At 31.9% G+C, this 144179-nt stretch overlaps 13 protein-coding genes across 41 annotated transcripts in view; 4 read left to right on the forward strand and 9 right to left on the reverse strand.

The window, feature by feature from the left end:
* LOC137811818 (dynamin-like protein ARC5) overlaps positions 1–6662 on the reverse strand; it is a 7533-nt gene extending 871 nt beyond the window's left edge. Inside the window, exons 1-13 of one of the 3 annotated variants that reach the window (XM_068613652.1) lie at positions 6538–6662; positions 5409–6343; positions 4558–4691; positions 4378–4470; positions 4162–4225; positions 3832–3880; positions 3605–3687; positions 2891–3048; positions 2754–2814; positions 2259–2321; positions 1757–1857; positions 1315–1372; positions 778–1110 (exon numbers count right to left, since the gene is read on the reverse strand). In XM_068613652.1, coding sequence (XP_068469753.1) covers positions 778–1110; positions 1315–1372; positions 1757–1857; positions 2259–2321; positions 2754–2814; positions 2891–3048; positions 3605–3687; positions 3832–3880; positions 4162–4225; positions 4378–4470; positions 4558–4691; positions 5409–6251 — 2040 coding nt within the window. In that variant the 5' untranslated portion in view covers positions 6252–6343; positions 6538–6662. The other 2 variants (XM_068613653.1, XM_068613651.1) reach the window with 2 other exon arrangements.
* Positions 6663–8185: 1523 nt separating this feature from the next.
* Positions 8186–11413, reverse strand: LOC137811820 (15-cis-phytoene desaturase, chloroplastic/chromoplastic). Its single transcript, XM_068613654.1, has one exon. It carries the CDS (start codon positions 9685–9687, stop codon positions 8254–8256), a length of 1434 nt encoding a protein of 477 aa, XP_068469755.1. The 5' UTR covers positions 9688–11413; the 3' UTR covers positions 8186–8253.
* A 7077-nt stretch (positions 11414–18490) lies between these two features.
* LOC137811824 (uncharacterized) lies at positions 18491–21812 on the reverse strand. 2 transcript variants are annotated; one of them, XM_068613676.1, is made up of 4 exons: positions 21675–21812; positions 20765–21382; positions 19143–19199; positions 18491–19057 (listed from the first exon to the last, which is right to left on the reverse strand). In XM_068613676.1, the coding sequence occupies exons 1-4, from the start codon at positions 21678–21680 to the stop codon at positions 18737–18739; spliced, it is 1002 nt and encodes a 333-aa protein (XP_068469777.1). In that variant the 5' UTR covers positions 21681–21812; the 3' UTR covers positions 18491–18736. The 2 variants fall into 2 exon arrangements, with proteins under 2 accessions (XP_068469777.1, XP_068469778.1); XM_068613677.1 differs by having other exon boundaries at positions 20765–21494; positions 21677–21797.
* Positions 21813–21837: 25 nt separating this feature from the next.
* On the reverse strand, positions 21838–27517 carry LOC137811821 (uncharacterized). 21 transcript variants are annotated; one of them, XM_068613674.1, is made up of 5 exons: positions 26883–27517; positions 25766–25923; positions 24337–24423; positions 24175–24246; positions 21838–24075 (listed from the first exon to the last, which is right to left on the reverse strand). In XM_068613674.1, exon 5 carries the CDS (start codon positions 23942–23944, stop codon positions 22181–22183), a length of 1764 nt encoding a protein of 587 aa, XP_068469775.1. In that variant the 5' UTR covers positions 23945–24075; positions 24175–24246; positions 24337–24423; positions 25766–25923; positions 26883–27517; the 3' UTR covers positions 21838–22180. The 21 variants fall into 21 exon arrangements, with proteins under 21 accessions (XP_068469775.1, XP_068469776.1, XP_068469769.1 ...); XM_068613675.1 differs by having other exon boundaries at positions 24175–24259; XM_068613668.1 differs by having other exon boundaries at positions 26568–27501.
* A 23392-nt stretch (positions 27518–50909) lies between these two features.
* On the reverse strand, positions 50910–56070 carry LOC137811825 (beta-xylosidase/alpha-L-arabinofuranosidase 2). Its single transcript, XM_068613678.1, has 7 exons — positions 55342–56070; positions 54239–54526; positions 53947–54116; positions 53470–53567; positions 52833–53183; positions 51931–52341; positions 50910–51650 (listed from the first exon to the last, which is right to left on the reverse strand). The coding sequence occupies exons 1-7, from the start codon at positions 55771–55773 to the stop codon at positions 51079–51081; spliced, it is 2322 nt and encodes a 773-aa protein (XP_068469779.1). The 5' UTR covers positions 55774–56070; the 3' UTR covers positions 50910–51078.
* Positions 56071–65705: 9635 nt separating this feature from the next.
* LOC137811829 (BRASSINOSTEROID INSENSITIVE 1-associated receptor kinase 1-like) lies at positions 65706–71395 on the forward strand. The gene is made up of 11 exons (XM_068613685.1): positions 65706–66051; positions 66600–66732; positions 66806–66877; positions 66972–67115; positions 67469–67540; positions 67640–67711; positions 67914–67987; positions 68959–69093; positions 69183–69524; positions 69970–70364; positions 70726–71395. The coding sequence occupies exons 1-11, from the start codon at positions 65946–65948 to the stop codon at positions 71035–71037; spliced, it is 1857 nt and encodes a 618-aa protein (XP_068469786.1). The 5' UTR covers positions 65706–65945; the 3' UTR covers positions 71038–71395.
* Positions 71396–76646: 5251 nt separating this feature from the next.
* On the forward strand, positions 76647–82669 carry LOC137811830 (BRASSINOSTEROID INSENSITIVE 1-associated receptor kinase 1-like). Of its 2 annotated transcripts, XM_068613686.1 has the most exons (11): positions 76647–77440; positions 77875–78007; positions 78127–78198; positions 78817–78960; positions 79262–79333; positions 79421–79492; positions 79727–79803; positions 80334–80468; positions 80563–80904; positions 81317–81711; positions 82136–82669. In XM_068613686.1, the coding sequence occupies exons 1-11, from the start codon at positions 77347–77349 to the stop codon at positions 82454–82456; spliced, it is 1857 nt and encodes a 618-aa protein (XP_068469787.1). In that variant the 5' UTR covers positions 76647–77346; the 3' UTR covers positions 82457–82669. The 2 variants fall into 2 exon arrangements, with proteins under 2 accessions (XP_068469787.1, XP_068469788.1); XM_068613687.1 differs by lacking the exon at positions 79421–79492 and having other exon boundaries at positions 76831–77440.
* A 3518-nt stretch (positions 82670–86187) lies between these two features.
* On the reverse strand, positions 86188–92185 carry LOC137811826 (F-box/kelch-repeat protein At1g22040-like). 5 transcript variants are annotated; one of them, XM_068613683.1, is made up of 4 exons: positions 91901–92137; positions 91645–91677; positions 91370–91463; positions 86188–87932 (listed from the first exon to the last, which is right to left on the reverse strand). In XM_068613683.1, exon 4 carries the CDS (start codon positions 87871–87873, stop codon positions 86428–86430), a length of 1446 nt encoding a protein of 481 aa, XP_068469784.1. In that variant the 5' UTR covers positions 87874–87932; positions 91370–91463; positions 91645–91677; positions 91901–92137; the 3' UTR covers positions 86188–86427. The 5 variants fall into 5 exon arrangements, with proteins under 5 accessions (XP_068469784.1, XP_068469782.1, XP_068469783.1 ...); XM_068613681.1 differs by lacking the exon at positions 91370–91463 and adding an exon at positions 88337–88418 and having other exon boundaries at positions 91901–92100; XM_068613682.1 differs by lacking the exons at positions 91370–91463; positions 91645–91677 and adding an exon at positions 88337–88418 and having other exon boundaries at positions 91901–92185.
* Positions 92186–100160: 7975 nt separating this feature from the next.
* On the forward strand, positions 100161–103013 carry LOC137811828 (protein SODIUM POTASSIUM ROOT DEFECTIVE 2-like). The gene is made up of 3 exons (XM_068613684.1): positions 100161–100890; positions 102217–102292; positions 102557–103013. Exons 1-3 carry the CDS (start codon positions 100588–100590, stop codon positions 102679–102681), a joined length of 504 nt encoding a protein of 167 aa, XP_068469785.1. The 5' UTR covers positions 100161–100587; the 3' UTR covers positions 102682–103013.
* Positions 103014–104771: 1758 nt separating this feature from the next.
* Positions 104772–105518, reverse strand: LOC137811831 (chaperone protein dnaJ 20, chloroplastic-like). Its single transcript, XM_068613688.1, has one exon. The coding sequence runs from the start codon at positions 105449–105451 to the stop codon at positions 104897–104899; it is 555 nt and encodes a 184-aa protein (XP_068469789.1). The 5' UTR covers positions 105452–105518; the 3' UTR covers positions 104772–104896.
* A 6229-nt stretch (positions 105519–111747) lies between these two features.
* LOC137811832 (non-specific lipid transfer protein GPI-anchored 31) lies at positions 111748–113462 on the reverse strand. The gene is made up of 3 exons (XM_068613689.1): positions 113019–113462; positions 112544–112570; positions 111748–112118 (listed from the first exon to the last, which is right to left on the reverse strand). Exons 1-3 carry the CDS (start codon positions 113359–113361, stop codon positions 111925–111927), a joined length of 564 nt encoding a protein of 187 aa, XP_068469790.1. The 5' UTR covers positions 113362–113462; the 3' UTR covers positions 111748–111924.
* Positions 113463–139291: 25829 nt separating this feature from the next.
* LOC137811842 (chlorophyll a-b binding protein CP24 10A, chloroplastic-like) lies at positions 139292–140856 on the forward strand. The gene is made up of 2 exons (XM_068613697.1): positions 139292–139771; positions 140140–140856. The coding sequence occupies exons 1-2, from the start codon at positions 139545–139547 to the stop codon at positions 140687–140689; spliced, it is 777 nt and encodes a 258-aa protein (XP_068469798.1). The 5' UTR covers positions 139292–139544; the 3' UTR covers positions 140690–140856.
* Positions 140857–140868: 12 nt separating this feature from the next.
* On the reverse strand, positions 140869–143146 carry LOC137811843 (uncharacterized). The gene is made up of 4 exons (XM_068613698.1): positions 142793–143146; positions 142640–142700; positions 142380–142524; positions 140869–141310 (listed from the first exon to the last, which is right to left on the reverse strand). Exons 1-4 carry the CDS (start codon positions 143004–143006, stop codon positions 141059–141061), a joined length of 672 nt encoding a protein of 223 aa, XP_068469799.1. The 5' UTR covers positions 143007–143146; the 3' UTR covers positions 140869–141058.
* Positions 143147–144179: the final 1033 nt, after the last annotated feature.

Consider the following 144179-nt stretch of genomic DNA (forward strand, 5'->3'; position numbering starts at 1 on the left):
TGCAGTCTGTTTTGCATGTGTAAATGAATTTTTTCATATATTGATATCCTTTGTGAAATTACAATATGCAAGTGTTTAATGAGAAATAAAAAATGTTTTTCTACAATACCTGATGTTGATGCAACTTATAATTTTTTTCTCAGCATTGTAAGAAGAATCAAACAGAAATATTGGAAAATCATCAAATACTTTTTCAATTTCATATAGTTTGCTTGCTTAGATACCTTTAACTCCCAGTTGCAGGAAAATAAATCCATTTGAACAGTGCTGCTATTTGTTTTGAGTAATTTTTAAAATTTTAAAAAACCTAGCAATGAATATAATTTATTTTGACAAAAGTAAAAACTTTAACTTTTCTGCTAACAGGAATTGATTTTGGGTATAGAATCCACATAACATACCCATATTTATACTTCACTTTGTTTTACTTTACACTTCAAACAAAACTGATTACTGGATTATTCTATACTCAGTCCTAAACAAGACACAAATAAACTTTTGTAACCTAATTCTTTCATACTCAACTGTAATTTTGAAGAGCTACACTTTTCTCGTATATTGTATAGGCAGAGGGGATTTCTTAGCCAAAAAATATTTGAGAACAATCAGAAATTTTCAGCGAATATTGTAGGTTGTGTACGTATGTTATTAAACCCAAACAATCAACCCTTCATTTCTATGCTTACCAGGGAAGCTTTCACTTCCAGCAAGAAAGGAGAAAATTGGCATACCTAACACAAAGAAGCATAAATTAACAAAAAAAGAAACATCACAAACCTTTAATTCTGTGGAAACCAGGAAATATTCTCTAATGCCATGAAATATCTGTTGTACTAAGCCATAAACAATTCTTTCAGATGAAGGTGCAAGCCTCCTATTCCAGAGTGTACTATCCAAAAGGTCGGCAAGCTTTGTTTCTGTTGTCTGAATGGATGAACTAGAATCAATGCCAGAGGCCACATGACTGAGTTTTACATCTGGTTGTGACTTTGTGTCTTCTCTGTCAATGGCACTTGTTTGTGACATAACAGTTGCTGTAGGATTATTAGAAGCATTGGACTGTTCTGTTCCACCAAATGAATCCAAGAACTGACGTAACCCAGCCCGACTCTACAAAGTTGACAGACACTAGAATGAGATAGAAAATGAGAGATGAAAACTTAGCTTAGCAAACAATATTTTACTCATTTTCTCTAAGGAGGATATAATCATACAATCCCAGCTAGCCTAAATTCAAAGTAGGCAGCAAGATCATTTAAAGTTGCATCATACCAAAGCATCTGTCTCTGTAAATGCCCCTTAAATCAAGAATACCTTATTGTGGAGAGACCATGAAACATATCGGGTGGTGCTTACTAAGTCCTCCATACATCTGGAGCAAAGGATAACAAAATGGGATTTAGAAAATAGCAAATAAACAATGCAGAGAACTAATATTTAATGTAAGAAAAAAAAAAGGATAAATTATGGATGAGTATGCGAAGCTAGAAATTTTTAAGATCAAGGGGAAAAATGTACCCTAACATCTAAAAATAACAAGCATGAAAAATATGGAAGAAACCACAAAATCGTGATGTAATGCAAGAATGCCATAATACACTTGATGTTCTCTTTTAAATGGTGAACTATGCATCTTATTCCTCGTACTAAAAGTAAGCTCTTGATTATCCATTTTCCCTTTTTTATTAAAAAAAATCAATTTTTCACTTGACATATGGAACAAACTTGTGGCATATGGGGACAAGTGGTGGTTAACTTTTCATGGCATGATTTTTCAGTAGATTCTGCGAAGTTGTTGAAGGAAGAGGCAACACGCCTGAGGAACACCTCATGGCCACTTAGATATTCACTATCTTTCTGTCAAACAAAGTGCACATAAATAAAATAAGTTAGGAAAATTAGCAAACTAATAATTGTACAAAACTTGCAAAAGCATAAACAATTGATTCATAAAAATATCAAGAACTTGCTATCTCAAAAGCATAAGCTGTTAGGTGAAGACCTAAATAGTTTTATACCATATTCAGGCTGTGCAAGAGCCCTTCAGGAATTGAAGCACTGATAATGCACAGATCCACCCCTACCTTGTGCTAAAATTCACTTTTATTTAGAATAATAGAGCTGGCAAGGATCAAACTTTAGGCCACTCGTTTATGGAGGCTCTTGACACCATGTCAAAAACTAGGTGTCCTAAAAGCTGAAGCTGTTAGGTAAGATTCAAATACTTTATATCTTACAGAAAAATTGAAAGAGAATACCTGAAGAAGATAAACAGAGATAGGAAGCAGTCTCTTAAGTATATACAACAGTCTGGAGCCCAACTGTGGCAAGAATGGAGAATTAATCAATTAGTTAGACTTCGATTATGAAAAATAGTTAATATTATTTTCTCATAATTTGAAGAGTACAACAAGGATCATTTTGTATACAGCTTTGATCATAAAGTTATGATAGAATCCTGGAAATCAAATCAAACCTAATTATTACAAATGGAAGCTGTCAATGATAAACTTAGCTACTCAAACTTGCTAAGAAATGAGTTTGGATCAAAAAAAACAAAATAGTCAGATCAAGAAATTTGAGGATTCTATGAAAATTGCAGATTTTTTAAAATCCAGGGAATAAGATCACAAAAATAAATAGGAGGGCTAAAATACCAAATCAGAAATTAAAAGAGAACTAAAATTGCAATTCGGCTAAATAATTAGAGAAAGAAATCAAAAGGAATATATTCATTTTTATAACATAATCACCTGATGAAGAAAGGGTTCAAATGTGTCACGAGCCTTTGCAACAGCAATTACACAAGCAGTCCTGGTTACTAAAAAAATATCATTTTAATATTTAACAATGGTAGTATTACAATAATGAATAGGTAAAACACACAGACCTAGAGTAATTTGTTCCATCATGAATGTCTTCAACTCCACAAGCATTTACAATTTCTTCACGAGTAATTGGGGGACACTTGATTCCTCCAACAACAAAACGAAATTCAGCCATGGCCCGATGATATTGTGCTCCACCATAAAGCCGCATACTTGCATTCTGTGTACAAGGATAGGTTAGCTGTCCTTGTATAGAGACAAAGCAAACACAATATACAAGACTATGAAATGTGTGTATTATTTATTAATGTATGCAGGCATGACCAATGAAATCAGAATCCTGGGCAATTCAAGAGGCCAAATTTCTCATGGGTCCCAATTCCAAATTCCAGCCTCCCCTCCACCTCCCTTTAACTGTTTATACCCCTTCTCTCTCATAGGTGTGTTGCACATTTTAACTCTCCCAACAATATACCTTAGTAATGGTGGGCTTTGTAATTAGCAGACAAGATGTTTGTTTCATCAGGTGTTTGTTTAACAAGATTCAGAGAAAATCTTCACCCACCACACAAACATAAAACTCATACGAAAGTAGTAATTAGCAGACATAACTGCCAAAGTTAAATAAAATCATCATCCAAAAGACAAAGAAAATGGCAATTATGCATGTTTTAACAAGGGAAAATAGTAAAATAAAGAGTAGTTAGATTGTCATCCACTGCAACGAAAAGCTAATGCAGCTCAAAAGAATGGTAAAAAAATAGGCCGAAACTTACAGGTATTAGCTTGTGAGGGAACTGAACACCATCAGAACCAATAAATGCACCTCCATTTATTCGCTCATCTTGCAGTGTTTCACCTGAAACAACAAAAGAAAGGTCAAGCAATTTGTCAAGGGAAAGGGGATATCCAAAGATAGTAAGCTTGCTTTTCAAGTATTGTGTATTATCTACTGTTCAATAGGCTAGCCCGTGAAAAGAGCTAAGGTGAATAGGAGATTTACCAAACTTATCAGGAGGTGCAACAACTGTCCCTTTAAGCAACAATGACAACTGAAATAATATAAAATATGCAAGTGAGGGAGGGAAAATAGGAGTACATTTTAAGGTTCAAGCACTATCTATGAATTCAAACAACTGAAAAAAAAATTAATAACAAGCATGCATATGCAGATCCATACAGACTAAGAGACAGATAAAGAGTTTACTCTGCAAGCTCAACATCCCAAATTAAATACCCCTCCCCTTGGTAGGAGGGCAATTAACCAGCAACATAATAATTTACCAACAAAGAAGGGTCAGATACTGAGAAGAAGAATTTATGAAAAAGAAACCTTGGTCAAGAACATATCATGGAATGCTCTTCCTTTCTCCTTCAGTTTGGCCTCATCAAGTGTGCTGTATATAATGTAAAGGAGAATAAAATAAGTAATGAATGGAAAACAGCTAGATAACAGTTCTATATATAAAAAATTGAAACCAAAATTATCACCCTCGTTCCTTCCTTTGCAGATCAAGTACAACAGAGGTATTTTTAACTTATAACATACCTCAACTCTTGATTTATGTCACTCAATTTCCTTGTCACACTCCGATACTCCTTCTCAAGAAGTGGAATGATCAATGGTACATTATTTATATACCTAGCACGATCAGTATTAAGGACTCAGCCACAGAATTATAAACAAAAAAAAAGACAAACTTAAAATCAAACTATAATGTACAAGAACCTCTTCTGTAGCAATTCTTCCAGAAACAGCCTAAGTTTGCTCACGCCTATCCTACTCCTTTCCTGCTTTGACAATGCCCTCCCTAACTTCTCCTCCAAAGATGCAACATCTTCTATCTCTCTGAAGCACACTGCCTGCATCCGTAAGTACAACTAAATAGATCAAGGAGATGAAACTCTCAAGTATGACTGCACAAAAATTTTAACCTAAATTATGAACTGCTTAAGGGAATTACAAACTCAAATCGCAGTGGCATTGCCCTGTTTATTTATTATTTGGCTTTTAGTTTCTTAAAGTATCACGACAGTGCAATTATGGTTCTTCAGGTTTCAATTGCACCAATCGAATCCCTCAAGTTTTTTCTCACTTCCAATCATGACCCTCCATCCCAATTTCATCCAATATTTAAGTCATTAATTGCTCAAGAGGAAGAACATTCCCTTTCTTCAAAACAATAACTAACCCACACACACGTCGACAATTAAGTCACTATACTCATTGTACCTTTTCAGGTCATTGTAATTCAAATATCTGTGCTTTCGTTTTACTCGTGGTCATGTCATGCTAGTTTACCATGCCATTTAGTTTTGTTTAAATATTGATGTGATAAAAGTTGAGAGACTCAATTGGTGCAACTGTAACCACCTGGACCAAAATCACAAAATCTGTTATTTTTTTAGCCACTGGATAGGCATTTAAAACAGTGGCAGAAGAACAGAAAAGAAAATGCGCAACTTACTTGGCATGCCGAACATTGAAATGAAACAAAATAATAAGTAGTAAATGAAGAGCATACGAAAAATGGCAGGGAAACCGGTTATATACGAAGGAGGCAAAGGAGCATAAACAACCTGTTTGAACTCATCATTGGAGGAGTAGAGATAACCAGTTCCACAGCCCACTCTTCCCGAAGGCACGGAGGTGAAGAAGGGGGAATCGCCGAGAATGCAGCCGTCAAGAGTGGAGGGAGGCGGCGAGAGGAAAACCTCAACATCGGAGGGGCGCGCGAACTGAGGAATCCTGGTGTCGAGCTTGGTGGAGACGATGACAGTCCTGGCGAGCTCGGGATCGACCTGCATGACGACGCGCCTGGTGGTAGCGTTGCTCCAGTCGCTGCAATCCTCGAGGCAGAGTATGATGAACTCTTTGTGCTGCATCTTGGCCCGCACGAGCGCCTCAACGGCACGGGCCTGCGCCTGCAAATGGCGGTTCCTGCGGCCGGGAGCGGGAGCGATGAGGCCGGGAGTGTCGATGATGGTGAGGTTGGGGCAGTACTTGTACTCCACTCTGATGATGATTTCTTTGGCGGAGAATTGGCTGGAGTCCTGCTCCAACCTGGCATTTTCAGCTTCGATATAAGCCTGAATTTGGGGAAGGGATTTGTGGTGAGAGAGAGAGGGGTCGGTGTCGGAGACGAGGTGGCAGGAAGGGGACTCGCATTGGGGGTCGTATTTCATGTGGAGGGTTATGGGCCTGCGGGTCTTGGTGCCGCCGCCAACGTGGTTGAACTGAAAGCCCATGAGGGCCTCCACCAGGGCGCTCTTGCCGTCCGTTTGGTGGCCCACCACCAGAACCGCGGGGGCGTCGAAGGGAGTCTGCAAGTCCTGGGCCAGCGCGTGCAGCTCATTGTAGGCTTCGTACAGGCGCCACTCCCGCTGCTCCTCTTCTTCCTCTTGCGCCAACTCCCTCTCCATTTCCAGATAACTCTTCCTTCCTCTGCTTCTCTACACACACCCAATGCACTTCGCTCTTTTCACACTATTCTATTCTTCCACCGCTTCCAACCCTAAAGAAATTGAACAAGAAGAAGAAGAAAAGAGAAAAATAGTTAGTGTTTAAATTCCCAAGTGCCAGGAAAAGGGACGCATGACGTGATTGGATGCGTCACCAACTGACACTTGTCTTTTCATCTAAAGCAAAACCCAAACTCATAAGTGTACGACCGATGGTATACCTTAAATAACATAATATAATAAATACCTTAAAACAGAGACAATTCCACAAACACTTATATTCAGGAAGCCACTACATATCACATAAGAACCACCGGTCATAACCGGTTATCTAACTCATAGAACCAAAATCCAACTCAATTTATAAAAGGAACTTCTGAAAAGAAAAAAATACATTTTTATAATATCTGGAGAGATTAAACAAAATACTAGCACTGATTTAAACATCAAAATACAATCATAAGTACCCAACCGATCGACCGAACACGCATGTCAAGAAAAAAAAATTCAAAAAATTAAGTAATTACTAACACGACAACAAATATGTATCGACGTATATCAACATTTCTTCTCTTTCGCATTCAGACACGTAGAATAAGTATTTACAAATTCTCTACAAAATCATCACCAATGGAGAATATAATTTCCAAGTAATGTATATGTATAATTTATACAAATCAAGATGTTTATACAAATATACAAGAGAACACAAATAAAAAAATTATATACCTGTCACAACTATAAATTTTTTCAAAAAAACACAAAATAAAACATTCGAAAAAATTCTAAAACAAGGAATTTTTTCAACGATGTGGCTAATGCAGCACAAGATAGGTGGCAAATGCAGCACACGACATGACACTAACACCTTTGCCGTTCACTACTCACACGACACATTACACTGACACCTTTACCGTTCACTACTCAAAACTTCTGCTTCTGAGAAAAATTCTAATCCACGTTTCCTTAATTTCTTTCCTACTCAGAAATCTTATACCAGCCTCTACCTTTCCATTTAGTAATTTCTCAAATCCATGCTACAAACTCTGTACATGACTTTTTTCCATTTGGTAAGGTCAAAGGCTATATTCACGGTTGGATAAAAAAGATCACACCAAATTCAATAAAATCATCTTATATCAGCCTCTACCATTTAGTAGTTTGCGAAATACATGCTACAAACTGTACATGGCTTTTCTCCATTTTAGTAAAGTGAAAGTCTATGTTTACATTAAGATCTTTGAAAATGCACACCAAATCAATAAAATCTTTTGACTGATGAATGATTTTTGCCGCAATCAGAGGTTATAAATGTTTAAAGTACCATTTTGGTACGACTTTCTTCTCTCTCTTTTTCAGATTTTTGCTTTAAGGACTGAAATTAATTTTTTTTTGGGGGTAGGTTGCTTAGATGTTTGATTAGAGTTTATATTTTTTAAGCAGAGGATTATTTCTATCTTTACTGCAACTCTAGTTCACCATTTAATGATTAAAAAATATATTAAAATAAGAAATAATCACATTTCCTTTTAGATTTTGCTGCAGCAATTCTGAGTGAGATTATATTATTATTGAAAAACAAGGTCTTTCCAAAATAAATTACAAGTGAATGGTTGGCACCATGAGCAATGTGGCTTCTGTTATCTTTTTGTTTGGTTTGATTCCGACCCACTTACTGTCCCTACTTATCCTTAATGACAAGCTTGGATTGGCATTGCTGGAATCCCTGTAAAGAGTAAAGCTTCTCCTTATCGTACACTACTTATCTCAAAGAGATATTCAATTTTATAATTTTGATAATTACATGAATCATATATATTTGAAAAATATCTCAGTGATTGCAGTAAGAAAATGGGATCCTAATAGGTGCAGACTGAATTTGTAGCAAAGAAAGATAAAGAAATGAAGTTATAGTTATGTATAACAAGGAAAAAAATAGTTTGACATTAAAAGTGGAAGAATTTTAGGAGGGGGTGAAGGCTCTGTCCTTCAATAGGGATTCTGATGCCCTTCTCCCAGAGACCAAAGCACCATCAAACGTGGCAGATGTCAAATAATCACCACAAACATACAAACCCGACTCAACTCTCGGGTTTTTCTTCAGATCCGTGGGTGGGCACTGATTGGGCTGGGCAAACCCGATTCGATAGGTCCTCAAATGCTTCCACTCCCCAACAATTTTTCCCCCAAACCAACCCGAAAGCTCCTCAATAACCTTACCCACAAGTTCATCATCGGAGACACCCTCAAACACCCCAATGAGTGACACTGATACCAGGGCCTTGTCAGATGGCCCGTACGATGGAGCCACATTCGTCGCAAAGAACATGTTGTTTACAATGCCCTTACCCGACCCGTTCAGAAATAGAACCGGGTCTTGAACCGGTATCTGATCCCGGTTCGCGGTGAAATACAAACATACCGTGCTTCGAACCGGTTTCTTGGGAACCGTACTAGTCCTTCGCGCTAATAGTTCAACTGCTGCGGGTTCTTCGACCGCGACGATGACTCCCAGCTCGCTCTTCAAAACGTCGCCGTTTTGCAGTCTGACGAGCGGCGTTTCGGAGCCGTCGAGGTCGACGGAAACGACTCTGGAGTTGAGCAGGATGGAACCGGACGGCAACCTCGCCGCCAGCTGTTCCGGAATGGCCGATATGCCTCTCGCCGGCAGGGTGTTTTCTCCGAGAGCGAGGCACTTGAAGACGAAATCGAACAGACGGGATGTCGTTTCCAGGTCTGGATCAAAGAAGATTCCGCCGAAGAAGGGGCGGAAGAAGCTTCCGATGATGGAATCGGAAAACCCTAGCTTCTTGAGTAAAGCGATTGTCGGGACTTCCTCTGCGGCGAGGATTTCTTCGTCGGATTTGGAGAGGACACGAATTCTGGTAGATCCGATTAGTAGCTTGTCGAGGGGGGATCCAATTGGGTTGGTGAGGGATTTTACGGAGTCCCAGAAGTGGCGGAGAGGGTCCGCGACGGTGTGAAATTGGCCATCGTAGAAAATTCGAGCTCCAGAGTAGAACTTCTGGAGATTCAGGGATTGATAATTGAGGAGCTTTTGGGCTTCGGGATAGGCGGTGATGAAGATTTGGAAGCCGCGGTCCAGGAGGAAGCCGTCGACAATGTCGGTGCGGACGCGGCCTCCGACGGCGTCTGAAGCTTCGAGAAGGAGGAAGGGGATGTTGTTGGAGTTGAGGTGGGTGGCGGCGGCAAGGCCGGCGAGGCCAGCGCCGATGACAATGACTCCGGTTTTGGGTAGTGAGGGGTTTTGGAGAGGTGAGGAAGAGGTGGGGGAAAGTTGCGCGGAGGATTGGGGATTGAATCTGAATCGTTTTGGAGGAGAAGAGAAAAAGGAGAGGTTTGTGCAAGGGACGGAGAATAGTGTGATAGTAGTCATTGGAGTATGGATAAGGTTTTGGGTTAATGATCAAAACCTTTTTTTTCCCCTAGAGGGGTTTTATTCGGGTGGATTTGGCTCTTGAATTGGTTTTGGTGGAGACGCTTACGCTGATGTTGATGCCATGTCTTTACGTGGTATGAGATAGTGATATTATCATGTGTCTGTGTCGAGTAAAATTATGGTTTTTAAACTAGTGTTTCCAGAATATCAGAAGCAGAACATGTCAGAATATTCTCCCCTGGAGCTCCCTTCTCCTTCACACGACATGGGAAGAAAATTGATTTGTGCACTGCTAGTAATATGAATAAGACCAATCCGCTCTACGATATAACTAATGGTTCAGTTGTGAACTTGTGACATTCCTCAAATTTTGACTAAATCTGAGGCAGGAAGGTTATTGCAGCATCAAAGTTCGTATGATCATACCTCCTTCAACAAGAATGAATTTCCGTTTATATAGCAAAAGATAATAAAAACAGAGACGTTGCAGAAATCCGTTCTCGATCCCGTGTGATGTTACAGTTTTTGTGTGCCTTTTCCGGCCACCTCTTATTTTATTTTTCACGGAGCTTTCCTCAGACACCGTCACACTTCCTTGCTTTCTGGTTGGATCCTCTGCACGTGAGTCTTATTTTCTCCGCAATCTCCTTTGTTTTTCTTGGAGAGTTGAGATGCTGGAACGGGAAGTACGCTAAGATTGTTTTGGAGCTGCAACAGTTTGTTGGTTCTTCTCCGTGTATAAACAGGGGTTTCGTCCTCATTCTTCACATATCTCTCACGGCCTCTTCCTCTTCCCACTTCTTATTTTCTTTCTCTCTTTCTCTATTAACATAGTTCTGGGTTCTTAATCTAAAAGAGTTCTTTGCTAGTTTTGATCATTGGTTTTTACCTGAGAAGTTTGGGGGACTTGTGCAATACTTTGCAGATAAATCCTTACGGACAGTGATCACCCATGTTTCAGGAAACCAATCTTTTCGTGTTTCCAGCTTTAATTACTACAATCGTAAAGACTTATGGCTGATAATACGGACAACAACTCTACACCGGAGACATCAAATGTAGTTTCCACAACTCAAACCATTTTTACGAAACCGTTTCCAAATGTCTTGAAAATTGAAGTCTTCATCGATCAGAATTTTTTACGCTGGCAAGAACGCATATCTACCCTATTGGACATGTACAAAGTCACTTTTGCATTTACGACTTCTAAACCTGACTCAAGTATGTTTGCGAAACAATTTGATGTTTGGACCCATGCAAATAAGGTATGTCGTCACACCTTACTCAGTGTGTTATGTAATGATTTGTTCGATGTTTATTGCTCTTACAAGGATGCAAAAGATATTTGGGATTCCCTTATTCTCAAATACATCGCTAAAGACGTCGTTAAACAAAGGTTCATGATCGAAAATTACTATCACTAGGAGATGATTGAAGACAATACCATAAAAATTAAGATAAATGAATACCACAAGCTACTTGAAGATATTAAAGCAGAGAGCATAACCTTGCCTGGTGAATTCGTGTTCGAACTGTTGATAGAAAAACTTTTTGGACCGACTACAAACAACAACTGAAACACAGGCACAAACAAATGTCTCTGTCAAATTTGATCACCCGCATCATCATTGAAGACACAAATAGAAAGGAGTGTGCTAGTACAAGGGCCAAAGCGTTGTCTGCCAAAACAAACATGATAGAAGACAAACCAACTCCAAAAAGATACGAGAAAAAACCTGATCATAAAAAAAAATATAATAATAAGTTCTCTCGTCCCAATGCAACTAACTCCACTTTCAAGAAAAAAGAAAATTGTTTTGTCTGTGGAAAGTCAGGTCATCATGCATTTCAGGTAAAATACACACATAGGAGTGTTTATTTATAGATAAAAATAATAACATAATAATATAAATTATGGGCTAAGTCGTTACATTTAACACTTCCCCTCAAGCTTATGCATATAAATCATATATACCCCACTTGTTACAAATATAATCAATTATAGATCCCCGTAAAGATTTAGTGAAAATATATGTTAATTGATCATTCGAATTAACAAATTCAGTCTTGATGTCTCCAAACACAATATTTTCTCAAATAAAATGACAAACAATCTCAATATGTTTGGTCCTTTCATGAAAGATGGGATTTAAGCTAATATTAAGAGCAAACTGATTATCATAGATGAGTGTCATTTGATTGGCTTCTCCAAATTGCAATTATTTAAGTAACTGTTTAAGCCAAATAAGCTACAAGTAGCTGAAGCCATAGCTTTACATTTCGCTTCAACACTAGATCTTGCTACAACATTTTGTTTCTTGCTCTTCCAGTAAGTTAAATTATCACCAATAGAAACACAATATCCGAAAGTAGATCTTCTATCAGACGGAGACCCTGCCCGATCAGTATCTGAATAACATATAACTCTAATATGATTATTGTGACCATATAACAAGTCTTTTTCAAGAGAACCTTTAATGTATTTCAATATACAAATGAATACATTCCAATGATCAACACATGGTAAATTAAGGAGTTGACTCATCATACTAACAAAATATTTGGACAAGTGATCGTAAGATAGTTCAATTTTCAAACTAATCTTCTGTACTTCTCAGGATTTGAGAAAGGCTCCCCTGACTAGGTAGGAGTTTGACATTGGGATCCATAGATGTCTCAACAAATTTTGAATTCGTTAATCCAGATTCCTCCAAAATATCCAATGCATACTTCCTCTGAGAAATAACAATACCATTGTTTGATTGTGCTACGTCAATTCCCAAGAAATATCTGAGTTTGCCAAAATCATTGGTCTAAAAGTGTTGACAAATGTGTGCCTTGGTGATCACTGCCTATAAGAACAATGTCCTAAGTTCCATTATTCTAAAGCACACTCATTTGATCAAGCATGGCCTGACGCCAACCAGAATAAGTTAAGACATCACGTACAGACTTTTGAATGGACACAAAATAAATAGACGGAAGACATGAATAAAAGGTTGAGACAGTCAATGGTAGCTTAAAGCATTATAATGTGGAGAGGGATTACGGGTAGAGGATATACCTTTATGGATGGCAATGAGAATATCAGGTTCAACTATCGGAGCTGAAAGGGATGGAGGTTATGGCACTAGAAGAGATTCATCATGTGGACGATGGGAAGACTGACGATGAATGTAAACTTGAAGAGGTGGTGGAGGAGGAGAATCTTCAAGCACACTAGACTTAACAGGAGGATCAAAGGCAATTGGAATATGTACTTATTCAAATGGAGACACAGGTGGAGAAGATAAAGACTTAAAATAAAAAAAAGACTCAGTGAAGGTGACATCTTCAAAAATGAAATAATAGTTAAGAAAGAGTGAAAAAAGATTTATATCTTTTATTAGATTTAGTAAACCCTAAAAAACACATTTGTGTGCTGTAACAGATAATTTATCTAAACCATGACAAAAATCATGAACATAGCATGTAGACCCAAAAACTTTAGGTGGTAAGGGATGAAGAGGTTCATGAGGAAATAAAATAAAATGAAGATTTTTATTCTCTAAAATCGAAGATGGAATACGATTAATTAGATAACACGCACTAAGAACAACATCACCTCAAAAATGTTAAGGAACATCACCATGAAGTAACATAGTACGAATAGTTTCAACAAGGTGTCTATTATTGCGCTTAGTCACCCCATTTTGTTGAGGGGTATAAACACATGAGGTTTGATGAAGAATGTCATGAGATTTCATAACAGTGGTAAAAGAATGAGAAAGATACTCACGAGCATTATCACCGCGTGAAGTTCGAATTGAAACTCCAAATTGATTTTTAATTTCGTTATAAAAAAGATTGAAATATAGAAAACAACTCATAACACGATTTCATTAAAAATAACCAAGTACATCTTGAATTATCGTCAATAAAAGTAACAAAATACATAAACCTTAAATTCGACTTAACACGACTTGGTCCCCAAATGTCAAAGTGAACTAAGGCAAAAAGGGATGAAGCAAGAGATACTACTAGGAAAAGAATTGTGACTTTGTTTACCTAAATGACACGACTCACAAGACAAATTAGACACTTTGGACAGACTTGGAACAAGGTGTTGCATCTTGGCAAGACCTGGATGACCTAGCTAAGCATGAATGAGAGATGGAGAATCTATAATCGTGCCAACATGTGCAGATGTTTGTATGTGGTAAAGACCATGAAACTCACATACGATGTCAATCATCCGTCTCGAACTCTGGTCCTATAAACAAATAGAATCTTTGGTAAAAGAAATAACACAATCAAGAAAAACAAGTTAGACGACTAATGAATAATAAGTTAAAAAGAGTCCCAAGAACATAAAGAACATTATCAATTGATCAAAAAAGAAGATGATAAATAGTACTAACACCATGGGATGAGACCTTAGAGCCATTGGCCATGGTAATGAATGGTAAATAATTGAAGGTAGACAAAGAAGAGAAAAAAGATTTATTACCAGTAATATGATCGGTGGCATCTGAGTGAGGAACCCAAGGACTAAAGAATTGGAGTGAGTAAGGCCAACATAAGATGTACCTGAATGTGAAACAGAAGTAGTGGAACCAGAGTTTTGACGATCCTCATACCATTTAAGAAATTCATTGAAAATTGAAGGTTGGCCTGAGATATCAGATGAAGTAAGATCCATAGTAGAAGGTTGTAGAGGAACATTTTGGGCAACCACAACAGATCTAGGAGGACGACCATGTAAGGCATAACACCGATCAATTTTGTGGCCAAGTTTGCCACAATGGCCACACTTGTGATGCCCTTTGCCCGAGTTGGAAGGGCGAGTGCGATCATAACATTGAAAGATTAAAGTATAAGAGTCATCAACTGGAAGAGGTATATCAATGATGTGTTTACCTAGCACATGCAAAAGGGTAGAACAAGTGGAAGTAAAATTGGGAACAACGGGAGATCCCAAAATCTGATCACGGAATCAGAATAATCATTAGGAAGGTCATGTAAGCCCAATAACATGAAAAACTTGGACCGTTGCTCTAGTTCTTGAGAAGGAGTGGAGGCAGGAGGCAATAATTCATTAAAATCATGAAGAAGAGCATGTAGTTTACCCAAATATTCAGTCATTGTACCATCAAGATATTTGGGAGAAACAACGTTAAGGAGATTTTGACACACACCATAAAGACATTCAGTATCATTAGTGTATAATAATTTCGCATGTTCCCAAACTTCCGAACACGTCTCAAAAACACGAAAAATTTGTTTTAAAGATTAGTGAATAGTATATTTAATAACAATGCATAATTGAGCATCAATTTTTAACCAACGCGAAACCTCATCTGCAGCAACATTGCAAAAACATTGGGTAAGATGATCAACATAATCTTGACTCTTAAGTCATAATTTAATATTTGAGACCCAAGAGTCATAATTAGTTTCATCTAATTTTTCAATAGAAAGATGAATATTGACATAATTAGTATAGATAGATGGATTGGGCATAGTGGCAGCCGAAGAAGCCATAGATCCAGTTGTCGGCAGCATAGTGGTAGGAGACGGATCAGGCCCAGTGGTAGGAGATGGATCCATAGATCTACTTGTCATCCAATTGGTGACAACAACGACTCCGACAATATTTTGGTGGAGGTTCCGGTGAGATTCTAGAATGGCGATTGTGGTGGCGAGATTCCAACGATAGCGGCAACAGTGGGTGGCGGTGGGGCGACGCCTGACGGTGAAAAATGGGTTCACCCAAAAAAACTTTGAATCCTAATCCTAGACTATGAATACCATATTAAGAATGGAGAAAATAAATATAGGATTTATATCCCTTGTATAAAATACACACATAGAGGTATTTATTTATAGATGAAAATAATAACAAAATAATATAAAATTATTGGCTAAGCCCGTTACATTCAACAGTATGTTATGAAATTGCAACGACTAGGATTAATCAACATGCATGACAAACAAAGTAATAAACGTGATATATGAGTAGAATATAAAATAACGAATAAAACATGTTATTTGAATGTCAATCTGAACTTCTTGATTTAATTCATACTGATCTAGCTAATTTAAAACAAACATTATCTAGAGGTGGTAAAAATTATTTTGTAAAATTTATAGAAGATTTTTCTAGATACATCAAAGTGTATTTAATTAAGCATAAGGATGAAGCTTTTGATATGTTCTTAATTTATAAGACAAAAGTAAAAAATCAATTGAATAGGAAAATTAAAAGAATTGGGTTAGATAGAGGTGTTGAATATGTTTTGTTTAATGATTTTTGTGTTAAAGAAGGCATTATTCATGAAGACCATATTCACATGAATCTATTGGAGTAGCTGAAAGGAAAAATATGACTCTTAAAGAAATTATTAATTTCATTCTTATTAGTTCTAATGCTCATGATAATCTTTTGGGTGAATCTCTGCTTACTGTGTGTTTTTTACAAAATAGGATACCACATTAGAAAACTGGTAAAACACCTTATGAATTGTGGAAAGGTTATCAACATAATCTTGAATACCTAAGAGTGTGGGGGTGCTTAGCTAAAGTGATGTTATCTTATCCAAAAAAAAGGAAAAAAGGTTCTAAAACATTTGATTGTATGTTCTTAGGTTATGCGGAACATATTTGTTGTCTATAGATTCCTTGTTCTTAATAGTGATATAATTGAATGTAACACTGTAGTAGAGACAAAAAAATGTTAAGTTTTTTTAACTTATATTTCCTTTAAAGAGCAGTGGTACATCTAAACAATCTATAGAGAATGCTAGTGATGTCATAAGTGAGGATGTTAGGAGAAGTAAAAGACAGATAAAGGAAACCTCGTGTGAAGATGTTTCTTATGCTTATCTAGTTGAAAATGATCCAATAAGGTTTTAGAAGCTTCTAGTGCTCATAATGCTAAACATTGGGATATAGCCATTGGAACAAAGATTGATTCAATTAAGAAAATTATATTTGGACCTTAATAGATCTTCCTAAAGGAGAAAAACTCATTGGTTGTAGGTGGATCTTTAAGAAAAAGTATCATCCATGGATCCATAAATAAATATAAGGCAAGATTAGTAATGAAAGGTTTTACTCAAAAACCTAACATAGATTATTTTGATACTTGTGCCCTAGTTATTAGAATTCCTCTATCTGAGTGTTGTTAGCCCTGACATCTATCCACAAGTTATTCATTCACCAGATGGATGTTAAAATAGCTTTTCTGAATGATGAACTAAAGGAGGAAACTTAAACCTGAAGGATATGTAGTTCAATGTCAAGAAGAAAAAAGTGTGCAAAGTTTTAAAATCTTTGTATGGTTTGAAACAAATACCAAAACAATGGCATGAAAAACTTGATAATGTTTTACTTTGTGAAGATTTTTTTACCAATGATGTTGATAAATGTGTGTATTCTAGATCTGAAAATGGTAAATGTGTCATTATATGTTTATATATGGATGACATGCTAATTATTGGTACATGCAATAATATTGTTTTTAAAACAAATTTTTTTTTTCTTGAATCTAAGTTTGAGATGAAAGACATGGGTGAAGCAAGTGTGATTCTAGGAGTTAAAATTATAAGGGAGATAGTATATTACTATCCCAAGAACAATACATTGAAGAACTTCTTAAGAAGTTTGGTTATTATGACTTCAAGTCAGTGAGCACCCCTTACTAACAAAGTTTTAATAATTTTCATATCTCTTATGGGTGATGTATGATCTGCAACATACACTTGATAAAATCATCTATATGAGTGTTAAGTGGAACCGCTTGCATGAGATCTTGACAAGATTTCTAGAGTGAATATCAGACATGCGCATGGCCTAATAAGCGCAACACAACGATAACAACAAGGATTGTGGGAGTGTATTGTGATTGAAAAAATCGCTAACACATACTAAGTGTCTTGGTTAATATAGTTTGTTATACCAACTACACTCTGTGTTAAGTTCATCAATCTAAGACTGGTTCATATAGCTTGTTATACCAACTCTAATGCATTACATCTTATATGAACCCAGGATTTTTTTCTTTCTTTTTATCTTCTTTCTTTTTATCTTCTGTCTTTTGCAATATGTGAGGGATTGTTGTAAAACAGAATTCTTGTATATCGCAAAAGTTATTAAAAACGGAGACGTTGCAAAAATTCGTTCTCAATCTCGTGTGACATTGCAGTTTTCGTGCGCGTTTTCCGGCCACCTCTGATTCCGTTTTTCACATAGCTTTCCTGTCCACGCTCCCTACTTTCTGGTTGGATCCTCTACACACGAGTCTTGTTCTCTCCACAATTTTCTTCGTTCTTCTCGAGGAGTTGAGATGTTGGAACGAGAAGCACGTTGAGATCGTTTTGAAGCGATAATAATTTTTTGTTCTTCTCCCTATATAAAGAGAGTTTTCGTCTGCATCCTTCACTTATCTTTCACGACCTCTTCCTCTGCTCACTTATTTTCTTTCTCTATTTACATATTCCTAAGTTCTTACTCTATCTTTCCAGTTCTTATCTCAATTTTTACTCGAGAAATTATTGTTGTATATTGAGAGACTTGTGCAATACACAGCAAATAAGTTCTTATAGAGAGTATCACTCACACCTCAAGAAACCAATCTTTACGTGTTTTCAGCTTTAATTACTACACTTGTGACATTCCTCAAATTTTGACTAAATCCGAAGGCAGGAAGGTTATTGCAGCATCAAAGTTCGTATGATCATACCTCCTTCAACAAGAATCAATCCCCTGTGCATAACTCCGTATAAATATGGTAGAAAACATTCAATCAAAAACAAAAAAATATCGATAATTTTTTTTTTCTTAATATCATGTCATTATTCTGAAACGTATGCAGAACTACACAGGTATTCTAGCCATCAAGTGGTGACCACGGTTATACTTTCCAGTACGCCCCCACAACCATGATTTGATTTATTTATTTAAAAACTGGGAGAATTATTCAAATGGAAAAAAAAAAAAGCCATGGTTTTGACTTAGAAGAGTAACTTCCATCAGTGAAGAGGTGTTGTTTTATGAATCATGAGGATCAAGCCCCCTGGCTAAATGCTTCAAGTACCGGTAGTCTCCTTTTAGAAGTCAGGGCATGGTGAAGACTTGAAATATAAGCATGAATTTCTTTCCTTGATGGAGCTTTATCTAAACCTGGGAGTACAACCTCAATACCATCATCCAGGGGTGACCAGTCATTGAAAAAGGTTAGGATATGATGCGGTTCGGGTGAAGTTGGTTGGGAAGTCAAGACTTGGTGATCAGATTCCGCTGCTGCATGCTGCTGTTGAACAATGCGGCTGCTTGAGCCTTGCGTGCTTGATCCTGCTCGCACAGATGATGATGTGCTTGTCTCCGCCTACATAACGCCAGAAGATATACTCAATTCCTGAATACTTCCTTTTTTACATTAAAGGACATTGCTATCATTTTTTATTGCTTACCCTGGATTTGCTTTTCGGGGAGGGTCGACCAGAATTGGGCTCTTCTTTTAAGTGTAACTACAACAAGTTCACACCGTTAAGCTATCAAATACCATTAAGACAGGCAATTTATTTCCTATTGACACTGGATAGAAAACCATGCCGCTTGCTTGTGTCCGTCAAGAATAGTACAAATTACCAAAATAATACATTACATCGTACATTTTTATTTTCATAAAATGCAATTCGATAGGTATATTTGCTACCTTTTTTCCTTAAATTTTTCAGGAGGCCAGACCAATATCATAATTTAGCAGATTCCTCAGTCCGAAACTCAAAATTCCATGTCAAGTAGCATTATCCAGGTCCAGATCATGATCGTATGTTGAAGTATGGGTAGTTATGTTTTAGTCTAAAATGTCATTCTCACCCTAATTTAGAATGGGTAACATGACCTGTTTTTCATGTTGTCTATGCAATTTATATATAATTCTACACGTGGAAAAAATAGGAGAGAAAGAAAGTGACGGGAACGACAGAACATAATAGGAGTCAAAGATGTTAGCATAGTATATAAAAAATCATTAATTAAACCCTCTAGACACATTTACAATCCCCAATATAATATATGCAATATGACTTAACAAATACGTAACCAGAAGTGACAACAAAGATTTTGACACTGCCCGTAGTGGAATGTAACTGATTTCGCCACATGCCGACATTGCTCGTCCTAGAAAGAAAGGGAACCAAAATGGAAAGAAACCACGGGTTGCATTTTGAGGTTATGGTAAAGAAAAATAAGAAAATAAGGCATAATACTCTCTATTCTTTTTTTTATTGAAAGAAGCTAATATAGTAGAAGATTTACAATTTCATTAAACTCCAGTGCCCAACTTTGCAAGAAATTGGCACGGACAAAACCACATTCTTTAAAAAACAAATTGGTTCGGAGAGTTTCTTTGAATGTAAGGCTACCGAAAATCAGAATTACTTCCAATGAACAAAGTTTTATCTTAAACAAAATTAGAGAATTTAAATACCCGGGATCAATAAAGAATCGTCTATATAAATCCACCATACATACCTATAGATAATTTTCTAGAGGAAGAAGAGAACCGAAAAAAAACTGCTACTAACCACACAGTTTACCTTACCCTGACTCCTTCCGTCTGGAGTAGTCTTTTCATCCCCATCAAACAACCCACGAAAAGATTTCTAAAAGGTTGCAAATTAAAATTATTCCTCCTCTTAATCCTCTGAGACCAGCTAAATTAGTGAATGCCAAAGCACTCGTGTTCAATAATTACCTGGCGAATGAATTTCTAACTTCTTCCTATATATATATATATATATATATATATATATATATATATCATGCAAAGAAAATATGAAATATAAATCAAAACAAATTATTCAATAATCAACTAATCAAATAAATAATCTCTAACAATTTTTACACAAAGCCTTAATCAGACTTGTTTAAATTACACTGACTGATTTTAAATTTTTGGGGAAAAGTGAGAAACTTCATTCAAATTTGAGGAAAAAAAAAGGTCTTACATACATATTTTATAATCATATTATATGATGGAGCGAATATACTTATCTTCCAATTCATAACAGTAATGGTGCGTACCAACCTGGCATTTGGAGTTGAAGCGGCAGTTTGCAGACTCTTCCCACGCTCTGCTGATATCTGTCTTGAACACGCTCTTGGACGCCGACGATGAAGAGGACGAACCGCGGCCGGAGGAGGATGAAGACCTTCCACTCTTTCCTCCGGACATTGGCCTCACTAGAATGTCATCCATCACGAGAACGTCGTCATCCCCAGTCGCCGTCGTTCGGTACATCGGCGGCGACATCAGCGACGCGATCTCCATGTTCTCAATTGACGAAAGCGGCGACGACGACAACCTATTGCGAGAGCCGAAGCTGCTGCTCCGCCCCGAACTATTGCCGCAGTACTGAAGACCTTTCGTGGACCAGGCGCTGAACGGCGGAGGACTAAATGCCTCGCCGGCGGCAGCGACCTTCCCGGAGATCGGAGATCCGGCGAAGAGGTAGCGCGCTAACGGCGAGCCAGCGTCGATGTTTTCGGCGTACGGTTGAAACCGTGGACTCATTGCTGATGGTTGGAGATAGCGTCCTCTTCTCTCATCCAAGTCGATCTGCATAGGTGGAATGTTCTCGTTCGAAGTCCTTGGCTTCAGGATCTTCATCTTGCCGTTGCTCCACGAGTTTTCCATTGCCAACTCCTGTATTTCGATGACGAAAAACAGGAAGCTGTTACGTCGAAATTTTCTTGTTCGAGTCACGACGCTGACAAATATTCAAACGCGATGGTGCGTTCTTTGAACGCTAGTTTCGCTTCTTGCAACATTAAACAATTCATTCGATGTTTAGTAAACATCATAACTATCTGAAGAGTAAAATGCTTGAATCATTCGAAGAAATTGCAGAAAAGAAAATTTTGCACCAAAATTATTGTTGAAAGATAATTAGAAAGGTTGAAAACTTATGGAGGAAAAATAACCGGAGAGATATTACACGCATAAATGGCGATTCAGCGCGGTTTCGGCGTCGGTTGCATAGAGAAAAACGTAAAAGTGAGAGAAGAGAAGCCGACGACGACGACGCTGCTAGTGGAGTATGGATATTCTCAGATAAACCTCTTATTTATACCGCGCGAAACACGATAGCAACGCAAATGTTTATTAGCGAAATTGGCCTTTAGTTTCACCCTTTATTTTGAAACAAACTAAAACTACAGGTTTAAGAATACAATGATTCAATTGGAACAAATCCACGCGAGAGAATGACGCTGTTTGTGGCAGTGGACTTGGTTTTGACGTTGCCACCTTACATTGAATAATAAAAGCCATCGCACTGACGAAACACTACAAACAATAAGAGACTAATGGCTAATAACACCCAACTATACACAAGTTATTGAACAAGCACCAACATGGCTTTATGCACAATTCCATCATGGCAATGGTCCCTAATCACTAAACTGAATCTACAACTTCCAAAGACACCAGCTCCCTCCCGTTTCAGATACCGTTAAGTGCATTTTTAAGATTTCCTCCAAAATACAACATGAGATCACCGCCGTGGACCCTGCCCTCTGGCAGATTAAAGTCGAGGCCTTTCTGAGCAGTGCTGCAGCCTTCGACGGGGCTATGGCAGTTTCTGTCTTGGTCTGGCTTCTTAGCAGTCAAGAAGTTCGAATAAGACGGTGACTTCATTGAGACCGGAACTAAGACCTCCTTCGGTATGAGGTTCCTTTGTGGTGGAGTTTCCATAGAATCATAGGAGTCAGACACAACACTGACGCCTGAGGAAGAATTGTTCTCAAAACTGCTACAGGCAGTGGAAGCAGCAGGTACAAGTCCACGGAAAAGTCCAGGAGCAATCAAGCCCTTGTTCATTTCCCGCTCTTGCACCAAGCTGCTGTGAGCAGCACAGAGGCCACTCTTTCCCCTTGCAAATTTCTCACACTTTCCATCTCCCCAGCTACATCGCTTTCCTCCACCATGGGCCTTGCAGAAATCTGTGCTCCCTTGAGCACTCTTCCCACATCCTTCAAACTTGCATCGCTTACCTCCACCATGCCTAACGCAGCAGTCGGTACGGCCACGTGCACTCTTGGTGCAACCTGCAACAGCACACCTCTTTCCACCACCGTGAGCAACACAGAAGTTTGTGCCTCCATGTACACTTTTGGGGCAAATGCCACCTCCATTAAAAAGGCAGCGTTTTCCCCCACCATGTGCCTTGCACAGTGGGGTGCTTCCTTCAGCACCTTTGGTACACCCTGCAAATGAGCATCGCTTCCCACCTCCATGTGCCTTGCAATACATAGTGCTCCCTTGTGCACCCTTTGTACATCCTTCCAACTGACAACGACGTCCACCCCCATGAGAGATGCACAACCCAGCCTGCCCTTCAGCACTCCGAGTGCAGCCATCTATTGTACACCTCTTACCCCCTCCATGTCTAATGCAAAGTCCCGACTTACCTCGCGCAGCTTTTGTGCACCCATCTGAATACCCACATCGCCTACCACCACCATGGGCAATGCAATAATCTGTCTTTCCCTCAGCACTTTTAGTACATCCTAAGTGTTGGCACCTCTTCCCTCCACCATGGGCCTTACAATAAGCAGTTCTGCTCTCAGCACCTTTGTTGCATCCTGGTTTCTGACATCTCTGTCCACCACCATGTCCAATGCAAAGTCCAGAAGCACCTCGAGCTCCCTTTGTACAGCCAAAAAATCTGCATCTCTTAGGATTACTTGTTCGGTTCTCTGAAGTTATCCCTGTAGCCTGGGGCCCAGATGCATGATCAAGCGAGTAATTTACAACACTGGATGGTTCTGGGCACAATTGAGGTTTAGTTCCATTAGTTAATTGTTGTACCTGCACCGAACTTTTAGCAATATCCATTCTAGGAGCCAAAAGAAGTGACGGCATGTAGCCACCTGATTTCTTTGCTGAAGTAGAGCCCTCATCAACAACAGGAATCCTAGAAAAATAATTATCAGAAGACGTTTGGCTTGAGAAACATGACATATTCACATCAGTCTCAGTTGAACCTGAGCAGTCAAGTACACTTGATGCCTCATTTGTTACACCAGAAAGGCCAAGTTGAAGAACTGATTCACATTCAGATGGCACGTGCTGAGGAAAACGTTTGGCTGTCTTCTTTTTTGTATTAAACCCCAAATTGCTGTAGCCATCATCATATGCCATTGGGGTTGGGCCCAATCCCAGAACCAACCTGCATCCATCATCAGAAGCATTGGAAAACTTCATCCCAGTATTGCTCTCACTACATCTATAAGTAGCCTTATTTGTTTCCCCAAAACCAATGCCATTCAAGCATAATGTAGTATCACCGAAGTTGTCACCTCCCCCGAGTTCAGCATCATGAGGAGACAGTAAAGCTTTCATGTTCAAATCCATTATCAGATGTTGTATACAACAGCTACAGAAGGTTGAAGCAGCAGAACAGTTCACCACATACTACTATAATACTCACTTACCAGAACTTTAAGGCTAGAACAACAAATTCCAATATACAGCTTCCACCACTTACAAAGCCAGATGTATCTGATCTGTCCATTTTCACTATATCTCAGACAGTTTAATTTTTCAATAAAAGTAATTTAACCATAGATATCTTATAACATCTCTTGGAAAGAAACCTTTGATAAGACTGCTTAATACTGAAGTGAGGAGTTCTCTGGAGCTTCTCGTGCTCCCAGCAAATAAATCATTATGCTTCATTAACCCTGACAGAGACAAAGAAATAAGTTAGTAATGAATTAATTAATACTTAAAGAACAGCTAATTTTTAATCCACAGTGCACCCATATAAAACACACTTCATCGCCATGATTGAGAGGGTTCATGTGATTAAAAAAGGGAAATGTCAAGTTTTCATGTCTCGCCTTAACATGAGCTGGACATTTATCCACAAAATACTGTAACAAAACTACGGGATGACTACAGTAAATATAGGCTTACTTTATCAAGCTGACCAAAATATGTGAACCAGATATACATTACAAAACAAGTTTCAAAGATTATTTATGCAATCTTTCAAGCATTCAACCTTAATAAAACAGGAAGGCTGTCTAAGCAACACACCTGTCGTTGATCGTAAGAGGTTTTAATTAACTAACACACCAAATATCTAAAACCAAGAAGAAAATTGAAAAAATCAGAAAACTTGTATCCTTCAAAATGTATTGCTCCTTGTTAATTAGCAAGTGACATGTAATACACATACGGACTTCGAGCTGTTAGACTTTCAGATGCATTGCTCTTGGAGTATGCAAGAACCTAGAAGGTCTCCAAGTCTCCACCAAAAGCAGACAGACATAAATCTTAATGAGAAATAAATAAATATATATTTATACATATACACATGTGCAAGGTTATCAAACTCCAGTGAACTCTTGGGAGCTCCATAAACTTGTAAGAGTTAACTTCATATAAAAAAAAACTAATTTATACAAATAACATACTATTCAATATTTCAATAGCACAATTAAGCAAAATAAGTCCACAATACTGAAAAATAAGTTCATATAAATATTTACAAAACATAAATTGTCGAGATGAGATGCACTTGAATTGCTCTGAATTGAATTTGATCCATTCCTAGACATGACTTTAATTGCTCCCTAATTTCAATTTTCAATTACAAAATTAAAAAAAAAAAATATATATATATATATATATATATAATTATTAATTTTTCTATAATTAAAAAACAAAATTGAAAAATACCATAAGAGCGGAGAAGAGCAATTAAGAGATATGAAGTTGTAATAAGCATTCTCAGTCAAAAAGGATTGATTTTTTTTAGAGGCAAGAATAAATGCAAAAAAAAAATCAGCAGTATGTACAACAAAATAACAGAAATATTAGAAGAGGAAAATGAAAGGGAAGAAGATCAGGATATAGAAGACCAAGTTCATTTATTACATGTAGAAAGAACCTCAAATCTATTTTGAAGAGAATATTAAATATAGCTTTGACATGAAACAGAAAAAAAAAAAAATAACAACAATAATGGAACAATGAAAAAGTAAAGGAAACAGGCAAAATCATAAGGAGTTCCCTGACCTTCGCCAACTTCATAAGGGTAGGATCCAATCTCATTTTGTTTGTATGTAACTCCATAGTCATGCAGTCCTTCAGTAAATGAATTTATTCACAAAAATTCCAGCAGAGACCAACTTTCCAAACATACAAGAGAAGGCTAATGATGACCAGTGCTGCACCTGCATAAAATTTGAACAGAAGCAATTCAAGCCTCAAGATTAGAAAGTAAAAGAACACTACGAATTCTGGTCTAGAACAGAACTACCAACAGCAGACAATGCTACATCAATTCTAGGCTTCAACCGTTCAACCAGGATAACTTCATAATAAGATAGATATACAACCAGTCCATATCTTTGTAATATATCGCGCTCATAAAAATATTAGCATTCAATAAGCACACACATGATGACTACAAGAGTTGAGAGAATCGGCTACAAGGGCATATGCAGAGAAGTAGATCTAAGTTAAAACAAAAACACCAAACTCATACATTGTGTTGAATCTTAGGTTAAACATATTAAAAAGAAGAAAAATCTTAAAAAATGACAAGGCGATATGCAGAGAAAATCAACCAACTAGAAGAATAACTAGTTGCCAGCGTCATACTCACATCTTAAAACAAGACAAAAACACAAATAGATCGAAGACTATTATATTTTCCCACCATTAGAAATTACAAGCAAAACAGAAAAAACACAGAGTGCGACCCCTACAACCAAATCTGGCAAATTATCCAACCAAAAACAAAAAAAAATGAATACAAAAAATCAGAAAAAAACTGAGCAATTTTGGATTACAGAAACGAAAGCTGAATACATACGGCGAGGATAGAAAATTGTAGACGGAACGTAAGGAGGGTTTCCAGATCTGAGAACCACTGAAAACCCTGGAGACTTGAAAGCTATCGAAGAAGAGAAGACGAAGAAAAGACAAGGAAGTACCGAAACATTGACGAAAGAAGAGGAACACAACACAAGCCAAGCCAGACAGAGAAATAGAAACTCGTTACGTAATAAAGCCCCGCGCTAATAAATAAAGTAGAGGCGGCTCTTTTTATTTTTATTTTTAATAATATTTTTCATTTACTAATTATTTATTTATTTATATATGGAAATTTTTCTTGGGAAAGTAGTACCAATGCAAAGCTAAAAAATATCGAGTGTTATAATGACAAAACTGTCCTTCTTGGCAAGTGGGGGAGAACAAGCGTCACATGCTGGCGGGGCATGCATACTTTTGGTAGAAAGGGATGCTGCGTGAAATTCCCTTACTACCCTAGAGTCAGCGTTTTAAGCGGTCCAAAGAAAGGGTGCTTTCGTCTTTTCAGTTCCACTGTAGGCCTTGTGTTTTGTCTTGGGTTAGTGGAAGCAGAAGCTGTCGTGGCGCGCTCGTGTCTACCAAAGTCGAACAAATTTTGGAGAAATAATCCGCTGCGCTCCCGCGGCTTCTGCACCTTATCCGTGACCGTTGATGCATCTGAAGTAAAAACAAGTCAACACTTGAAAAAAGATCAACGATTTTGGTGTGTCGCGAGGCTAGGTTAGGCTTAGACATGAGAGGACGCAGCCATAACTCCAGCTTCAGCTTAAGCAGCTAACTAAGCTCGCTGAGGTAACATATTAAATGTATTTATTTTTATTGAATAATTTTTTCGAAAAATAGTAACACTACTTACAATTTAAAATAGATGAGAAAAAAATAAATAAAAAATTAGGGTTGATGTTTTTTTTTTTGTATTTGAAAAAGCGATTACCAGAGTAATAGTAGAATGTGATAGTGAGTGTTGGGTGAAGCTTTATAGAAAAATGAGTTAGTGACATGAACAAATGAAATGAGTGTTACTAATTGGTTCCCCACACGATTCAAATCCAAAATACCCAATTGGTTGAAGTCTGATTCTTATCTTATCCCTCATCATCTTTAATAGTCATCTCTTCAACTTTAAATTCATTCTAAATGTTATTTTATTTTAATTAATTATTCTCTTGTGTACTAAATTTATTTTCAAGTAATAATAAATACTTTTCATTTTTCATGATCTACTAATTTACAGTACACCCTTCTGCCCTTTTTTATAAAAAAATATTTTTCTCTGGACAGAAATTCGTTTTAATTATACTTTATTTTAATACATATATATATATATACCTCTTTTATTTAAAGAAGTTAAATTCTTTTATCAACTCTTGTGTTGGGTATTTATCTTACTCTTTGATGTACATTGATAACAGAAGTTTGACCCGTTCTTTCAATGTTGAATTAAATTTATATTTCTAAAACTACTATATATGTAATAAATCCCACGTTTTATAATAATTAATTAAACATCAATTTTATTGAATGACAAATAGTGATGTGTAGCGTATTTCTATACTCTTATTTATTCATGATATTCAATGTGAGATTATGTCTTTCAGAGCAAGGACTTTTTAACGTAAACTCGTGACTAAATTGTTAATTTAGTTTTTTTATTTTTTTTAATTAGGTTCAGCTTATTTTTTTATATTTTTAAAGTTTGATTCATTTTTATTTGTGTTTTGAAAATGTTTAAATTCTTTTTCTATCATCTTATATTTAACTCTATTAGCATTTTAAAGGTATTGATTATTCATAATTATTACAAAACAACATTTTGTTTAAAAAATAATTGTATGCATTGTTTGGTTAGATAACTTTTATTTAGAAGGATTATTTGAGTTAATTTGTGAGATTGTATGTGTTTATTATAGGTTATTTGAAATTATTTGAACGTAGAGAAAATTTTGAGTGAAAAAATTGTGTATGAAACGATGGTAAAGAGGAATTTGTGAAGATTATTGGATAAATTATTAATTTATTTTCATCTTCAATATTTGGTTTTTAAAATAATCTATTTATTTATTTATTTTTGTACCTTTTTATAATTATTATTGTAACACCCCAAAAATATATTTAACTCTTACTGTACATGTTCTACATATTTTTATACAAGTTTAGAGTTTTTCAAAATATTTCTATTACAATATTATAGAAATACAAATATTAACAATATAAGATTCAAAACTAACCATTTATAAACATTTCTTTAAATGTTGTCACATAAAATTTTAATACCAATTACATCATTCATATAGACCACACATGGATATATTTTCAATCATAATCATTAGATTTCATTTCAATCTCACTAACTATACATGAATTCATCGTCTTTCGGAAGACTCATTAAGTATGTTCCTACTATAGACTAACACCTGTTCCAAAGATTACCAGCGAATCCAAGAGAAAGAATCCGGGTAAGTTCAAACATCCAATACTGAGTGTCTACAGCGAGACCCGGTTTGTATGAACTCCCTCTCAGCTTCTCACCACCTGATATCTTAGCCTATATGACTTAAATCATCAATGAAGTTAGATGATCTCTGTTAAACATAAGCTTTTCATACTTAATGTCATCAAACAACAACTCATATATTATCCCAAATGTATGACATCAATTTCATATTATTTTCATCATTCATATATAATACATATCATTCAATCACATAACATTTAAAAATTCATATCATTCAAGAACTTTTCCAACATCAAAAACAATATTTAACTTTCAAACTATCAAAATATAATATTTATACATGTTCACACTGTTGGGTCTATTAGTGTCTAAGTTCAAGAGGGGAGGGGTGAATTTAGCTTATAAAATTTTCGCAAGAACACACAATTTTCAGTATACCAGAGACAAAAAGAACAGATTGATTTTACATGAAACAGATTGATTCTTCAGAGCAGTCTAACACAATTTGACTTTGTTCAAATTAAAATTGTAATCAGCAGAGAGCTATAACAGAATCAGATTACTTTGATTTTATGAGTATGAAGAATACAGCTATGCCAAGAAATCAATCAACTTCATTCAACACAAGGTTTTAATGAGAATGAATCTTTCTCAGGTTTTAATGAATAGACAATTTGTTTTACAAATCAATTAAAACAGCATATACAACTGCCTTGTTTGAGATTAGAAAGCTTTAACAAATCTGGAAGAACAGTTCTTATTTAAACCCAGAATTAACAGATTCAATTTCAAAAGAACAGATTTAGTTCTTGACAGAATTAAACAAAACCAGAAATGAGTGCAGGGATGAGAAGAAAAAGCACACAAGTTTTTATACTGGTTCACTCATACAGAGCTACGTCCAGTCTCACCTTACCCCAAGGTGGAATTCACTAAAAACAGTATCAATTACTTACAAACACAACAGTTCTTGAACACTACAAGAACAACACACACAATGTTGAAAAAACCCTATTTCAGCACACCTTGCACTCCAAGAAACCCTATCCAAGAGTGACTAACACTTACACCTTTACAAAACAGAATAAAGGAAAGATTACACCTGAAAAGAAGATGCAAGAACTCAAAACCAGTAGTTCAATTTGCTGCAGAACTGCACCAGCACCTTCACCAAGATCAAAGGTTTCCTAGACCAAGCACACTTGAAAATCTCTTTGGAAAACCTTTAAAAAATCTTTCAATCCTTCTTCTCACATGGAAAATGTTTGATCTCTGTCAAAAATGTAATTGCTCAGTACACTTTCATGTGAGAGACACTTTTCTTTATATAGAAAAACAGTTATGAAAACAACAGATTCATTTTTGAACTTAACAGATTTATTTTTGTGAAAACCGCCAACTCAGCTAACTGAAATAACTGTCTGAATTGTACCTTTGGTGCCCTAACTAACTTGTGAAAAACCTTTTAACTGACCAAAAGGGCAAACCGATTCTTTCACAGTGAAACAGATTAAATGAGAGCAAATAGGCCAGCTCAGCTTTAACTGAAATAACGACCTAAGCTTTGCATGTGCTGCCCTAACAGACTTTTAGAAAAGCCTTTTAACAGAGAAGAAATAAACAGATTCTTTATCCATAAAACAGATTTATTTGTGTACTGATTTAAAACTTTTAAAATCATTTTAAAAAGCTTTTCAAAAACCATTTAACCACATCATGTGCTTGATCTAGACTTGGTTAGGCATCTAGGATAGGTTATACAGCAAAAGGCAATCATACACAACTACAAGCCTAATTACAAATGAATCTAAAAACCTATTACAATCTTCAAAGCACTCAAGCCATTTTCTTCATCAAACACATATCAAGCCTTGGTCGGGAAGAAGCTTCCTCCAGCTTCAACACACACAACATAAAATCAAACAATTTTATCAAATAACATCCCTGCAAGAGAAAATGAGTAATGGGACAACGTCCCCTCCACATCCAGATCTTTTAGCCTAGGATTTTATTAAAAATTAAAGTTAGCTTCCCTTACCTGAAATTACATTGATGGAAATTCTACCTCAAACAAAGAACCACTCAAAAATTTAGGAACCTATAGCAAGTTATCTAAATATTACCAAAAACAATTTAGTATGAGCTTAATCAAGTTGAGAGAAACACTTTTCTCAACTGCTCCCACTAAGATTGATGACTAAATCATAAAGAAAAACAAAGAATAAGGGATCTTTAGGGTAAAAATGAACTTATTTTGTTTGAAAATTTGATCGAGTAGAAATGTAGCCTGACTTCTCAACTACTGCAGGGTGTGATCAGATTTTGAAATAGATGAGTTATGGGGGAGAATTTGAAGAGAGAAGAGAAGTTGGGAGAAAGAGAAAGTAAGGTACGTGAAGGAATGGGGGGTTTCTTTTTTTGCTCTGTTTCTTTTCTTCTGCTTGTTTACGTTGTTACATTATCCCCACCTTCAAAAAAAATTGTCTTCGAAAATTAGCTTACCAAGAAAAATTAGGATATAATTATCTTATATTCTCTTTTATTTTTCAAGTGGAATCACATCATATGAGATTTCCCAATACTTTTACTATGTCGATATTTCTACCATGAAGTTACCTTACTTGAGAATCCAAATTTTTTAACTAAGTTCACTTTAAAAGAGAGACCTTTTATTTAACTAAATTAGACATTAGAATATGATTATGACCAATTATATATATTTCCTTAGTTATGATACACGAAAGACATAATGAATGTTAACGAAAGAGATAAACAATTTTATGAGCAGTATAACCTATTCCCTTGAGAATCTAGTAAGAACCTATGATCTTTGGAGTCATCTTCTTAGATATGATTGTTCTCCTAAAACCAAGGAATGACGTAACTCTAAAAAAATCATGATCATCCATAAAGAAACTTAAAAGTCTTCTTCATTTATCTACATTAGATTTTTGCTTGATCGAAGATGTTTTAATCATCATAGTTCTCAAAATTTGACTCATAACAAATAACAAGTTAGAGAACATAGCCTAGTATAAAAGTTATAAAAATGATTTAATGTGCATCACGCATAACTAAGATAATATTTGAAGAAGTTTTTTTTATGGTTCAACATAAAGAGGAAGTGGCTCCAGAGATCCTTTTTTGTCTGACCTATAAAAGGCTGAAGTGGAGTATCAAAGACTTGGGATAATGTTACAAACATTGGACGTGACTAAGTAAAATAAAGTTGTTTCTGTTATATGTGTGGTTCCTTTTCCACAAATAATGAGAGTACATCATGGAATTTGAATTGTGGTAGACCGAATAATGAACGATGCATAATTCATTTTGGAGAAGATGGATAGAGTTTTGAAAGATTATTAATTTTAGTGGAAGAACTATCCTGGGAAAGAAAATGTTGATGCAGATGGTTAAAGTCACAAGGATACATAATTATATATATGGTTGGAGTTCAATGAAAGTTTCAACAATTTAAATTTGGAAGTTGTAGTACATTTGTTATAACTAATGAGTTTCTATAAAAAAAAGTGAGAGTAACGAAATTGGTGAAATTCAATTTGAAGAATATTCTAAAATTATTAAATTATGATGAAAGTAAAGATTTCTCTATGAGGTGAATGGTATCTTGAAATTTAAAAACAAAATATGCGTGTCAGAGGTGTTGGGTATGAAGTCAGGACCAATTGGGTTGGGCTGAGTAGACACCATGTTTTAGTGAGTGGACTTAATCATTGTGTCCCTTTATTATCTCTATTTAAAGACGTCATTGTGCTTGTAATTTGGTACGCAACACGAAAGAAATAAAATCTAATAGTTGCTCGTGTGGATGTAGGTTGCAGTTGGCGACCGAACCACGTTAAATCTTGTGTGGTTTATTTTCTGCAGTTGATTCGTGATTGTGTGTGTTGTTTTCGCGTGCGTTTTTACTATCAACTGGTATCAAGAGCTTTGGTTCGTTCACACACTAGAGATCCGATCAGCAGAAATTAATCGACGAGACGTGAAAATTGCGACTGCAGTAGTGTTCCAAAGCTAGGGTTTCGCAGAGGCGGCAGCAGCATCCCAAAGCTAGGGTTTTGCAGGGGTTGCAGCAGCGTCCCAAGGCTTAGGGTTTCACAGCGGTGCAAGGAGGAGGCTCCCAGATCTGCCTCACAACAGCGGCTATGGCAGTGGGGACTGCGACCAGGTCTGTTGGTGAGTGATTTTGGGTGGTGCAATTTTTGTGTTCTTGATTTAAAAAAAAAAGATTGCCAAGATCTTAAATCAGTTGTACCGAGTATCTCGTATAGTCATTTGAGATGACAGAAGAAGGGAGGTTCCGAATTGAAAAATTCGATGGTATAGATTTCAGTTGGTGGAAAATGCAAATTGAGAATTTGCTAGTTCAAAAAGATTTGGACGTGGCTTTGGATGACAAGCTAGAAAAGATGTCTAATGCAGAGTGGGCAGGTTTGGATCGGAAAGCTATGTCCGTTATCCGACTCTCTTTGAGTAAGAATGTTGTGTTCAACATTTTGAAGGAGAAGACAGCGAAAGGTATCATGGAAGCATTGTCTAACATGTACGAGAAGCCATCTGCTGCAAACAAGGTGTTTCTGATTAGAGAATTGGTAAACACAAGGATGAAGGAAGACAATTCAGTTACTAAGCACATCAATAAAACGAATTCGATCTTAGCCAGACTTATGTCAGTGGGCATTAAGTTCGATGATGAAGTTCAAGCTTTACTACTGCTATCGTCTTTGCCTGACAGTTGGTCCGGAACGGTTACAGCAGTTACCAGTTCAGCGGGATCCGATGGATTCACTTTTGAGAAGATTCGTGATCTCATTCTTGGCGAGGATGTCCGAAGAAGGAGTTCTAGGGAATTATCTAGTGAATCGCTATATGTCATGAGAGGTAAGAGAAATATCAGAGATAGTGGGAGCAAGAACAAAGGAAGGAGTCAGTCAAAGACTTGGGATTGCTCAAGTGTAACATGTTGGAACTGCAAGGAGGTGGGGCATTTCAGGAATCAATGCCCAAATGATAAACAAGTCAGCATTGCAGAAGATTCCGCGGACGAGGACCTCTTAGTCTGTTGCGCGGAGAGTGGTGTGGATTCCTGGGTCATGGATTCTGGTGCTTCATTTCATGCTACCCACAACAGTGAAGCATTGCAGAATCTAGTTATTGGGGACTTTAGAAAGGTAAGACTAGCGGACAATAGAACTCTTAAGGTAACGGGCATGGGTGACATAGTGTTGAAGACACCAGTTGGCTTTTGGACTTTGAAGAATGTCAGAGTTGTTCCAAGCTTAACGAAAAGTGTGATTTCTGTTAGGCAGTTGGATGAACAGGGACATGAAGTGAAGTTCGGAAATCAACAATGGAAGGTTGTCAAGGGAAATCTTGTCATGGCCTGCGGAAGAAAGAAAGGTTCGTTGTATATGGTCGGATTACCGTCTGAGGGAGTGACCATCCCAGGTCAGAAGATAAACAAAGTTCGGTTCACAGAATCTCGTGGGCAGAAGAGGGTTGTCTTTACAAGAGAGAAACTCAGAGCCACAGGTCAAATTCAGGATGAACGAGCATGGAAAGGTTTAGGTAGACCAGTCAGAGGTACTTGTGGCAGTGGGAGCACGGGTCGTGCTTCAGCTAAAGTTCTTAGACGACAGTGGGTTAGGAGAACCAGTATTCCAGCGGTTGAAACTTCTCCAGAAAATTTCTTGTTGAATATGGAAAGTGTTTGTTCTCAGGTTGTTCCAGGATCTGGCAGTTCCTGTAAGTGGGAGTCAGTAGGAATAGAGAACGGGAATATGAAGAGTGTTTTTTCTCAGGTTGTTCCAGGATCTGGCAGTTCCTGTAAGTGGGAGTCAGTAGGAACAGAGAACGGGTATATGGAGAGTGTTTGTTCTCAGGTTGTTTCAGGATCCGACAATTCCTGTAAGTGGGAGTCGGTAGAAACAGAGAACGGGTCAGTGACTGACGTGTTAAAACTCAGGGGAGTTTTAACGAAGTCTTCAAAATGATTAAGAAGGCTGGTGGCAACTAGTGGTGGAACATTGAGTTTCGTCGACAGATTACAGAAGTACATGTACACAGTTGAAGCGCAGGTGAACATTGTTCCGTGACTTCAAGTGGAAGATTGTTGGGTATGAAGTCAAGACCAATTGGGTTGGGCTGACAAGACACCATGTACACAGTTAAAGCGCATGTGAACATTGTTCCGTGACTTCAAGTGGGAGATTGTTGGGTATGAAGCCAGGACCAATTGGGTTGGGCTGAGTAAACACCATGTTTTAGTGAGTGGACTTAATCATTGTGTCCCTTTATTATCTCTATTTAAAGACATCATTGTGCTTGTAATTTGGTACGCAACACGAAAGAAATAAAATCTAATAGTTGCTCGTGTAGATGTAGGTTGCAGTTGGCGACCGAACCACGTTAAATCTTGTGTGGTTTATTTTCTGCAGTTGATTCGTGATTGTGTGTGTTGTTTTCGCATGCGTTTTTACTATCAAGAGGATGATAAATTGAAGCAAACAAGTCATCTAAGAGTTAAAAAAGCAAGTTCAATGACATCTAAGTATGATCCAAGGATATCAAGATTTCATAAAGTTTATTTGGTGACATGGTACGAAGGAAGATAATGTAAAGTATGTAGTTACTTGTTTATTATTCAAAAAAAAAAATCAAAGATCGAACAAATAATGACTATGAAGTATGTTAACATAGTTTGATATTCCCGGATGGGAGTGAAATAATATTTTCATGAGTTTTGTCACCTACTTGTCACATACAGTGAAGAAAAATGACTCAATATGAGTAATATGAGATGAATTAATAAAGACCACACACGTTCTATCTATGGAAGGGAATGATAGGCTTGAGATTATGCAAATAATTGAGTAAGATAAGATGTATCATTTTGACAAAAGTGGTGAAGAGGTAAAATTAGGTACTGTAAAAAATAATTTACATTCAAATTTTCAGCTAATTTTTGTCAATCAAAATATTTATATTTAAAAGAATATATCTAAAATTAATTTTAACATTATACTGAAAAATAACATAAATTCAAAACAAATGAATTACATAAAATCCGCAAACCAAATCATCTCAATATGCATTTATTTTTTGTCTAACTCACTCCAAAATAATCATTCATTTTTCACAACCTTAATTAAACAAAGAAATAATTGCCAACTTTTAACCATTATTATAATTAAAAAAATTCCCTCTTTTTTCTCCTTGTTTTTTATTAGTTTTTTCTGTCATTTTTGTCACAACTGCTAAAAAAATATGTTAAATTTGATTCTTCCATCCAGGAAATCTACAATAAATCAGATCAATTTTAATTCAAGTAATTTATTCCAAAGTTTAAATAACCTTGTATATCAAATCGATCCATGAATTTATATATTATATATTTTTTTCAAAATAATAATTATAATTATAATTTAAAATAAAATAAAATTATTTTTTATAATTAAATATTATTTTAATTAAGTAAAATATGTTTACATTGTAAAGTTCTTGAAAAATTATATGTGTTTTGAAATTTTTATAATTAAAACCACTTTTATTATAAAAATCACCTCTTGAAATCTTTTTATTTTTATTTTTCTTATATCACGTTAACAATGACCCTAAAAAAAATCTTTAAATTTTAGAAAGACAAAAATAATACAAAACTTTTCTTGGGAGACATTTAATATGTTTCAATTTACATGGGAGCAAAAACATATAGCCTTTTTTCAATGTCTCATCTAACCTAGGTATAGTAGTTGGATATAAATAACTATACACATACATTCATTTGTTATCATTGTGTGTGCATACTATCACTTTATCATTAATATTATCACTTTATAACTAATATATAAGTCACTCAACTTTCAATTTCCAAAGCTAGTTATATAAATACATGTACATATCATCAAACTATTGTAAAAAATTAAAATATCTATTTATGGGTAGTATTTCACTGCTGTCTACATTATCCTTTGTTATTGTATAAATAATAAAAATTTACACATATACAATTATACAAAATTGAATTGATTATTTTAAAATCATCATAAAACATTATATAAATACATATAAATAGTATTATTTATATTAGATTCTTTAAGACATGTTCACATACAAAATAGCAATGTAATTATTTTTAAAAAAACCTTTCTAATCATTAATTAAACATTGTAATTTGTGATGATTAATGCATATTTTATTAAGTATAGCCTACCATACTAATATTTGACACATCATAATTATATTGGAAAAATTATCCTCAACTTTCTATGTGAGTATAATTTGTACACTTACTTTGTAACAACTTGATATACAAACTAGTTTCAGTATTTCATCTCTTAATATTTTTATTTATGTGATCAAATCATTAATGAAACATATAATATATAAGTTCTTTAATGAATTTTGTACTTAATACTACTAGCATTGATGATCCAAAATACTTTCACCACACATCCATAAAGATCAACATACCCAAAAAGAGAAACACACCCATAAAAGATCACACATACACCTACAAGGGATAAGACACACAACAATAAAAAGGTGATATACCATACATATATCACATAAAATATACACAATGTATATTATAACATGCATGCATCTCATCATCATCATCATCATCGTTAATAATCATATTGCACATGCATTTCAACACATTAATCACACACACATATATACAACATCACATACTCATCATCAACATCCTCTTTCGCTTAAGAGAATTCATCTCACTCAAGTCTTGTTTTCCTAAATTGAGATAGACTTTATCGCTTAAGTGACCTCACATCACTTAAGTGGTACAACTCTATATAAGAATTAGTTTTATTTTTTTCTTGTTCACATGTCCATCCAACATTTGAGTGACCATTACTTGAGTGTCATTGCAAGTTTGAGTGACATTACTTACTATATCACCCAAAAAGTTTAATGACTACTAATCAAATTGTTTTATTACTTGATTATGGCTTTAACATTAGTTGCATAGTTTCACATTTTCTATAATACCATGCACCACTATCACTTCAACATTTAAGGGACCTTGCCTTTAAAAGAGAAAGAATTGTCTTTGTCTCTCTCTCACTTAAACACATGTATCGCTCCAACTTTCATAATAACGTTTGCACGATCTTAAGTGATGCATACAATGATGATTCATCGCTTGTGTAACAATCTACCGATGTAGCAATATCAATCCTAAGAATAAATATTAACAACAAATATTTATAAAGTCAAATACAACCAATACAAAACACTCGGTTCATACTTTCTATTTTTATTTTTTATTTTATTTTTTTAATTCTTATTTTATATAAAAAAAAGAGAACAAAGTAATAAAGGATTATTTGATGGTCTAAATACAATAGAAATGCTAGATAAAAAATTTAAAAATTTGCACGTACCCTTAAGGTTATGTTAAATGACATTTGCATGCCCTGTAGTTTTAATTAGATATTCACCTCCGTTATATTTTTCTAATCAAAATGATATTCATATATTTCCAATAATTTTTAAATAAATATGGACATCTCTTATGTTTTGAATAAATAATACTCATTCCACTTATTTTTTTAATGAAAAGACACTTATTTTCTTTATTTTCTCTAAATATATTATATTGAATAAAATTAAAATTTCAAATTATATATTTTTTTTAAAACTAAAGAAAGTAAAAAATAAATGTCACTTTACTAAAAAAAATACGGAAGGAGTTACCAAATTGAATTCACTTATACTTTTAGTAATAATTATGTTTAATTAAACTCATTATATATGTTCAATTAAGCCCATACAAGACTAAGGCTAAAACAATGCATTATACAATTAATCCTAACTAAAACAATCCTTGGTCATATACACAATTTCTTAGCATTATTTAAACATTAAAAATATGTTTATAATATAAAATTAAATTGAAAATAATTGATAATTTGAAAATGCTGTAACAATTAAGAATAGTTTTATTAACAATTATTGGATGACATTATCCTAACAATTATTTTGCATAAGCGAAGCTAAGCCAAAGGAGGAGCTAGCCACGCCACCAACGAACGACAATAATACTAACTAAGTTTCATCGCCAGTTCGCTGCATCCAACAAAACAGCGCCCCTACAATCCGATCCGTCCAACTAAAATTTGTTTGCACAGCCTTGCCACGTGGCGCTTCCATGTCAACTTTGATCTGAATCGACGGCCACACCGCCTCCTAACTGAACCTTCAAACGTTTCAACGCATTGCGGTGCACGCTGCGTCTCGAGCGTGAGGGATGCGTGTGCGTGTGCGGCTTCTAAACGCACGGAGGGTCCACACTCTCTGCTACGCGCCAAACAGCGCTACCATCCATCGCTGCGGGTGGGCCCACTTCGGGTGTCAAAATCTAAGGCTTTCGACACGTGGAGTCCGGGGATTGGCTGATGCAGGTATCAATAATTCAATGCGACAGACATGGGGCAGTCTCTAAGGAGATCCGCTGGTGACGCCACACCCTCACCCGCGGGCCCCACTATCAACTATTATTATTATTGTTTTCAATTTTTATAATAATAAGTTATTGTGATTTGCACGCGTTGATCCGTCGGAGCAACCTCATGAAAATACAATATGACGTCATGATGATGAGATATATAGTAGTTTAGTGTTTGTTTGTACTTTGTACTTTGCGGACACTCCCATGTGTAGCTCTGATGCCCTCGCAACACTTAATCTATCTATGTTCTTACAACAACATTCTTTAATTATATATCATATTTTAATTTACTTTAATTATTTTATAATCTTTTTATATATAATTCAAATATATTTTATTTTTATCTCCATGCTTTCTATGAAAGATTTGACTCATGAACTAAAAATATATTAAAAAAACATAAGATAATCTACAAGTTAAAAACAGGAATACGAAAATAGCAATTATAAACAAAATTCAATGAAATAATTTTAATTTACTACAATATTGATTTATTTTTTTCATATAATTATATAAAATAATATATTTTTGAACCTAGCGGGGGGCTATAGAGTTATCGAGATAAGTAATATTTTACATTAATGTATCATATTTTAATATTTTACTTATTTCTTGGTTTGGATTTATTCCAAGACTTATTATCGAACACCTTATATCTTATACTGTAAGCCTCTTCTAATTTTAAATAGAATCAGGACATCACACCTTTTCTTAATCTTTTGTTTGAATTAACTTTTTAATAAACTATTTAAATATTTTTATATGATCAACTTAATAATTATGTATAAAAATGTTAGATAAATAATAGTTATGTAACTTTATTGACAGATATATTTATAAATATTTTAATAAAGCATCACATTGTTTTAACTTTTCTAATGTAAACTTAATTTATTCAATGGAAAATTTTGTTTTTACAATTAAATTAATAAAAACCTTTCATAAAATGTTTGAAAAATGTAATTTCACCAAGAATTGACTCAACCCTCCTTCCAAATTAATATTAAATTAAAGTTCGATATTTTACTTTCTTTATTTATAATTTTCTTTAAATTGCAGTATTAAGATATAATTAAATTAGTTATATTTTCACATATAATTAAAATTAGTTCAATGCCTGCATCATTAGTATTAGTGGAAGGACTATAAAAAAAAATCATGAATAGAAACCAATTTTAGAGATAAAAAATAATTAGTTGTTGTAGTAACTAAATTAGAGATTATTTTAGAAATTAAAAAAAAAATTAGTTTTTAAATTAGTTTTTATTATATCTAATCAGCTATCAAAATTTTAACTACCAATTATTTAGATTTTAAATTTGATTAAAACTAACCTAATGAATTATTATCATTGCATGCAAGTCGTTAAAAGTTACAAGAACACTTTGTTTTTGTTCCATGTTCATAATGAATTATACCCAATGCCCATTGCATTCAATCTCTCTAATAGCCTTTTCGTAGGTTGAGGCATTATGTCACTCCTGTATTTCATGCACTTTTGTTTATGAGTCACAAACCTATGTTGTAAAACTTTTTTCACTTAAACATTGTTATAAATGGTTTACCTATGAAAGGCCTAACTCAAGTTATCTATGAGAATATCACATTTAGGTTTATATGGGAAGACATACTTATCCTAACTACACATTTCCATAACCATTAATCAATTGAATATTGTCTCATTAATTTTCTTTAATGTTAACATCTTCTGTTGAACATCCTCGTAATAGGTGGCCTTGATAATTTTTATCGTAATAGGTGGCCTTGATAATTTTTATCATAATATCGTTGAGTTGAGTGTCTTTACCATTTTTTTTTTGAAATTTTTTTGGTATAAGTATCATAAACAAAACCTATATTTTTCGTTTGTAATAAACTCTTTTATAATTTGAACTAATCATTGACATAAAACATGTATGCATGAATGAGATGTAAGAATTAGTGACATTAACAAGAGGAGGGGGTGAATTGTTTAAGTAAAGTTTTCGCAAATACTGGCTAAGAATGAAGATTGATGTTGATTTACAGGTCAAAGAATCAAATCAATCAAGAAAACAAATATGTTAAAACTGTTATCAGAAAAACAATCGGTTGAAAATACGATTTAACCGATTGTTTATGGCAGCAGAGATGAAATCTCAAGTCAAACAGATTTTAAATGAGTGAGAGAGAGAGAAAAGATCACACAAACAATTATACTAGTTCACTCCTTACCAGAGCTACATCCAGTCCCCAGAAAACCATTGGGTATTCACTAAGTAACCAACAACAAATTACAACGCACCACAACCTCAAAGAAGTGATCTTGATCACTCAAGAACACACACTCTCTTTGACTTCACACACACAGTCAGAACAACCCTCTGACCTTACAGTTACACAATTTACAAGAATTCAAACTAAAGAACAATTACAAGAGAATATGGAACAGATTACACCTGATTACAGGAAATCACAGTTGCTCCTAATCTACTCTTTAACCAAAGCACAACCCAAGACAATCTTGCTTTCTTGAATCCAAACTTTCACAAAATCTTTTCTTAATCACTTGTTGTGTTTTTTTCAAATAAGAAGGGTAATCACAGTTTTATAGTTCATCAAACTAGTCGTTTTAACCAGTTAATCATGAGCCAAATTGAACAACTTTTGGCCTTCCATATAACAAATACTTATTATGACCTCATACTTATATTTGACCTATCCATTATCTAGATCACCTTAACCTCATTGTTAGCTTTTATATGATCAATTGCAATTTTGATCACCCATTTAAACCATGCATTTTTGTTTTAAAACACTCAGCCACATGAGTGTTTGGTTTGCATGCCTTAATCCTATAAATGAAACTCCTATCCACTCTATTACAATACAAAATCTTTACAACCACCTTGTTTGCACTTAACATTAACTTCTTTTGTCATTAAGTTTCAACTTTATATCTTCACCATTTAGAAGTTTATGTTCTACTATGGCCTTTGTGAATACAAAATTTATCCCAAGCTTTAATTGAAATTATTTGTTGAATTCTTCTCTCTTAAACCTTAAATATATGTTTTCAATGTTTTCATACGTTGATTCCACACTCTATAATTTTTCACTAACATAACCATCACTAATGTCACATGTATATTCAACCAATATATATTCCCTTTTTTTCCAACTTAACATTAATAAACTCATCATCTTTTTCCTCTTTAATATCTTTAAATAAAACTCCTTTTTATGTCTTTATTGAAAAAGATTCCACATTGTTCAACTTCTTCATGATTCACATTAGCAATTAATAATAAACACTTTTACCTAACATTTGTGCTAGTAAAACTAGATAACTCACTAAACTTATAACTCTAACTTACATTTTTTAGCCAACCACTACATCATAGATTCACTTTTACATTCTATGTTTTCTTTCATTAGACATACTAACTTGAAGTAAAACCACCTGTCTCGGACTATATTGTTCGTTGTGATAATCTCTCAATATATTTGACAAACTCTATACATTAGTGTCTCCTCCGCATGGTAAAGTTCTAGGATCAAACTCATTTCTTTGAACTCTAAAAAAACAAAAAAACATAAGGTTAAAAGAAGACTATTTTAATCTCTTTATGATGAAACACATAATACTCACCATAAAAAGACAAACAATAAAGACAATACCAAGAAAGACCACACCTAAAGTGAAAGCTTCAATACATTTATCTTATGGAGTCATTATCTTCACACATTGAGGTTGTTTGTGAGTATAAGCCCAACATATCACAATTGCATCAAATTCGTCACCTTCAACACAAAACCTTTACAACACATGAGTATTAACTCTTGTAGTTGAACATCCTCCGCTATCTTTAAGTGAACGTCCTCCCATAACCATTTTCATTCACATCCATGTACCTAAAAAACCTTATTGTTTTGAGTTGTAAAAATAAAAACATGTTGTGATTGTATCCTGACCACCTAAAAACAACATTGCTTTACGTTAAAAAAAACATTATTATTCTTAACATGTGACAACATGTTAATGACTAAATACAAAATAAACATATTAAGGAAATACTGATTATCAAGTTATACGCAATTATATGCAATTATACGTAATTATATGTAATTATACGTAATTAATTTAATAATGATAAAATCTCATGATTAGTGGATCATCACATAATTAACTTGTAATTTAGAGATAAAGTTTCCATACACTTGTATATATTTCATATACATGGAATGGTGTAAACACACAAGAACATAAGAAATATACATTTTTCTTACCTTCTTCTTATATACAACTTTCTTATAAAATATCATATTATTAATGACTAAATCAAACTAGCCTTAAAAAAATGTAGAATTTTCAATAGATACTTAGATAAAAATATCTAAAATGGTAAACTATTTAAAATTAATTAAACCTAGAAAATAAATTAAATAATATGTTTAATTCATAATATAGCCATGTTAAATAAAGTAATAGAGCATTGCAGAGAATAATTTTAGGTTAACCGTCAGCAAATGATGTCAATACGTTAGGTTGCCCTTTGGCGTCAACTAAAAGCAAACCTTGTTCTTATATTATTTACCAAACTTTTTGGATTCTAATAAAACTAAACAACAGAAAATTATAAAAGTCTAATTGTCTCTTCGAATATCACACGAGTCCTTATTTTTCTCAACATTCTCGAACCAACACTCACAAGTTTGAAGTGAAATTTTTATCACATTATTAGATCACAAGATTTCATTAGAAGCAAGCAAACCCTTTTCTTATATACATTTATCAAATTATATACATTTTCTTTGTTATCATTCTATTACAAATTTAAATCACACAAGTCAATCGTACCTTTTTACATTTTTAATTTAATTCACTATAAAAAATAATTAAATATAAATTAATTGTAGAAAAAAAATTAATTATTATATTAACTAAATTAAATACTATTTTAAAAATTAAAAAATTATTAATATCTAAATTAAATTTTTATTATTAATAAACAGTTTATAAACTAATATCTATTTTGCTATCAAAATTTTAGCTATCAACTCTAAAATCTAAATAATTAGTAGTTAAAACTTTGATAACTAATTAAGTATTAATTTATAAATTATATGTATTAATAATATAAACTATTTTATATATTAATAATTTTTTTAATTTTTAAAATAATATCTAATTTAATTTATATATTAACTAATTATGTTTTTATTAAAATTAATTTTTATTCAATTTTATTTCAATTAATATATACTTTATTTTATAAAATGAAGTCAAGAATCTCATATAGCTATCCATTCTTATTTCTTGCCATCTCACTAAAAGTAAGTGTGAAATAGTTGGATTATAATACAAATAATTTTTTAATAGTTTAATCAGAGTTTATTTAGTTCAAAACATTTTCATTTTCCTAAACACACTTATTTTTCAGATTCCTGTTGTTTTCTTGCTATTATTTTAAACAACAAACATTTGAAAGTCAAAGTAATTTTGTGTGCCAACAAATAATAGCAAAGTAGTAGTAATTTAATGAATAGTTGCACTGAATGGGATCATTGGCACCAAAATTTGATCGAAAAAATCGTTTTTAATAAACACTAGAGAAAACAAGTTGGTGATTGATTTTAATTAAAGAAGGTGAAGTAGCTAGGTTTAAGGTTATTATTTTATTTGCATTACTATAGGAAGCTCCACCTTGTGGTGGAGGTTTCTGCAATTCTAGGTCTTCCAACATTCATTAATCGTATACCACTACTATCAGCATAAAGTATATACTTATTATAGTGTAAACCAAATTTTATATAACTACACGTATTTGTCACTATCTTTGAAAAAGGAAGTTCTAGGTTCATTTTAATTCTATTTTTTCTTCATTGAGAAGCATTTTTACTCCTATATTTTTAAAAGTTGAAGTGTTTCATTACATCATCAAAGTGTGCTGAAATTTATTAATTAACAAGACTTTTTAAGGATTTCATTAAGATTTGTTGAGGTTTTCTTCATAGGAATGATGTAATTTTGTACTAAATTTACGAAATAGACATATTTGAAATAATTGACAATAAAAAAATAATAAAAAATTTATTGAGGATAAAAATAATTTTGATATAAGAAAATAATAAAGAATTTATTAGGATAAAAATAACTTTGATTGTAAAAAAAAATTAAAGAAGTTATATTTATTGAGCGCGATTTTGATTTGACTTAATTAATGATTTAAATTATATTTTTTAAAAATTATACTAATAAAAGAGATATGATAATTTTACTGTAAAAATAATTTAAATGAGTTGTGTATGGATATGACGACGTTTGTGTATTAGTTTTATTATAATGTATTGACAGTGAAAAACATAATGATGAGAATTAAAAAATAGTGGAGTTGTTTACTAATGTTCAAAAGATGGGACTTACTAATGCTTGGCTTGAATGTGATTTTGTATTGGTTTGTGTTGTGTTTACTATTAGGACTAATGTTCCGTGGATGCTTTGTAATCGATGGAATACTTGTCTTAATTTTTGTAGGACAATCATGTTTAGGGTTACTCATATTTTTCGTGAGGGAAATGCATGTGCTGATAAGTTGGCTAATTTAGGGTTCATTCATAGAGAATCATTTCATTGGTATAATAGTCTGTTCTTAGAATTCTTTATGAATAGGTATAGTCTACCTATGTATCGTTTTTGTTAACATGTGGGTTTTGGTCTAGTCCCCCATATTTTTGTATTTTCTTTCTTTTTCTTTTTTTTAATAATACTTTTTTTCATGTGATGGCAGATGATTGTTGTTATTTGAGGTGTCAGCCTAGCTGAGATATCAAGTTGCATAGTGATGCCTAACATGAAAACTTTTATAAAAAAAAAATAATGGAGTTGTTTAAAAGTAATAATCTGTATAATTTACTAGTAATGAGCTTATTCATTTAACAAATAATTTAATAACGTGTTTCACTAATTTAATTTGTTTATAATAAAATAGTAACTAATATGAGTTAATAATTAAAAAGTAAATGTAGTAATAGAATTTAGTTGAAGATTTATAATATGAATTAAAATTATGTAGTCAGTTGTTGAATAACAAGCTTGGTTGTTTTATGAAAATTTGTAATGTGTTTGAATTTTTTTTAAAAGATAATAAAATAGTAATTATTTTGTATGAACTTTTGTTATTTAAATATGTATTTTGCATCCTAATATTAGAATGTGTAAAGGAGGGTTCATAACATAAAAGTCCAAAAGTCACAATTCAACCCCTTTTATTGTTTCTTCAATTTTTGAGTGTAATGTTGGTTGTATTGAGATATAATAGTTTACTATTTTTTTATTATGAAGTTAAAATATTAAATTATTTATTTATTAGTATTTTAATTAAAAAATTATATTAAGTAAACTCTGCTTTTATGGAATTTTATAAGTTTACTTAATTTTAATGGTGTTTTCGAGTGATCACTACTAGATAAATGAATTTAGTAATAAGACTTAATAGCTTGACACTGCACACAGTAAATACATACTATTAAAAGATTAGGTATAACGCTTAAAAAATACACACTCCTAGTAATATTAAAAAATATAACTTATACATAAAAAATAATATACAATTTTATAACTATTTATTAAAGATCAAGTATACATTCATTACTAATGATTTTTAATAATTTTTTTACATATTAATAATAGAAGTGTTTAGTGACGTTCTTTTAAAAGAAACATAAATTTAAAAAATGTTTCTAAATATTTTTAGTTACATTTTTCAATAGAAAAGTAACGTTTTTTTTCTTCAATAAAAGACAATTCTAAAAATTGTTACGAATTTTTTTAATAGGATTTTTTTTAATAATTACAATATTATAAAAATATTACACTAATATAAATATTTTACAACATTCAATACATATTACTAAATTGTTTATTTTAAAATAAAAAATGTAATTTTTTTTAATATATTACATAAATACTTTTTTTAATAGACCGAAATTGTGTCCATTAATAATAATTTCCATCCAAACCTAAACTAAAATTATATAAAAAAAAAACTTATCAAGGAATAACCGAAGAGTTAATAGTGTATTTTGCTAACATGCATCCATAAATTTTGATCAAAACGTTGTTTAATATTTATAAGGAAACTACTAAATACAAGTAAAAAACTATATTATAAATTAATGGTAATTTCATAATGAATACAATATATATATATATATATATATATATATATATATATATATATATATATATATATAATTATGATACTTCGCTTCAGAATATAAATGGGCTCCTTATTTTTTTGAAAAGCAAATATTAAGACCTCAATGGAAGTTATATTGGCAAATTCAAAAAGACTAAATGGTGACAGAAAGGAAAAACTATCACAAAAGTAATTGTGTATATAGTATAAAATGACTGAAAATCATACTTAATGTATAATATGTTACATTAATTTTTAAAAATTAAAAAATTAAGAAAACTTTGAAAGTACAATTTATTAATTATTTTATTTTAAAATTAAAAAAGTTAGATAACTTAATAATTATAATAATAATAATATTTTTTATGATTAAGTTTTGTAATTAAGTTTAGAGATTTATTTGATATTATAGGAATATACTTTTAATTTTATTAGTTTAAAAAATTAGTATGATTACTCTTTACTCTTTAAGAGTCAAATGTTTATCTAACTATGTAACCAACGCAAATGATTTTGAAAGATATATATATAGGTATTAATAATTCTACAAATTTCCTTTTAGAATTTATATTTATTATCAGTCAAATAAAATTAATATCTAAATCTATATTTTTAGGTTTAATTATCTTTTTAATGTCATTATTTATTTATTTAGTTGTATTATTAATAAAAATTCAATTATTTTCCAAACTTTTAAAACTGTGACCATATGACTTTTTCATCCAAACTTCATGTTATTAACCGGATCAAATCTAATAAAATAAATAAATAAATAATAAAGCAAGAATAAATAATCACTATTCAAATACAATTTACACACATTATTAAAAAAGTAACTCAATAACATGCCAGTAATCTTTATTATATTACATTTTTTACAATTTTTTTCCATCACATTAATCCAATCCACTATAAACTTCCATATCACTTTTCACTTAAATTCACTCACTTTCTCTACATTTAAATAACCTCACATTCTCCTTATTTCCTCCCCTTTCCAACTCCACCCTCCTCTAAACAAATCATTAAAGTCCTTCACCTCCTTTCATATAAGTTGTGACTTATCACTAGTTGGCCTAAGTGAAATCACCCAAAATATTTTATGTTATAAATCACATGTATACAATCACAATCCAACGAACTTAGGCAAAAATATGAAATTATAAAAATATTAATAAAAACTATACACTAATTTTATATAAATAATTTTTCATGTCACTACATATGTTTTTCAGAATTATCATATAATCAATAAACTTGGTTTATGACTACTCAAGACTTCTTGTGGTATTTAGTTTTCCAATTTGTAAGCGGACATCGATTTTTCACATACACAACACATTAATAAGAACTATACATTAATTTTATATAAATAATTCTCTTATTTTTCTTGTACATATGTTTTTCAAAATTATTATGTAATCAATAAACTTGGTTTATGACTACTCCAGACTTCTTGTGGTGTTTAACTTTCCAATTTTGTATGCAGACATCAACTTTTCACATACACAACACATTGCATCGCCCAAAATTCCTTCAACATGCTTTTTCTCTTCAACATTTATTGAACTATATCAAGTATCATTTGATTTTTTTCTTTTTGAGACACCATTTTGCTAAGGTGAATATGGTGTTGTCAAGGATATTTTGATACCTTGTTCCTCATAATAGTTTGTGAAAGTGATTGACATGCATTCTTTACCTCTGTCATACCGTAAAGTCTTGATGTATAAATTGGTTGTCTTCTCGACCATCACCTTGAATTTTTTGAACACCTCAAATACTTCTGAAATTTCCTTCAAAAAATCTTGTATAATCATCAATGAAAATAATGAAATTCTTCTTCTCACTAAAAGTCTTGGGAGTGATTGAGTCACATATGTTGGAATGAACCAACTTGAGAGATCTCCTTGCATGTCTTCTTTTGAAAATTTGTCATTGCTTGCTTACCATGTACACAATGTTCACAAAATTTCTTGACGTAGTCCATGTTCGGTAACCCATGGACAATTTTCTTCTTTCCTAACTCCTTTAGTTTGTCGTAATGTAGGTGCCCAAACAGTAAATTCCATAACCATGCTTTCGTCCTCCATGTTGACTTGTAACACCTCTCTTGCATATTCTTTAAGTCTAATTTAAACATAATGTCATCTCTATGTGTTTGAGCACTCAACCATTTGTCCTTCAAATGCAACATTTGGTCTTCATGAAAATTGAACATCCTTTCTCAATTATTGTCTCATACTAAGAATATTACTTTTCAAGTTAGCTACAAAATAAATGTCCTCCATAGCACATTTTTTTTCTGTCATTTTGAGAAAAACATATTTCCCCAGCCTTTGGCTAAAACTTTCGGTGAGTCTCCAAAAAACACATGTCAATCTTCTATCTCTTATATATATATATATATATATATATATATAAATGTGTTTATGCTCTACTAACACAAATGTCTAGATATTATACCATGTCACTAGCCAGAGTGATGCCTTCATTGACCATCATGCAAATCCCTTCATCTTTTGTCTCATCTTTCTTGATTAAATTGACGTTTTCTTCTGTTCTTTTTTTCTCTCAACATAACATAATAATCCTCTGAGTAATGTCCATATTTTCTAGAGTTGTAACATTTAACATTTGAACGATTTGAACAACCACATTTTCCACGATTGCAGCCTCGTACATGCTAGTTTTGCTGGTTCATTTGTCTTGTCTTTTCATTGTTATTTCCACAACCACAACCTTCTTTATAATGGAAACTACGACCTCCACGTTCATCTCCTCTTCCTCAATTACCAATTTGTCAACAAAGAATATGTTTATTTTACTGCATTTTCAAATGGATAGTACAATATCACTACATAGAAATTCATTTGTTTCCTGATAATATGCTATAAACATCATTCAAAACCAGAATTAAAAGTAATGATTTTTTGCCATTCAATTTTTTCTGAAAACAAAACTAATTTAAAGCTTAGCAATATGTTGAATCATGATTGTTAGGAGTCAAGCCTTTGGAAGAAGGTAAATCTCCTTCTAGATCTAGAACAGGGGAATCAAGGTGGTCCATGAGGCTGACAAAATAAAGAGGAGAAACTCATATTATGTGATTTATAAAACATCAAGAAATGGAATCCATGCTTGAGCCTAGTGATTGAAGATCTTATGAAAGATGGTTTAACTTAAATAGTGTAAAGATATTGTAATACTAATAAATATTATAGTGCCTTCAAAACATTTCAGTTTTTTTTTTTTTTATATTTGAACAAGAAGAAATAAGAGAATTTGTTACAATTACCTCAAACTTATTTTTGGTCCCCTTTAATTTATTTTTCAAAAGGAAACCAGGGAGGAAAAAAAAGACTGAGTGATTTGAAGGTTTGTTTCAAATCATCACACTCAAAGGATGCTTCAAATTCCCCACATGAAGCAGATGCTGTCCTAAGGCAACTTTTCTGTTGCCAAGTTCATCAACTATACTCAAATCTTTACAAACATCTACTTTGAACCTAACCAGTGCTTCTGATTTTCCTATCAAGTGAACTTTCTCAAAACCCAGCAAGTGCTTCTGAGGTGCATTGTGCACTGCAGGGGGAGTAGAGAACAAAAACACCGTATGACCACTGCTCAGATTCCCCTTGTTCTTGACCTTAAGGTTAATATCAATGACCAAGTTTTGACAAAGTTCACCATCAATAACAAGTGACTTGCATTCCGAGGAACGGCACACATGATCCTCAGCTAGGGGAACAGACACCATTTGAGGAGCTTTAATTAACTTATGCACAATACTAGAGTAGCTTAATCCATCTCCAAATGAGAAAACGGTTTCCCCTTTATAGAATCTGTATGTTCTACCAGGATAACCTGTGGCAGGATCTGGCCTCATGTTCATGTTGGTCATTGGAACTTTGTCTACATATGATTGTGGATACCATGTCATAGGTAGTCTACCACCTGAAACAGACAAGCATCCATGACTGTCAAACTTGTGTCATCATTGGAATGAAAATTGAGTGCTATAAGAAGAGACTGTATGAATGAAACACTAGGACTCTTTTGAATAAACTTGTCTAACCAACTTAAAGGAAAAAAAAGAAAAGAAATTGAAGTGTATTAAGCATCTCTAATAGCTAAAGAGTATAAGTTAATTTATCTTATGAAGAAAGTCAATGTATTTAAATTTCTTTCTTCTTCTCCTCTAAGTCCTTAAGGATAAAGCCTATGAGTGACTTACTTGGATTATGAAACCCAAAGATCACATCAGCTATGGCAGCTCCACCAGCTTCTCCGGGGTAGCCAACCCATAAGATGCTTGTGATTTTATTGTTGGTTTTAGCAAAGGACACATCCATGCCTCCTCCAGACATTATGACAAGAATCACAGGTCCCTTGGATGCCTTTGCTACTTCAGTAACTAGAAGTTGCTGCTGTCCTGGAAGAAGAATGTTGACTCTGTCTAGACTTTCTGCCTCTATTGCTAAACTTGCACCCACTACAATCACTGTGGCATCTGCAGAGGCTGCAATCTTTTTGGCATCATCTAGTACTGGATTCGGGCACCGTACATCAAGACAGCCAGCAGCATAGCTTGTAGGAACTAAGGCTGTTAGGCCTTGCAAGGGTGATATATACTTACATGGGATGCCTGCAAAATTTTAGGTACTTGTTAACTGTGATCTTAAGCTGAAAGGGGAGATAGCAAGTGTTGAACTTATGACATCAAACAATGTAATCCATTTGCCTACAGCTATTAAGCGAGTAAAGTTTAGTCTCAAAAAGTATTATGGAACAATAATCATATAATAACATCAATTTGGTTTCAATAAACATTAACTTAGATCATTTTCACCTAAAAAAATGTTATTCAAGAACCGAAGTGATGTAATGTAATAACAATCTCTCCAAAACCAAAGTGGATTCCAACTAACTTAGGTCAGTAAGGTGAACTCATTTTAGAGAACAACACGCTTTCAGTTTTCCTCCACTTGTAACAAGTACGGCAAATTGAGAATTTACTTGTGTATAAGTATGATTCAACAGAGAAATACTAGATAAGTGACTAAATTTAGCCTGTTTCCCAAGTTTATATGTTTATGGCTGAGTGGTAGAAATGATAAGAGGTAGAAATTTTGATACCTTCATAGTTTCCAATCATGACCCTAGTAGCATTAGCATTGGGTCCAATAACTGCCAATGATTTAATGGCTTTGGCATTGAGAGGCAATGATCCTGGACTGTTTTTAAGCAACACAATCCCTTGCCTTGCAGCTTCACGGGAAAGTTCCCGGTTTGCTGGAGTGCAGACATCTTTTGGACCTAGATTTCCATAAGGTTGCTTGCTTGGATTACCATCAAAGAATCCTAGACGCATCAACGTGGCAAAGTTGTTCGAGACAGCATTATTAATGGATGCTTCACCTATAAGCCCTTGCTTCACAGCACCTTCCGTATATTGGCCAAGAAACCTTCCACAGTTCAAATCCAACCCTGCCAAATCAAAATTTGTGTTTAACAAAGATAAGTAAAAGAATTTCTTATGTAAATTGCAAGAAGACACTCAAGAATTTCACACTACCACCGAGTCATAGGTCTAGTAAAAACACAATAACATGAAAAACTTACATGATTCAAGAATGTAACACGTAGTTAATAATAGTATTTGTAAATACAATTTAAATGAATCCCAAATCCAAGTCATTTTCCAGTAATGATATCACAATTAATTGGTAATTTCAACATGTTACAATGATGCGTGATTATGTAGTCTTTTTACCAGCCAGAATGGATTTGGCTGCTGCTTCTTCAGGTGTCTTGGTGTAATGCTGATCTTTGTAAAGCACTTCTACCGAGTCACAGTCAGAAACTATATATCTGCACCAGCCAAATATTCATATTATTCTAAAGACAACAAATAACGATGGTAAATAAATATCATTATACACTTCCTCTGGCTCATTTCATTTGTGGTTTAAGGTGAAGTACTCCTCACAAGAAAACAAAATGATTATATACCATTTCCATGATAACATAAAATTATCAAACTAAAATATCATATGAATTAGACTCTACAGTTACAATGATACATCATCTACTGGTACATGTATCTCTTCTGGGTACTATTGGAAAATTTAATCAATAATTTGTTAATATTCAAAGTGATAAATAATTTAAGACTACAAATATTTCAGAAGTGAAAATAAATTTGGAGCAAGAGGGTAAGACACTAAGATTTTGAAAGACTGAAAAGTACCCATTTAGTTTCCATTCGCTCCGGATAACACCCTTAAGGAGGTCAGGGTCTGCACAAGTTGGCTTTCCATTAACCTTGTTGTAGGAACACATCACACTGGCCACATTGCCATCAATCACGCAGCTCTTGAATGGTGGTTGGAATGTGTCCTCCATATCTTGCTTTGTCACCTAAAAAAATCAACAAGCAAAACATAAAAAAAACATGAAAATGAATGATTCTGTGCATTCCCATCCAATCCATCCTTAAGAACTTGTGCACGAGTTTTAGATCAATGGTAGATTATTGTTACCACAGCATTGAAGGTGTAACGCTGAATTCCTTTCCAGTTATCAACATCATAGGCTGTATAATGTTTGCAACAAGCAGCAACCTTGAGCCTGTTTGGGTCCCCACCATCAGTTTGTTGAAGACCTTTGACATACCCTGCTGCATATTTGCTAGCGAGCACAGGGTCTTCCCCTGGTGTTTCCAGGCCTCTTCCCCATCTTGGATCTCTGAATATGTTTATGTTTGGTGACCAATATGTCAAACCGGCCAACCCTACATTGTGCATTGCTCTGGCTTCCGTTGAAACCGCCTGCAACAAATAGCCATATACTTCATAGTTGAGACCCTTTTCTGTACTACAGTGCTTGCTATTTTCAAATATCATAAACTCTACATTTTAGTTCAATTTAAATGCAACATCTGAAAATTGCATGTATGTTTCAGTTTAAAATTTTGCAACCGGTAATCATTTACTTTAAAGTACTATCTTTTATATAATTTCGTTTCAGAACATCAGAATTCTGCAAATTCCTGCTAAGAACTCACCTGCATTTTCTTTTGATTTTGTTGTTATTCAGTCACAAAAACTTGTATCCTAATTATTTCCAGCCAGAAGCATTAAACAACTACGTCCTTAACTATCCCACCTTCTGATCTTAACCAATAATCAATAGTTTCAACCTCATTGTGTAAGAGAAAAAAATGGCCACCAGACTAATTTGTTTTTTATTAGACAAAGATGTAATTCTTTAAAGTGCTTTTTGACAAATCCAATTCAATAGGAGAATAACACAATTTAATGAAAAGCATATAACTTTTGTCCTTATTTGTTTTCTAAAGTGATTTTGGACATTGAAAATGTTATTTGACACCTAGTGAAAAAGATAAAAGAGAAAAAAAAAAGTAAACATGATAAGTGATATGAGGTAATCAGAAAATAGGGATTGTGTTATTTAGGTGTTTGAAAACATTGGATGTTACTTTTCTATTCTGGCTTCATTGAATCAATATCAACCAAACACTCAGAGAAAGAAAGAACTTCTAACTCAAACCTCAAATCAACAGCATTCGCCAAGCAGTGAAGAAGGGAAAGCTACAAGAGAAAAGTAGCAAGAGAAGCCTCACCCTTCCAATGGTTTCAAACAAGGAAGTGTTGAAAGAAGCTGCGGTGAGAATAGGCATGGGAAAACTGGTTGCACCAGGAACCACATTGGAGAAGCGTGTCCCTGGACCAACGTTGGACACTCCATGAAGTGCTTCTGACCACCATTCATACTTGGGAATCCCAAGCCTACTCACATCCACTGCAGCATTCACCAAGTTCCCTATTTTCTCTTGCAATGTCAACCTCCCCACAAGGTCTGCCACCCTCTCTTCCACCCCCAAAGACTTGTCACAGAACGCATACCCCCCCAAAGCAGGGTTCTTCTCAACATCACAGGCAAAGATAGCAGATGTCTGCCCCCAAACACCACCACAATTCAACAACAACGTTGTCACAAAGAAACACAGAAAAACATAGACTTTGTTTCCAGCACAGGCCATTGTTATGGCCATGGAGAAAGAGGGTGTTTTACTTTAACAATCTATGCTGCTATGAATGAATGTGGTTAGATATATTATTGTGCCTAGTATATCATATCATATACATGAATCATGCATGCATGTTATTCTAAAAATGTTGTTGTATTTTAGTGGCCCGTGATGTGGAAGGAGTGGCCTATTAAATGGGGTTGCTTTTTGGCAGAGAGACAAAAGCAATGAAGGAAGGAATCTGCTCAGCAAGACATGGAGCTTAAACCAGTCCGTGATAAACCTTTTTCTATGTTTCAGAGGTAGGGGTGTTCTTTGTTTGGAAGCTCAACTTGCACTCTACATAATAACATGGGAAATCCCACCGAATCTCCACCCTGTATTCCTCACTTTAATCTTAATAAAACCAAGCACATTAGAGCAAATAACTTTTTGTTAAGGATGGAAAAAGTGATCATAGTTTTTTTTGGCATGAAGCTGCAGCACATGTGTGTCATTTGTGGATGTCAATCTTCTTTGGATTATACAAAATTATTATAAACAAAAAAAAATTCCTTTTCAATATTTAATGTAACTCGGTACTCAGAGTTTAAACAAAAATGATTGGTTTAATTTAATTAAATGAATGAGGTGGAGTGATCTTATATTATACTAGTTGATGATCACAGTGTAGACATTGGTAAGAGTTGATCCCTTAAAAGTGTAGGTCACATTGCCAAAAGTGAGAACAGAAAAAAGTTTCTCTTGGAAACAGCTTCTCTCTGGGTCACCCAATTGTGATCAGAGAAAATGAATCTTGTGATTTTCTGCAGTTCATGAGAGAACACATATCCCAATTCCAACCTGTGAGACTTTTACATTTTCATTCAAATTAAAGGGTTTAGGTTTTTTTTTTCCACTAAAGTAAGTGAATTTTTTAAGAAATTACAGTTTTAGGTAAAATTTTGTTTTTTACGAAAATGATAAGTCGTATTCATAGATAAAATTTCAGAATGGAAATCAACTATTTCAGAGTAAAATTCATATTTTTTTACCTAAATAGTAATTTACAAAAAAACACTAGTTTATTGCAAAAACAGGATTTGGGATTGTCATTCTTGACACAGCCAAATTGTCCAAAATAAAAAGCAAACAATAAAGCCAACAATAATAAATATTTGGGAAAGATACAAAATTATGGTTCCCTTGTGAGACTTTATTTGATGTAAAAAAAAAGTATCTGTTCTAATAAAAACATTAATAAATATTTGATGTGGATGGATATAAAATGTAAGGAAATATATAGGATATATAATATATTAATTATTCCTTTCTTTTAGCATTTTCCAAAGCAACAAGTTTTGATTCTGTTATATGCACTCTACATGTACCATAAATACAAAAGAATTAATAATTTTTTAATGCAAAATCGTTAATTGTTTTCAAATTTATGTATAGACAGAATAATAATGTGACAAGAACAACATCAACCTAGATTAATGATACTTAAGAATATGCAGCTTCTTTTATGCCTTTTTTTTCCGAAAAGAGGCAAATAATAATAAGAGAATTGCATAAGTATAGAACGCAATGGAATTTAAGTAAATATATTTTTGCAAAAAAATTAAATAAATAATATTAATCAATCCAATATATATGTTGTTGATGATATAAATTATTTTATATGTTGAAATTTAAATTGGAAATTCGTTTTTACTTTATTATTTTATCTATAAATATATTATAGTTATATTTTGACACGAGTGCAAATAGTTTTTAGATACTGTAGAACCTATATTATGCACATAGTCTTTATTAAATAAATAAATTTAAGTTTTTTGTATTTTTTTTAAAATAAAATAAAATAGAAATTAAATAAAATATTATAAAAAAAGAAATATATTTCAAAATATGCTCTTTAAAATTATAAGTTTTATTTTTCTCTCTTGCAAATGTTTTTAGAAAAGTTTGTTGAAACAAGATCATAAATAACATTATCTGAAGGGACAATGGAGAAACCTCAAAAGCATATAGTATAAAGTTATAGTATTATATAACCTATAGTGTATGTGCATAATCAAACTTCACACGTGACACTCTTTTGTTTTATCCTCTTATTTCTTTGGTAACAGGCTGTCTTGAAATTTTAGTTCAACAATGTTCTACTTCTCAAAGTGTAGACCATCTTCAAATTGAACAAGAATTATTCAATTAAGTGTGATTAGAGTGTTTTCTTTTAATACTTTACAATATTATAATTAAAAGTAGGACTATGATTGAAAATAAGACAACCCATTTGATAAGGCTACAAAATTGTTCACATATGAGTGGATTAATTTTCATTTGAGTCTAAACATCAAGGAGAGACATAGATTTTTCTCCTAATTTTAGTTACATTCATTTAGTTACATTCATGTGGTTTCTAAACTTTGATTTATGTCATTTTAGACTATTTTTAAAATTTTAATAACTCATATTTATAGTCTTTCTAATTTTTAATTGTTCAAAATTAAGTGTTTCCCTACAAAATTGCAATTAATAACTATTATAAATATACAGGGGTGTGATGTGTTGAACTATATAAAACAAAAACCAATGAAATATATAAAATATTCAAATAAAAATTATTCTTTTATATATTTTTGCTTAGATTTATGAGAAGAAATTATATATGGCTTTTTTTATTAATTGTTGAATTAAATTTGATGAGTTTAAGGCAAAATATAAATAATTAAATAAGAACTTAAATTGTCCATAAATTAGAGTAAGTGGAGAAGACACTCAATTAAACATTGGTCTTATTAGTGGTGTGAGACTATTGAATTGCTGTGCTTATGTCTCAAATTAGTCTATTTTTCAGAAAACTTAAGGCTAATCACTTTGATACTTTTATTTAAAAAGTGAAGGAGTGAAATAAGAAAGAAGGGAAGAAGAGTGAAAATATAATTGTTTAGATTATGGGGAAAAATGATGGAAACTAATTATGATTGATTTGTGGAAATAAAAAATTGTATGCAATTTTTCAATACAATGACAAAAATACCTTTTATAATATCTTATGTTAATTCTTTTTTAGTGTTTTTATCTTTCTTTTTGTGTAATAAATATATCTATTCCATAATTAATTATGCTTGTCATAAGACAACAAATGAAAGAATACGTAAGTAGGATAGAGAATTTCAAGAAATTGTGTTGTACAGATAACTTTCTCACCATTTTTCTATGTAAGTGAAAAAGAATAATTTCAAGAAATTATCTTGTCTAATTGGCTTTTTCACCATTTTTCTGTTTTTCTTAATAGAACACAAACTCAGACCCCCATATGTTTACTCACTTTTATCAACAAAAAACAAAAACAATCATTTTGCTCTTCTAATCCCCTCTATCTCTCTCATGTGTTTGTGTTTGGATGAGAGAGTAATAATATAAGAGAGTACATAAAAAGTAAATTTATTTAAACTAAGAAAAAGTGAGTAAAAAAAAAAGTTAAAAATGAAGAGAAAATTTATAGTTTGGATTAGAGAGTAATGAATTTAAGAGAGTAAATAAAAAGAAAATAAAAAGTAATTTTTTTTAAACTAAGTAAAAGTGAGTAAAAAGTTAAAAATGAAAAGAAATTATAAATAATTTTAAATAATTTAATTAATATAATAAATTTTAAATTTTAAGATTTAAGGTTTAGATATGTGTAACCTAAAACTTATTAAGTTGGGTTGAAAATTCTGTATATTATAGATATGGATAAAGTTTAGGGAGTAATTGATCACTCACATTCTGTAAGATTGAATTAAATATAGAATTGGTTTCTAACATAACATGATTCATAGTGCATTATGTGTGTATGTTATAGGAAATAGTGCATCACGGGTGCTTCTGAATGTTCTGTCTGTCACATACTTGTCATTCAATTTCAATTTCAAGCTACTTTCTCCGTAACACCCTCTATATATATAACTATTATAATAAAAGTTCTAATGGTTTCTATATAAATTTGGAATTTTTCAAAACATTCTTAATTCATATTAAGATAAATAGAAATACAAATATTTACATATCCGCAGTTTAAAATAAAACTCTGAAACCTCTAAGGCTCTCTTGCACCTGTATGGTCATCTGCTCGTGTACATAGTACATTCATCGCAGTTCAAACACAGCAAGAAAAGCAAGGTAAACTAGTGAAAATAGAATTTTATAATATACACACTTAAATCCAAATAGAAAACCAAATTACATAATCAATTTCTCAAATTATTCAACTTTCTTCAAATCTCAACAATAAACAATTACATAGATCACATGGATCTACACATCCAGAATATTCAACAAACAACGTCTTCCGGAAGACCCGTATTAAGTAAGTCTTACCAGAGACTAACACCTGATCCAAAGATTACCAGCGAATCTAACAGAAAGGATCAAGGTAAGTTAATACAACCCAAATCGTGCATCTCATATGTCACGGTATGCATGAACTCCCCCATCAGTTTCTCACCACCTGATATCTTAGTTTATGTGACTTAGATCATCAGTGAAGTTCGGAGATCTCTGTTACCACATAAGCATCAATACTTAATACACAACAAACATTAGTCCATACATTATCCTGACATCAATATTTAATACATAGCGAAGATTAGTGCATACATTATCTCAAATGTATGAATTCAATTCTACATCATTTCATCATACAATATCATTCCAAACACAATCCACAACATTCAAAAGCGTAATTAACATAAGAAAACAACACCTTAAATATTAAGCCATCAAAATCTAATATTTTTACAAATTTAAATAATATATAAACAAGCAACATCCCTGTAAGAGAAATTGAATATTGGGACCATGTCCCTTCCGCATTCAGATCTTCTATCTTAGGGTGCTATTAAAAATTAAATTTAGCTTCCCTTACCTCAATTGCTTGCTTTTCAAGCAACCTTTAGAATTTTATTCTCCACAGTTTGGATAAACTTCAAGATTTACGGGCCTAATGCAAATTATCCAAACAGAACACAAATTCAGTACATAGCAGAATAAGTTGAGAGGGTTAAACTTCTCAACTGACCCCACCAATATTGATGACTAAATCTTAAGGAAAAATAGAGAACAAAGGATATTTAGAGTAAAAATGAACTTACTCTGTTTAAAAATTTGATCGGGTAGAGATGTTCCTTAACTCGTCAGCTACAACGTGATATGATCAGATTCTAAAATAGATGAAGTATGAAGTGAGAAATTAAGAGAGAAGGGAGAAAAGAGAAGTTGGTAGAAAGTGATTTGGAAGAAAGAAGAAGAAAGTGATTGTACGGGGGTAGGGGGAAAACGCTGTTTCTGAAAAAAGGCGCTGTTACACCCTCTGCCTTTATAACTTGATACAATTTATTAATTTTGATATTTTTTAAAATTTTATTTATTTTAATAATTTTTTTAAAATTGATCTATTTTAATGATTAATCTATAAAATTCATTGATAAAAAAATATTAATTTTTATCATGTATCTGAAAAATAAGATGTAAAGGATAAAATTTATGTAAATGATTTCTATTTGTTATGTTTAATAAATTTGTCAATAGTTTAATTTCTGATTATGTAGAAGAACACATTATTTAGGAAAAACAAAAACAACAATCATTGCTTGTGAATGTCTAGGGTAAAAATTTCAGCGTTGCACAAAATTCCACTGCGTTCGTAAGTTGTCGTTGCCCCCCTCATCGATAATGAAGTTGGCTGATACCGTGCAAACGTGAAATCTGAATGAAATGTCCCAAAGCAAAAAATATTTTCTTGAATGTCCCAAAGAAAATTATGTAATTATATTTAATTTTATCCCACTTTAAACAATATGAAAACTATTATAAAAAAAATATTTAATTAAGTTTTCAATAACTTATAAATAGAAGATAATGGATCCAAATGTGAAAAGAATAAAAGTGTAACTGTGTAAGACTGATAATTCACTCTTTTTTTTCTTGGATCTTGAAAAGTATATAAGACAGGGAAGTATAGGAAATAAACAATAAATTTTGGCATGTAGTGAAGCCATAGTTCAAAACAAATAAGATACACAAAATAGGTAATTAAGCGGTAATAATAACTTAATTTTTTATAAAATAAATAAATAAATAAATAAAAATCGCTGGATCCATTCTTCACTAATTCAATTTTAAGTTAGGTTAGGTTGGAGCAAAATCAAATTTAACTTAAACTTTTTAAAGAAAGTCCTCACATATTATGGTAAAACAAATTAACCCATTATTGCTTTTTCTATCCTCATGATTTCTTCATACGAAATGTGTTGAAAAAGTTAAAAATATTTATGATTTTAAATTTTTGAATGATAAAATTTAAATTTATTTTGGATTATGAAATTTAAAAAGGTAAAATAAATTTTAGATTTTAAATATATTCTAAATTACTCAATTCAAATTATATAATCTAACACATTTTAAATTATAATGTATTATTGAATTATACTCAATTTTTGAATTCTAATTTATATTATTGGAATTGTTTTGAACTCTTTATGATAATTCAATTTGTTATTTAGTTGGAGTTTTTTTAATTTGCTTTATTTTTAACAATCTCTTATTTTCTTAATCAAGAGGTAAACTATTAGAAATTTCATATATTTAGATATGACTAAGATAGTGAATAAATTGATGGATGCTCGTTTCATTAATTATATTATGTTGAATTTGATTGACAACTTGTTTGGTTAAATTTAGCTATGTTCCAAAATTGGAGGGATGAAATCATACGACAATTGATGAAGAATGAACTCAAGAATCAATTTGCTTTCCAATTCATTTTATTCTTATCCTTTAAATTTTTCAACAACAACCCCTTTTTATTTACTGTTCTTTTTAATTAACATTTTTTTCATACGATATTTGAATATTATTTAAAATTATATTTTAATTCATTGGAATTGATATGATTTTGTTTTGTTTAAGCTTGAGAATGGTGTATGGAATAAGAATCAATGACAAACATTTTAAGCAATTATAATAGGCTACATAACCCCAAACTATCTCCCATGGAGACATTGAAGCTTGATTCATTCCATCGAAAATTTCATACTAAGCTTAAAAGACATATATAAAAGGACATGGGATAAAGGAACAAAAAATTGAGACTTAAGTGTTCTAGTGGAGGTCATTCTCTCTTTAGAGGAGACCTTTCCTAGAAGAGATACCAACTTACTTTGAGTGATATTTCCTTTAAAAAAGTGAGCAAAAATGTAAAAGAGGGTGCACTTTAAAAAGCTAAAGCTAGGGTTACAATGGTTGAGGACAGCTAAATCCCACAATCATTTCACTAATCAACAACTCATATTTCCTATGATTTTTGAGGTATTAATTCTACAAAACCCAATTAATCAAATAATTGAGGGCATAGAGGAATAGATGGAAAAAGTAAGCTAGAACAAAATCAAAATAAAGTGAATAACTTCTATGGATTGGATAAACTCCAAAACATCAAGTTTTTTTTATTAATCTCCATTAATATATTATCTTAGAATTTTAAATATATTATTTCATTATTACATTTATAATTGAATTATTAAACTTTAAATAATTGTTTTTATCGCTTTAATAAAACTCGAACATTACAAACACTTATATTACACCATATTAACACACCAAGAAGTACTTTCACAACCCTAATGCACCATTTAATAAAGAGAAAAGAAATGAAAGGAGTACAAGCCAATAAAATAAAGAAAGAGAAATAAGTAAATATTAAAAAGGATTTTATTTAAAGCAAATGAGTGAAAAGAAAAATAATTTGATTTATTATTAAAAATAATTTTGTTTAATTATTTTTCTTCTTATTATAATAAAAAACAAAAAAAAAACATCGATATAAATGTTCCATAACTAATTATAATCATAAAAAATAGATTTATTTTAGTAATATAATAGATTATAAAACTCTTTTGTGCACTACTTTGACTTGATTAAAGAGATAAAATAATTGATTGTGTTAAGAGCATACTATTCTCACTCATTTCTTCTTTGTTTTGCAACCAAAATAAGAATGGCCATTAGCTTTCTACATTTTGTTTTCCTTTCATACTAAACAACCTTCATTTCTTTAATTGTTCACATCTTCTTTCCCTTTCGTACTAAACAACCCTCTTTTTCTTTTCTTTTCTTTTCTTTAATAACAACAAAAATACATGTTTTCTAAAGGTTCACATCCCACTTCAAATCATTCTAGGTAATCTTCCCATGCACAGTCAGTTCACGATTCTCCAAAACACGCAATATTTGGAATTAATGAAAGCATATCAAATGAGAAGTTGTGGAGAGGAATTAAGTAGGTTTAGAGTGAATACAAAAAGTTGCAAAAAAAAAATTATGAGGCAGGACTCCTAACATAATTTTAAGATAAAAAATCATTAAATAAAAACTAATACTAGAGATTAAAAATATTTAATTATTATATTGAGTAAATTATATACTACTTTGAAATAATTTCTAAATTTATAAGCTAGTTTCTAAATTAATATTTAATTAGTTAGCAATACTTTAACTACCAACTTTAGAATCTAAATTAGTTGGTAGCTAAGACTTGAGTACCTAATTAGATATCAATTTAAAAACTAATTTATAAATTTTATTAATAATAGAAATTACTTTAGATACCAATAATTTTTCTAGTTTTTAAAAAATAGTATTTAATTTAGTCAATATAGTGACTAATTATTTTTAGTCTCTAAGATTAGTTTTTATTTAATAATTTTGGTGTAGTGATAATTTTAGTTGTCTGAATATATTTTTCGTAAATATGTGTGAAAGAAAAGAAATAGTTTTTCAAAATAGTGTAGGCACACATAAAAAAATAAATATAAATAGTTTATAAATACACATTAATTTAATTAATAAGAAACTATTTTTATTATTTATGAATGTTTATAACAAAGTTTATTCGATGATGTTTTTTTACCAGCGAAGATTTACTCGATGATGTAAATTTAAAGATAACAACAAAATAAAGTAAGACTATTGATTTTATAATATTTCTATCTTTAAGAAGGAGCATTCTCGTTGGACAAGGTGAGGAAGAAGGATGTTTTATTTTTTAGTTCATGAGCTTCAATTAGATTATCTTCACCTTTCTTAGACTTTTTGATAATCAAGTTATTAAGAACTTAAAATGACAATAATAATATTGAATAGATTTTTTTATCAGCCAATAATAGTAAATAGATGAATTGAGTAAGTTATTTTTTTTAATATTGATTTATAGATTTTTGAGTCTTCAATAAAAAGCTAAATAAAAAAAAATATTCATCTTATTGAATAATATTTGATTACCTTAGCTTCAAGTTATTCAACTGTTAAGTTATTAAGTAACAAACAACTATATTCAGTCAAAGCTAGGAACGTTCATATCATAACTTCATAACCAAATCGATAAAATAAATTGAAAACTGATCCAAAAAATTGATAATCGATTAAAACCTTTTTTTTGTATTCATTTTGGATTTATTTTCTAGAATCGAGCAATTTGATTCAAATTAGAGTTTACATTGAACCAAACCGAAATCAATTATTTAGATATTATTATATTACTTATCAGTTTACTCATATATGAGAGATTTGTGTGCGAGAGGAAAATATAACGTATTTCACTTGGTTCATCCTATAAATTTGTGGCAAAATAATACAATACGTTTAACATGTAAATGAGGAAGAAGAGAAGTTATCTTAGTAGTATGAAAACGTTACTCTATTTGAAGGAAACAATATTGAAAATTTGATATTTATGTTTTGTATTTCATGCAATATTGCACATGCATAAAGTTTGTTAAACTTATAAGAGATAGATTTTAGGGGGTTTCTAGTATCTATGCCACAATGTATAAATATAGCATAACCACGTTAATATTAGTAAAGTTAGAAGACTAAAAAACATAATTAGTTAAAGACAAAAAAAAAATATTAAGCCAAAGAAAAGCAAAAAAGCTAAAGTTGGAAAAATGCAAAAGCAAGACTTGGGGCTGAGTACGTGTATGAATGAATGATAACATGCTAAAGTATGAAGAGGTGAGGGTAGTGGGGGACAATCATAGGCTAATTATTAGTGTTTCTAAGTTGTGATAGACGCGACTCTAAGTTCACTGCTACCGCAATGAATATCTTATGGACAACGAGGTCTCTTTGCTCATGAACTTGCAGAGGAATATTCATCTTCTTGATTGAAGAGGATGGGCTACAAGAAGCGACTGATTCCATATTTCATGTGTTTGTATGCTATTTTTTGGACACTTTTGGTGCTTCACTTGCTGCTCAAGGTTTCTGGCAATGCAGAAGGTGACGTTTTGTACTTGCAATTGATTGTTTTTATTTTTATATTCCTGTTTCTGTTCATTTATGAGTTGTTGACTTTTCAACTGTGTTGTTTAGGCTCATATGTTTGAATGAGTCATACAACTTGACATGGAGTTAGTATTAGGCTTTTGTTGATTATTGAAATTGGTTCAGAAGTTCCGTATATGTTGGACAATGATCAATATATGAAAAAATGACAGCATGAATTGGATTGTTCTTCATGAACCATTTCTTTGAGCCTTGTTCTCACCTTGTTTGGTTCCCTACCAAAATCGCTGTGGTTCTGATGAACTGACAGAGTATGCAATATAAAAACACAAACTAGGAAGTTAAATAGAACTAAAAAATTTAGAGGATAAATTGAAACCAGTATTAAATTTAGAGGACAAAAAATACTATAACCTTTTCCTTTTTACTTTCTGTTTTTCACATAATTTCATTAAAAGCAACAATGAAAAGCTCTAATCTCTAGTCGATGGGATCTCCAACAGACACCTGTTTGATTTTTTTAATTATTACTTCTATGACAGGTGATGCCCTGACTACATTCAAGAATAATATGATAGATCCTACTGATGCTCTTCGTAGTTGGGATCCTGGCGTTATAACTCCTTGTACATGGTTGCATGTTACTTGCAACGAAGAAAGTAGCGTAATCCGTTTGTAAGATATCTGTTACTTTTACTTGTAGTTTTATGAAAGTTTCTGCATAAAGTGAAAACGATTGTTTGGCTAGGGATCTTGGAAATGCAAACCTTTCGGGTCAGCTTGTTCCAGAGCTTGGTCAGCTCCCAAATTTGGAATATTTGTAAGTTATGAAATAGATATGATAATGTTGGCTCAAAGATACGCCTCCTTCGCTGAGCAGATTTTGCATGACACATTTTTCTTTTCAATCACAGGGAACTTTATAACAATAATATAACTGGGGAGATCCCAAATGTGCTTGGAAATTTGACGAACTTGCAGACTTTGGATCTTTACTCGAACAACATTACTGGTCAAATTCCAGACGAGTTAGCCAAACTTAAAAAACTGCGAGACCTGTATGACATGCTTTCCTTTTCTGATATCTTTAATCAGCATAACTTATTTAACTAAATTTCAATTTTGTTTCTTCTTTTTCAGCATTCATAAGTTTTTGTTTTCCAACATAAAATGGTGGCACATTGTGCACCCATAATATGCCCATTTCAGTTCCAACATATCTTGTCTTATGCTTTGAGCTGTTGCCCAAGAGAAGTATCATCCTACATAATCCCATGAAATAGATATATACTTATATAAGTTAACAAGAAGTTATTATGGCACACACCCACTGCACTTGCTACTTAATGATTGTTTGTTGTGAATAGTTTATTATCTGCTAACAAAATGGCTCTGCTCGCTGCTGAACTAGGCGTCTCAGCAAAAACAGCTTGTCAGGAAAGATTCCTGTGGGTTTGACCACAATTGATACACTGCAAGTTCTGTGAGTTTAACTCCTATGTCTGTATGTCTAGATGCATTGCTATGCTAGCGTTGTGCTATTTTGTCTATAACCTGACACCATGATCATTGTTGAATATAGTGACTTATCGTACAACAACTTAACAGGGAATGTCCCAATCGATGGTTCATTTTCAAGTTTTACTCCCATCAGGTGGGTACTACAAATAAGATTTTTTGTTCTGATGAGCTCATTGGGAAAACCACACAGCAATACTTGGCCAATAGCCATACTATAGTTCGAGTGGCACTATAAACTTTACATCAGAGTCCTATATTTCTTATGTAGGACACATGACTAATATTAAGGGATGAAATATCAAGATTTTATTAACCCCGTTAATCAATTTTTACAGTTTTGACCATAATCCTTTCTTGAAGCAAACCACTCCAACATCACCACGCGTTATACAGAAACAAAATCCTTCAGGTTTGTTATTATTTGCTTTATTGTTGGTAATGAATTTAATTTTTCAACGAATATAGCTCTTAAAGTATTCTCTCTTATGAGAATCCAAAAGGCTTCAGATTATTGTCATGCCACTAAGATAAGCAGAGGCTCAAAAACGGTGTTATACAACTCCAAATTAATGCTATCTAAAAGGTTTTCGGTTTTAGTGGTATTTACATTTGTTTCTTTTACAAGCTGAATGCACTCGGTTCTTTTCCACACACTACTAACATTTCCTTCGCCCTTTGCCGCCAAAAGGCTAAGAGAAATGGAGGTATTGATAAGGGATAGGTTGTGCGGTTTTCCCCCAAATGCTTGCTATGTAATTTTGCATGATTTCTGTGACTAGACATTTTTATACTCGAAAGTTTTAAATTTATAGAAAAGGACAAACTGGTTGTTATCGAACAATGATCTTTGGCAATGTAAATACCTTAAGCAGAACAGCTTCTGCATGCTTAAATGTATAGTTTCTTAAGGTGAATGTGTGACCTCATTCTGAGTCAACAAAGGGAGAAGAGTAGAGTTTTGAGGGACCTATATATACAATAAAAAAGAAAAGTTGGGGCAGGGGAAGAGTTACTTTGACTTGGTGGGGCATGTTGTTAGCATTCTGTTAGGAGAAAAGGGAAATACTTGTGTGATAGATGAGGGTGGCATGAGAGAATAGGTTGAGAGAAGAGTTTCCAATTTTGTACTGAGTGACACCTTTTATAAGGCAACCACTATATCGTACTTTTTGTTTGAAGAACACCACTATATTTTTCAGTCATTTGGGGTTCTAGTTTTGGTTTTCTGTCTGGTATCTTAGAAGGTGACTCATGGTCAAATACAAGAAAGGGAGTAAATAATAATGTCAAGTTTTTTTTTTTTTTTCTGTTCTATTCAATGGAAAGCAATGTTTTGAAATTGACTTACAGTTTCCCGTTTAACTCTGTTAATTCTTGTAGGTAATAGTTTCATATCTATTGCCGCCATTGCTGGAGGAGTTGCCGTGGGTGCTGCACTGTTGTTTGCAGCTCCAGTAATTGCATTTGTTTACTGGAAAAGAAGGAAGCCACCAGATTATTTCTTTGATGTTGCAGGTTGGTTGATTAGCAGAAAAACATGGTATACACACCGATTAAAGCTGTTTATGATAATCATAACTAATTGTTGTTTCCTCCACTGGCAGCTGACGAGGATCCTGAAGTTAACTTTGGTCAACTTAAAAGGTTTTCGCTGCATGAACTGCTAGTTGCAACAGATGCCTTTAATAACAAAAACATTATTGGCAGAGGTGGATTTGGCAAGGTTTATAAAGGACGCTTAACAAATGGTGATCTTGTAGCAGTAAAAAGACTTAACCAAGAACACATCCACTGTGAGGAGAAACAATTTCAAATAGAAGTGGAAATTATCAGCATGGCTGTGCATCGAAATTTGCTTCGGCTGATTGGTTTTTGTATGACAACTACTGAAAGATTGCTTGTGTTTCCTTTCATGGTTAATGGAAGTGTAGAGTCATGTTTACGAGGTACCTTTATTAGGCTACTCTATCGAGTGATATGCATTGCTTTTATCACTAATTTACCTCAACTTGTTTCTCGAGTAAAAACCTTTTATCTTACATGTTCTTTCCTGTAGTTATGCAAACCATACTTTTAATGTCAAATTTCTTTCAACTTTCATTTTTTTATTTTTGTAAAATAAAATTGTGTATGTCAGGCATCTTATATCTAGCAGGGGCACATTCACACAACAATTTGGATATATATGAGTAGCTTAAATTTAATCCTTTGTCAGAGCCTGTTTTTTTTTTCACAAAATTATCCAATTTTGTTTGACCACATCATTTGATGTGGTTGAAAGAGAATACAAATAAACTCTGCAGCTAAATAGCGTAAAAGCAATTAAAATTTGTTGTAGTATTTTTCTTTCCAAGTTGTTATGGTTTTATGTATATTGATTGTATTTTGTAGAGCGAGCAGAATCACAAGCACCAGTTCAATGGCCAGTTCGGAAGCGTATTGCTCTAGGAGCAGCTAAGGGGCTTGCTTATTTGCATGATCATTGTAACCCAAAGATTATTCATCGTGATATCAAAGCTGCTAATGTATTATTGGATAAGGACTTTGAAGCAGTTGTAGGAGATTTTGGTTTAGCAAAGATTATGGATTACAAAAATACTCATGTTACTACTGCTGTACGTGGGACAGTTGGCCACATAGCACCAGAGTATCTCTCAACTGGAAAGTCTTCAGAGAAGACTGATGTTTTTGGATATGGTGTGATGCTTCTTGAGATAATAACTGGACAGAGGGCTTTTAATTTAGCACGACATGCCATTAGTGATGAGGTCATGTTGCTAGAATGGGTAGGTATTATCATGTTTACTAAAGATATGCTATTAGTACTAGACCAGTTAGCAATCTAAATATTATGAGATTCAAGATGGTACAATAGAAGGAAATCATATTGTTGAAGGAAATATTTTGGCACTAAATACAGTTAATTCCTACTTGAAGTTTAGAAACCTCTTTTGTTCCCTATTCTATTTTTGTATTTTCAGATAACTAGCCTTAAAAAAAACAATACAAAAATTGAGTTAGTTGTTATTTCTGTCCTAGATTCTGGAATCTCATCTTTCTGGTTGTTGTTTGTTGCACCAATATGTGCTGATGTTAGCACCAATGACTAATGGTTTTTATTGGCAAATGACATTATTTTGATCCCAGGTGAAATCACTTCTGAAAGAGAGGAAGTTGAAGACACTGGTGGATGCAGATTTACATGGAGATTATGACGAGGAGGAACTAGAGGAGTTAATCCAAATAGCATTGCTATGCACACAAAGCTCCCCTTTGGATAGACCAAAGATGTCTGAGGTGGTGAGAATGCTAGAGGGTGAAGGTTTGAAAGAAAAGTGGGATAAATGGAGGAAGAAAGAAGATAGAATCCAAAAAGATTGCAACTCCTTCAATCTCTACATAAAAAATTATGACTCAACTTCAAATATTGCACCAGATGAATTGTCTGGTCCTAGATGATCTTTGTAGAAACAATTAGTTACTCTCAAAGCTGCAAAATGTTGGCTCAGTGCACCATATAATTATTGTGCCATGCAATGGTGAATTTCAGTGTGTGTCTAAATATTCCTAAGTCTTTACTCATTGTTACTTGACTGCATGTTCATCGAGTGTTTCTCCTACATTTTGAATAGGTTCTTCATGAAGGGTGTGTGGATGCAGAGCTAAAGTAGTGTCATAGTTTTTTTGTCTAACCTGACACTAGTTATTGTGGGTTGTAGAATATAGTCATGGTGGTTGTTTACTCCGAGCAAGTTGGTGCAAATGCTTTGTTTACAAGAATAGTGGAGGGATAATATATATTTTAGCTTTTTCTATAGTTATATCTCACTCATATATTACCATAAATTGATCGTCTTTTAACCCAGTTCTCTGTGGAAGATGCTCTGATTTCTTTGAGTTTGAAATTCAAGTGCTGATCGTAGTAGGATTAAACACAATACTTAATAAAGATCTACTTATGAAAGACCTCTAACTTTTAAGTCAGTTAGTGAATTAAAGATTATATGAAAATTAAGTATAAGATTGAAAGCAAGTTGAAATCCAATTCCATGTTGAAATCGTGAAGAAAGGAAGGATATTGAAATCCCTACATGACATAAACCATAAGTATGACCCTATTAGGATACAAAGAGAAAAATTGTCATCACTGTCAGAAGTTTTTTTTATTGTAAGGGATAAGAAATTCAGAATATTGTCATGCTTGATGAATGAATATTCAACATAGGCTCTAACATGGTATACACAAAGCATTGGATGTAAGTCCTGTAAAAAAAGCAACCATGGAGAATATTGTTCTTCTTACTCCAAAAGATTTGGAAATAATAAGAGACATGTTTCAAATTCCACAAAAGTGGTAAAGTTGTTAAGCGCATGGGAGGTAACAAAGAAACCTCAAAAAGATGGGCAAAACCATATTATCTTTGAACATGAAACAAATCATCCCATTGCTCCACCTCAACAATATTTTGATATGAAAGTTTATAAAGAGGAACTTGATTGTGTTAGAACAATGATTGAATCAATAAGCCTAAAGTTCATTCAATATTGCTGGCTTTGTGACTTAAGTGTTTGAATTCTTGATTCAAGATCAATGGATAACATGACTCCATTTTCTATGCTCTTCAACTCATTATAGTTGAAAATGGTGATAATGTACCCATATACAAATTCGGAAATATAACATTAGAACCATATATTGTAGTAAAAAATGTTTCATATGTCTAATGACTAGCTAATAGTCTTATCTACATACAAAAACTCACAATATTTAATTACTCAAAAACATTTTTCTTCTCTTATTGTATTTTTTAAAACCTTATCACAAGAATGATGATTTTAATTGCTAAGGAACAGAGTGAGAGTGAGTTGTATTTGTTGGATTCCAAGTATTTGAATAAAAGAAAGGTCATAAGCCAACAAGCAACATCATAGACATATACAAGTTCCCAAATATGTCTACATCACAAAAAATTTGGACTCACTGCACCCAAATACAATAAAGTTTGTAGAAACAAGAAAGCAATGGTGCTAAACTCTCCATGTCTCTTTTTATTGGTTTTGTTGAATCTAAATCTAATCATTCTCTTTTCAGTAAAAGAACACTATTTAGATTCACAACTTTACTCATCTATGTAAATGACATAAATCTTGGAGGTAACTCCTTGATCGAAATGAAAAAGGTGAAGCAGTTTTTGAACAAAAATTTTAAAATCAAATGCATGCTTAAGAGATTAAGCCATGCTCTAATCCTCTCATACAAGATATGGGAGTTTTGTTCGACTCCAGTTCTTCTCTTCAAGATGCAGATTCATACCACAAATTAATAGGACGATTGTTGTATCTCACCAATAGGAGACTTGACATGTGTTTTGATGTATATTCTCAGTCAATTCCTTCAAAAATCAACAATACACCACCATCAAATAGTTCAACGTATTAAACACGGTATCAAACTTAATCCATCTCGAGCCTTATTTTTTCCTTCAAATTCTATTATATAATTTATTGGCTTTAATGATTTGGATTCAAATTCTTATCCAAACACTCAAAGCTCAACCATGAGATATTGCATCATCCTTGGATCATCCCTCGTTTCATAGAAGTTAAAGAAACAAACCATTGTTTCACGTTCTTCCTGGAAGTCGAATATCACACATTAGTCACAATTACTTGCTAATTACATAGGTTGACTTATCCCATTTAAGACTTCCATTTACAAGTTGTTTTTTTTTTTTTTTATATTGTGACAATTAAGTTTTCTATCACATAGCCTCTAACTCAAGTTTTCACAAACGAACAAAGCATATAGATATAGATTATTATGTTGATTGTGATAAACTCCAATATAAATTTTTCATCACCTATAAGATTAGCTTACCAATCATGAATGTTTTCACCAAGCCCCTTGATCACTCTCCCTTTACTGCCATCATGTCCAATCTTGAAGTAAGGAGTATACATTTCCAGTTTGAAGGAGAGGTGTTAGAGTATACAAGCTTTCATATCTTGTTTTTTTTTTATTAGTGGTACCTTTATTTTTATTTTTATTTTGTGTACCAGTATGAGCAAGGCCGAGGTCCACCTGGTAGCCCGAGGCCGAGTCCACTTGACCGAGACCAGGGGAACCTGGCTGAGACCTTAGAAGACTTGACCGAGAGGCCGAGACCTTAGAAGACTTGGTCGAGACAACCGAGAGGCCGAGACCTTAGAAGACTTGGCCGAGACGACCGAGAGGCCGAGACCTTAGAAGACTTGGCCGAGAGGTCGAGACCTTAGAAGACTTGGCCGAGATGACCGAGAGACCGAGACCTTAGAAGACTTGGCCGCGAGTCCGAGACCTTAGAAGACTTGGCCGAGACGACCGAGACCACTTATTACAACTAACGCTCAAACCAAGATCAGTGAAGTTAATCTATCATTAAGAATTAGGTAATGCAGCCCTAAGCGGTATCCACCTCGATAAACGGGCCCAACAAGGTAGGCCCATTAGAATAATATAAATAACACACATTCCAAAGGAGTAAGGTATGTCATTTATTACTGTTCACCTACCTGAGACCTGACCACCCGAGCGTCGGAGTGCCTTCGCAGGTACCCCCACCATCCGGTGTTCACCCGAGGCCGAGTGCCGAAAGAGAAGCAGGAAGACGAGAAGAATCCCAGCTCATCACCCAGTCACCTGACCGACCGAAGGAAGGAGAAAAAGACTTCAATAGTTCTCTAGGTCCCATCTCCCTAGCAGTAACATTTTGGTTTTTGATATAATAGCATTTTCTATTTAATAGAAGCACTTTTATAAGAAAATGTGCTTTGTAATAAATGTTTTTTTGTCTTTTTCTCTACTTGTCCTCTTTCTTATGTATAAAATCCAATTATGAAACTACATGAAGGACCCACAACCAAATAGTTTACTCTCTCTTGGAACCATGATACAAAATGCACATACCAATGAGTATCAGTTGCAATAATAGGAATCAAAGATTTTGACAAAGTTAGTATCTATAAAATTTGCTTACTTGATCCAAGGGGGTAAGAAACATTTCAATGTTCAAAATCGGTGGCATGAAAATGGATGAAAGGTTGATGGCCTTTGTGATTGTATGGATTCTTATTCCTAAGGTAGAAATCATGCACAAATACCATACAAGTTGATTGGCCTAGAGTGATCATTGAAAACATTATGAAAGAAAAGGGGTTTGCTTTCTATAAAAAAAGCATATTGTATTTTTATTTCTTAAGTACTAGTGTAACCAAATGGACTTTTTATTTCTAAAGTACTAATGTAACCAATTGGATGCAACTAGTGAGGTATGCACCATCATTAAATCCAAGAAATGAGCCTTGAACAAGGACATTAAGATGTTACAGAAATCTCTCTATATTCAAAATAAAAGAAAATAAAAGAGAACATATATTTAAGATAAGAGGTATGTGAACAGTATGAGGAAAAAAAAGGAAGAACACAAGAAAATCAAGAAAAAAAAAACACAAACACATCTTGATCACCAACCACTTGTGAAACCCCTTCATAAGCAAACCTTGATCACCTTAATCAATAAAACTAAAAAAAACACAGATTACAAAGTAAAGATTGAAAAAGAAAATACTTAGATAAAACAATTATGATACTGAATCACATTATGAGCAAAATCAAAGTAATTTACACTATGTAGTAAGGTTAAGAATCTTGATCTTGAAAATATTTTTCAAAGGAAACATATTAAGGAAGTATTTTTAGCTTTGAGAATTTCACACTGAAAATTTTGGTTATTTTTTTTATTCATCAAGGTATTTAAACACATAAATCATTTTACAAAACCAAATTTGGTATAATAAACCAATTGAAAACAATATTAATGAGATGTTTCAGAGATTAAAATAGTCCAATTAATTATTTCAATCAGTTGAAAAACAATTTAATCAGTTAAAACCTTGATAATTAATTAGAAATAAATTTAAAAACTAGTTTATAAATTTTTATTAATAATAAAAACTAGTTTAGATATCAATATTTTTTTAATTTACAAAATAATATATAATTTAGTTAATATAATAAATAATTTTTTTTTCTCTAAAACTAGTTTTCATTGAATAATTTTCTTGTAGGGTCACTAAATATATATAATAATTATATTTCCGTTCCATTTAAAATTGCTTTGCACAATAAATATCAAATCAATAATAGAAATATTAATAACATTATTTTAACATTTTTTCTTTCTTTCTTATATTTTCTTTTCTTGGTTGAAAATTATTTTAAATTACAAATTTTAATAAATATTCATTTAGGGAGAGTGTCTTCCAATCTAAATGTAGAATTCATCAAAAAGTATATTATTATTCTCTCCTGAATCATCATAAAAAAAATTATTAAATAAGTTTTAAAAACAAAAATAATTAATTATTATATTAATTAAGGTAGATATTATTTTATAAATTAAGAAATTATTGATATCTAAAATATTTTTTATTATTAATAAAAATTTATAAATTAATTTTATTGACTATTCAAGTTTTAATAATCAATTATTTTAGATTTTAAATTAATATTTATAATTATTAATTTAAAATTTAAAGTAACTAATAACTAAAACCTGATAAGTAATGATAGATATTCATTTAAAATTTAGTTTATAATTTTTTTTAATAAAATTTATTTTAAATAACGATAATTCTTTTAATACTAATAATTTTTTAAGTTTATAAAATAATATATAACTTAAAAATATTAGTAATATAATAATTAATTATATTTTGTCCTTAAAAATTATTTTTTATTAATTATTATTTTTAGTGAATATAAATTTTTTAAGTTCACCACTATTTGAAAATAATAAAAGAAAATACAGTACAGAGACTGAAAATAATAAATTCAAAGTAAAAGAAGTCTGAATTAGTTGATAAGTGCAGAACAGGAGCTTACATTGACTCAGAGTATTACCACATATAAGTAAACACAAAAAGAAGATGTCATAATTAATTATGCAGAAACAGCTTCGTTTGAACAGGGCAATGTGATGTGGGACAGTAGTAAGTCTTGAAGGGCGCGTCTTTGACCATCTCTTCTTACTTCTTCTCTGTTCAAACTTCTAAACACAGACTCTTCTCAAGCTAATCACCACCGTTCCTAACATAGTACACATTTTTTTTGGGTTTATTGTGTAATTTGTTGTTGGACCACCATAATTATCTAGTCCTTGTTCAATAAGTCCATTCCTTGTAAAAGGGTGTGTTGCTGTGTTGATGTTAGTTAACTAAAGATTAAGCTAAATTATAATATATAAGTGCCTCACTATCATCTAAAACTCACTTTCTCATCACAATTTTCATGAAATTGAAAATAAAAACAAGTGACAGAAGAATAACAACAAGAGGAAATTTCTGGGCCAAAAAATGCAGCATCATTCATTGACTTGCCTCTCCGGTCTTTCCTCCATATATCCCAACGTACCACACGTTTAAGGCTGGTGGCTGGAGAATCACTCACTCTTTCTTTATCTGCCTAAAAGCTGTTGCTATCTTCAGCTTTTTTATTTGGAATTGATGACCCTCACATGAGATTCTATTCTAGCTAGCTCCATTGTAAGAACTGACAGAAGAAAAGAAGTTAGAAAATTTGGTGGCGGTATAACTCTGAGTTGACTGCTATTTCTTTTGGTCAATTTGCTTATGGACTTGAAGGTTATAATGGAGATCAACTAGTGCTTAAGAGGGGCTCTGGATTTGGGATATTAAAGTGCATGTGCATGAGTGAAGAGGAGGGCCAACATGAAGCAAGTGATTTCATCTTTCAGGTGTTTGTTTCTTCTTTGTGCAGTTTTGGTGCTTGACTTCATGGTCAAGGTTTCTGGCAACCAAGAAGGTGGGTGGTGGTGACCTTCTCTGAGCTTCCTTGGTGCTTGTCTTGATGCTTTTTTACTTGATTTTACTGTTTCTGTTATTGTTGTTGCTTTGCAACTGGCTCATGTTTGATTGAGTAATAAAACTGGAGGAGTTATGTAAACAACAATTAGGAGCATAAATTGAAAAAAAAGTTAGAGGACGAAATTGAAACCAATCTTTATTTTAGAGAAGAATTTTTGCCTCTTAAATATTTCTATGGTGTGTTGGTGCTCTATATGACTAGCTTCGGCTGTTTGTAGGTTGTAAAATGTTCTTGAGGAACTTGGATTTCATCTTTATACTTCCTTTATTTCTCAAGATTTCATTCGAAATACATGTTTGATTTTGTTTCACTCCTGTCTATTTAATATATGAAGTGTGTTTAATTGCACTTGAAAATTACATCTGTGACAGGTGATGCCCTGGATGCATTTAAGGGCAATATGAATGATCCTAACAATGTTCTTCAGAGTTGGGATTCTACCCTTGTAAATCCTTGCACATGGTTTCATGTTACTTGCGATAATGACAATAGGGTGATCCGTGTGTAAGATATCTATGTTATTTTTACTTGTAGTTTTGTGAAATTTATCATAGGTCCTAAAATTTCTCTGTTCGTAACAGAGTGTGCATACAGTGAAAAAAGACTTTTCTTTTTTTTGTTAGTGATCTTGGAAATGCAAACCTTTCGGGTGAGCTCGTTGCACAACTTGGTCAACTCCCAAAGTTGCAATACTTGTAAGTTAAGAAATGGATATGATATTGATGACTGAATCCGATGAAGCAAGATTATTCTAAAAGTCAATATGATAACTATTATTCATAAAATTCCTGACAGTTCTTATATACTTGCTACTTTATGTTAATGATATGTTTTGAAATGAAAGAACTGGGTGCAACTTAGAAAATTCTTGGTTTGGAGATTCAGAGACCGTCATGCATGAAGAGTATTCTTATCACAGAAGTAACATACTGAATATGTTGTTGAAAGTTGAAATATTTCTGCACTTTTTCCTTCACATCTTTAGCTTCAGACCTCTCCCACAGATGATGGAAGTGAGGAAGTGTGTATCATATTCCTTATACTAGTGTAGTTGACAACCTTTAGCATGTTATGGTGTGTACTAAACCTAATTTAGCTTCTGTTACATGATAAGACTAAAGATAGAGCTAGTAATAGAAGGTTGGAGTGCACTGATTCAGATTATGGTGGTCATCTTTATCAAAGATCTCTTTTCATATTAACTTTTATTAGATTTTTTAACCCGTCATAGCATTGATTCAGATGAGTTATGCAATTTTTAGTTATTCACTGGATCTTTCTCTGCCCAAATCTGAATATCTTTCTTTTGACAGGGAACTTTATAGTAATAATATAACTGGGAAAATCCCAATTGAGCTAGGGAGTTTGACAAACTTGGTGAGCTTGGATCTTTACTCGAACAAAATTACTGGTACCATTCCAGACGAATTGGCCAACCTTAAAAATCTACGTTTCCTGTATGACATGCTTTCCTTTATCTCATATCTTTAATCAGCAAAACTTATTTAAATCAGTAGCCTTCATAACTTTTCTTTCCTACATATGATATTCCTCTATCACATTTGAGTTCCAACACATCTTCTTGCTCAAGAGAATAATTACTCTACATAATCACATGAAATAGATGCTAATGAACAAGTTATTGTAGCACACACTCACTACACTTGCTACTTAATGATTGTTTGTTGTCTTGTTTCGCTACTCTTCCGTTATTGGTTTAAAATATGGAAAACTAAATGGCTCTGCTCCGTGAATCAGGCGTCTCAACAATAATACCTTGTCAGGAAAAATTCCTATGCGTCTGACCAATGTCGATAAACTGCAAGTGCTGTGAGTTTTACTCCTATTTCTAGATACATTGCTATACTAGCATTGTGTTATTTTATGTCTAACCTGACACATGGTCATTGAATCTAGTGATTTATCGAAAAACAACTTAACAGGAGATGTCCCAACCACTGGTTCTTTTTCCTATTTTACTCCCATCAGGTTGGTACAACTTAAATTTGTTTGTTTCCATAAGCACACTGGGAGAACCACACTACAACGGTTAGCCAACAACCATTTGGTTCAATGGATCCATATGAACCTCACATTAGAATCCCATAATTTTTATGTGGACACATTACTATTACTGTTATATTTACTATATTCATATATACTAATAATATTATGAGGGGTGAGATATCAAAATTTTATTAACCCATTTATCTGTCATTACAGTTTTAGGAATAATCCCCTATTGAATTATAGTAGCCTTCTATATCCACCAGCTTCAGCACCGCCACAAAGTCCTCCAGGTTTGTTGGTATCTGTTTTATGATTGGTAATGAACTTAAGTTTTCAGAGAATAACCTGACATAAAAATATAGGGTCAAAATATAACTATTAATGCCCTCTCAATCATTTTGGTGGTATTTACTTATCTTTTTTTTAACATGATGCATCCATTCCATATCATTCCTACTTCAAATATTTCCTTCACCCCTCTGATAATTGATAGGTTACAGGTATTTCCCCAACTGCTTATTCTGTAATTTTAAATGAATTTTGCCACCGAATCTTTTCATTCTGTCAAGTTTTAAGTTTATTGAAAAAGACAGACTTGGTGTTATTGAACAGTGATCTTTGATGGTGTAGATACCTTAAGCATAACCTCTGCATGTTTAAGTGTATAGTTTCTTAAGGTGCATGTGCTCATGATCTTCTGCTGAATCAGCAGAGGGTGAAGCCTGGAGTGTGGAGGGTATACTCTTGAAAGAAGTATGCTAGGAAGCAAAGTTTTGGAACTGAGTTGTAGTTTCCCATTTACTTCTATTAATCCATGTAGGTAACAATAACCGTGCTGTTGGAATCATTGCTGGAGGAGTTGCTGTGGGTGCTGCATTGTTGTTTGCAGCTCCTGTAATTGCACTTGTTTATTGTAAGAGAAGGAAACCACAGGATTTTTTCTTTGATGTTGCAGGTCGGTTGATTAAAAGAAAAGATGGTTTGCATACTGATCAAAGCTGCATATGATAGTCATAAATAACTGATTTTTGTGTGTCCTTCACTGGCAGCTGAGGAGGATCCTGAAGTTCACCTTGGTCAGCTTAAAAGGTTTTCACTGCGGGAACTACAAGTTGCAACAGATACCTTTAACAACAAAAACGTTCTTGGTAGAGGTGGATTTGGCAAGGTTTATAAAGGACGCTTAACAAATGGATATCTTGTAGCAGTAAAAAGACTCAAAGAGGAACGAACCCAGGGTGGGGAGATGCAATTTCAAACTGAAGTGGAAATGATCAGCATGGCTGTGCATCGAAATTTGCTTCGCCTGCATGGTTTTTGTATGACACCTACTGAACGTTTGCTTGTGTATCCTTTCATGGCTAATGGAAGTGTTGCTTCATGTTTACGAGGTACCCTTACTAGTCTACTCTATCATAGAGGATTAATGTGATATTAGAAGAACCTTTTCATTTAGCTAAATCTATTTCTCAAGTTTAAAAAAAAAATTCTAGTTTATATCCTTTTCTGGTAGCTATGCAAGCCCTTTCACTTCAAATTTATTGCAAGCTTTCTTACTTATTCTTTGTGAAATAAAAAACATGTATGTCTGGCATGTTATATCAGCTGCTTAAGTTTGATCCTAACTGAATTTGATTCACACATTCATCCAATTTTGTTTGACCACATCATTTAAGGTGGTCACAACAGAGAATCCAAATCTGCTTTTCTGCTAAATGGCAGAATGTTATAATTTCTTCTGTTAAATTTCAATGTGTTTTCAAATTAAAAATGCTTTTATGCATATATATTGTATTTCTGTAGATCGTCCGGAAGCACAGCCACCACTTGAATGGTCAAAACGGAAGAGTATTGCTCTAGGAGCTGCTAAGGGGCTTGCTTATTTGCATGATCATTGTGATCCAAAGATTATTCATCGTGATGTGAAAGCTGCAAATATATTGTTGGATGAGGACTTTGAAGCAGTTGTTGGAGATTTTGGTTTAGCAAAGCTAATGGATTACAAAGATACTCATGTTACTACTGCGGTACGAGGTACTATTGGCCATATAGCACCTGAGTACCTCTCAACTGGAAAGTCTTCAGAGAAGACTGATGTTTTTGGATATGGTGTGATGCTTCTTGAACTAATAACTGGACAGAGGGCTTTTGATTTAGCACGACTTGCCAATGATGATGATGTTATGTTGCTTGATTGGGTAGGTATTATGTTTGCAAAAAACTATGCTGTTATTACTTCTTGTTCAATTATCAGTCACGTGTTTTTTTCCAAAAAAATGGAAGTTGAAGATGAACTAGTGGAAGGAAATAATATTCTTGAAGGAAATACGTCTGCACTAAATATTCTTCTTTCAGCACAGAATGAGAAGTTCTTGTTTATTCTTCCTATATATTAGCTGAAGTTTTGAAACCTCTCTTTGTTGCTTCTTCTGGTTTTGGTTTTGTTGTAAAACTACCTTGGCTTTGAAACAAAATACATAATTGCCATGTATTCCTATTTCTGTTTTAGATTCTCGAACATCATCTTCTTAGTAGATTTTAGAACACCTCATTAGCTATGCACTGAAACTAACACCAATGTTTATTGGTTTTTGTTGGAAAATGACATTATTTTGATCGCAGGTGAAAGCACTTTTGAAAGACAAGAGGTTGGAGACACTGGTGGATGGAGATTTGGAGGGAAGTTATGAGGAAGAGGAAGCAGAAGAGTTAATCCAAGTGGCCTTGTTATGCACACAAAGCTCCCCTTTGGAAAGACCAAAGATGTCTGAGGTGGTGAGAATGCTAGAGGGTGAAGGTTTGGCAGAAAAATGGGAAAAATGGTGGCAAAAAGAGGATACAATCCAACAAAAGTTTGACCCCTCCAGTCTCCACCATGCTTACTGGCCATTATCAGACTCAACTTCAAATATTCTCCCAGATGAACTGTCAGGGCCTAGATGATTTTTTGATAGAGAGAAACTTTTAAACAATGAAAGAAGCTGATATCAAAGGAAGAGACAAAGCTTCAAAATGTTGGTTTAGTACACTATATAGGCTTTATTAAAAAGTTGTTTGAGTTATACCTATTTTGTGCATAAAATAGTTTATAATCATTCTAAAAGATATATTTCTTTCAAATATTATTAAGAATATTAAGATATGAATTTTTTGAAATGCTCTCTTTTAATTTTATGATTTGAAAACTTTACAAATCAATACAATTGATTCGTTTTAGTGAAATCATTTATTCAAATTGTTAAATACTATCAAGGTTCAAAAATATTTAAGTATGATTAGAAAGCCGTTTAAACACAAGTATTGAGTTTAGAAATTGTATGACGTGATGGACTGTGTATCACGAGAATGAAGACTAGATCATCTAACACAATGAAGATGACTAGAATTTCTAATGTGTTTCATTACCAAAAATCGTCTAGTATGATGCAATCCACTTAGAATGTTTAACAAGTCTAACATAAAGAGATGGTCTAATATATTTAACACAGTTTGACCGTCTTGTACATTTACCATCTAGTACATTTAGTACAGTAAGACTCTCTAACAAGTTAATTAGTGTGAGAGTGTCTTACATATTAAAATTATAGACTTTGACTTTACTCCTTTGAACACAGTAACCGTCTAATGAGCTTAACTCTGAGAGATCGTCTAACTGTTTTAATATTGTAGGAATGTATAGCAGGTTTAATGTTTATAGATCATCTAGTGTTTTTATGTTTAAGTTTACACATGAAGTAACTTTGTTAAAAATCTTAACACATCTTACAATGTTTTTTTATCATCAAAACTCGTACTCTTTTATTATGAAACTGTCTAATAGAGTATTATGAAACTGTCTAATGGGTATTAGATCGTCTAGCATATATTAGATGTCTATTATCTTAACAATTTTCTTTCGTTTGAATGTCATGTTTGGTTCTTTGCATCCTCTTTAATCACAAACAATAATTTAAACCTAGGTATTATAGGCTACTACCATAACACATGAACAGGAGGACCCTCTATTTCTTCCTCACCACTACATCAAGTTTCTTTTAAACCGTGATAACCCACATGTTCTCACCTTCAATGCAGATAACTCATATGCTCAATACACAATCATTAGGACTTGCATGTATATTTTTGTACTCCAAACCCATCAGACATAGTATCTTCTTCACTTCATAGTTACGATTAAGTAAGGTGTTTTGTTCTGGAAGCATCTCTCTCAAGAACTACAACAATTTAGTGAAACTTCTATCAGCATCCATTCCTTGATTTTAAACTGAACAATTTTGAATTTGTTAAGGGTCATGTAAAGTTAGTGCATCCTAGGTACAATTGTTGCTCCAAATCAAATTTTAAGGAATCATACACATGATCTCTTCCCAAAGTTTCTTTACCCACATCATGTATCATGCCCTATAAATGATTGTTCATCCATTCTTCATAATTTTGTTGTTGTTCCCACTATAGCAGGATTGTCTAATATTTCTTCGTGTAAAGTCCATATTGTATAACTCTTCACTATACCAAGGAAGAACAAATGATCACATATTTTCCCCAAATCCTAACGTATTTGATTTAGACAATGAACGTAACATTGATAGCTTTTTCATTTTGGCAAGCAGACCACAAGAACTCATCAATTTTCTTTTCATACTCTTCACTAACACGACGTTCATTCATCCAACTTCGCTCTAACCATGAAAAATAATATACAAATGACGCTTTTGATAAATATTGCGAAGAAGCTGACATTAAGCACAAACTTAAACTATCATACACCTCACAACAAAATGGTGTAGGTGAGAGAGGAAAAATAGAAGCATCATGGAGATGATAAGGTGTATGTTACATGAGAACGAATTACCAAAGATGGTGTAGACAGAGGTTACAAGCATTGTTGTATTTTTGTTGAACAAGTTACCCAAGTTTTGAACAGAAAACTCCATTTGAAGATTGGCTACAAACCAAATTTCCAAATTTTGAGAATCTTTGATTGTGTTTGTTGTTCTTATGTTCCACAAATTAAAAGGGACAAATTTGACAAAAAAGGTTGAATCTAAAGTTTTCATTGGATACAGTAGCATATCAAAAGCTTACAAAAAATTTCAACCACAAAATGGAAAAATTCTTGTGAGTAAAAATGTAAAGTTCATAAAAGATCAACATTGGAATTGGGAGGACCTAGTAAGAAATCAACTTCCAGAAGCTCCACAACTCATTAATAATGAAGTTGATGAAATTTGTGTCAGAGGAAAAGATCTCCATTTGATATTTATCAAAGGTGCAATGTGGTTGTCTTAGAACCTGCTGAATTTGAAAAAGCTAAAAAGATATGAAAAGTGGATTAATGCTTTGAAGGAAGAATTAAAGATGATTAAAGAAAATGACACATGATCGATCTCAACACACTAAACTAAAGGCAAATGGTTCTATAAATAAACACCCGGACATATTAATGGTTATATTTGAAGTAGATTTTTCAAAAATATTTGCCATTACGTGTCTTATTCAAATCAGAATGCTACTTACCTTGACTACACACAAATGTTGGAAAATTTACCATTTAATGTAAAATTTACATTTTTAAATGTTATTTACAAGATAAAATATTTGTAGAGCAACCAATCTCAAGTCAATTGACAAGAAGTTGGTTAAAATAAGTCCATGTATGCAGGAAAACAAAAATTAAAGATCAAAGTACAAATATTTTAACAAAAACATTCCCAAAAGTCAAATTTGAAGCTTTAAGAAATAAATTAGGTTTTTACCGCTATTGAGGTAAAGAGAAGATTTATTGAAACTGAACCTAGAATAACTACAACATAGATATTTTATTCAATTTGTTTTATATTTGGTTGTTTTGATTTAATATCCATTTACTTTCTAGCTCTATTATATTTTATGTCTTAGTTCTTTTAATTTATTAAGTGTTATTTCAACAAAAAAACTTCCTCCCATTAAAACAAAAAAAGTAACTGAATGCAAGGGTAAAAAACATGTTAATAATAGAACTTTAGTCAAAGGAATGAATTTACCTGAGCTTCATTCAAGTATGGTAGTTAACATTTATATTTAGCAGCAAAGTAATCCAGAAAACCTGACATTTGGTGCAATTAGGAAATAAAAAGATAAACTTTACATGTACCCCAAATCAAAAGAAACTACCTTTAAACTAAGACCATGGATTTCACTGAAAGAGAGAAACAAATCAAGAGTGGTGTAATACCATGTACACAAAACTGTGAATATGAAAAAATGTTAGATCTTAAAAGAAAATTGATGCCCTTTTTTTTCAATTGATGAATGTCAAATGATTCCCACAAAATTACACACCTTAGGTCATTGTAATACGTAAATCATCCTCTAAATCTTATATTATATTATTTAAGACCTTCCAATTTTTATTCAAATACAGAAGCCTTATTAAACACAGACTTTAATAACTTTTTATTTACACTTTAATTTTAACATTTTAAAAATAACCTTTTATGTCAAAATTCAAGTCTTAAACTTATAACCTAAATATGTACTTTCATACAAAAAGGTGAGTAGTAAAAAATCAAATAAAAGAAACTATCAACCACGTGATTGGCTAGCATAAGTGGTGTGTTTGTTTCTGCCGGCAACTTCTCTCGTTAAAAGTATCATAAAGTGACCAAATGCTACAAACCTGTGATGCACCCCGCTTAATGTTAAAAAAAAACCTTCATATTTTTTGTAGTGTTTGTTTGAATGATGTTCTTGCTCCGTGTAGTTCTAAGTTTTTGTTTTCTTGGTTACACATCTTATGAATCATTTGTATAGGAAAGCATTTAGAACTTGGAAATTTCCCCGAACCTACTGGCTTGTAAGCAATCATACCAATCAAGAGAGATATACTCAGAAATCATAACCACAAACCACACCTACCCAGAAGAAAAAAAAAATCAAATTTTAAGGGATTGACAGTTGACTAGTTCAGCAGATCTACCACTTCTAGTTGCAAGAACCTTCCAAAATTCTCCTTGACTTTGTGCAGAAGATTCAGCATCTTCAGTGATTGAGTTATCTGGTGAAGACAAAATTGATTGGGAGAAAACTGACCTAGCATGTTCATGTTGCATGTCAGCCTGCAATACTGTAATATTGTGATTAGCATCTTTAGTAATTACATGAAGTTTTCCAAGTAAACCAGCCAAGAGATAAGGAGATTCTGAATCAGTGAAATCATGAATAGGAACATCTACTGCTGCAACTTTCCAAGTATCACCTTCATAATCATATATCTTGATCTTTGCACTGTCTAGAGAATTTGAAGGATCAAGTGCATATAGATCATCATTGACAGTAACACTCAATTTTGTTCCAGCTTGCCTTGCAGGCCAGCCTTCACCCATGCCGATTGGCATTTCGAGCCATGAATTTATATTTGGATCATATACTTCACCCCCAACATCCACAAAAAATGGCCAGCAATACAAACTTTGAGGAACAAATAACCTTCCCCTGTATGAAGCCATTCCTGTGGCAATAGGCTTGAGTAAGTCAGCCAAAAAGGCAGTTGGCAACACTTGAGCTCTTGCAAAAGGCATGCTAGGTAATTGGGACCACATGCCTGTATGAGGGTCATACACTTCTGCAGATTGTAGAGGGCTTAGTCCACCACGACCCCTAGTAACCCCACCAACAACATAGAGCTTATTATTTAATATACCTGTCTTGGAATAGGCTCTACCAACTGACATTGAACTAGCCTCAGCCCAAGAGTTTTTAATGGGATCATACTGCCAAACAGATTTCATTGCTGAAGCTCTTGAAAATCCTCCTAATGCATAGATGCAACCATCAACAGCTCCTATGGAGCAACCGCAAAATGGCATCCAGTCCAGGGCATCTCTCCTCCCTAGCCAGCTCATAATGACATCAACAATTCTAATACTTGAACCCATCATGCTCCACATCCGAAGGGGAAAGGAAATCAAACCTTTCTTTGTTTCATCTTCAAACCCCACTTTGGGCATTGGTGGCAACCTTTGCCATCTTCTAGAAAGAGGGTCTAAGGCATACCATAAAAGCTTATCATCCTTCACTTTTGTCAAAATGTAGAGCCACTCCTCCATGGTTCCAAGGCCTTTTCTCACACTAAATAGTTCAGAACTGACAAGGGTTGCCTTCCAAGCACGGCAAACTAACTTCAGATTCAAATAATAAATTCGAGGAACTCTAGCTAGAATCTGTATTGTTATCTCATCAGGAAGGAGCGGAATCAGTCTTGCCTTATCCTCACAAGAGTTTGATGACAACCTCCGTCTCTTGCAGGATTCACCTTGCAAAACCTCATAGGAGGCATTCCATCTAGTCTTGGAATTGTTCAGATTCAGTATATTCCCCATTAAAATCACTTCAAATTCAAACCAAAACCATGCAAGCAAATCAAACTTGCAAGATTAATCTGTTTCACACAATCATCATTATATATAATATGTCAGTACATGCCAAGAAAATGTATTGCTCAATTGAAATAATGGTTTTATCTCAATAGGCATAAGCTTTTTACCCAAACATTTCCATAAGTAATCAATCAAAAGGCAAAGAGAACATTAGAGATACACTCATAAGTTCTGAATATATAAGAGATTATAGAGGATAGACCACAACACACACAAAAATAGAGAAAGATTGAGTAGAGTTACACAAATAAAGAAGTCTAAACTATACTAACAAATGATTTAACTTTAGTTTAACAAGTGTGTGTTGTGTGCAGAATATGAAAAACTAAGATTTTCAGAAAGAAAAAAGAACTATATTGGCTGTTTCATATATATTCAAGAAAAAAAGGGACTGAAGTCTCCATACCTGACCCAATGAAGACTAATGGAAAGGACTTCAGAGAAATTGTAAATATGGGTCCGTTGAACACACTTTTCTATAAACACTTCTAGAAGAGAAAAATAAGAAGAAAAAAGGAAATGAGTTTTTGCATGAGCTAAAATTAATTTATGTATAACTTAATTTATAGAATTTTTCTCATAAAACTTCTCAAAAAAATTATTTTTAACTTGTGTGTAAGCTAATTGTAACTTGTGCACAAGTTAACTGTAACTTATGAAGAAGCTCATTTTTTTCTTATTTTTCTTTCCAAGATGTGCTCGTGGGAAAACTTGTCCAAATAGACCCTAAATCCTATACTGTAAATAACGAGCAACCACTGTATTATTTACTTGGGGCCAATATGATGTCGATATTGATTAGATAGAATCTGTGTATTGCCTTGAATCTCCCATTACAAGAGAACTTCACTGCTGAAATAGAACTAAAAAATGAGAGTAAGAAATGTAGAGAAAGAAACCTTCTCTTCCTCATGCAACAAGCAAACCCTCACAACACCCAAGTGATTCCTACCCTCCATCTCCTCACTTATACTAATTTCCCTGTCAGTGATGTAACTAATTCCAGAATCCCCCATTCCTCTCCCGTGCAGCCATGTCCTAATTGAGTGTTTGTCAGGATCTATCAAAACAAAATTATCTCTATCATTTCGTATACATCTCTTAATCTCAAGTCTTCATCCTCAAGAACTTCAGCTAATTCAATGAAGTCTTAGTCTCAAGTCTTCATTAAATTATCACAGTAATTCATGACACATGATACAACATCAACTGCTTTGTTGTACAAGCAAGGGTTATACTGAATTTCAAAATCATAACCAAGCAATTTAGTTACCCATTTTAACTAATCTCCTGGCAGGACTCTTTGGTCCAACAAAAACTTTGAACTATTGATCAGTTTGGAATACAAAATGGCGACTGAATTTTGTAGAGTAGCCATTAGATCAAGATAATAAACTGGTTAAGTCTTATTTGTTCTCTAAAAGGCTTGGCTAATTAAAATCATTGGTCAGCCTGTTGCATATGAACAACTCCAATCTCATATCATATGAAGCATTTGTCTCTATCACAAATGGTAACTCAATCTGGCATAGCCAAAATAAGAAGACTTTCCATGGCTGTTTTCAACTGCTTGAAGGCCCTTTGTGCCTCCTCTACCAACTTAAAACTGCTGTTTGACAGTTGGGTCGGAGGCTTGGCAATTACCCCATTATTCTTGTATAAAGCATTGAAGTAACCAAATCAATCAAAAAGTCTCCTGAAGTTTCTAATATCTTAAATACTCCACCAAGCATCCATACCGTCATCAAAAGCTAGCTGTTAGAGGGGGAGAACCAAGTCCTCATGGCCCCTTGGTTCATCCATCGTAACCAATTTAAAGCCCTCCCTTCTAAGCATGCCACCATTATGTCAACCTTCACCACCTCTAACAATTAATTTATTTTAAATTAACACTCCATTAATACAGCCACCCATGCGGATTCTTATCCATGAAATATGGAACCACAACTCACTTCACTTGATACTCCCTCCTTTGATTTTCTCAATCATCAAGCCCTAGCCTCTTGTTTTTATTATCCCCATTGTTTTCTTCTTCCTCCATTTCACCTCTTCTACTTCTTAGCATAGCTTCTACTCAAGTTGTCATTTTCCTCATCCTCCCCTCCATTTACTAACCAATAGCCTTGTCAACTAATGGTTGCATCCCATCTAGTTGACATTGATGTTCAACAATCTTGAATCGGCTCTCCATTTGTGTCATCACCATAAAGAGAATCCCGAAATTGATGTTGTTAAACTTGAGATTCTACCTAGGATTGGGATGAGGGTGAAAACTTCTAACTTGAGGATTGTAATTTGGACAATAAGATCCTACCTAAAATGAAATAATATATTTATATATACACATATGCATAAAAAATACCACAGAAAAGAAAATAACTTCTAAAGAAACTTAAATTGAAAAACCATTAGTCATAAGATCTAAATACAATACAAAACAAAACAAAAACTCAAAATAAGTTAATAAGTCAGATACAAAATAGGGTGCAGAAACTCGGAGAGAAGAGGCAGGGACTGAGTGAGAAAACAATGAGACTAGGAATGAGAAACAAGTATCATAGGGCCCAAGCATCAGTTGTTCACAGTTTTCACTTTGTAAAGCCAAAGAAGGGGAGGTAGTGGCAGTGCAGGCGACAAAACAGTGTGGCAGCTATGCAGGGTGGAGGTGGGGTGGTTGAGGTTGGAAGCAGCAAAAAGAACTTCGGGTTGCAGAAGTGAAAAGCAGAGAAGGAGATGGAGTCATATAGGAAAAAAGGGTATTAGCGTTTTTTAAAACAAGGTTAAAGGGGATTAAAAATACGAGAGACTCAGCAAACAAGGTTAAAGGGGATTAAAAATACAAGAGACTCAACACCAAAGGGGGACCACAACTTGTAAGAGTGTACAATCCAACAATTTAACTAATGATCCTAACAATGCCCTGAATCAGAAGCTCTAGTGCCAGTTTATAGTATTTTAAAGAATTGATGAAGAAAACTCAGAATGAGCTCTAATTACAAGAGAATTCCACTACTGATGTATAACTGAGAAACAAAGAAATGTAATCAGAGAAGGAAACCTTCTCTACCCTATGGCGCGATCCGCCCCACAGTACCCCAGTGATTAACAACCTTCCCTATCAAGAAAGCTAAAAACATCCCGCCCAAAAAAAAGGGATGAAGATAGAAACACATAATTTACAATAAAAATAAAGTAAAGTGAATATATTCCTAGCAAGTTATCAGCAATGTCATTCTATTTCCAAAACAAAACCACCAAACAGCGAGTAATTTTAAAATCAAAGACTCAAACTAAAAACATCCATTCAAACAAATTAAACATACAAAAGAACACAAATTGTTCCAGAATTCCATAAAATCAACAGCAGAAATTGGTTTAACAAATTAAATCATAGACTTAAAAGGGGAAATTAATAAGGAGAAAGAAAAGAAGAACTCACATCACATAGAAACCAAAGAAAAACAACCGTTTTGGTGTACAAGCATCTTATACTCCACTACACAAACAGTCTCCCTCCAGAAGAGAAATAAGAACTGAAACAACTTACCGAACATGAATGCAATGCCCACATTTATACCCTTATAAACAAAATGTATACATTTAAAAAAAATACCCAGAAGTCAATTGAATAACCCACAAGGGAACCACTTAGAAACTGATGGAAGAATTCTTAATTTTATTAAACTCAAGCTCGGGGCTGCAGAAAGTACACACCTTCCAAACTACCAGGCATAGCTCTGACACGTACTGGATCAAGACAGAAACTTGTTTAATCAAGCAATCATTGATTATTACATTAAAAATAAATGGGCCCAAACTGTACTGTTATAATCTATATTGGGGAGGAAAATAATTGAAGAAAGTAAAACCAGTAAAGTTAAACCATAACAAACACAGTGTGATTGGATAAACATAACCGCAAAATTCCCTAACCCCAAAAAAGGAAACACAAGCTCTGATGCAATTATACCAGAAATTGATCCCCACAAGCAATCGCAGCAACAATACCCACTGTTAATGCATCATCGACACCAGAAATCGGTTCCACGAAATTTCCTAACTGCTTCTGCAAAAGATTAACGAGGCAGAAGAAGAACAGTTGGCGATGAAAGTAACACGCCAAAAGGTTGAAGCCAAGGGCCAAAAATATTATAACAAAACAATAATCACAAAAATTAAGAAAATAATATGCTTATTAAACTTCAATGGATTGCACCACATATTTTGTCATCCTTTTGATATGTAAGAAGATAGTATAATTTTTAAAAAATAAAATCATTTTATAAGGATACAAATAAAAGAGTTATTTTTAAACTGGTGTTATCTTTTATTAAAGAAAATATATGGTTATGTATTTTATTAAATAATTAAACTATTTTAATTTACCAAAAGTAAAATTATTTACTTCAAAGTGATAAAAAAAATATGTATCTCCATATAATATAGATGATTAAATATTTTGGTTAGGAATTTTGGTAGTGTCAATTCAAAATGTATGGGTTTTGTTTTTATTGATTATGCATGTTGTAATATACATAAATATTAAAATCTCAATGTATGTGTAGTGACCCTTTTAACCCATAAAATTTTGTGGGACATATTTTAAATAAAAAAAATAATTAGTTACTATATTAATTAAATTCGATATTATTTTATAAAAATTAAAAAAATATTGGTCTCTAAATTAATTTTTATTATTAATAAATAATTTCTAAATTAATATCTAATTAGCTATCAAGATTTTTGCTATCAAATTTAGGATCTAAGATAGCAATTTAAAAATTATTTATCAATAATAGAAACTAATATAAAATTCAATAATATTTTTAGTTTCTAAAATAGTATCTAATTTAGTCAATATAACAACTAATTATTTTTAGTCTTTAAAATTAATTTTTATTTAATAATTTTTTAAGTAGTGATATTTAATTAAAAGTTTCTTTAACTAAAGTTGTTTAAAATAGAAATATTATTTTTATGTAATTAAATAAAATTCTTTATAAATTAAAAAGAGCTACTTGTATAAATAACTTTTTTTAATTTATAAACAACTTTTTTCTAAATTTACCTTTATTAAAATAATATTTTTACTTATACATAACTTTTATAAGTAACTATTATTGAAAATAATTTAAAGATTCGTAGATTTATTATTATTAAAATAATTAAAATAAAATAAAATAAAAATTGATTATGAAATGTGAATAGAGTGTACAGATGTGAAAAATAAAGAAAAAAATTAAAGAGTTAGATTAGAGTCTTGTACTCTAATATTTATAAAGTTTCCATTTAAATTCTTCAAATATTAGATTAATCCCGTCTCCTATACTTGTATAAGAAAACAAGTATGTTGAAGTAAAGATAAATATTTAGAAGATATAAAGGTTTAGGATAAATTATAAATTTTATATTTTTTTATTTTTTCATAATCATATCGTATTACTTAAAAAAATTATATTTGTGGAAAAATTAATTTATCATACATTCATAATATAATTATTGGTACAGTATTTATCATCTGTTAAGATCTCTATTTTTATCCATATTTAATAAAATAATATATATGTAAATATCTAATTAATATATAAATATATATTAATATAATATTGTATCTCAAAATATATTATTTTTTTATAGGGATTTTAATATATACACAAATGTTTTAAAGCAAAACATTCAATATAAAAAAAAAACATCTCATCATCCAGTTGCTTATTGAAGAGTTCTATCACCTGCAACTTCAACGGCTATTATCATAAATAAAGAAAATAAAGCACAAACAATAGGATAAGCTAATTATAAAATAATTCTATATAATTTTAATTCCAATTTAACAAACATAAGTCATCAAATCTCGTACAATTTCTCAAACTACCAAGTGTCTATCATAAATCATCATTCACATTTCCACTTACCCACTTCTGGAACACTTGACTCTATTTCCGGAAGACTCATGTATTGACTTAAACTCAGAGATCTGCATTTGTCATACTATCCCACTTGAATCCACAGAGTTATGCACATAAATAATCTCAATATCATATCACCTAGTATGACAAGGTTAATTCATATGACTTGAAAGACTAGATTTTATTTCACACTGCAAACAAAATCATATGAACCTCCATCGACTCTCAACACCTTATCATCTTCATCTATATGACTCCAATATATCAGGAGAGTCATAATATTTCCTTTTAGACGAATTTATAATCAATGCACATCCTAAATAATCTTAACATTTTCTTTCCTGAAAATACTATGTCTTAATTAAGATTTATATTCCACATCTCACAATATCCAAAATCACACAATTAAATCATACAAAAGCTTAGAATTTCAAAACACACAAAAATTCATCCAATAATCACTTAAATATCTAATTAAAGAATGTCTCAATTAAATATACATAAAACAAAATTTCAAATAATTTATAAGTAAAAAATATATTATAGAAATAAACAAACCTTTTAAAAACAAGTATTAAAATTTCAGCTTTAAGGTTTTTTTTAGGCTAGCTTGAGCGAAAATCATCTCGCTTGAGCGAGAATGTGTTTCACACAAGCGAAAATTCTCTTGCTTAAGTGAGATTGAACCCGAGAGCACCCAAAATTTCATCCCAAGTCTCACATGAGAGAGAATTCTTCTCGCTTGGACAAAAACGGACTCCAAAGCACCTAATTTTTCATTTTATTCTCGATTGAGCGAGAATTATCTCGCCTGAGTGAGACATGTAGAAAATTCTCTCGCTTGGGTGAAAATGGACCCGAGTGTTGGAGATCCCACATCGACTAGAGATAAGGACATTTCGTAATATATAAATGGGTGCAGACCTCATCCCATTGAGCCGATTTTATGGGGTTGAGTTAGGCTTAAAGTCCACTTCATAATATGGTATCAGAGCCATTTCGAGCCTATCCTAGCGAGTATTTGTTGGGCTTATCAGGCCACCCGCTATCGGGCCGCTATCGGACCACCCAAAATATATAGTCCCACGCACGAGTTGGCAGTCTCGGCGTGAGGGGTGTGTGTTGGAGATCCCACATCGACTAGAGATTAGAGTCTTTCATTGTATATAAGTGGGTGCAAACGTCACCTTATCGAGCCGGTTTTATGGGGTTGAGTTAGGCTTAAAGTCCACTTCGTAATAGTTATAAATAGAAAATTCAGTTATTCAGGTTTCATTTAAAAAGAACCAGCATCTCTCTAAAACTTATATTTTCCTTTTTTTTCTTATTTTTCTAAGATTTTGACATCCTCGCTCATCAGTTTGACTATCGGAGTCCGTCATTAGACACTTGGCAGCGAAGACTACAAGACTTTCCGATCAGAATCTCTAACAGAGTAAGTTCATTTTTGCTCTTCTCTTTGAGTTAATTTTTGTTGAACTTGTTGGGTTTGTCTCAATCTAGGTTTTGCATGGGACTCTTTTAGCTTCAGGACTAGTCTCTGTTAGCTTAAAGTCCTAGTGATATAGTTAGATTTTTTATCAAGACTTTGTGGTGTAGGTTAAACTACCCTTAATCTTTTGGTACATTTGGAGCTCTTAGTAAGTCTCTGCTCAAGTTCAGATCAGGGAAGCTAGTTTAAATTTCCAATATAACCCTAGGCTAGAAGATCTGGGTGTGGGGTGACATGGTCACCAGTCTCAAATTTTCTTGCAGGAATTCTTGTTTTTAAGTAGATTAGAATTTGATTTAGATTGAAATGTGAAACTGTAGATGTAGTAGATGTTGTAGAATGTATATGAGTTTGGAATTGAATAAGTTAATGAATGTATTTGAATAGTTTGTGGAATCAATTCAAATGTAATGTTTGATGATAATTAGTTGTTTGATTTTAGATGATTTTGGTTTAAAGAGCATATATATGTATAGATTGACATAATAACTCAGTGAAAATGATGTGAGTTGATTTTAAGATTGCAAATTTTATGGGTTGCACTTTGTTTGTGAGTTTTTGCTTTAAATAAAATATGGTGAGAAACCTAAATAAAATTCCCATTGAACATGAACTTAACCAAGTGGTTAAGTAAGTGTTAAGGTTCATTTCTAAAGGGCAAAGAGAAAAACACAATTATATGGTGATTCAGATGATGATGGCGAAAATGAAAAGCATATAAAAAAAAAGAGAATACAATGAAAACCGAAAAGGAGAAGAAAAACATAATAACATAAAGAAGGGAAGAAAAGTGGCGTAAGAAAAGGAAGGAAAAAGGTGAAGAGATGAAGGAAACTTATAGAGGTGAGATGTTGTCACGCCACTTGGAGGATGAGATACTCCAAGATGAGTGGTATAGAGCCGCCACTTAAAGTGTAGTGCACTCAAGATAAGACCCAAGGAAGGAGACTCAAATCACTAAACTGAGATGACTGACCTAATTGTGAAGTGTTCGTGGTGTCCTTAGTCATCTGCTTGTCGAGTAGGGTGTTATTAGAAGTGCTTGAATAATTATGAGTAAGAAATGTCATTTTTGTTAGAAATGTAAGCCTTAAACAAGAGAGAGGGGGTGAATTGTTTATAAAAGATTTTCGCAAATATTGAAGGTATAGAGAAAACCAATGAAGAATCAAAGAGAAATAAACCAAGTTAGTCAAGAAACAAATCTGTTTAATTATGTTTCCATAAATTCAATCGTTTTTCTAGGCGATTCAACCGATTGTTTTTATCCGCACTTAATAAAAACAAGCCAAAACATATTTATATGAGATTAAGGATAGAAAGAATCACACAACAGATTTATACTGGTTCACTCTTACCCAATAGTTACATCTAGTCCCCATAAAACCTCTGAGTATTTCACTATGCAATCAACACACCTTGATTACAACACACACACCAAAGTGGTGATCTTGAACCCTTCAAGAACACACACCACCTTTAACAAACACAACACAGAATTCAGACACCCCTATGAATCTGCACACCAACAATTATTACAGAAATACAATTGTGAAGAGAAAAGGAATGATTACACCTAATATAATCACATATTGAAAAGAAGAAAATACAGTGCAATCCTAGTCCACTCTTAGAAAGAATCCAAAGCCTTAGCAAATCTTGGAGAAAACTGATTTGAAAGATTTAATCTGATATCATAACTACCAGGAGTGTAAAACAGATCATTTAAACTCCAAAAGGCTGTTAAAAACATTTAATGCAAAAGCAAAATCAATTTTTAATCAATTAAAACAAATTTACCAAACTTAACAAATTTTGTTAAGGATTTTTAAAAAATAATCGGTTGAAATGTCGAAATAACCGATTGAATTGATTTGATAGCAAGGTCAACTAATTGCAAGCTTTGTCAAAACCTGTTTCAAAAACACTAAGGGTAAAACAATCAGTTGAAACGATAGAACAACATTTTACTTTTCCACTTCTTTGGAAAACACTCTTTTTTAAAAGAATTTGATTTAAACCAACTTTAGATCTTAACTAAGAGTGAATTTACAAATTCAAACTACCCAGAACCCACACACACAAGCCGCAACAAGGCTTTCAAGCAATCCACACAGATTTGGAAACATCAAAGCTCATGTTCAACAATTTTAATGTGTAGATTATAAATTTTTGAGTTGAATGCAATTTTGGTTCAGAAATATATCAGGTTTTGCAGAAATTTTCTGCATATCTCGCTCAGGCAAGATAATTTTCGCTCAAGTGAGAATAAAATGAGAAATGAGGTGCTCTCGGTGTTGGAGATCCCACATCGACTAGAGATTAGAGCCTTTCATTGTATATGTGGGTGCAAACCTCAACCCTATGAGCCAGTTTTATGGGGTTGAGTTAGGCTTAAAGTCCATTTTGTAATATGGTATCAGAGCCATTTCGAGCCTATCCTAGCGAGTGTTTGTGTTGGGCCTATCGTGCCACCCGCTATCGGGCCGCTATCGGACCATCCAAAATATATAGTCTCACGCACGAGCTTCTATCTATCACTCTCGGCGTGAGGGGGGTGTGTTGGAGATCCCACATCGACTAGAGATAAGGACATTTCATAATATATAAGTGGGTGCAAACCTCAATCCTATGAGCCGGTTTTATGGAGTTGAGTTAGGCTTAAAGTCAACTTTCGTAATAATAACTCTTTTTATTTTAATAATTAAATATTCAGGTATCATTAAAAATATAGGTATAATTACATTTTTTGGCCCTACATTTAGGATCAATTTTCAATTTACTAGAGTAATTTTTAAAAAAGTATGCAATGTGGTCCCTTTTGTTAAATTTTTACTAACAACGTTAAGTTCTGATGATGTGGCCTACACACTATCAATAATTATTAATAATATTATTATTATTAATATAATATATTATTTTTTTAATATATTATATTATAAATACTATACAAAAATATGAGCATACATGCATTTTTGGTTTTTGTTTTAAATTTAATAAAAAAAATAGTAAATATTTATGTAAATTAAGTATAAATATTTTAATATAATCATATTATAAAGTAATTAAGAATAAAATAAAAATATTAAATATGTATTTTATATGATAAATGACTTTATGTGTGTCCATATTTTTATTAAGATAGTAAAAAAAATAAAAAATAATCATAATTATTAAAATAAAAAAAGTTATTAAATTTTATATAAAAAAATGATAAATTAATTGAATTTAAAATGCAGTCAAATATTTTTTTAGATATTTTTTTAATATAAATAGTTAATCGAATTTAAAAAACAAGTATAAAATATAAATTAATTAAATAAATTATATTGATAAAAATATAAGTAAATCAAAATAAAAAAACAATTACAGAACTTATAGAAAGAATCTCTTTAATAAAATCTAATTATAATAGTTATAGATTATTATTATTATTATTATTATTATTATTATTATTATTATTAAATAATAATTTTATGTTAGAGACTTTATGATAACTCGCTTGCTCTATCTACTTAGTTAGCTTCTTAACTTTCTTAACTTAAAAAAGAAAAGAAAACTCCTTTAATATTATATTATTTATCATATTTATATTTTTTTCCTCTTTCTCATTATTTGGTTGGTTCTATTAGTTTTGAACAAAATTATCAAAATAAAAACTAAATTAACAATTTGGATCTGAAATGCATAAATTGGTGAGAATTTAATTATTGAAAGAAATAAAATGTTGATTTGGTCCCTAAATACGTAAAAACGTATACATTTGTCTCCAAACTTTACAACTTAATATCAAATTGGTTCTTAAAAATAAATTTTTGTCCTTTCAAATTTCAAATTTTCTTCTATTTCAATTTTATAAATATTTAAATTTATTATAATTTTATAAATATTTAAAAATGAAAATAGTGTTATCTAAGAAAAAAAGTCAGAGTGCTAATTAATAGGAAAATAAAAAAAAAATGTTGGATGGAAAAATAAAAGTGGAAATCTAAAAGTCAACATATATGGTCATATATTTTCTGATATTGTTGAATTTAGTCATTTATATTATGTTTTATTAATGGGCATTACAATATGTATAGTTCTCTTTTAAAGATTGAAAAATGTAATACCCCAATAATACATTTGACTATTACAATACAATTCTATATGTTTATATACAAGCTTAAAGTTTTTCAAAACATTCCTAATACATGATTAAGATTCATAGAAATACAAATATTTACAATATAAAGTTCAAAACAATATCCTAAAACCCTCCAAAACCTCCGACACCGCTCGTGTACATAGTACAATACAGTGATCGCAATTCACAACACAACAAGAAAAGTAAAGGTAAGCTAGTGAAAATAAAATTTTATAATATACACAATTCAAACCAAATTACGATCAATCTCTCTTTTATTTAATCTTCTTCAAATACCAACATAAAACGATCACATAGATCCTACATAGATATACACGTCTAGGATATTCAACAAACAAAATAACAATTAATACATTCCGAAAGACCCATATTAAGTAAGTATTACCGGATACTAACACCTAATCCAATACCCAAGACTTATATACACACCACACTCAATTAACAATTACCGCTAAACCATTACTATAAAATTAATATTTTCAATTATATATAAATTCATAATCCAATCCCTGTACACACTTAGTTCATCCCAATTGGTAAATTCAATTTGGAATTTTTTTATCTCTTTGAAACAAATAAAGTTTATTTCTCTAGTTTTCTCAAGTTAAGTTCTTAATATTCTTTTACGTCGGTGCAGGGGAATAACTGAAGAAATAGTTAAACGTTGAAATCAATATCCATATTATAACTTTTGAAAACCAGTTTGATTGTGTAGTCAAAGTATTCTCTCTTTTTTTGGCAAAGTAAACACAAAACCCCATGTTCATTATGTTTTTGTCTAGTTCTTACCATAGTGAATCAACTTGCTTCTGTTTGATGTCTTTTTTCTTCATAGCAAAAGAAGGACATTGTCAATTTCTTGGCATTAATAAATGACAAGGACCTGATTTTGGACATAATAGATAAATTGCCAAAACTGTTTCTTCACCCACAGTAACCTGTTGTTAGCTAATGACAGCATGTATGTCACTTTCTTTCTTCTATTCTTTCCAACTCACAAAGCCAGCATTAGCATTGCAATAGTATAATAGTTGCACACCACACCCCATTTTTTGTTGCCTTCAAAACTTTCACAGATTCTACTCTTCATATCTGTGTTGTAGTAACCTATGATGAGCATGAAAAGCAGTGACTGGAAAATGAGAAGAGGTTTCATGTGCCACTCTCAGGCTTCAACAGCTGTGTGCATGAGCACTCGCGACCCTCGACCCGTGGTTGTGCCAAAGAGGCTTGAAAGAAGTGTGTTTCTTGATGATACAAGGTTGATCAACTATGCCAAGTACTCCAAACTTGTTGAGCCTCCAAGGTCTAATCCAGTTCCAAAGATCAAGCTTAGAGGGCAGGATCAGGATCAAGCCAAAAATGAACCCAGGGAGCTTCTGAAAACACAGACAGATAATAATGTCTTTCAGGTTTGTTAATGTTCTCCTCCACTTGGTGAGATGCAAATGTCATTTTCTCATGTTTTCTTTTTTGTTATTGAATTTATTGTCTTGCAAATTCATGAAGTTTCATATGTTGCACGACTGAATGTTTTCTGTCTTCACAACACCAATTTATCAGGGAAATGGAGTAAATCTTGTATAGTATAGTACTTCATAGTTTTAAATTTAAGTCATTGAAGCAATCAAACAATATCTTCTTTGTGGGACAAAACTACACATCTAAAAGCAATCAAAATGATATATGTCATAATTAAAACAAGGACCACAAAGAAGCTATATGTGAAATTATTAAAATATAAGTATCACTCATCCTCACAAAATCAATTTATAAGGTGAGACTTGTCACCACTTTCACTTGTATACTATAAATTGACCTAATTTCTAGTCGATGTGGGATCTTCAATATAACTCTCTCATATTGAGGCATGTACATCTCGTGTGTGATACTAGATATTTATGAGTGGTCTGACAGCGAATGATACCATAGGCCCCACATATCTCATTAAGTTAGACTCTGATACCATATTAAGAAGTGAGTTTAAGCTTAACTTATCTTCATAGAACCGGTTTATAGGTTTGACTCATTTATATACTATGAATTGATCTTATCTCTAGTTGATGTAGGATGTGCAACAAAAATGAAAGAAGAGAAGAGTTTGGATTGTAGACTGATATGATTCATAAATGTGATAGTGTTGGCTTCTGAGCTACAGTTGCTATGAGTTGAACACAACTAACTAGAGTCTGATCCATTTTTTCCTTTAATTGATTATTTGTTAGATTAAGAAAAATGTAGGACTCTACCAACCACTTGTGTAAGGTGGATTCAGCAAGGAAACAAATGATCTGCATTATTTGTCCTCCTCATATTTGTCATTTGCAGAGGTTTCAAGATGTCTCACATGCATATTAGTTGACCGAGTCCCATGCATATTCCACAGACAAAGCAGAACGATTATGTCCTTTTTATGCAAATGGGAATTTTATTAGGTAACAATACACATGAATATTGATGGTATTATCAGAGGCCACGTCGTTTAGTTTTGTCCCTTCTACATAAACTAACCCTTCTATTTTAAAAGTCCATTTGTTTCCTTTCTAGTTTGCCACCGAGGAAGGATTGTGTCCTAGAGTCATATGGTCACACTCACTTATTAAATTTTGAACAGAATAATGGAATCTCATATTCAAATCTCTTTATGATTGTATATGACATACGATAGCAAAATGTTATACACTTCACGTGTACTCAATCCTATTTGAAATGTTATCATTGAAGGGTGTTAAATGCAGGTGGTTGTGATGCGGGTTGCAATTCACTGTCAAGGATGTGCTGGAAAGGTGAAAAAACATCTGTCTAAGATGGAAGGTATTCATCAGTACTACTTATATTATATACCCTTGTTCATAAGGTAAGAACTAGAAAAAATAAAATACATATTACACTTTAGTAATGATACATTCAACATCATATATTTTTGTATTCAAATCAAATACATATAGGAATGTATTGTATAAGCTCTAAGAACACTAAATGGGGATTTCTGTTTTTCAGCTAAATGAAAAATATTTTAACTTGAAGTTGCAACATTTTTCTTAAAGGGTTCTAAAGTTTTTAAACCTTGAATTTCAGGAGTTACATCATTCAGTATAGATTTAGAGTCTAAGAGGGTGACAGTGATGGGGCACATTTCACCGGTGGCAGTTCTTGAGAGTATTTCAAAGGTGAAAAGGGCAGAGTTATGGACTGCTTGTTGAAGCACTTCAGAGTACCTTAAAGGGAAGCATAGAACATGCAGAGGTTGAGTCAAAAAGTTAGAAAATAGCCTTAGTCATCTCATTTGTTAACATCTTTTTATATGGTGGTGGACCTGGTGGTCCTCAACACAATAAAATTAGGGAATATGAGGTGGTTAGAACTCTGCTCAAGTGACTTGGTTGTGGTGGTGATGTTCAATGACCATTTAATGGTATCTACCCATTCCACCTTGCAGTTTCTTTTTCTTTTATGGCATTCTAATTATAGTGGCAAAGCTTAAAACCATTGTGAGAAAAAGCTGTTTCACTTCTTAACTTTGAATTTTCTTTTCCGCCAAATTACACTACTATATTTGACAATTTCCATAAAAGAATACAAGAGAAAAGATGACAAAACAAAGGTGTCAGTCTCATTATGCAATGTCTTGGTTGTTTAAATTGTCTTATGTTCAATACAATAATCACTTCTGCTCATACGGTTAAATATACTTGTCATAATAATTCATCCGGTTACGCAGACTTGTCAAAGTTATTCACCAAGGACAACTGTGTTAAATTTTAGTATTAAATATGTTGTCATTGGCATGCTGCAGAGGTTTATGTAGCACAGCAATTTATCTGCACATACCTTTTATCAATTTAGTTTTTGACAGAGACCCTTTTTGGATCTTGTAAAGTAGTTTTTTCCTAGTACCAAGAATGTCATCAAGTTGTAAGTAACTTAGCAATGGGCCCATATGAGACTTGAAGTGTAGTGTTATACTCAAAATGTCACAAATAACACAGTAAATAGGCTGATTGAAAAAAAAATAAGATGATTCAAACAAAGCAGAAGGCAAAGGGAAAATGAAAGAGGCACAAACACCAATGTGATCCAAAAAACGTAGAAGAGTGAAGGAAGACGAGTTAAAATATTTCACTCAAGCCTATAAAACCCAACTTAAGCTAACTTAAGTTGCCTTGGTAATAATACACCTTGTTCATATAAGCTTTGATTGTTATTTACATGCTATTCTTTATAAGTTGCATCACAACAAATATTGTTTGTGACCAACCTCTCCATAACTATATGAGAAATCACTAATGAATTTCCACTTAGTTTTGGACTCGAAGATTTGTCAAGAGACTAAAGACTGTAGATTTAACTTGGTAGAATTGAGCCTGTTGAATAATCCACTTAATATGTTCAGTTAATTCAGTTTGGAAACTCTGTCCACAAGCATCTCTTTAAATATTTCGTGACAAATAATAAGAAAGAACTTCTATAACAAAGTTTAATTTTTTTTTCTTCTTTTTCCTCTTAGAAGTGCTCAGCAATAAGTTCTCAAAACAGGCCTATTGTGGCTTACACATGCTCCATCAACCACTTGTTATGTAATGGCTTTATTATCTGAAAACACGTTGTAATAGGCCTCAAATTCTCCAAGTTAACATCCTCTTGGGTCTTTGGTATAAGAGTGATTAGCCTTCATTCAGCTCAACAATGATAGAAGGTTCTCGAATGCCTCTTTTATATCACTCTCCACAAGGAAGGCTCCACAATACTCCACTGACTTTGCTAAAAAATAGCAGTGTGAAGAATATTCCACTGACTTTGGACCAAAGTGATTAGCAGTAACCATTGAATAAATCTCTTAAGCTTGAGTTGGGTTAAAACCATGGAATGCAAAGGAATTAGTTTAGTGGATATGCAGAGCAATTTGTGAATAGACCCATTTAAATGTGAAATTATTCAAGCTCATTGAATATAAACTAATGCAAAAATGGATTACATAGAAGTTTATGCATTTAACTCTGGGTTTAAGCAAACCAACTAGAACTGGGGATATTTGGATATGTCTGCTCTCCTTACATGCCTTATTACCAAGAAATTGAACTTATCTGATATCTAAATCATCAAATAGAAGTGATTGGCTTCGTAGAGAATAGAGAATTGTAGAAAAATTGAACAAGTTTCTCTCTTTTTTTATGAATACATTTATATAGAATTGTAAACTATTTTTGTAATCATTTAATATGATGCTGAAATCTTATGATATACATTTAATTAAGTTACTAATTGCATAAAATTTTACCGAGCACTTGGTAAGTGTATCAAAACGAATTCATACCGAAGTATTATATATTGTATGTTATATGTATCAGAATGATTACATGAAAGAATCAATGCCTAAAACTAGAGCAATTGAGTAATACAACATATGGATCAAGAAAATCAATGTCTGTCTTTCATATTTTGTGTTCTCATTCTGGTAGCTGATGATCCTCCCTTTTGTCCCATTCGTCTACGAGACCTTGTCTTCACCTCAATCACTTCCTCCTGAAACATACTTCCCCATCTCTCATGGTCACTACAAACACTCACACTTCCCCATCTCTCATGATCACTACCAACACTCATGACTTTGCTTCTCAGACCCAATTCACTGTCGTACTGTTCTCGAAGCCTTGGATTGGACAAGGTCTTGTAAGCTGCATTTAGCTGCACAAACAGCCTCGTAGACTCCTCTTTCATGGAGGGATCGTGGCACACATCAGGGTGGTACCGAAGAGCCATGGATCTATAAGCCCTCTTAATCTCATCCATTGTTGCTCTTCCCGGGTTCACAGACAACACTTTGTACAAGTTTTCTTGGGTTGTGGCTCTGCATGAAACAGTACCAAACTTCACATTAGAAACTCTTTGCTGTTTAGAGAGTGGAAGGCCATGAGATTGAAAGGGCTTGCACATGCTTAGGCTTGAACTTGAACTTAAAGATAAAGCATCCATTGCTCTAGCTAATTGTATGTACCAAGCTTTTGATCTATGAGGATGAGTGTGGAAAATAGAAACGGAACTGACTTGTATTTATATCTGTGATGGTTGAGAAGGAGCTTGTGTGTTGCTATGAAGAAGCCAAGATGGTGCTTTGAACACGTGATAATAGCTACTATATTATTCTATGTTGATTATTTTGAATATATTTATGAACTGACGTTGAATATTCAAAGAAAAGTAAAGTAATATAGGTTAGAAACAAGACTTTTCTGAACCAGCCCCACGAGAGATAGGTATGATTGATGAATAAAATATGAACAAAAAAAATGTGAAGAAACTATAGCTAGCAACCATGTTTGACTGATGCAATGAATATGCATGTTTATTTTGGAATTTGGTATAGTCAAAGGTCAAAAAGGTGTGTTTTTCAGCTGATATAAATTAAGGTACTATAGCTGCATGGGTTGATGATAGGTTACGTCATCACTTTTATCTCACACTTAAACTTCAACTCTATATTATTATTTTATTATAAAATTTAATTTATATTTATTTTTACTATTTTAATATAATATTTTATTATAAATAATCGTTATTAAGTGAATGTAGATGAAATATAGGATGTCATGACATATTTTCCATCTGCATAAAGTATATATTGTCAATAGTCAGGTTGGAATTTTCGTAGCAAACAACTTGATAGAGACAAATGTGTCGTATGGGTGTAATCACGGTCAAGTTAGAGTCTAATATTAGTTAATGTTTTTCAATATAAGTTAAAAAGTTCTCAAATTAAAATTATTTATGATAAAAAATTCCTACATGTAATTGCGTAGTCAAATATATTAGTTCAATTTATGTGTACTAACATTACCCAATATCTCATAGTGAAATTTGAACTATTCCATAATAATTCATGTAATTTTTCTTTAGACATAGTTGCAAAAGTAGCATTAAGAAATGTTTATCATATCTACACTATTATGTAATATAAGATATTTTTTCTAATTTTATTGAAATTGTTTAAAATTCACAACAATAATTACAAACATTTTTACATTATAAAATTACAAACACAGTATAATTTGTTTAATTTTGAAAATACTAATAAATGATGATGTAGTACAAGTTTGATTCTCCATATTTTTGTATCTTTTATTTTTCTCTTCATAAATTTTTCACATGATAACATATTATTTGGTGCACTTTAAAATATCAGTTTAGCTTAGATGTCAAGATTTATAATTAAATCTAACATGCGAACTTTTTTTAAAAATAATAATAAATGGAAGTATAGGATATAATATTGATTGAAGGATAAATCAATGAAGTATTGTTATATTACATTGATTATACTTTTGTTTGTCTTATTAAAGAATAAACCAAAGAAGTATTGCTATATTACATTGAATAAAATTTTGCTTGTCTTAACAATTTAATATTATATAGAAGAGAGTTTAACTTATTGCATAAATGTAAATATATTGAGATGTCACACTACAAAGTGAAAGATGATCATTATGACTTTGACAACACAAAAAATGTTTTTTTCCTCTCACACTATAAAGGGAAAGATGTTCATTATAATTTTGACAACACAAAAAGGTTCTCTTAGGAAAGTATTGTGATTTTTTTTAATTATTTTAAGATTTAAGTGTTTGGTTGTTAATGTTAATGACATAATAAACCCTATGAGACATGCATATGAAAGAAAACGTGATGAATTGTTACCTTGTGTGGGTCCGACAAGGATTAACCTTACTCTTACACAGTTAATTTGCCATAAGGAAAGAAAATTGATTCTTTGTATTTTTAATTTGGGAATGATCCACGGGAGCTTGCAATAGATGGAATGAATCCTTATATATTGACTTAAGTAGTAAGTATAGTTCATGACTCGTTTTGCTTTTCATTTATAACTCATGTTACTGATTGTGTATTAAGCGAAAATATATGATGTTATTGAGGCCAAGACAACAAGAAAAATGACATAGATGTTTATCTAACTCCATTGGTGAAAGAATTGAGATTATTGTGTGAGGAAGGAGTTAATGTATTTGATGCATAACCAAAGGAGAATTTCAATTTATGTCTATTATTATTTTTTACCATTGATGACTTTCCAACATATGAAAATTTGAGTAGTTATATTGTTAAGGGACGTCATGCTTGTCAAAAAGGGATATATTTGTTGTCAACATAGTTTGCCAAAAAATACTTTTGTGAGTGTCTACGATGCATAAAGTATTACAAGAATATTCTTCAAATGTTAAAATTTTTGTGTCAGTGGAAGATCTCAAACTTGTTGGCTTAAAATCTCATGATTTTCATCTCCTCATACAACAAATACCCTATTTGTTGCATTTTACCTAAAAATATTAGACAAGTCATTCATTTCCTTTACACATTCTTTAATGTTATTTGTTGTAAAATAATTTATCCTAAAAAATTGCATGAATTATAAAATAAAGTTATCATTGTCTTATGAAAATTGGAGATAATTATTTTCTCCTTAATTTTTCACATTAAGGTCTATTCAAGAGTTCATCTACTGAGAAGAATCAAATTAAGTGATTGTGTATTCACTTTGTCGCTGCCTCGCCACACCGTCGTTGTCGTGCCACTCTGCTCCACACAGGTTGAAAAAACAAATGCGGGGCGAGACAAAGAATCCAACCCGCATTCATTATGCGAGGCAGGCCAACCTGACCCACATTTTACTGGCCAAGTGCGGGGCGAACCTATGCAGGGCGGATTGGCCCACTTTTCCATCCCTACAAGTACAATTCTCATTCATTTATAAATCTCCACTCACTATTCCACTTTTATGTTTATGGATAAAAGCCACCATAACATAAAAATGATGCATCTATTGTGTTTCTACTCATTTTTTAAAGGTATAATTACCTTTTTGGTCCCTACATTTGGGGTTAATACTCAATTTAATATAGTGGTTTTAAAAAAATCAATTTGATCCCAAGATTTTTTAAAAAGGTTCAATTTGGACCTTCTGTTAAGTTTTCACCAACGGTGAGATGAGGTGGGTCCTGCAGAAGAAGTTGGGTGAAAGAGGTGAGGTGAGGGAAGGACATACAAGCTATGAAAAAGGTGGAGACCAAGACTATAGCCTCAGCCTATGATGTGCACGTGTACAGATCAATGCAACTGTGTGCGCCACATCATTAACATTTAACGTTGTTGGTGAAAACTTAACGGAAGAAACCAAATTGAATCTTTTTTAAAAAACTTTGGACCAAATTAATTTTTTTTAAATTTACTATATTAAATTGAATATTAACTTCAAATATAAAATGATAAAGGTAATTATACCTTTTTTAAAATAGCATGCACATCGTATTATTAGCACTAATTCATAATCTGTATATCAATCAAATTTTGAATAACAATAATTTAGTATGGATAAAGTATATAGTTTTTATATTTTTTCGATGTTATTGTTTATCAACTTCGTGTTTTTTTCTTTAACTTAATTTTAAGTAGATAATATAATATAATATTACATATTTAATTTATGTGTTAAAATGTATTTTAGCTTCAATGAAATTGTAGCTCAATCTCTGCAACTGTCCCAAGAACTTTCCAAGAACAAAATTGGGCCACATGCAGTCTTTGTTAGGTGGGGGGGAGAAATGTGGGTTATTCCATTATACACCCCCCATAATTTCAAGCTGCAACCCTAAACAATTTAAAATTCCAAATCTACCCTCTGAAAATAAATAATCCATAGGTCTACGTTTATGCAGTTTCAATTGTGCAGTGAGTTTAATTTTGGAATTAAAAGTAATATTTTTTATTTTAGATTTTACCTTCAGGAATATAAATTTGTATCAGAATATATAATTTGAAATAAAAATTTATTTTATAATATAAAATAAAAAAAATTATATTCCAAAATACATAACTTATATTCTTAAATATACATTTTTTTATTTTGAAATGTACTTTTTGTAATACAAAATAAAAATAATTTCGGATTGGACATGGTTACAAAATGCAACTCTTAGAAATGTGTCACAATCTTAAGCTTGTTCATTGCAAATTAGTTTAGAATTTAAAGTTGATGGGAAAAAATTACATTCTTAAATTGTTTTAAGTATGATACTAAGAATAAACTTTAAGTTTAACTCAATATTATAAAAACGATTTATAAGATGACATTTGTATTTACTCCTATATTATTAAATGTACTTATCTATATTTAATATGTAATCTGTAACACATCTCTCTTACGTCAAGACTATCAATTCATACATAAAACTATATAATGAAAATAGACCTAATAAACCTTACAAACTCTTATTATAATAAATTTTAATGACTTTGATATCAAATTAAGAAATGAATTTTAAAATAAGATTTACAACCATAATATCATATTAAAAAATAAATCTATAAATTGATTTTATAAAATTGAATGAGGTTTAAAAGTTGAATTTTTAATACATAAATTAAATTAAACTATTCTTACTTATACAAATTCAAATTTTAAAATTTGTACGTTTTAAATTTGTACGTTCTGAAAAAAATATCATAGCTTGCTTATTTTTGTTTTAAAGGACTCTTAACACAAAAATTTTGAAAAAGGTATATTGTTAACTGATTTGACTCTCTCCTCACTGAGTGCAATTTTAATTTTTAAAAAATGAAATAAAATAATAATTATGAATTAATTTTTTGATTCTAGTCATAATTAAATTTAAATTTATTGAATATATATTTAATTTTATCATAAATTGATTTTATTCATTTCTAATTAATAGTTATAAATACATTTTCCCTTCTAAATTTAACAATTAAATCTAAAAATTAATAATTCTAATCATAACTAATTTTAAATGTTATTCTATAACAATTTTGGTTTGTTGACTTTCTAGTCAATAATTATAAGTTCATTCAACCTTCATCAATTTTCTAATTGATAATTACAAGTACATATTCTCTTCTAAAGTCAATAATTCTCTTTGAATTTTTAATTAAAATTACCAGAACAATAATCGACTTTAAATGAGTGAAATCCATGACTAACCTTCTCTTTTCAGTTCCAAGTTCCTTAAAAATTAGTAGCATTGTTTTTTTAATTTGAAGTAAAAATTGAGTTGATGTAGTGGTTGATTGAATGGACCACAACATTGGTTCCTCCGCAATGATGGCACGCAAATTTGCAGCAACAGTTATGAATAAGCAATTTGCTCTGTTAAAGCTTTGCCAAAAGAAAACAAATTACATTGCATTCAGTTTCTTTTGCGAAGCACGCGCCGAAAAGCAAAAAACAGAGGAATGCAGCAGTGCCTTTCTGCTCATGTAAAGGCTCTTCGCATGGCAGCAATTATTTCCAAAACTTGTAAAGTTCACACCCACACCACATAAAAGCAGATCCAGTTCCAAGACAAAAAAATATACTTGTTTCTACCATCTTATTACTATTTCAATAACCTTCTTGATCCATAAAAAATAATTGCTAAAAAAATAATTCCACATAACCTTCTTGATCCATAAAAAATAATTGCTAAAACTCAATATATATAATAGACAACAGTCTATTTTCATGACTCATTAGATAAAAAAAATTCTAATATATATCCATTAGAAAAACTCAATAAGTAATGTTGATCGTAGAATATATTATATGAATAAGGAACTCCAGGATAAAATACCTGAATTTTAAAATCAAATTTACAATGTGTGAAAGACTATGAAAAAAAATATTTTGAAAATTTCAATGGTAGAGTTAGAAATCCCATACCCAAAAAAATCAACAGCCTTATTACCTATACTGGAGAAAAATCAACAAACTTATTCTTTTAGGCTCAAAGTAATATCATATTTCTTAGGTAAATTGACTCATAGGACCAAAATTCCCCCACTCTGCCCAACATATCCACTTGAAGAACACCAACACTTTTGGTTTGAAAGATCCAGAATTTACATGTGAAACATAAATCTGAAAAATAACATCAGTTCAGATTACAAAGATGCAATGTTTTGAGTTAATCTCACGTCATACTGATCTAATCCAAACAAATTTTTATAGCAGTAAAAACCATTGTTTATTCCTTTGTATTTTAATACTTGCTCCTTTCACAAACCTTTCTCGACCAAACAAGGTACTAGGACCCATTGTCTGCATATACTTAATGATTTTGAACAGAAGAGATTGTTCTGACTACGAAAACCATAATTGAAAAGAAGTCCACTCGAACTGAGTGGTAGTGCTCATACACCACACATGTCACCACCCCTTTGTGACTTCTATTTTCAAATGGCACAAATAAAATACTATACGAATATAACATGACAAATCTTAAATTGTTATATTATAAATAGAAAAGAGGGTACAGTTTCAACTCAGGGAATGAATTTTATCTACCATAGAATGAGAAGAGCTCCAATGGTAAAACCAAAAGAAAACATCAAAATAATCCCTCATGTCATCTCTCTAGTCTTAAAATGGAACCAAAACCCTCTCAGAAGCCTGAGAATGTGGCTACCAATATGCCAACAAGCAAGGATCCAGCTGAAGTTGGGAATAATGCTGATGCTGCATTCCCTTTAGCTGGTGCTGGTGCAGGAGATACCTCACTTGCAGGACCATTTATACCGGAAGATGAAGCACCAGATGCTTTAGGAGATGGAGAAGCTTGTGGAGATTCCCCTCCAGCTAGAAAAATATAAGGATTCAATTAGAAACACCAACAATGTCCAAGTCTAACACCAAAAAGGTCTAGATTTTTCATACAAAAAAAGGTATCAAGGTATGAACAGTGCATGAGAAAAATATAGCTATAGGAAGGTATGACTAGCAGATTTTTATGAGTAGCAAAAGGAAAGTAAACAGATAGTGCACATAAACAGCAGGGTTGTAGAATTCACAGGTACAATGTAATTGCTTTAAATTATCCTTCACAACAAAAGAAGAAACAAAACTACAAAATCAGACATGGCTCTTTCTTATTTAAATTGAGGCTGGAAAAAATAAAACACGTGATCCCCTTTGTATTTTGAAATGAAATCAACTTGAAAAACCACACATCAAAGTAGTAAAGGGCATAAAGTAGAAAAAAGTACGGTAACCAAGTAACATACCAGGAGCAGCAGCAGGCGCTTCAGACACTGCAAAAAACAACCAAAGACACAGTTACTGACATGAATCAAGAAAGAGACAAAACTCCAAAAAAGGGTGATATGTATGAAAACTGAGATCCATGCTCAACATAAAAAAAAACAAGGGTATCATAGGTACGACCATCATCATCTCATGTAGCATAGAGTGAAGTTAAAAAAATGAAAAAAAGTTCAAAAATTGTGCTGAATCCAGTTATAAATAATTATTAACTCAGATGTGTTTCTCGCTCGTAACACAAGTGGCATGATAATGAAAGGCACCATGTGACCGATCCATCTCGAACATGCATAAAGATGAAACCTTTAACCAACCCAGCAGTCGAAAGCACCATACTTTATCAAGAAATGTACCCAAAAGAAAAAGATAACACAAAACCAAAGGAGAAACCAGAGACCCCGAATGGGAAAATAAAAAAAAGAAGCAGAATTTACACACATCCACAGTTGGTGGCAGAAGGGGCAGAGACTTTGCAAGCAGCAGGGAGAGAGGTAGCCTTGGTGACATTCAAAACCACACCAAACTGAGCACTGCTTTTGAAAGCCTCACAGAGGCAAGCAGGGGCAGTTTTGAGCACAGACTTCAGGCCAGAACAGCAGGTACCCTCTGGCTTGGTGACGGTGCTGCCATTGGTGACAAAGGACAAGCAATCGGCCATGGTGAGAATAAGGTTTGAGCAGTCCACCGATGGTGCAGGGGCTTGAGGAGATGACGCGCTTTGTGCGAGATCAATGGCACATAGAGCCATGACACACAAAATGATGGAGAGTTTTGATGCCATTTTTGGAGAGAGAAAGATGAAGAGAGATTGAGGGAAATGCAGAAGTGGGAGAATGGAAGAGTGAAGAGAAATGAAGGTGGAACACTGCAGTGAAATTGGGTTGTGCAGAGATGCTTAAATAGGGTCCAATTCTGGTTTTTTCATTTTTTATTAAAAAGGTTTTTTCTTATTTCAATTTAAGAATTAATAGGTATTGAATATTTTAATATTTTGTTCTCTTCTGTTTTTTTTTCTTCTTCTTTAAAACTCTTAAATATTATTCCATTTCAATGGTAAGAATTATTAGGTATGTTTAATATTTTAGGATTTTGTTCCTCCCCTCTGCTATTTTTTTTTTCTCTATTAAACCCTATTAAATATTACTTCATGTTTTGATTCAATAATTATTAGGCCTGTTAAATAATTTAAGATTTTGTTCTTCGATTTCTTTTCCAAAAAAAAAAAACTATTAGTATTTTGAGTCTATCCTAGCGAGTGTTTGTGTTGGGTTATCGGGCCGCTATCGAACCACCCATAATATATAGTCTCACGCACGAGTTGGCAGTCTCGGCGTGAGGGTTGTGTTGGAGATCCCACATCGACTAGAGATTAGAGCCTTTCATGGTATATAAGTGGGTGCAAACCTCACTCCATGAGCCGGTTTTATGGGGTTGAGTTAGGCTTAAAGTCTACTTCGTAATAAAAGTTAACATTTAAAAACATTTTGAAAAAAAAAAAGAAAATATATTTCAAAATAATAATTTAAATATCAAGTTAATTTTTTTATATAATAAAATAATTTTATTATGTTAAAACTAATGAATTAATAAAACTATTATCATTAAACTAGGAAAACATAAAATTTATTATTATAATTACTTTAAATTTATGTTAACATAAAACTAATAAATGTAAACTATTAATTTAATAATTTAATACTATTAACAATTTTAATGTTATACTGCAATTAATATATTAGTAATATTACCATTATTAAAGTACAAAAGAGTTTTAATTTAAATTTAATATTATTAATTTAATTTTATTATTATTAACTTAAATTTATTGTTAAGAAATTTATAAATATATTATTTATAATAAAATTATTACTTAACTTTTTATATAATATAATATATTTTAAAATAATATTATCAATATATTTATATTACTTTAAGTTGCTCTATCCAGTCAAAAACGATATTATTTAGTGGTCACATTCAATGGTACAAGTTAAAAACAATAAAAATATTTAAATTGTTTATAATCTTAATAATAAAAAATGATATTTAATTTTAATAAATTAATACATTTGTATTAAAATATGTTTATTAAGAATAACTACAATATTATTTCTCTAAACAATTTAAATTAAGTTGTATTACCTTTACAGGTTGAAGACTACACTTATCTTAAATTTATACAGAAGAAGATGTACAAGACAATATAAAATAACACTTGTATTTAAATCAATTAAATAGATACTGTATTTGACACAATATACCTGTTTTCTACCGTTTGCTTAAGAAAATATCTTCAATACAATGAAAACATCTTCAAAAGTAAAAATAGTTTATTTTACAGTCTAAGAATAAGAAAACAACCATTTTATAAAATTGTTTTTAGAAATAAATTATTAATTATAACAAAATAATAATATTTTTATAAATTAAGTAAATGAAACTGATGTTAAATTATCACTATCTCAAAATTAAATATGTTATAAAGCACGTCAAGTAGATAATAATGGAGATCTTATCAATAAAAAGTTATTAATTAGCACATTACTCATTGTAATTACAATGGTCTTATTCAAAATACATATAATTAGAAGCAAATAAATATTTGACGTCAACATGATGTTGGTTCATTCATAATAAATTTGATCTTTAATTAAATAGAAATCTCATATTAGTAGTGTGACTTTTAGTCAAATTCCCTCATTTAATATTATGCTTGCTAGTTAGTTTACAAAGATATTATAACACTATAATAAATAAATAAAAAATAGTTGTTATAGTGACTAAATTAGAGATTATTTTAAAAATTAAAAAAAGAAATTAGTTTCTAAATTAGTTTTTATTATTGTTAAATAGTTTTTAAATTGGTATCTAATTAACAACCAAGGTTTTAACTACCAATTATTTAGATTCTAAATTTGGTAACAAAAACCTTAATTGTTAATTAGATATCAATTTAGAAACCATTTAACAATAATAGAAACTAACTTAGAAACCAAAAATTTTTTTAGTCTTTAAAATGGTTTCTAATTTAGTCATTATAGCAACTAATTATATTTTATTTCTAAAATTGGTTTCTATTTCATGATTTTCTTGTAATGTAAGTTGTAAAATTGTTAAAATTGGTTTTAAGTGGCTAATGAACTCTCAAATGTGAAAGCATAATTACAAATTATCTTGTACCTAAATCACCAATGTAGTCTAAATATGAATGTTTAAACAATATTACACTCATTGGATGGGGTCTAAAAAAACCATGTCACAAAATTCGAATGATATGTTATATCATTTGTTTTCAAGGACTCCATTTAACCTTTCAATCCATATCTATGTCAACTTCTTACACTCTATCAAGGATCTAGAAGAAAACACTTAAGAATTGCATAACACTATGTTGGTCACATGGATATTGTAGAAGCATAACACGTCTTCCACTAGTTCTTCTAGAGGCTAAACTCCAAGGTCTAGCAAATATTCATCAATCGAGGGGATTTAATCATCAAGTAACCAAGCTTCAAAGACTTGTACCTTCAACATATGCACCTAGGGTTGGACCTGAGGCCATTAAAGAAACCAATAGTCTAGATGTTCATTTCTATAAGGCATTCATATATTGCTAGAGCATAGGGAAAGATATCCAAACTTGCTACTGAGTAAGAAGGAGATTACACCACCTCTACAAGTGAAACATGCCACCCATCGATTCCAATGATGGGTAGGACTATTTATCACCAAGGTCAGATGATTAAAGCATGAGTGAGGAAGCACCAAATGTTGTTGAGCCCAAAAGGTGTGGATCTTGGATGGCTTTTAAAATTCCCACTGACCCTAGGACTTCCAAGACTTCAACATTTTATTAAGTCATGACATAATTAAAAATGCCAACAATAACCCTCTAAATTGTCTCAACTCAACAATGAAGGTTGAAGAGACTCAAACTTTCCTTTAAGCCTTCTCAACCAATTGTTCAACTTGAAGAACGATCAAGGGACTTAGAAGATCACCCAGTTTTGATCTGAAGAGCTTATCACCTCAAAGACAACCTCTAATTAAGTAACTATTAGAAGATGTTTCATAGCAATTGTACTTGCATCCAAAAGCTACTCCCTCATAAGTTTCTACTGCTCGTGCTCTGCACAAACACCCCTTAAACCTGGTCTAAGTTATCCAAATTAGTAATGATGAGGATGAAGTCGAACAACTTACTAGATGCCCAATTCTATTACCAGTTGATGAACATGTAACTTCTCCATCTCAAAAACTATAAAGCTGACTACCCAAAATACTTATAATTATTTATTAATTAGTAGAACCTTATATAGTTTGTAAGGAAAATTACACGTAGTCTAATATTGTGTGAACCAATATAAAAGTTAAAATATTTTCTTGCATCATTTATTGTACTTGTACTAACTTTTAGCTATCTATAACAAGCTAGTTTCAAAACACTTTTTTTTAAAACTATCTTTTATTATCACACGATCTCTCTACATCATTTAATCATCATCTTTTTATAAAAAAAAAATTGCAAAACATTTTTAAACTCTATTTAACCCTCAAAATCTACAACTATTTTGTTTCTTTTCACATTATAATTTAAAATTATATCATTAATATTTTATAAGTTTTAGTAAGCTAAAACATATATGCTTCTTTTATCTTTTAATTTTTTGAAATTTATTAATCTTAAATTTTATATTTAATTTGTAGGTATAAAATAATATTAATTATCACACTTAAGGAAATTTAAAGAATATATATGGTCATTAATTTAATAAATTGTATTTTTTTTATTTTTTAAAGAAATAGTCATTTAAATTTTATTACAACAATTGGCTAAAAAGTCCTCTTTAAATCCATTTTTTTTTCTATGTAGAGTTTAATATTTTTGTTTTACCTTGATTTCATGTGGTATTATTTAAATGTAATGATAACACTTGTGTATTTATAACATTTGTGCATAAGACTATATAATGCATACAAAATTATAAGAAATTGGTTATGAAATACAACAGTACTATTTAAAAATAACATTATTCAAACATATAAATATATTAGATTTTTCATTTTTTGGATAAATTTTGAAGAATAAGTGGACACTTGCATGGGATGGAGGACAACATTAAAGACATGTGACCACTTATCTAGGAGAGACAATTAATTTGGTGCTAAAAACCACCATAAACGTTATAATATATTTTTTCTTTATTAGTGTATACACAAAGTACAACAATTTCTTTATAACAAAATACAACAAATTCTTCATAACAAAAGGGACACAAGGTGATAACAATGATTAAATGAAGTTACAAATAAGATAATGAAAGATGCATAATCAAAGACAACATTTATAAAGTACTTAATTTTGACCAATTCACTATAAGATTTTTAGTGAAAGACAAAATGAATATGATAAAGGTGTGACCTTTATGAAAATTCATAGTGAAGTTAGATAAAATATGTTGTGATTATTGTAAGTTTGAAAAACTTTACTCCTCCACGACTTTCACATGCAATTCCAACCTCACCCTTGTTTTAGAGTCTTCCAACAACACCATTTTTAGGTTTTGCTTTTGCTTTTCTCTTTGTTTTCATTTACCTTCACGCAATACATTTTCATTTTCACTTCTTTTCTAATCTCATCCAAACAAGTTGTTCCTTGTTGTTTTAACCAAAACAATAAAATTCACATGTTACTGGATGTCCCACGAATAGACTTCATTATAGGATGTGCTTCACTACCTTCGCATGCAACTCCAACTCCACACTCGTTTTGTTGTTTAACCTCACACTTGTTCCCCACTCTTCCAAAACCATATTTAGGTTTTCATTTTGCTTTCATTCTTGTTTTCGTTTATCCTTATCCAACATTAAAAGTCACATTTTATGTTAATCATAAAACTATGTCATTTAATATTGATACAAAATAATATGTGAAGAGAACTGAGAAATGTGATGGGATAAGATAATAGTTACGTCACCCATTTAACAAAAGAATGAAATAACACGTACTAAATTGAAAATATAATTTCTTTTAGTACTCAATAGACCAATTGTTTTTAATAAGGACTCAAATGAAAAATACTCAAATTTATTAAGAAAAACTTGAAAGTTTATTAAACCTAAATAGTATAGATATTTTCATGAAAAAAATGAAATTAAATTTATTTTTTAATATTGACATCAAAATATATATATATATATATATATATATATATAAATTGTTTGTTTATATATAATATGGTTTTTAAACAATAAAAAGCTAAGTGTAAATGCAATATTTATAAAATCATCAATGAAACATATTTTAAACAATTAAAAAGGGAAGCACAAGTGTAGAAACACATGTGTTAGGGTTCTCACGTTGCATTGGTATAATATGCATTTGTGTTTTCATTGTGAAATTTGTTTTTCCATATTGTTGTATATTCGTTCCTTAGGAGTGAAAAGAGAAAATTTGTTTTAGGTGCATATTGCATTATACATTTTCAAACACTTATTAACAAAGATTTGTTTTGAATAATTACAATGTAAATTTAGGTGCATATTGCATTATACATTTTCAAACACTTATTAACAAAGATATTTGTTTTGAATAATTACAATGTAATACTTGGAGGAAAAAACGGTAAATGTAAGAATTTTATTCTCTCATTACCTTTTGAATTATAAATATACTCAATAGAAACCAATTTTAGTGTTTAAATTAGATATTATTTTAAATATTAAAAAAAATTAAATTAATTTGAATTATTATTAAATGATTTTTAAATTGGTAACTAATTAATTATTAAATTTTTTCCTAATAAATTTAAAATCTAAATAATTGATAATTAAAATCTTAGTAGCTAATTAAATATCAATTTAAAAACTATTTAATAATAATAAAAAATAATTTAAAAATATTTTTTTAAATAATATTTAATTTAGTCTCCATTAGTAACTAATTATTTTTTATTTTATTGATTTTTATTGTTTAGTTATTAGGAGATTCAGTAATGTTGTGAAAAGATTAACACTAAGAAAATAGTTTGAAATTTTTTTTTGAAAAGTGTGCAACTTTTAGACTTATGGTGGAGAGAGAAAGAAAAGTTTTTTTATGAAAAGTATGTGTGGAAGGGTGAAGATGTAAGTGTGCACGTGGCATCTTCACATCTTCCAAGTCTGCGCACCGAAATAAAAAACATTTTCCATTTTCTAAAGTAGTATAATTCTTTTAAGACCATAACTATTCCACCAACAATTTAAAAAAAAAAAATTGTAATAAATAAATAAACCAAAATATATACACATATATTTGTAGATTCTTTATAAAAGAGAAATAAGAAAAAAATGAATTGGACTTTTTCATTAGTTAATTAACTTATTATGTATGTAGTAATATGTAAAACTCTCTTATATAATTATTTAAAAAATATATTTTCGACTCGTCTATAAGATAATTTTAGATTATGATTTTTTTTATTTTTTACTCTCTCTTAAAAAATCTCTAAAAAAGTTATTCCAAATAATGATCATAAACAAAAAAAAACATATTAATAAATTCATTATAAGAAGATCACCTATAAATTTATGATTTTAATCTCTAAACACTGAATTTTAAGGATTAAAATGAGTTTTTTAAAGTTGTTATATTCTCTCAAATTTAATACGTAGGAACTAAAATCATATTTTAGTATATTTGAGAGATTAAAATTAACTTTTTTTTTAATTTGAGGGAAAAATTTACCCTAATTTTTAGAAATTATAATTATAATTAAATCTATGTTAGGTTTACCACAATGTTTTTCAGTTCGAAAAAAAAATTGTTAAAAGAAGTAATTAAAATCGATGTTAGAGGAATTATCCATATCATAAGATATATGTGTATCTATAATTAATCTGTATCTTAAAATATTTCTTTTCAAATTGAAATTAAAGTAAAAAATAACATATTTTAAATAGACATAAAATATTAAAAATATATTTAAATTATACCATGTAATACTATTTTTTAAAATACTAAAATTAAAACAAATCTACCATTTATAAATATTAATGTATTAAAGTATAATTATGAAATAGTAAAATGAATACTACAAATATTATAATATTTAAAATAAAAATATAATATAATATAAAAATCTAAAATAATAGTAGTAAACTTATTTTCCATTATTTTCAGCTATCTTATTTTGTAAAAAAAAAAAAACTTATATAAAAAGAATAATAAAGTCACGCCTTATATATGCGTGGACGAAGAAAATAAAATAATAAAATTATGTCTTAAATAGAAAATAGTAAAATAAAATTTAATAAATACTGTAAGGATAAAAGTAAATATAAAGCTATAAGTTAGATTTTTAAATAAAATATTATTTGGCAAATTCTTCCTGAACCATACCAATTTGCGTCCCATCACCTTTTAAATCCGGATTTGAAAATACATAATTCAAAAAATATTTGAAAATTAAAATCTCATTTCGAAAAAGTAAATTGAAAATGAAAAAAATATATTTTGAAAAGAAAATCCAGAAAATCTAGAAATATATAAAATTCTGGAATTGAAAAAGTGTTATGGAAATCCAAATCAAAAATATATTTTGAAAAAATATTCTGAAAGTATTTTTTTATATACACCCTATTTTATTTAACCCTCATTTTATTTAAGATCATTTTCGTCGAGTACAAATTTTTAGATTGATTGATATGATGAAAGAAGAATTTGCCATAGTATTTTTATTTTTAGTAGCATTTGAATAAATTTAAAAGAAACTTATTTACCAAACATTAGTAATTTAGTAATAAAGTGATACAAGTTTTTGAACTAGTAAAATTGAGAGAAAAAGTAGTTGGAAATTGAGAAGTTAACTCATAGATGAGAATTGATAGCTCAAAGTTGTTGTTAAGAAGAACTAGTATACTAGAGTGTTCGCTAGAATTATTTGTGAAAGTAGATGATAAATATAAAATTATACAAAATATATATATTTTAATTTTAAACCTTCGTAATTCTCTATTAACAAATCATTTTAATTTTATATTTTAATTTCAATTATTATATTAGGTATTCTATTATTTATCTTAGATTTTATTTTAAATTTTTAAATAAATTAAAATATCATAATTTAAGTAAACACCATACTTTCATTATATTAATTAAAATAAATAAAATATAATGTAAAAAATTATCATTTATCCATATCAACATATTGAGTTTGATATCAAACAATAAAATAAATATTTTAAAACAGAAATAAATTAAATAAACAATCTTTCTCTTAGTATCACATCTATTTAAAAAGTATGTCATATAAAAAGATAACAAAATCTTAAGTTTCATCTTCTTACTTCTTAAGATTATGTTCACTTGTAATGTTCAATTCAAACAAACAATACAAACAAAAATATAAAAAATATATCACATACATGTTGCAAACAAATATAAGAATATCAGGGTGCACATAAATATGCACAAACGTCACACACACACATCAATATGTTCTCAATTATAAAATTATCCAATTACCTTAAATACATTAATGTTCTTATCTCTAAATGAAGACAATGTCATAACATAAAATAGATTGAAGTATCAAACCATAAACCTCGCAATTCCCTCTCAACTAGAATGAAATCTAATAGAAGATAAACGTGATAATATAGTTAACCATGGTTTTCCTCATCACACTCATAGACGAGATAATTTGTGATAGAAAACCACTCGAGCCAAATAGAAGATTGTGTATTCACATTCACTCCCAAGTAAGTACAAATAAATAAACTAGGAGACACAAATTCATAACTCAGTTGTATTATTTTTTTTTTATAAAAAATTTTCATTTTAGGCATCACTATGCAACTTGATATCTCAGCAAGACTGACACCTCAAGTAACAACAATCATCTGCCATCACATGAAAAAAATATTATTAAAACAAAGAAAAAAGAAAGAAAATACAAAAATATGGGGGGACTAGACCAAAACTCATATGTTAACAAAAACGATACATAGGTAGACTATACCTATTCATAAAGAATTCTAAGAACAGGCTAGATGGAAGTCTATTATACCAATGAAATGGTTCTCTATGAATAAATCCTAAATTAGTCAACTTATTAGCACACGCATTCCCTTCACGAAAAATATGAGTAACCATAAACCTTATTGTCCCACAAAAATTAAGACAAGTATTTCATCGATTACGAAGATCCATGGAACATTAGTTCTAGCAGTAAATGCATCACAAACCAAGGCAGAATCACATTCAAGCCAGACACTAGTAAGCCCCATTTTTTGAGCTTCCTCCATAGCATGTATAACTCCATAAAATTCAGCAACCAAAGCAGTCTGAACTTTAAGAAACGTTGAAAAAGCACCAATAAACTCTCTCATACTCCCAGGAAAAATACCTCCACAAGTAGCAAGACCAAGATACCCCCTAGCAGCCCCATCATTATTAATTTTAACCCAACCTAGTGAAGGAAATTTTCATCTAATAGGAAGAGGACGAAGAACTTTACCACTACGAGTCTTAATACCAAAAAACTTAATCACGTTAAAATCCAACATATCATTCTTCATTGAAGCTTCAGTTGTATTACTTGTTGTTTATCTTAATTGACCAAGATAACTTGTATTTTCACATTACTAAACATTGTTTAGACTTCTCACAATATACAAAACAAGTGAACTCACATAACACAACACCACATAACTTATAATACATATAAGTTCATTAAGACACAAATTTCAAAGCACATATTATCATAGTACAACATATTCCAAGATATACCTTTCCATACATATACATGCATAAGATTTAAACACAAAAGGTCAACACCACATCTTTTAAGTTATGCGTGATATCTCACTTATTTTTTATTATGTTTTTATAATCTCTGTAGAGTTTAAATACAATATATAGAGTTATATCAATTCTGTAGAGTTTTTTCTTATCTTTTTTGAAAGTTAATACAACTATCTACAATTTTTATGCTAATCTCAAGATCTAATTCAATCATTTGATATGCCTAAAATAAGAGGGGGAGACATAAATGTTTACTCTAATGATTCAACATTTGCTCACTAAAATGATCATAACTTAAGTTTTTTCTAATGGAATCAACGTCATTAGTTAGATAACATCTAGAACTACAACTTTTATACTAATCACTTTTATTAACTTGATATAACATCATGTCTAAATGGGTCATATTTTCAAAAAGTAAAATACACTCTCTAACGTACCTCCATACCTCCATGTCCAAAACCACACTCTTGTGAATGAACCTCTAATACAATTTCTCTTGAATATGTTCACTACATCTTTGTGGGAACAACCTAACAACCTTACCCTTGTGGCATGTAATAAAATTATTAAATTCTAATTTCATTTTTCAATGTAAATGTATACCTTATTAATTTCAAAATCTAAATTTTAATGAACACAAATTACAATAATCTCGGTACTGACAACAAATTATATTAATTAGAGCTCTATTAATTTCTTGTAGTTTTTTTTTCAAAAGAGTTAAATTGTAAGATCTTAATGAGCATTGGGATTGCCTCGCTACTCACAACTTCAAAAAAAAAATCAATTTTCAATTATTAATTATTACAATAAATAGTCTGTTATTCTAATTTCTGAACACAATTTTCTAAGATAAAAAAGTCACCAATAAATCAATAATTGAATCACAACTAGTAGAAAATAATCATAATACTCTAGTCACAACAAATAAAATTCTATTCAACCTTAGACACTACAACAAGAAAAACATGAAATAGAAACCAATTTTTAGAGACTAAAATAATTAGTTGCAATAGTAACTAAATTAGACACCATTTTAGAAACTAAAAAAAAATTGGTTTCTAAATTAGTTTCTATTATTGTTAAATAGTTTCTAAATTGGTATCTAATTAGCAACCAAGCTTTTAACACTAGTGCAGACAGGGCAAACGAGTGCGGCTATTTTACATTTACAAGGGCGGTTATATAACCGCACTTGATCAACACGCATTCTTAAATCGAAGATTTACAAGTGCGGCTATTTAGCCGCATTCGTAAATACAATTTATAAATGCGACTATGGTAAATAGCCGCATTCTTATTTAATCCTTTTTAAAAAAAATAATAAAACCCTAAACCCTAAGGTAGCAATAGCGGTGGCAGCAACAACAACGGAGCAAATATGACATAACAAAAATCCAAACGAGAACACAATGAAACTCGCAGAAGAGAGGAACACCAGAGCAGAAACAAAGAGAAAATGCGAAACGCCAAAAAGGAAGAAAGTATGAAAGCGTAAGTGGCGCGCTTCAAAATTAGGGTAAAAAATGATTTAAGAATGCGGCTATTACAAATAACCGCATTCGTAAATGAAATTAATTTAAAAAATGTCACCGCGTTTTGAATGACAGCGGCTAACCCTAAAACCGCATTAAATAAATAGTCGTTGTTTATACATTTTGTGCTAGTGTAACTACCAATTATTTAGTTTCTAAATTTGGTCTCTAAAACCTTGGTTGCTAATTAGATACCAATTTAGAAACTATTTAACAATAATAAAAACTAATATAGAAACCATTTTTTTTTAGTTTCTAAAATGGTTTCTAAAATGGTTTCTAATTTAGTTACTGTTCTTACAAGGACCTAGAAACAAACTCTCTTTGCCTTCCACCCGTTGACCTCTCGGCCTTTACTTCCGGACTCCCTTCTCAGCTTAATCTTTCGGATTATTTGTTCTTGGTTTGTACTTGGTTCAAAAATCTTTCTCGTTTTATTGAATTGCTTGACGGACACCTCCCGGTCAACTTTAATTTACTCCATTTGATCTTTCGGTTTTTGGTCTCGGCTTCCTCTCACAGATGGGTGTGCGTACTTGAAAGGTGCTCGGATGCCAAAGTTAGATTCAGTTTTACAAGATATTAGAATGAATTCACCTTGCTTACCTCTTACGATGACCCTCTATTTATACTACTCTTTTATTGGGCCCAGAAGTTATTTGGGCTTTTTCTCTTTGTATTAAACATTTACTACGCACACTTGCATATTTGGGCCCAATTTCATGGGCTTTTGCTTAATAATAATTTCTATTTTATTTTATCTCTCTCTTTTAATTCTCTCGATTGACCTTTTTTAGTTCAACTTCACATCTTCACTTTTGGGTTGAACTCTCAGCTTAGTCTTCACATTGCTTTCGGTTGGCATCGGCCTAATTGGACCTTTCGGCCGAATCTCTCGGCCCAACCTCAGATGGTCTTGGCCTAATTGGACCTTTCGGCCAAATCTCTCAGCCCAATTAGTACAGTTACTATTGCAACTAATTATTTTGGTTTCTAAAAATTGGTTTCTATTTCATGATTTTCTTGTAATGAGATATGGTATCTTTATCCACAATTCTTATAATCATTCATACATGAAATTATCACTATCCTCTCACCTCAAATAACAATGTCACTCCAACATTAAGTAATCAATTAAAGAGTTATACTCCAAACTCTTATGTGTAATCTCTCCTAAGGTTTATCCCATGCATTAAAAACTACATAAGTATAGAATGAAAATGGAAAATACACTAATAGATGACTTAGAATTGGACGTCTAAGTGTCAAACCCAACTTATTGTTAATATTTTCCTCTGTTTATACATCTAAATTTATTTTATTTTTATTTTATTCAGTAAACTCAATTAAATAGTTTTAATTAAGTCAAATAAATAAATATATTATATTACTTTTGTTTTAAGAAAAATACGAGTTATATAAATATATATAAATAAAGAATATAACTTTTGTAGAAAAATGAAAAGAAAAAAATATAATAAATAGTTTAAAGCTAAGAAAAGAATAAATATTAAAAACTAGCGTTTTGAAAAACAGTTTTTCAAGTAACGAATAGAAAAACACTACAAGCTAGTAAAATTAAAAGTTAAATAGAAAGTCTTTTCAAACATAACTATCTACTTTTAGTTATTTTCTTTGTAGATTTTAACTAGTTTTCAGTTTTTGAGATAGTTGTTTTAACTACCTTTTCCTAAATATTACCCAATTTAATTGACAAAAAGTAATTGTATAGACCATTTTATTAATTTTTTTCCATGATATAAAAATCAGTTGGACAACACATAAAATGAAATTCTATGATTTACTTATAATTTGATATTTTTGTTAATTGTTACTAATTTTCCACTCTCCCACGTGATTTTGTGGCAGGACCTACAAATTGGAAAAGAAGAAGACCTTTGACCTCTATTTTCCAAAGTAAAGCAATGTGATCCATTAATTGTGCAAGGAATGGCGACAATCTAAACAAGTTCAAAATCCATTTTTCAACTTCAACAAATGCATTTCAAATATCAATAATGAAGCATGTACCCCTCTTTCATACCAATGCTAGAAAGAAAATTATCATCGATGAGGTTAAGTTTTACATATTTTCTATAACTAAATAAAAATAACATAAATTTAGGAGTTTTTTTAAAATTTATTTATATCATTGGAAAAATTTAATATTAAATAAAAGAATAAGAAAACGCTCATTACAAGAAAATTATTAAATATAAATTAATTTTAGAGATCAAAATAGTCTCTAATTTAGTTAATATATTGACTAAATTAGAGGCTATTTTATAAATAAAAAATATTATTGATATTTAAAGTAATTTTTATTATTAATAAAAAATTATTAAGTAGTTTCTAAATTGGTATCTAATAATTAGCTACCAATGTTTTTCCTATTACCTATTTTATATTCTAAAGTAGTTTCTATTAATCTTTTATAAACTAATTTATAATCTAAATATTAGTAGTTAAAATCTTGGTAACTAATTTAGATACCAATTTAGAAACCATTTTATAAATTTTTTTAATGATAATATAAACCATTCTAGATATCAATAATTTTTTAGTCTCTAAAATAGTATCAAATTTAGTTAATATAGTGATTAATTATTTTTTGTATCTAAATTTGATCGCTATTTAATAATTTTCTTGTAGTGGCTTCTAACCTAAATTTTAAAAAAATAGATTTATGAGACTTTATACTTATATATTATTTATTTTTATTTAATATATGAATTTTAATTCCTAATTGAAGTCTTAACCTAATACTTATTATTGGTAAAGTTATTTACATTATTTTAAAATTGTGTCGATTTCAAATGAAACATAATGCTTTCAACTGAGGTGTCTAATGTTTGGAATGACAACTATTAACTTTTGTCATAGTCTTCTTAGAATTTAAAACTTGTAGAACATGATTATGACTTAGTCTTGGGATATTTTGGATGTTGGAGGATTCTCGCCAAATGAATTAGAAAGTTACTAAATTCTCTCTTGATTCATATGATTGGGATGATTTGATTTGGTGTAGTTTCATTCTTCTGACTAAGTCTTTAGTCTTTTGAAAGGTTCTTCATCAAAGATTACCTTTTGACAAGGATATGCAGTGTAGAGGTATCTCACTGTGTTCTATGTGTTCCTTATGTAGGAACAAAAGGAGACGACTATTCACATATTTTTTTCGAAAGTCCATTTGATATTATTATATGGTTTTTCTCTATAAAATATTTTCAGATTTGTTGATACCTTCTCCATTCGAATTAAATTGATAGACTCGAAATGGCTTTGATACCATTTTACAAAGTGGACTTTAAGTCTAACTCAACCCCATAAAACTGGCTCAATGAGATGAGGTTTGCACCCACTTATATACTATGAAAGACTCTAATCTCTAGTCGATGTGGGATTTCCAACACTAACAAATCTAAAAATTGAAAATAAGTTAGGCTATAAATGATATAATACTATTAATTTGAATTTTTTCCATAATAGATTTCTGCTCCCTATGTTTACTTTCTCGTTGAAAATATTTTTTGTATTTTCTCTAAATGAGCTTGGTTTGATCTCTCTTGTACATTCTTTTTTCATTTTATGATATATTTTAGGTGATAGATGATAGATGATTGTTGAATTTTGAAATCTAAGCTTAGTTGAGATGTTAGAATCATAGTGAGGTGTACTATGAGTTTTTTCTAAAATAATTATTTAGATAGAACATAGAATAATAGGAAGTAGAATATAAATACCTTTCATTTATGTTGGTTGCGTTTTAGAAATTGAACATAATAAAAACTTGAAATTGAAAAGCAGTTCATTTACTAAAAAAGATGAAACCAGATAGTAAAATACGTAAAGGTTTGTTTCGTTTAATTTAATTATTTTTAACAAAGTAATTTGATGTGAGAGAATTTGTGATAAATTTTCTCTTTAAAGTAGGAGTGACACATATATTTTCATCTTTTGTTGAAGGAAAATTTAGAAGATAGGGTTAATTTAGAAAATGCAATCTAACACGCATAGCCAATGACAATGAAATTGTGCATTCACACCTCACCAAATTCACCACAACACGCAAACACGAATACAATTTTCTATAAATATTTTATTTTACTTGAATTATTTTATGTCTTCCTATAATTTCTAATTAGTGTTTTTGTTTTTTTAACTGTGTATTTTTGTGAAATTAAGTGTGTTTAATTAGTTTATTAGCTGATAATTTATTAACTCCTTTTACGATTGTTCAAATCTTAAATTTACTAGGTTGAGAACACGTTATCCTAAATCCAATTCCCTTTTAGTTAACTGAAATTTTCTAACGGAGCTGTAGATCAATAAGGCAGTAATTTTGATGGAAAACTTTTTTTCCGTCTGAGTTAGGTAGTTTCTTTTATAAAAAGGTAATTTATGTTTATAAAAGAATTTGAAAACATATTATTTGATTCTTGAAATTTTAGAATTTTAGGAGAGATAAATTCTTTAAAATTAGATAATTTTTTATACCATTAATGGTCAATTTAGTTTATAGGACGGTTACTATTCCTATTTTATAGTTTATAGTAATTGTAATTTTATTATATATATATATATATTATTGAAGTAAATCAAATGAATGAGATCAGTTCAGCAGTTTTGCAATTTTGTGCAATTACATTCAATCAGTTGCTACACCCTTTTGCCTCCTGTTATTTCCTTCAACTAGTTCCTACAACTGTTATCAGAGCCATGAACTCTACCCAATTACCAGTCCCTATCCTTGATGAGAGTGGTGTGTGCAGATGAGAGTTTTGTTTGATTATCATGAGTTATGGGATGTCGTTGAGAGTGGAGTGTTTGCATTAGCTGATAATGCAACTGAGGCGCAACGAGTAGCGCATCGTGATCAGAAGAAGAAGAACAATAAGACTTTGTATCTCATCCATCAAGGGATGAATGACGAGACGTTTGAACAGATTGAAGGAGCAACAACTGCAAGTGAGGCTTAGACCATTTTGTCAACCAATTATAAAGGTGATGACAAGATCAAGAGGTGAAGACCCTAAAATGCCAATATGAACTGCTGCAAATGGAACCACAGAGACTATTGATGTATATATAAATAAAGTTCTTGCCTTGACAAATCAGATGAAGACCAATGGTGAAAGACATTCAGAGCAGGCAAAGGCGGACAAGATTTTGAGATCTTTAACTCCCAAATTTGAACATGTTGTTGCTGCAATTGAAGAGGTCAATGACATCTCAAAAATGACAGTAAGGTTATTGTCTGGTTCCCTACGAGCGCATGAGCAATGGATGAATGACAATAATATGGAAAAACCAATTGAACAGGATTTACAAGCACAAGCCTCAATTGGTAGATCCTATCATAAACACTGTAGTTCACGAGGTAGAGGACGGGGACATGGTGGTAGCTATTCCAGCAAAGGTCGTGATGGCCAGAATCATGGAGGCGCGGAGCAAAACAACATTGGTTCCAATCACATTCCAAGTTCAAATAACTCTTGGCGCGGAGAACGTGGTCGCGGTGAACGTGGAGACATGTATAATAAATCAAATGTGGAGTGTTATAACTTGATCATGAAGTATTAATGACAACCACATCAAATGAAACTCCAAACAACCAGACTTGGTATTTGGATACAGGTTGCACGAATCATATGTGTGGTCAAAAGGAGTTGTTTGCAGATTTGGATGACTCATTTCACACACAAGTGAAATTCGGTGATGGCAAGTTCGTTCCGGTGACTGGAAAAGGACGAATTCTTATCACATTGAAGAATGGTGATCACAGGTACATCTATGATCTTTTCTATGTATCTAATATGAAAAGTAATATGTTGAGTATAGGACAGTTGACCGAAAAGGGTTACGTGATGCACATAGTTGAAAATAAATTCTCAATTTTTGATAAAAAAGGTAATTTGATTCTTAGAACTTTTTTTATCAAAAAACCGCATGTTTCCAGTAGATATTCATAAGGGTGATTTCAAGTGCTTGAATGCAATAGTGAATAATGAATCGTGGTTGTGACAGTTACGCTTTGGGCACTTAAATCTTCAAAGTTTGGAAAATCTCTCCAAACGAAATTTAGTGAATGGTTTACCTCATTTTCATCACCTGATCAATTGTGTGAGGCTTGCATTTTTGGAAAGAATCACAGGATACCATTTGTTAAGGAGCCTTGGCGTGCAAAATTTCCTTTACTGCTTGTTCATACAAATGTTTGTGGCCCGATGAATATATCATCAATTTGAGGTAATAAGTATTTTTTAACCTTTATTGATGATTTTTCAAGGAAAACCTGGATTTATCTATTGGAAAGCAAGGATGAGGTATTCCAGTGCTTTAAAATATTTAAAGCATTTGTTGAAAGACAAAGTGACAGACAAATTAAAATGGTTTGTAGTGATGGAGGAGGTGAGTACAAGTCTAATGAGTTTAAGAGGCACTGTGAAAAACTTGGGTTGCAACATAACATAACATGTCCCTACACACCTCAACACAACAGAGTTGTTGTCGAGAAAAAGAATAGAACAATCATGGACATGGTGAGGAGCATGCTTAAAGCAAAAGGTATGCCAAATTATTTTTGGGCTGAGGCCGTAACATGTGCGGTATATTTGATAAACAGATCACCCACTCGGATTGTTCCTAACACAACTCCGATTGAGGCATGGAGCAGATTCAAACCCAATGTGCAACACTTGAAGGTATTTGGGTCAATTACTTATGCTCATGTCCCCAAGACAGCAAGATCGAAGTTTGATGATAAGGCAAAGAAAAACATTTTCATTGGATATAAGCATGAGGATACAAACTTTTCAATCCAATGACAAAGAAGGTGATTATCAGTTGTGATGTTACATTTGCTGAAGATGAGGAATGACAATGGAATGCAGCAGCTGAAATGGATTTGAAAAAACGATATATTTACGTTTTGAACGATGATGTGGAAGATGGAGTCACTCTTGAAGCACTTGTAGTAGTTCAACCTAAAGCACATGCAGTTCAACCTGAAGCTGTAATTCAACCTGAAGTTGCAACTCCAATTGTGTGGAGCGACCAAGAAGACAGTAGCGACAACCTGTACACCTTCAAGATTGCGAAGTAAATTTTGATGATGAAGTTGATGACAATGGAGATTTGGTTCACTTTGCTTTTCTTGCAGATTCAGAACCCGTGAGACTTGCCGATGCCATTCAATACCCCAAATGGCAAGAGGCTATGAATAAAGAATTGATGGCGATTGAGAAAAACAATATCATGACTCAAATTGGTTTTAATCTAAATATTCCAATTAAGATTTATGTTGACAATATCTTTGCAATTAATGTTGTAGAGAATCCAGTTTTTCATCAAAGAAGTAAACACATTGATATTCGAGACCAAGTTGGGAAAAACATGATCAAATTGGAATACTGCATATCAGAATATCAAATTGCAGATTGATTTTCATTAAGTTAAGAGATATGTTGAGCATGAAGGGAGGATGTTGATTATTAATTATGATTTTATTATTATTAATTATTAATTCTGATTTTATTACCCTTAAACTATTATACCGTTACTATTGCATTAGTCAGTTGTTTATAAGGCAGTTAATATTTCTATTTTATAACTTCGAGTAATTGTAATTTTATTATAGATATATGATTGAAGTAAATCAAATGAATGAGATCAGTTCAGCAGTTTTGCAATTTTGTACAATTACGTTCAATCAGTTGCTACAACTTTTGTCTTATGTTATTTTCTTCAATTAGTTCCTACATTTTTTTCCATATTCTTCTTTTTTTGTTAAACATCATCAACATGATTAATATCAAAATATTATTTGGATAACTAATTAATTAATTTTTTTATTAATGTTAATATGAACTGTTATTTTTATTTAAATTGTTAGGATTATTTTTATTGTTATTGTTGTTATAACAAATTGTTATTTTTCTCTTAATACTAATCAAGGTTTTCTAGATGAATATCAACATTGAGGAACCTTTTTCCAATGGAAGTGAACTAAATCATTTCGATTATCCTCGTCTGTAGTGATTATTCTTTTATCATTAATAGCATGCTATTTTTTTTTCAATAATTTATTAAAATCTTATTTTTAATATTGATTAAAAAACTTTAAGATAATATTAACTAAGATTATTTTTTACTAATTTTTACTGACGAAGTTTTTCGGCCAACATCAATAAAAAAAAGTTGAACATTGACTAGCCTAATTATATTACGAATAATATAAACGGAAAATGATTTTTAGTCAATATCAATATCAATGGAAGAAATCTTAAGAAAATTTAATTAAAAATTAACATCAATCAAAATCAACTAACTTTTTTAATTAATTTTGACATTTTTTTATTATTAAAAATTATTTAATATTGAAATAATTTGTCTATTTAGTAATAATCGAAAGACTTTATTAAATAAATTAATAAATTAAAATGAGATTAATTTAAATTAAATATATTTAAATGTCCCCAAGATTATGAAATTTACTATCTAAATCCAAGGTTAAGCTTTTATGAGCATGAAGGTGTAATTAATGGTTGATGTAATTAAAAATAAGTATATATTTTTTCTTACAAAGAGAAAAAAAGATTATTATTATTGGACCCCAGAAAAAAAATATATGTTATTGAATAAATATTGTGAAAGTTAGATTATTTAATCAGCTCCATACAAATAATGAATTAAAGAAAATTAAAGTAGAGAAGATATAAAATTCCAATCAAATCCTGTTACTTATGAGTGTCATTATGTCCATCAAAACTCAGAATGTAACATTTCAAAGCTACATTCTTAATATGAAAAAAACCATGTTCGTTCAAGACAATAAGGACATAATTACAATCACATGGCAACACAAATGAAAAGCATAATCATTTTATAAATTGGCTTCATCTACTTCTTTTTAACTCTAGCTTTTTTTTTTTTCAGAACAACCTAAAGTAAAGTGGTATTTAAATTGAGAGAATATTACTTATGGGATAATTAGACATAGTTATTACACAGTGATTTTCCCTTTGAAATTAAAAACAATAAGAAAAAATATTTTTTTTAAATAATATAAATAGTACACACATATTAACTTCGGACAATTAGGATTAATTTTCTTTTATTGAAAATAAAAAAGTGATAGAAAGTTAGCATGATTCACATGATGATGATCTTTAACATGAATGATAATTTGGTCTGGTCCCTAATTAAAATGTCTCCCACGTTAGTTTTGCAACCATGCTCTATGGATTATGTTCTTATTCATATCTTATTAATCTGTGGAATATATATATATATATATATATATATATATATAATTGTTTTTGTTGAAGACATGAAACAACAAGTGATAGAGATGTAGAGAGAGAGAAGGAAAAGATGTTCAAAGTTCAAACTTCAAATATGTTTCATGTGACTTTGTTGGTTTGTAAGAGATTCAGAGAGTACGTTGTACTCTGCACAGAATGAAAAGGAGAGGTAATTACTTGGTGATTTTTCTGAGTTGATTTGTTTGAAAACTTTTTGACTCAAAAGTGTTTGAAAAAATAACAGAGATGCACATAATTATGAGACTGGGTCCGAGAGTGCAAATGATTACAATGATTTGGAATCACAAGCACAGGCAAAATTAGTGACAATTATGGAAGCAAATTCCACCATCCTCGCCTAAAGGGAACACACAACACTAATTATTATACCTTGTGTCTTTGTGTGGCTTCAAATTCAAACGAAAAAGAAAAAAAAATAGACACGTAGTTACACATTGATGCATGTTCTAAAAAATGAAAAAGGGTTTAAGTAGGGTTTTGGAGAGCTGGAGTTTGTGCTATTATAAGTCGTTGCATTGTCAACCAGCAACTTCCTTAATCATTCATGGGAAGGTTCAAAGGTTGTTGTCTATTTTATTCTTCAAACTATGTGGCTTTTAGTTCTTGATTTTCAAACCATGCATGAATAGATGATGGTGATAATGTTTATTTTGGTGATAGGGCCATTTCTTACTTTAGAGATTATATTTTAAAACATGTAGAATAATGGCACTTGTAGTTCACATTTAAAAAGAAAATTCCAACTAGAAAGATGGAAAGAGAAAGTGAGAAGTATGAGATTGAATAGTTGAAACAAAAGTGACATCTTTACGACCACTATCCCGGTTATGTGATTTTTTTTTATTAATAAATATACATGACATTGAGGTAAAATTGCAATTTCTTTTCGCAGTGTGAAATTCAACATTCAGCATAACTTAAATATGTTAAAAGAATCTTTGGATATTTATTCCATTCTATTAACAAAATTTTATTTTATGAGAATTTTTTTTTTTAAATTAGTGGGATATTTTGATGTAAACTTCATCTAAAAAACAAGAAGTAAATGTACAAAGTTTAATGTGTATTAATTGTTCAATGTACACACAATATAATGTATGCACCATCTAATGAAATATCAAATGACGCATATGAAAGTTTTAAGGTGTGTCCTAATGTGTGCAGGACAATTGAGAAGATAATGAGAAAAATATTGACCATCATTTTCTCTATTCTCTTGAAATGTATGTTTAGAAAACTATCGACCTGAATAGTTTTTAAAATCACTTTTGAATGCAACAATTGCTTTTTCTGTTTCATAAGCATGTGAAAATCCCAATTGAAAACATGTCTCACCCATATAAAAATTTTATTTAGAAATTTTAGAAATTTACACTTTTCCTTCCAACAAACTTACTCTTTTGCAACCAATATCTCATTCTCTTAAAAATCTCTTAAGCTTACCACTAATGGCTTAGTAGGAAAACCAAAAATCACATGGAGATATTTCTCAACAAAATTTTTCCACCTAGGAAAACAATTGATCTGATTAGATTTGAGTGTGAAAACTTCAATATAGAATACTTAATAGGTGCTAGATACTTCCCTTATGCAAATTTATCTCACCTATGGTACGAGCTTTATGTATGACTTTTGTTCACTACTCAAGAAGTTGAAGGCATCATCATGGATACTATAGAAACCACCGCCCTCATTTTTAGCAAAAACAACATTGTTGAATACACATGGTACTTAGACGAAGGCACTTTGTATGAAAAATATTAGGAGAGGATTGATGGCTCTTATGTAATGACATTGAACTATATAGTTAACCTAAACCAAGGAATGCCCTAACAAGATGAAGCAATAGGTCTTCAATTGTAAAAAATGAAGACAAAATGCAAAATCCTAGGTTTTACTTATACCACATGAAGACTCATTAGAAGATAAACCTTTGAGCATTAATTCTTATACACTAGACTTAGGTATTCGAGTATAAGTTGAATATTCTCTTGTACAACATTCTCTTTTCCATGATTTCAAAAATTCCAAGATAAATTTGTCTCAAGTTGTCAATGTAAGGAAAAGTCTTGATGTCATCTACATGACCATCCTCAAAAGGATGAAGATAAAGATCATCCGCTGAGGGAAAAATTGTGGAGTATTACTACCAAATTAGACAACACTAGCAATGTCATCACCTCTTTGTTCCCAAGGACGAGAAATAGGAAGAACCTTTAAATAAAATAAAACTAGATAAATTTTAAGTTGAATTATCTAATGACTTTTTCATCAATCCTATGTTTATATTCAAACATACACTATCTCGTTCCTCTTAACCTAAATGCCCCACAACTCAAACCTCATCAATCTTGCATCAAACATTTCACCCTAATTGTCTTTTATACACCAAACACACCAACCAATATCAAGATAAATCTACCATTGTCAAACCTTACATAGAACCTCCCCCCATAAACAAAAAGATATTTTTCTCCACACTGCTCTAACATTTCTAGTAAATGACCTCACTAAAAATCACAACCTTTAAACTGTTCTCACCTCAACTTAAATCCTCTACATTTTTCATTGGGGACTGATAAAATCATGTGGAGGTTTTTAAGAAAAAGGACCTCCTCAGTCCTTTATGTTGCTGAGAAAATATTTGTTGCTCATCTTGCATATATTTTCTTGTCTTTATTGTGACACTTATTAAATATCAAAAAATAAGAAGGAAATGCTAGCTTTCTCAAATCTCTTACCTTGTCCTGGAAGAAGTTGTCTCAAAGAAACTTGGTGATAAAAGACTAGATAACTTGGAAAAAAATAAGAAAATAGTAATACTCTAGTCTCTCCTGTAGTTGTGTATGATACAGAAAAAACTTTTGAAAATCTTTCCGTTGTTGATCCAATTTTGATTTGGAAAAGGTAGAAGAATATATATTGTAAAGTAATTATATAGTAACTTCAATCATATATCATTCAATCCTTGTAATTGTCGAGAAGCATGATAAGAGACAAATGAATCAATAAAATGTTACTTTTACAACTTCTAATGAACCTATTGTCTACTAGTAGAACAACCCAAATGACTCCTTGACCCCTGTGATAAGGTTGTCAAATAAAGGATCATAATCTTTAGAGAGTATAATCATTGCTTTGAAGATGTTATTTTACTTAATAAAGTCTTTAGGCACATCCTTAAAAGTCTAGAATCCTTAGCTGCACCAGTGAAGAAAGTATAGTGTGCAAAGACAACTTCAAACCATGAGGATGCAGAATGCAATGATGTTAACAAGTGAACATAGTACACTAAAATAAGGGTATTTCTTTTTATACATTTCAAAACTCATTTTAATATTTTTCTTAAGTGTTTTCAAAATTCTTGAACTAATCTTAGCCATCTAATTAAAAACAAAATAATCTAACAAATGTAAAATTGTCTCCCCTGGTGGAAAAATGTGTCAATGTCTCCTGCCCTAGTCACGATTACCAAACATGTATATTCAATTCATGGAAAATTCATTAAAAAAAATACAAGATTATCATAACAATTGTACATAGTTATTTGTATTTATACAACTTTTAAGAGAAAAAAAAAACATTACAAAGAGGAGCATTTAAGAACGACCCGTTTAACTTCTGAGGAGAATTTCGAACTTTATAGTTCTCTAGGGTGAGAAATTTTTTGAAAAAAAGAGTTAATGTTGATATGAAATGGTTTAAGTTTATGATATATTTTATTTTAAATAATAGAAAATAACTTTTTTTACTTTACAAATGCATTTAGGTTCTCTCTTGTTCACCATAAACAGGGGAATATTGTTTAATAAATCTTACCCATTTATATTATGTTTATTATTAAATCCGGTGATTAAAATAATAAAACTAACTGAAAATATAAAGGCCTTTAGTGGGATACTTGGTTGATTTTATTCCAACAATGTATATTAAATAAAAAAACAATAATTAGTTAAAATTTCTTTAAAAAACTTATCATACTTATTGTGAACACGAGAGAGAGGATCCAGATCCCTAATAAAATGTTTTTCCTTTAGAGAGAATATCCAAATTCTTTAACACGCTACAAATCATATTATAATGAGCAAACCTTTAAAAGCTAAAACTTTTAATAATTAAAATTTAATACTTTCAAAGTGTTTGGTTATCTTAAGTAGACATAAAACAAGTTTAACACTTCAAGTTTAGTCTTAATTTAACAATGAGTTAAAATTAAAGCTTTCATTCACTTTTAGTAAATAATACAAAATCGGCCCATAATGGATTAGTTTTGTTACCTCATGGGTTGTTGATTTTACACCTTCGTAATCCTTACACTTTTCAATAAATAATATCTAAAATCTATTAAAAAGTTTACTAATGATATTTTGGAAGCATCTCAAAAATAAGAATTTTGGAATGCATTATAAAATGTGCAGTCCGAAATTTATTATTGTAGATTATTCGTTACAGAACACTCCATAATAAAGTTTATCTTTAGAACAATTTAAAATCTATTTTAAAATGTTGAGTTAAAAATTAAAACATTTTAAAAAGCTTTAATTTTAGTTTTCAAAAACACTGTGTGAAGCATCTTTGAGGGTCCTGGATTAGGCCTAGATATTCTGACCATTTACCAATGATGAAGACATAGATAAACAGGAGACCACTCAAGAAATTCAATAATAAATCATTACTAGTTACCTTATTCATTGAATTTTTTTTACTTAACTTTACATTTATCTTATTTTTTATAATTTTTATAATTTTTTCTTGTTAATTTTATTTTTATTTTTTTTACCTCAGGAGAGCTGTTGCAACCAATATGCATTTCTTATCCATTAATGTGATTAGTGGTTTTATCTGTGTTTCTTATACTCTTGGTTTTTTATCATTCTAATTACTTTGTACCCAATATTTCTGATATTTTATACTTTTATGGTTGATTTTAACATTGGTTAACCATTTCTGTATGAATGTGTGGTTGAACATTATGGGTTGTTCTGGATCATTATATTTTGTTTTGATCAGTAGATAACGGACACTATATTATAAGATATAAAGTGGAGCAAAACTCAATATGTGGTGAAGTAGTGATACACGTGGTTTGCATGGAACACAGGGAAGGGATGAAGACTAAGTTCCTATTAGTCCAAAATCTATCCACGAGAGTTTGAGATTTGTTCAATAGATTTCATTGGTCCACTTGGCCTCCTATGAGAGCTCCCTCGGATTTTCTCCCACGTCACATATAAGATCACTTAGTATATGCATTGAACAAAACTTCAAACCAGACTCAGTTTCCAACAGCAGGCTATAGTAAGGTGAAAGAGATATGGCAGTTGCAACATCTGGTGCTGTGTTGAACAGGTTTGGATCTAACTTCTTATGTGGAGGAAAGAGGAGTCAGGCACTGCTTGCTGCTGGCATTGGAGCCAAAGTTGGTGCTGCTGTTAATCCTAAAAGACTTATTGTGGCAGTTGCTGCTGCTCCAAAGAAGTCATGGATTCCTTCTGTAAAAGGTGGTGGGAATTTCATTGACCCGGAATGGCTTGATGGCTCGTAAGTCCACCCGTGTCACTGCTCAATTTCTCTTTTCTTTCTTATGTTCTCTGTTGGAAAGACACATGCTGACACTCATTCTAGCATCTCTTTTTAATAATTGATTGAAATTTATGAAAAATCAAAATATTTGATAAGTTTGCAAATCAAGAAAAAGACTGATTAAATGAAAAGTTGAAAGAGTTAACCAAAGAAGATTCAAGTATGACTGGTTAATCTTGCATTGCTCTTAAGGTTTTAACCAAAAAAGTGGTGTTCAATTTGCTTTGTTAACCCTTCTAATTCTAAGTATTCCTCAAACTCTCAAATAGTCTCTTTAGTGTTAAGAGTTTGGCGGATTCATTTCCTGTTCAATGTCGCAATTGCAGGCTACCAGGTGACTATGGTTTTGACCCTCTAGGACTAGGAAAAGACCCAGCATTCCTGAAATGGTATAGAGAAGCTGAACTCATTCATGGGAGGTGGGCGATGGCTGCAGTTGTAGGCATCTTTATTGGACAGGCCTGGAGTGGAGTTCCATGGTTTGAGGCTGGAGCTGATCCGAATGCAATTGCTCCTTTCTCCTTTGGTTCTCTTTTGGGTACCCAGTTGCTTCTAATGGGATGGGTTGAGAGCAAGAGATGGGTGGACTTCTTCAACCCAGATTCTCAGTCAGTGGAATGGGCTACCCCATGGTCAAGAACCGCTGAGAACTTTAGCAACTCTACTGGAGATCAAGGCTACCCTGGTGGCAAATTCTTTGACCCTTTGGGATTTGCTGGTACAATCAACGATGGTGTTTACATTCCGGATGCAGACAAGCTAGAGAGACTGAAATTGGCTGAGATAAAGCATGCTAGGATTGCTATGTTGGCCATGCTGATTTTCTACTTTGAGGCTGGACAGGGCAAGACACCCCTAGGTGCTCTTGGCTTGTAAACAAAATAATGTACACTAGGGAGACAACTTGAATCATTGTCCTATAGACCCAAATTTCTCCCTTGAGAAGTTTCAAACTCTATGCTCTAATCTTGGATGCTTTCACCATGTATCTGTGTAATAAATATTATAATATCGGCACTGAAAGGGACAAGGATAGTTGAAAATTGCGAGTTGGGTTTACTTGTCGTTTCACACAGTAATTATCTTTATACTTGGCATGAAATTTGTGTTTGAGAAGTACATGAGGTCGAATGACTCAAATGGTGATCATGTTCATAAAAAAAAAAAAAATCTAGGCTTAAACTACCTGAAACAAGAAAGAAGTACAGCAGAATCAACTATTTCTTTTGGAGGGGTTTGTCTTAGTTATTCACTCCCAGTGGCCATCAAAAACTCTCCCTCGCACACAACTTCACCTCCAACATATGCTTTCCCTTCCATCTTTGCTATTCCAAATCGCTTTTGCAGTTTTGTTAGTGTCATTCTCATAACTAACGTGTCTCCTGCAATCACTGGCTTCCTGAATCGCACTTTGTCTATTCCAGCAAAGAAGAAATTCTGACGAGAACCTCCAACTTCAGGCTGCAACATAACCAAGCCACCTACTTGGGCCATTGCCTGCATCAAGGATAATTCAACATAACCTTTAGAATATAACAGACACCTGTTGCCAATCTCAACAAAAAATCTCTTTCATGAGTTGGATTGGATCTTATGCAGCAGGAAATTAATATAAATGAGCCATGAAGTCTAATGGAGGTGCAACATTAGCTCTAGAGACCAAACAGATATCCATGCTTTTCTTGCATTAAAACTGGTACAAGACAAACCATACCTAAGCTAGACACTAGACCCATGTGCCCCACTTAGTACATGTCTATAAAATGAAATACAAGCCATAAATGAAATTGAGTTGATAGGAAACTTGAGGCCACAAGCAAGAAGGACGACTATATTCATAAAGGAGTTTTAACCACACACTCCAACTTTTTTTTTTTCTAATGCATTTTATTGGTAGTTAAAATTGATTGAAACTTTCAAAATTATATTTAACTCATTAAATAAGTGAGACTCAATTTTTTTGTGATTTTCAACATGTTCCGGTGGAAAACAAATAATGCTAACATTTCTATTCACATTGTATTCAGTTTCCATATTCAAATTTTGCATTTGGGTGGCAGGGTTCAGGATACATCACTCCAAACTTAACTAGTAACATCAATGTTCATTTTATGATATTCCGTCCTCCCGGCTACCTGTGCATTTCTTCAAACGTCCAGGAATGTCAAAGAAGAATCCATATTGCAAAAAATGACAAATCTCTCGTTATCTCTTCAAGGAAAATGCTACTTTGACAAATCAATATTGAAAGAATACCGATTAACAATTGTGATTTGGCTAATAGAATTCTAAAATTGTTCTATTTAAGAAAAAAAATTATTTCTCTTCATATTTGTAATCTGGTAAAGGTTGTTAAGATATCATCACCCTTTCTCCAAAATTTCAAATAAGAAATCAACCCCATCAAATGTAAGAGATCTTTACAGAGAACCAAACTGATCTAGATTGAGTCCTTAAAGTTTCGAATGAACTACAGCTGGAAGGTGTTATTCAAATTAAGCAATGGAGACATAACTAGACGAAAGTACCATGAGAGGTTTGGCTCTGAAATCTGCATAGTGTTTACCTCAACCATAAGAACACCAGGCATGATTGGTCTTTCTGGAAAATGTCCAGGAAAAAAGTTATCATTTATTGTTACATTCTTTATGGCCACTGCAGAAACTCCAGGATTGTATTCAATCACTCTATCCACTAGAAGAAATGGAAACCTGAATGAAACCCCCACCAGAAACAACAAAGAAAATATATTTAGAAAATAAACCAAACACCAAAGGCACAGTCAAGGGATGCACCCATCCATAACTCAGAAAACCCAACACTTACCGGTGTGGCAGAATTGCGAGAATCTTGTTGATGTCCAACGATGTTGGAAATGCGGGGTACCCTACAGCAACAGCAAAATCCAAAAAACAAGCGTGTAAGAAAATTGAAAGTGAAAGAATCCAAGTGTCATAAGAAAAAACCAAAACTGCGTACTAAATTCAATTGGGGTGTCTTGTTTTGGTGCATTTGCAGCATCCAGAGAACAAAACGTTGTAAAGCGTGTTGTTGTGATGGTTTTCCTCAACTGGGTAGCCAGAGGCTGCGATCTGGAGCTGAAAAATCTGAAAGATGAGAATTTGGATTGATGGGAATGAGATGGTGGGAAATAGGGAGAGATGAAAGTGTTGGAGAGAGCACAGAATGTCATTGTTTGAGCTTGGCTCTGAACTGTTAATGATGTATTGGTTATTACGTAAGATGTTGAATGAGAGAAAGTAAGAAACAATGCTACAAATGCAATCGCTAATGGCGGTTTTTCGTGGTTGGACGTTGTTTGTTCAACAATAATTATGTAAAAACTAAATGCTCCTTGTTTGTCACCCGCATTATTGAGAAGAATGAAAGTTTTTTTACATAAATAAAAATATATGACTGAGTCTTATTAGATAATTTAATTAGAATTTCTATTATAATTACTAGACAAATTATCAAATCATATGTTGCTTATTATAAAAAGGTAGCTAATTGAAACTCTATATGATAGAACTCAGAATACTATTTTGTATTTTAGATTCTAAAAAAAATCTAAGGATTATATAATTTGGAAAAGAAAAAAAACCTTGTAACTTTTGTTGAAAATAATTTTGAAATTAAAAGATTTATGAAAGTGCACGAAGAAAGTATAGAGATGTTGGAAGAAATTTCCTTTTCCAACATGTGCCAGAAATAGAAGCTCTCCTTGATAAAATTGAATTATGCTTAGATGGAGCTATGGTTACTCCACTATTCTAGATAAGAGTATAGGCAACCCCTACCTAAAACATCCAAGGTGGTTAAGGATCAATATACCCTATACCAGTGTGTATTAGATGATCATTCCTTTAGCATATTATAGGGTATATATGGACGAATCCCTAACCTTCTCTTCACGGTTATGATTTTGTCTTAATTGTAATCAATGTTGATTATTTGAGATCCTGTGACTCGTGCTATATTACACTCGATCCCAAGGTCGGCGGCTGATCCTAAATCACCCCTAATCGGGCCAGACCCATGACCTTACATGCCCCACAGCTTCAGACGTATGCTATTGAGGCTTAAGTGAGGTGTGGGTCCGAGGATGACTTATTAATTGCCAAGATCGAGCCATACCCATATCCTTAGATGTCCCCAACTTCAGGCGTATGCTACTGAGGATTAAGTGAGGTGTGGGTCCAAGGATGACTTATTAACTGCCAAGATCGGGTCACACCCATATCCTTACACTTTCCATCTTGAACAAGTACTTCTTTATATTTAAACAAATACCTTTTGTGCTCGCCTGTGACAACATAATTTTCAAATGATCAAGCATCTTCGGCTTGACACCATGGAGGGTGAA

The sequence above is a fragment of the Phaseolus vulgaris genome, chromosome 2 (genome assembly GCF_000499845.2).
Source record: "Phaseolus vulgaris cultivar G19833 chromosome 2, P. vulgaris v2.0, whole genome shotgun sequence".
Taxonomy (NCBI): Eukaryota; Viridiplantae; Streptophyta; class Magnoliopsida; order Fabales; family Fabaceae; genus Phaseolus; species Phaseolus vulgaris.

What these genes read in the sequence shown, in the direction of transcription:
- LOC137811820 (XM_068613654.1), bottom strand. Translation starts at nt 9,687, where the DNA reads ATGACTACTATCACACTATTCTCCGTCCCTTGCACAAACCTCTCCTTT.
- LOC137811824 (XM_068613676.1), bottom strand. An exon ending in GCTTCAACTCCAAATGCCAG is followed by an intron (nt 19,200 to 20,764) that starts GTTGGTACGCAC and finishes AACTTGTTGTAG; the next exon opens with TTACACTTAAAAGAAGAGCC. An exon ending in CCCCGAAAAGCAAATCCAGG is followed by an intron (nt 19,058 to 19,142) that starts GTAAGCAATAAA and finishes GGCGTTATGTAG; the next exon opens with GCGGAGACAAGCACATCATC.
- LOC137811821 (XM_068613658.1), bottom strand. Translation starts at nt 24,094, where the DNA reads ATGGATTTGAACATGAAAGCTTTACTGTCTCCTCATGATGCTGAACTC.
- LOC137811825 (XM_068613678.1), bottom strand. Translation starts at nt 55,773, where the DNA reads ATGGCCATAACAATGGCCTGTGCTGGAAACAAAGTCTATGTTTTTCTG. An exon ending in GTTACACCTTCAATGCTGTG is followed by an intron (nt 54,117 to 54,238) that starts GTAACAATAATC and finishes TGATTTTTTTAG; the next exon opens with GTGACAAAGCAAGATATGGA. An exon ending in AGCGAATGGAAACTAAATGG is followed by an intron (nt 53,568 to 53,946) that starts GTACTTTTCAGT and finishes TGGCTGGTGCAG; the next exon opens with ATATATAGTTTCTGACTGTG.
- LOC137811829 (XM_068613685.1), top strand. Translation starts at nt 65,946, where the DNA reads ATGGGCTACAAGAAGCGACTGATTCCATATTTCATGTGTTTGTATGCT. An exon ending in CTTAAAAAACTGCGAGACCT is followed by an intron (nt 67,116 to 67,468) that starts GTATGACATGCT and finishes CTGCTGAACTAG; the next exon opens with GCGTCTCAGCAAAAACAGCT. An exon ending in ACAGAAACAAAATCCTTCAG is followed by an intron (nt 67,988 to 68,958) that starts GTTTGTTATTAT and finishes TAATTCTTGTAG; the next exon opens with GTAATAGTTTCATATCTATT.
- LOC137811830 (XM_068613686.1), top strand. Translation starts at nt 77,347, where the DNA reads ATGAAGCAAGTGATTTCATCTTTCAGGTGTTTGTTTCTTCTTTGTGCA. An exon ending in CTTAAAAATCTACGTTTCCT is followed by an intron (nt 78,961 to 79,261) that starts GTATGACATGCT and finishes TCCGTGAATCAG; the next exon opens with GCGTCTCAACAATAATACCT. An exon ending in ACCGCCACAAAGTCCTCCAG is followed by an intron (nt 79,804 to 80,333) that starts GTTTGTTGGTAT and finishes TAATCCATGTAG; the next exon opens with GTAACAATAACCGTGCTGTT.
- LOC137811826 (XM_068613679.1), bottom strand. Translation starts at nt 87,873, where the DNA reads ATGGGGAATATACTGAATCTGAACAATTCCAAGACTAGATGGAATGCC.
- LOC137811828 (XM_068613684.1), top strand. Translation starts at nt 100,588, where the DNA reads ATGATGAGCATGAAAAGCAGTGACTGGAAAATGAGAAGAGGTTTCATG. An exon ending in CAGATAATAATGTCTTTCAG is followed by an intron (nt 100,891 to 102,216) that starts GTTTGTTAATGT and finishes TGTTAAATGCAG; the next exon opens with GTGGTTGTGATGCGGGTTGC. An exon ending in ACATCTGTCTAAGATGGAAG is followed by an intron (nt 102,293 to 102,556) that starts GTATTCATCAGT and finishes CTTGAATTTCAG; the next exon opens with GAGTTACATCATTCAGTATA.
- LOC137811831 (XM_068613688.1), bottom strand. Translation starts at nt 105,451, where the DNA reads ATGGATGCTTTATCTTTAAGTTCAAGTTCAAGCCTAAGCATGTGCAAG.
- LOC137811832 (XM_068613689.1), bottom strand. Translation starts at nt 113,361, where the DNA reads ATGGCATCAAAACTCTCCATCATTTTGTGTGTCATGGCTCTATGTGCC. An exon ending in TTCTGCCACCAACTGTGGAT is followed by an intron (nt 112,571 to 113,018) that starts GTGTGTAAATTC and finishes TGTTTTTTGCAG; the next exon opens with TGTCTGAAGCGCCTGCTGCT. An exon ending in AGCGCCTGCTGCTGCTCCTG is followed by an intron (nt 112,119 to 112,543) that starts GTATGTTACTTG and finishes ATATTTTTCTAG; the next exon opens with CTGGAGGGGAATCTCCACAA.
- LOC137811842 (XM_068613697.1), top strand. Translation starts at nt 139,545, where the DNA reads ATGGCAGTTGCAACATCTGGTGCTGTGTTGAACAGGTTTGGATCTAAC. An exon ending in CCGGAATGGCTTGATGGCTC is followed by an intron (nt 139,772 to 140,139) that starts GTAAGTCCACCC and finishes TCGCAATTGCAG; the next exon opens with GCTACCAGGTGACTATGGTT.
- LOC137811843 (XM_068613698.1), bottom strand. Translation starts at nt 143,006, where the DNA reads ATGACATTCTGTGCTCTCTCCAACACTTTCATCTCTCCCTATTTCCCA. An exon ending in AGACACCCCAATTGAATTTA is followed by an intron (nt 142,701 to 142,792) that starts GTACGCAGTTTT and finishes CTGTTGCTGTAG; the next exon opens with GGTACCCCGCATTTCCAACA. An exon ending in CTGGTGTTCTTATGGTTGAG is followed by an intron (nt 141,311 to 142,379) that starts GTAAACACTATG and finishes TCCTTGATGCAG; the next exon opens with GCAATGGCCCAAGTAGGTGG.